The following is a 144179-nucleotide window of genomic DNA, read 5'->3' on the forward strand; positions in this document are numbered from 1 at the left end:
AATGAACCACCATTCAATCAGGGAGAAAAGCTATCCATTCTGAATGCTGTGTTGGCTGAAAATAATGCTGACGACAAGCAAACTGACCCAAACTATTCAATACCATCCCCAAATATACAGAAACTCACGTGTAGGCAAAAAAAACTAACTGAAATGTTTCTTCATTCTAAAAGAGAAACCCTCAGCTGGTTTACACAATGGTCAGTTATGCCTGAAAAAAACAAAAACAATAGAACATTACAAATTGCTGGATTTCATTCCTCTGCTTAATCAACACATTATTAATCAAAACCTTATCACTTTTTAATAAACATAATTTCCTTCTGATCTGCATATTGTGCTTTTTGTTGTTGTTATCTCTTTGTTTTTTGTGAAACTCTCCCATTGAGCACTGCTGCAGGGCTTCTTGTGTTTCTCTGTAATTAGCTGCTGGTGTTTGGCCTTCATCCCCCCTGCAATCATAATCACTAATTAAGCACCCGGGTTCATTGTGCAATTTGCTGCTTATTGTGACATGATTAGGTTCTTTTTTAAAATTGAATTCTCAAATTTATTAGGGTTGCAATGCACCAAGGTCATTTTAAGGTAGTTTCATTCCCAAACTTCCTGAAGAAGTTGAAAAAGGCCTCAGATGATGTTGCTTGACGTGAATCAGTATATCATGAGGGTTTTTAGCACTAGAAAGGAGATTCATCCACTAAATAATAATATAACATTAACCATAGTGGGTATCTAACAATGGCTTTGTAACCCACCATAATCCATCTTTACTATAGTTGTTAAAAACCTTTTTATTATTAAATAACTTTTTTCTTCTTATATATAATATATGTAAGTTTTATGCCTTGTTTTATAATATTTGCCTTTTTTTATATTTTACACTTGCACATGTTCTCTGGCTACTTGAGAGACTAGAATGAAGTTTCTAAGAACAAACTGAATAGCTGATGCTCACTGTTATTTTTTTTTACTCCATTCTGGAGATTTCTAGGGAGTGAACATTTTAGTGCAACAGAATCATTTTGACAATAGGATAACATTAGAAAAGGCTTCCTAGCCAGGGCCCTGGCTATTGAACTAGGAAACCCTCAGCTTCTGTAGTAGCCACCCAATTTCAGAGCAGGATTCAAATCCCCAAAGACCTTGTAGCAGATGTTGTTGGAGAAAACACCTGATAGTGAGCTCACTAAGTATTTGCCTTTGGTCTAGTGTACAACTTGGGATTGGATTAGGAGCATTTCCCACCAGTATCTTTACTGGATTTTTGGATGTTTGTGAAGGCGTGGAGGAACGGCAGCCAAGCAAGGAAAGCAAAATGATGATAAGGGAATTTCGGGTGAGCAAAAGCACTGATGTGAACAAACTTAATATCTTACACTTGAGAAGTCTCCTCGAAAGCCATTTGAAATAATCCTCCTGATGCTTAGGAATCTGGACTTTTGCACATATTTGCTTTTTTCATTAGCAAACTGAAATCAGCAGCGCAGAATCTTAAGTATTTTTTGTTCATTTATAATTTCTTTATTTTAACATTAAAAACCTAAAGCTTTCTGTCTGGACTAGTGAAAAGGAATACATATTCATATTCATATTCATATTCATATTCATATGCACACTCACATATTCCTCTTTTATGTCTTAGCATGTTGCCTTTGCCCAAAGGCATAATTTATGAAGGTAATTGCGAGTTATTAAGTGTTTTAGCAACCTCTAATTAGCTTGAAGCTTGAAGCTATGTGTTGTCATCTTGGGTTAAGATCAGTTTTATTCATGAGAAAATTAATTGAATCTACAGTTGCATTGATATGGATGGTCTGGCTGTGCCCATATTTGCGTAACATTTCATGGCAAATGTCAATATAGATCAGTTTTCGTCGCAGGCACAAAATGTCAAATTATCATATGTTTGGTGTTTCAGAGGTTTTCAGTAGACAAAAGATTCCTCCTCTAGACACAGTTTGCAGTAACATGAGAAAATGGTAAATCAGATATCATAATAGTGGGGGCACCAAATGATTGAGAACTATTACACATCCATCTCTGACTGTGTACCCTTGCGTATGTGTACGTACAGGTGTATATGATTCTGCACACCAGCCTTCGGGCACCCAAGAGTCTCCATCAGTCATCAGGGCGTTGAGATGATGCTGTTTGTGTGTTTCTGTGACAGAAAATCAATGGCTTTCTCCCCACGGTGACTGTTTAACAGTCAGAGCAGCATGCTGTGAAAACTGGGTGTCTGTTTTAGTCAATGACCCAGCACCGAAGCCCAGCAACTGAGTATGGAAACGCAGATAGGTAGAAGAGGTCAAACACATTAGATCAAGAGTATGTGAATCTATCCTCTCTCCTTGCTGTCTTTTCTCAGAGATTTTATTCCATTATTGGCTAAAGCAAAAACACTTCAAGTACTTCTTCTCCCAAAACACCTTATTTAAAGCCACTTAATCAGTGGAACCCAGTCCAAAACCTTTTTAGCGATGTATTATCCATCAAAACATCGATAATAATTGAGACACAAGTGAAGTCCACTGTGTTTAACAGGGCTTTAGTAGCTTGCTAACGGCTACGTGTCTAAAAGTTTCACTTTTTTTTTTAAACCGACAGCTTGATATGACATGTAGCACAAAGTACAGAACTGACCATGAACGAGTTTAGCTTATTCTGGTCAATATAACACAACAGCTTAATGACATCTTCCATGCTTTTCTCTATCATGTGCTCTCTTCCTTCTTTCAATATGTCCCCGACTCCTTCTTTTCGATCTTAATAATAGGTCAAGACTAGAGCTGCGTTTTTCTGAAAAATGATTTTAGGGTACAGCAGAGACATGTTTGAGAAGCCGTTTAACAGTGACAGATATATTGTTGTTTTGAGCGTTTCAAAACACAGCACTCTGTGTGCTTGATTTAACATGTGTTTGATTGTCTTGCTTCTGTAACCATTGTAGAACTAGTGGACCAGCACTATAACTATTTATTGTCTGTGCGTTTCACAACTGCTGTGATTGGTTCGGCTTATAGGTGTTTGACGGAGATTAAGTGCTGGAGCTTGTGTTATATAATGTCCGCGTTGTGTCTCTGAACCCAGTGTCAAAGCCATTACCAGAGAGGACACTGGGAGTATCTGGGGGCTTGCAGTCAGAATCTCTCCCTTAGCGGTCACAGATCTGGAAACAGTCTTTCTGTGCATATGCTTCCCTCATCATGCCCACAGACTGACTTCCTGTTATTGAAATCAGAGCAGGCAGATGACTCACTTAATAGCTTACAATTTACAGCACAAGGTGGCTGCAGAAGTGTGCATGGACTGCTAGTGGGAAAGGATTGCCAGAAGATGTAAGAAGAAGTTGCACCTGGGTGCTTGTTAGTGTGCAGGTGTGTGTCATCATGTTCTCCGTTGCCCCCTATTGCATGAGTCCTGGTAGTGCTAAAAAAAGCTTTATTAGAGAAGCAGATTTACCAGGAAGCTATTTGATTTTAATGTCAGTGTTACACATACATGTAGACAAACTTATTCTCATTATTTGCTATTCAGTTAGGCATGTACTACTTTATGGTAAAAAAATTACCTGGGTAAGGTTGCACCAGCTGTTTATAAGATCTTACTTAAATTGGAGAGTGAAGTCCACATTAGAGGTATACCAGCTGCAGTAGTTTGTAGCCAACTTTATTTGGTTGGACCATTTGTTCTTAAGGCAGAATATAGCTAGTGAATCATAAGCTCTCCATAAAGTAATGTGTAGTCACATAATGTGTCGTTTTTCCTTAACGATTCAAGCAGCCTTCAAATACATGAGCTGAAGTTAAAATACTGTGAATTTTAGCCTGTTTATTCTTCCAGTTTATCCTTAAACTTTTTCTCACTCATGTAACTGACTAAAATATGTTTCTATTGAAATATGATGCTATTAAATTATGAATAAAATAATAGCTGTTTAAATATGTCACAGTCATTAAATAGATAAATAAATAAATACTGATCAAAAATCATTGTAAATTACACTAAGTTATTGAGATTAGTGATATTTTTGTTATATTTTACTTGCACTGAGGCAAACTGTTTAGGTCATAATGTTCTCTCTTGAAAAGAAAAAAAGAGTAAATATCAATTTTGTCATTTATGTCTAAATTACAAAAAATCTGTTTTTTTATTAAAACGAACATATTTCCTTCATTATATTACATTCTTTATTGTTGTTATATACATTTGTTTTATCTAATGTGATATTTTTTCTTTTTAGAAAGGTCACGTTAAAACTGCCTTATAAATATATGTCCACCATGCCTTCATTTAATTTTGTTTCTTTTTAAAGGCCTTATATATTTCATAGTTTACCCTGGATGTTTAATTTTAAAATATGAAATTCCATAAAAGAATAGGAATAACTGCAAAACTATGTTCTAAGCTAAAGAGTAGCATAAGCATGAACTATTTAAATATTTAATGCGTGAACATTATTTTTACACAAATTACCATTGTCCTTCAGGCCTCAATTATGCCTTTAGAAGTTTTTTTTTTTCAAGTTTTATCAAAAATCAGTGTACTTGGCTTTCAAGGACAAAAAAGTGTCAGCAAAGAGCATGCTTAAGATGCAATGTGCTGTCAGACATAATACATAACCTAAACTGGTGAAAATGTTGCATGACAGAATTCTCCTTTATATACTGTAGCTATGCTGTTTGACATTGTTAATGGACAAATTAATAGAATGTGAGTCTGTGAAAGTGTTTTGTTTTCTAAAGGTCTACAAAAGTGGCCATCGTTGAAACACCCAAATACATGCAAACTCAAAAAGATAAAACTGCAGAAATGTGTGCAGTTTAAGGAAATACCTGCTTGTGCCATTATATCTGCAAAATATTACAGCTTGCATTTTTCGCTATATTTTTTTATGTAAAATGTCCAGGAATTAGCACTAATTGTGTGTTCGATTGTATCTGAAAAAGAATGTGAATCTGACAGTGACTTTGTACATTGGTTGATGCATGCATCGTGGCAGTTTGGAAATAAATTGCCTGGTGAGTTGCCTACTACCTACAGGAAATTTAACCGACAGTGTTAACCAAGGCAAAAGTGAGGTGAAACACATTTTCTAAAGCAACCATGCCATTTTAGCTTGTTTCTACAAGTCTTTTAGGTCTTTTATCATGACTGCTGAGTGCTCAGTATGGCAAGTGCAGTGTTATACCAGGTGAGCTACTGAGCAAGTTTACTTCAGAAAAGCTAAACATATGGAGCTGGTTATGTGATGCAAATTCAAAAATTTATTAGTTTACAAAAAATGCACAATGGTAAAGGAACAATATGGAAATAGGCTTTATTAGTCTATAATCTGCCCTGTAATTAGTTTGTGTTAAAAGGAATAAAAGTTATTAGTGTTTTACTGCCTCTTGTGTTTATTTCAGCTGGAAACTGCAGTGAATTTTAGATAAAAAGGTGCATTTTTTAGGTATAGGTAAATTTCAGCAGTACTATTCTTAGTTATCTTGGAACTCAAACAACTTTATTTGAATTTCATTTTATTCACCTAAGGCTACCTTTTAAATTACCATAATTATTTAAAAATGGAGATTAATATCAGATATCTTCTTGTACTTTTAAGGTGGTATTAAAAAAAAGGAGCAAAAAATGTTGTGTACAGAGCATACACTCTAAAAACTGCTGGGTTAAAAAATAACCCAACCTTAACCACGCTGCTGGGTCACTATTGGACAGAACACGCGCTGGGTTGGTTTGACCCAAGTGCTGGGTTTTACCGTTTAACCCATATTACTGGGTCATTCATTTGACCCAACCAGTGGGTAAAATTAACCCTCTTGCTGGGTTAAGTCAAACAAATAGTTAAGTCAAATAAATAGTTATTATTTAATAATAAATAGATTATTTCCTGTCTCACTGCCTTTATACATTAGTTACAAATATATTTTATATTACAAATGTAAAATAATTATTGTCTCTGTAATACAATAAACCAGAGGCCATGTATATGTGATTTCAATCTCATTTAATTTAAAACATATTATTTCTTTAAAAACAATACATTTCTTTAATACTTTGTTTGTATACAATATTGAATACATTCTTTACCCACCCATCCCAACCCCCACCCACACACCCTCTGACATTCACCCTTCCCCACAGACTTTATAACAAATGTAAATCTGTCCAAATATTCAGGCATTAAAAGTCATTAAACAACTAATTTGAACTCTCATACGATGTGGGCCTGAAACCACTGTTGTCCTCAAAAGGACTCTTTTCCTTCAATTTGATATACAGCATGCTGGAGAAACTCCCAGGTGGGGAGACACTGCTTGGTGTACTGAACATCAAAAACAAAAAAAGCTTTAAAGCAAAGATTATCCGCCTCCAACAAAGACTCAGTCTCAATGGCGTGGCATGGAATAATGGCAGAGGTCTGTGATGTCCCCCTTGTCTCATCACTGAGGCACAGAATGTGCAGCAATGCTCCAGTCATCTCATGGTCCCAACCTGTTGATTACACACAATAACTTAGAGTGCTGCAATATAACTGACATGCTAGTTAAGCTTTTTTGGTGGAAATATAAAAAAAATTGTATTGCAAACATTACCAAATATGACAAAATGTTTATTTACATATTTATAGTAATGGTAATAAAAGAATAATTTGGACTAATATTATCAACATTTAGGCATTAAAAAAGTCTAATTACTGTAATGTTGATAGTGTCTTTAACATTAAAACTCACAAACCCACTTGTTAATCTCCTGACTGGCAGCACTGATGATCATTTAGATAAGCTTAGATAATTTTCATCTTAGATAATTTACATTTATGCATTTGGCAGACGACTTACATTGCATTTCAAGATACACATTTACATTCTTATCAGTTTTTGCTTTCCCTGGGAATCAAACCCATAATCTTGCCATTGCAAGTGCCAATGCTCTACTGTTTGAGCTACAGGGAAGATTATGTTACACAATAAAATTAAAGATGACATGCATGGTAGGGTATCATGTAAATTTAAATTTTAAACCATTGAAAATAATCCAGGCGGAAATTCCTTTACACTACTAATCAGAGCCAGATGTGACGACACGTACTTTGATAAAGGCCTATAGTTTTCTCATGTAAATGTTATTCTTCAGGTAAAATGTTCTGTTCTTTGTTTATGGTTGTTTACTTACAGTACTTTTTGTTTTCTCATTTACTGGTTTGGTTCATTTGAAGCCATTTTCTTGATGTGGTTTAAATTCTAAATAACTGCTATAAGAACAAGCTAAAAATGAAGCACCATCACCAGTACTCTGACTTGCGATATAATAGCTTTATATTCTTAGTATACAGACAGACATTTCCAGTGACCTTTCAACGTGATGACGTAGTTCCCTGTCCGTTTGTTGATCAGCTCAGTCCGAACTATTGAAGGTAAAAAGTCTATAAATTATTTTTAAAAAATTAAAATGACCTATCGTTTCACTAGATAACAACCTCTTCTTCAGCTGTGATCGTGTACAGCCCGTTTAAACACTTCAAAGACTTTTGAAACTGCATTTGGACTTAAAAAAGAATGGTCACCAATGAAGTCCATTGTTAGAAGAAAAATCCAGAAATGTTTTCCTCAAAAAACATAATTTCTCTCGCACTGAGGAAAGAAAGACATGGATATCTTGGATGGCATTGGGTGAGTAAATTATTAGGACATTTTCATTTTGGGGAGAACTAATCCTTTAAGGTGACTGGGACATTGGGAAAAGACACTGATCTTTCATGTACTTGCTCAATAACAGATTTTTGTAAAAATTTGTATCCAAAAAAAGTTACGAATTGCAGCTTTCCTTAACTTTTGTTGGGTAAAGCTGCAGTCCATAACTTTTGGTGCTCTAGCGGCTAATAAACAGAACTGCATGCGTTTTGCAGAAGAACATTGTAACCGGAGTTACTTCTCTCTTTTTATGTCTATGACGAGTCACACAGGTACTGTGCTCCTCCGCCAGTCTAAAATAGTCTGAATATAAAGCCTTATTATATAGGTGTACCGTTAGTGATTCAGGATAAGACAAAAACACGATTTGGAAAATGGATTCATGATGTACTCACTCATTATATACTATTTGTAAATTTTTGAGACACACAAAAAAAAGGTTATGGACTGCAGCTTTCAAAATTATAAATATTGTAAATTATCAAATATTGTAACCCTGAATTACTTTCATAGTTATCAAGCATATCAAACAGTGCAAACGTCCACCCTTATTGAAGTAGAAACACTAAAGCAAAACTTACAGGTTGCATGTCAATAAATGACTTCTGGGCCTCCTCTGTGGTGGGTCTGAAGACCTTTCCTCCTCTCCTGTAGATGGATGGGGGAAGCAGAGTTGGCAGGACCTTCAAAGCTGTCTCCTCTTTAGCAGCTAAACAATTTGACCAAAATACATAAAGTTGCATTAACATCTATATAGTATGCTGTATATAACAATTAATATTTCTAAAGTAGCATTTCTGACTTTTCTTAACACTGATTATCTCTTCATCACAGAACCTGTCTGCACATAATTATCTGATAATTATGTGTTCACATGGGGAGTTTCTTGACGAAGTGACATCGCCAACTACTGACCTGGCATGCATACAGCCTTTCATTTTCATTTTCATTTTCGCAGATCCGTGTAAAAGGGGATCGTTTTTAAAACGATGACATCTGCTTTTAATACATCGTTGCCCTCTAAACATTTCTGACATTTCGGCCAACGGTCATATCCGTTTAAATCGGTGTCATCTGTTAGTTTATAAGACTTTATTCAGAGCATTGCCATGACAAGTATAAAAGCAAGGCTGTAAAGGATAAACTCACCGTGTTTTAATGGCATCCGCAGTAAAAAAAAAAAAAAAAAAAAAGCTGTATATAACTCCTAGATCTATTTTTCCACAGCTCATATTGACTGGGGAGTTTTATAAAATTTTCTCAGACATTTATATTTGAGTGTTTCAGCAGAACACAGTAAATAGCAGTACAACTTTCTTTTAGAGATGCATGTCTATTCGTCACAGCCTCCCGTGTGATGGCAAAGATGGCGCTGCTGTGAATATAGCAAAAAACATTATTTGGCCTCAGAAATTCTTCGGGCACACTCGGCAGATGACCACTGTCTTAATAACGTTACTAAATTATAGTCTTAGCACCTAAAATCTTAACAACTTGTAATTTGTTTTCAGGGCGAGAAAACGCTTAACATGAAATCGATTTATTTCTCCTTTCCTCTGACGCTGTTTGTAAAGATTGCACGTCATTCATATAAAAACCTTTTTTTTTTTTTTGGCAAAAACGATTCTGGTTCAGAGTCCGACAGAGACTTTACAGAAGACACACGCAGACTGGAACTTACCTCAGTTGCTTTTTCTGACGAGTATTTCTAAAATACAGCAGACTTTCCACACACAACTCACTCACTATTTCCCGCCGATTTACGTGCGAGCCCTGTGAGGGACTAACTTACTGCGCTTGTAGGCCTATGGATTTCATACAAAACGCTTTCCTCACTTTTAAATACGCAACGTCCACAATGAATACGATAATAATTACGTGATTAATTTACCATTTAAACAGCATATTTCAAAAAGGCTGCATATATAGGCTAGCTGGTTTACAACTAAGGATTTAAGGATGCTGCATTTTGTCAAAAAATCTAACCAGCTAGCAGTGTCTATTTAATGTTTCACAGAATAAATACGTTACCCCTCACACTTCCATATCAAAGACTGTATGTTGAACAGTGAAATTAGCTTGCTGTTACCACAACTTATTAGAAATATAGGTAAACATTCATTTAACTTACCATAAAACAATGCGCGCTCCGAGTGCGTGCCCCCTCCAGTCAGAAGTGAAGAATCCAGAAAGTTCCGCAAAGAATGAAGTAATAAACCAGTTGCTGGGTCAAAATAACCAAACCAACTGTTTATTTGTGAATGACCCCGTTACAAATCATTTTACCCAGCATGAGCAACCCAATAATGTGTTTACAGTACCCCAAACAACCCAACTTTTTGACCCAGCACAATCAACCCAACAATTTGTTTACAGAAACAACCCAGCATTTTTTTGAGTGTACATTATGCAGTGAACTGTGTGTGGTTGTTGTTATCTGTCCCAAAGGTCATTGCTTAGGTTAATTAAATTTGAATCACTTGTTTTGCATCAACATGATACACACTCTGCCATTTTCTCCAAATAACTACATTCTCAACATTGTTAGTTATAGAAAACAAACAATTACATTTATTCAATAAGTCGAACAGATTTTCACATAGCCCAATGATTTCAAATGATTTCAAATTCCTGTTATCAGAGTGCTGGATGCTCCAAGGCCAGAAAATGTTTCAACAGGCCACTGCAAAAAACCCTTTCATCATCAACCTTGTCCAAAGTCAAGTATCCTCTCTATGCCTGTTGTGTCTACACAAATTAAGTTTGGAGTGACTATGTGCAGACTGAAAGAGAAGATAGATGGAAAGCTAGATGGAGAGGGGAATACATTTTAACCGACAGTACACCCCAGGGAAAAGCTTCAGGCCAGCCCTGCACAGGCTTGTATAAATCAAAATGGTTTTGTGTGGCCAATTCATCTTACTCATCTTCTTCTGTAACCTAAAAGATGATGTGATGGTCCCCCCAAGGTGCAGAAAGATGTAGGCTACAGATATGGTTGCAAAAATAGAGCTATTTTGATGACTGTGAGCAAACATTGCACAATATATACCCATGGCATGTTCAGTCAACTGTCCTCCTGGGTTCGCTCTACAAGAGTATTGCTATTATCAAATAAAAGCAGGCAGGAGCATAAATTCTGCTTTTAACAATTCTAATAATCTCAATCGCAGAGTGAGAAAAGATGAGCATAAGATCAAGAGCAATATGAACACTAATAAAAAACACTATTGTTACAGAATCTCAAACTAGTATTTTTTAACCTGTAAAAAATACATAATTTTAGAAAATAAAAGATCTCATCATTTTCCAGAGTGCTTTCTCACTCTGACAGAAAAAGGCTAGAAGTGTGTTTAGAGCTAAATTGTCCACAAAGATTTTCCTAGTTAATATATTCATGTGTTTTCGGCACCTCTTTATTTTTTCCTGCATTGCGAGCATCAATAATGGCATTCATCTTCTCATTTAGACATGGTGCCTGAGGCAGTCCGATAAACAGAAATCATTTGCATAAATATGAAACACCTCAGTTTTGGAGTGGCATGGTGTGATCTAATGAACCCTCTTTCTCCTGTGTGAGGAAAGAAGGAGATTGATTCCTAAATTAGACAGACAGGTTGTTTTCCATTGCTCTGACTGAGGCAGTCGTATAGAATGTTTCTTAAGTTTGTGTAATATAGTAAAGTTGCTTCTTTATCATTTATTTAATCTGGAATCGTTCCAAATTTGTGGTCAGACTATAAAATGGCATCTAAATCAAACCTACTTTAAGATGCAATGTTTGTGTGGTTAACACACTATTAAAACAAGGTATTAAAACACCCAAATTTTCACTCACCTCAAGATTAATTAACTCCTCTTGGTGATAAACATGTTTGTTAAGTGTTCATGCTGTACAACCTTTATGATCTAGTTAATCAGGGACACCAGCATGCACTATTCATCCTTCAGCTCACTGCATCTGATGTCTTCGATCTCACACCTAGACACTTGAAAATGAGCAACAAGCAGTTACAGATATCAGGTACATATAAATCCAGAGTTTCAGAAGTAGCTTTCCTCATAGCTGCTTTGTTGTACGTCTCAGGTGTGATTGATAGTAACTGATTTTCTCTCCCAAGAGACGCGAGAATCTTCTTACTCTGGAATTGCACATTCCCTGATCAAAGAATAGGCCAAAGCATGATGCATTTTTCTATGTCAGCTGTCTGGGTTGATCAAAGTGATTACAACTCACCCAAAATACCCAGATGATGCAAAAAGGAAATCAGGTTTTTTTCCTTACAGCAAAGACATCTGCGTAACTACACTAAAGCTTATTTATGTGTTTTGTAAATTGTGTTTAATATATAGAACCAAAATTCACTCAAACAGTCTGTAGGCTACACATCATTCTGCTTTTCCCCCACACTCATTCATTCCTTTCATAATCCACTACTTTAGTTCCTCTGCCACTCATTTCTTTCTTGTTGCTACTTCCCTCTGAGTCATCTTGCTGTTCTTCATATTCGGAAGAAGCAAGGAACCAAAAAGAAAGCATTGATTGAGATCATATGTCATTCAGATCATCGATAATGATAGGTTGTGGGCAAAATGGTTTCAAACATGCACCCCTTAAACGAAAAACGCTGGAAAGAGTGTTGTGAATTTCTATACTGGTTCAACACAAGTCCGTTACAACAGTATATGTTCTTTTTTGTTTTAGTTCAGTAATTCTGTTAAATTAACCATAATGGAATAAGTGACCTAAATAAATAACCTCATTTGATTTTATATGTATCCCCAACATGATTAATAAATGTGTCAAATCAATTATAAGTTTCTACTAGATAGCTAACTAATAACGACATCATTAGCATGCTATATATATGTAACTCTTTTACTAATTGAATGGTATATAATCAATGGGAAGTACAAGCAGGAGGTGACCAGTCACTGTACTAGCTTTTGTATAGTAATTGCTTATTTTTAGGGGAATGAAGAGGATTTTTGTCTCTACCTCAGTATCATTAGTGTATGGTGTTCGAGTTCTGAGCAGGAATGAAGGATCTTATGCGTTTGTGCAATATTGATTTGAGTGAATGACCGAAATTTCTGAAGCTAATGGAAATGCATCTCTGTTGGCGTGCATCTTCACAGCATGCTGGGGGTGTTACTTCAATATTTTTAATTTTGGAATTTTCATTTCAGTGCATCACTACTGAGTCTCTTTTAAGTCGAACAGTGAACTGTGTTCACACCAAATGCGAATTGAGCGTCAAATTCGCGTCTACCGTGTCTAGTTTGCCACTTGAACATTTTGAATGCATTCGCGCTTCTAGAGCGAAATAGACGTGCATGGAAAGCAAAAGTTTGAAGCAAAATGACACACGTCTGAGGAGAAATCCGCTTCTTGTGGCAGGGGCAAGTGCTAGCGGTTGTCTGTTTGCAAGATGGCTGATGTTGATCGAGCACTCGGTTCTTTTCCACTTTTTCCTGCACACGTAGGGGGAAAATAGTTGTAGTTGTTGTTGTTGACTTAACATTGAAATCATTCACGCCAGACGCTCTATTCGCGTTTGGTGTGAACACAGCATTAAAGCCATTTATTCAGCTGTGTTTATTTTCACTATTATTAGCATGTGGCCAGGTTGTAAATCTTGGCACTGTTTCTTTATTGTTTCAAAAATGTTTGTGGCTCCTCCAAGAGATTCGCTTTCTCTTCAATAGACACATTGGTTACAAAAAGGGTTATACAGACATTCATGGACACATATACTTTGAACTGAGAAACAAAGAGCATTTAACAAAGACTTTGTGGTGGTGAAAAGGACTATGAAAAGACGTAATTTTTCATCAACATGTCACGGCCGGAGGAAGAGGCTGCGGTAGTATAGGGTTCAGCTAGCGAATGGGGTATGGGTAATGTGCAAGAACAGATACAAGAGTTCAGTAGTCAGCATGCTGAAGCTACGCCAGCTATTGCCAACTTGAGTAGAGAACCAACTAGTTTCTATGTGTCTGTGACCAGAGAATACTGCTCGTAAGAAACCAGACACCTGAAGACAATGCTCATTTTGTTCTTTCCCTGCTAATAGGTGCTGTTGTAGAAGAGGTTTGGTTAAGGAAGGAGGGTCAGTCTCTGCAAACGGAAAACATCTTTTCCTACATTACGGAGGCCTTTAGGAAAAAAAGCATAGTCCTGCCCAGTTATTGAAGACATTCTATAACTGCAAACAGTTGGAAGTGCATACTCTCATGCCTGGTCGCAAATATTGAACTCTGTGCTGAAGCAGTCTACCGATGGCATTGCAAATATGAATACTTGATACACTTGATGCTGCACTCAGGAGAGAGCTCTGTAAGGGACAAGCCGCAGTCAAGTTTGATTGAAGTGAGAGATAAAGCTTTAATGTGGTCTCCTGAAGATCCCAAATTGCATGCTAGTAAAGTTGCCCTTAACCACAATGTAAACTCTGGAGCCATAGGAGCCCAATGTGCGGCCATGGTTAGAATGCCTGCAACGAGCTCTGTTACACTTAACAAAGATTTAAAAGTAGTGTCAGAGCAAGGCAAAGCCATCGGGAAGTTAACTCAAGCTGTTCAGGAATTGACTTTACTGTACATTGCACTCAGCCTAAATCAGAGAATCGGACTAGACCTAAGATGCAGCCACTTTTTACTGATGATTGCTAGCCTATCTGAGTGTAATGGGGTGGATTATATAGCCAAAAAACATAGTGAGAAAAAGCAAACCAGCCATCAAGGAGGATGTTTCACCCTCCATGTCAAAGGGAAATGCACACCCTCGACTGCTGTGAGCCAGGTGACCAGCTACTTAACCCCTTACTAGTAACCCCCCTTTTTTGGCATGGAGACCGAAATTACATACCCAAAATAAAAAGGTTTCTGCTCATGATTCTTTCTGACTAGATACATAAATCAACCTTTGTTCACAAAGCTGACACTTTAAAGTTTACTGTTCAGGAATCAGAATCACTCAGACTGTTATGATAATAGAGATATATAAGCTCAAACATAAAAACAAAAATAAAAATATTAAAAACATATGTTTTAAATGTATTTAAAAAAATGTTGATGTAGGAAATGAGTTTGAAAACACAGTGTAGCTAAGGCCACAAGTCTTCCAAGACTTCATAAAAATTTTTATAATCGAATCTGTAAAACTGTGAATTTTATGAAATATTTTCTAAGGCCATGTCATGTGTGTTTTTAGAGAAGGCTAATCAGATTGATTTATGGCCCTTGTCATCTCTGTAAGATCTCACATGTAAACTTTCCTGTGCTCTTTGTGTATGTTTCACTGTTGAAAGCTGCCCGAATCATGATTGTATTGTTCTCACCAAACGGTTCTTTCACACCTCCGCCAAGTATGACACATTATCCGCATTATTCTTTTATCATTATTCTTTTGTTTTTATTCCACCTTTATTAGCCTTGATTGTGGTTTTTCAGGCTTTACAAAGCAACAAAGCAGCGATCTCACTTCAGTCTCTCTTTGCATTTAGCCCTTATTTATCAAAAGTCTTACTATAAAAATACAACAAAACATTTTCTTACGACCTTACGTGAATTATTGAGACAAAAATGCATTATGAAGAAGAAAAGCACCTGCTATTAGTAGCATTGGTGCTAACGTTAGCATCAAGCTACATCTGACAATTTATGAAATTATTAGTACACTTTTACTCAAAACTCACTTTAAACCCCGATCGAGTGTTTATAATAACTTCCTTTAGCGATCAGGGGTGGAATTTGGTCGTTTACTGTTGTAAAAATATGTTATTTGTAGCCTTTTTCATCGCTGCACAAGTTAGCATTTCCGATGTACATTTTCGATTTTTTTTTATAAAAACGCCCCAGATCTCAAGAAATTCTCATACCAAGCTTTACCATCGTAATCGCGGGTTTATTATTCGGATATTTCGTGTGTACAGAGGTGTTTCAGTGTTGTTTTGGCCATATAACTACCAGGAAGTGTGCAGGAAGCATGTGACACGATGGGGCGGTGTCCAGATATGAAACTCTAAGATTGACGTTTGAAAGACCCAATCAGAGTCTGAGTCACACACAGCACGAGCTGTGACTACTGCACGCACACAGAGATCGCTGGGAGAGGCTGTTTATCATCTGATCGCGTAAATCCGTGGAAAATGAATAGAAATGACGATTCTGTCTGAAGAAATATGAAGTAAACATCAGTAAATATATCCAAATATCTCCGCAGATATGCATCTTTGGTCTGTAAATCCTTATTGACGCTGTTCAGTGAGTCTATGTGAACACAAATAAACCGCTCTTGACGTGACTGAATATGAGGGAGTTGTGAATTTCTATTCAAAATGTGGCATAATACGGATTTATTATTTTGCACTCCTGACATAAATCACTAAATATCTGTCACTGCAACAATGTTTTATCAAAATATTGGTCAAATATCGAAGCTTGAGTCTTTAAACTTTCCATTGATGCACAGTTTGTCCAGATGAAGTAAGACAGTGATGTTTAATGTGCTGTGAAAGTGAAACAATAATAAACTGGGGCCGTCAGCGATGTTTGCACGCAAAGGGGTTGTTCCTACATGCTGTAGGAAAGTGTCCTGTCATTGACTTGAAAATTGGGGGAGTGGATGTCTCATGTTTACTTGACAACGGGAACCAAGTCAGTACAATTACAGAACATTTCTTTAAAGAGCACTTGAAGACAAAGATATGCTCTCCACATCTGGTTGGCTCAAAATTTCAGCAGCCAATGGATTAGACTTCCCCTACTTTTCTTAAATTAACTGTTGAAACAACAGGTATCACTTTTTCTGGAGCATGGTTTTCTAGAGCTAAAAGCTTTGCTACTGAGGTATGTTGATGTGTTTGCATTGAATAATGAGGACCTAGCGTCTTCTGACAAAGTGCAGCACAAGATCCATCTGGTTGTTGATGTCCCTCTTCATGACAGCAGGATATTGTGAAAAAGCATGAGTTCTGTTTACTATCGGTGGTCAAAAGAGTGTCAGAGAGCCTTTGAGCTGTTGAAAGAGAAGCTTACATCGGCCCTGATATTAGGCTATACAGACTTCTCTCTTCTGTTTATGGTGGAGACCGATGCTAATAGTGAAGGTCTGGGGGCAGTTCTCAGCTAGCATCAGGGTGACTGTAAAGCCCCTTTCACACTGCCATTCCGACAAATACACGGATAAAGTGTTCCGGCAATTGTTCCCGGGTCGCTAGATTTTGCACTTTCACACTGCCAGTGATTACCCGGGATATATGCGTGCTTTCACACAAAACCCGTAAAGATCCCGTAACAACACGTGACATCAGGGCGTGAGACGTGTAATGTACGAGTCGAAAACATTAGGCACATTATACTTTCACTGAAGCAAGCGAACGATCTCGCCGTCAGCGCAGATAGTGAGGAACAAACTGATCTCTGCTTCATTACAGTTTGCACATATTTTTTTCGTCGCAAACGTTGATCTTCCTTCAAAACAGTAAAAGAGTCGCGCAATAACGCGCGTCATCACTTCGACTTGACATTAGACCTGGCTTTTGTTCACACAGCGCCCATCCCGGGTTGAACCCGGCAATGTTACTAGGTCCCCGTCCCGGGTTCAATGCCGGAATCAATCCCGGGACATGTTTGCTTTCACACAGAAGGCGAGCCAGCAATGTTCTGGCAATTTGCCGGGTCCAATGTGCAGTGTAAAGGGGCTGATCGTATAAGTGATCGTATAAGCTAGTCGAAGGCTTCGCAATGCTGAGAAGAATGAATATAGTAGCATTAAACCTGAACTATGAGCTCTTCGATGGGCTGTTTCAGAGAAGTACTTGGGGTATTTGGTTGTCTCCAGATTTGTAGTGTTCACAGATAACAGTCCATTATGTCATCTGAAAACCGCAAAACTGGTTGCTGTCGAGCAAAGATGGATGGATCATTTAGCGATTTTTGAATTTGAGGTTAAAGTACTGACCCAGAAAACACAATGTTGCAGCGGATGCCCTCTCTACACAGCTATTAGCAGGGGAGCCTGCTAATCTGGAAGACCTAGAATATGGTGATTGTATTGCCATTTGTAATGTGGTCTAAAAGGGTAAACCCTCAGACCCAGAATTGTTGACAGCTGGGGATCAATGCTGTAAAGTTAGACAGATTTGTGCTTTAGATTGTGGAGCCAGAGAGGAAGGGATTAATACCCAGAGAGGTACATTAACTTTTCCAGGCTTTACAAAAGCTCAGTTGAAGGAGTTCCAGCTAAAAGATTTGAATCTCAGGTAGTTCAGGAAGTTTTGGTACAAAAAGAAAAATCCCACAAGTAAGGAAAACTGCAGCAAATCTAAGACTGTAGTGGAAGTACATTAGAGAGATGGATGGGTAAATGTATATATTTGTGGATGATCCTCATCTTGGTGAGTGTCAGCAGTTGCTCTTGAGTTGCAGTTGTTGATCATTTCCTTGAGAGTGTCCTTGTTAAAATGGGACACCAAGGTATCGAATGCACACTCAACCTGTTGAGGCAGAGATGCTTCTAGGTTGGCATGTAGAGGTCAAGAGCTGGGTCAAAAAGTGTCAATTATATTTTTAAATTTAATCTGAATCTAGATTAAAAACACATCTCTTTGGCCAAGCATCCAAATAATACATCTCATAATTTTGGATAGCTGTTATATCTGATCAAATGTGCATTATTATTCTTTATTTTAACAGTAGCTATGCTAATTATGTCTATATTTGTTTCTATGCTTGCCACTGGATTTACACAAGCTCCAGTCTGGATCCAGAACACCTGAGAAGAGATGATGCCAACCCCTCAGAGGACTTCAGATGATACTAACCCTGAAGCAACATACAGAACTACCAAATTTTGTCATAAATTTGATTGCATTATACAATAATTGCTGTTAATAGTGTTCATCATCTGTTTGATTACATCTTTAATTAATTTTTCCGTACATTTCTGCCATATGCATATAAACTGACATTCACCACTGATAAGCTACTATTAAATATTGTAGAAACTTAATTTTCTGTAAAGTTCTTTGTAATTATTTGTATCATAAAAAGTGCTATACAAATAAACTTGAATTGAATTGAATGATGTATTTTAACCAAGATGCTGCAGCCGAAAATCCATTCCCCTATGAAGCCGTTCTTGAAAGTGGTGGCCTTTGAAAGTGGTGGCCTTGGATTATACAGTGCTCGAACCGGCCTCAGATGGTCGATGAATTGATTGTAACCAATGTGTTTACTCAATTTACACTGGCATTACCCACCAGAGACAGGTGGGCTGACACCACAGCCAAGATTTTACTTAAAGAGTTGTTCATGAAGTATAGGGTGCCAGAAATGTTATATTCATATTAGCTGAGTTGTGTTACCTGTATGGAGTGAGGAAAATACACATGGCTCCTTACCGCCCACAAGGTAATGCACAGTCTGAACAATTTAATAGATCACTTCATGAGTTGTTAAGAATACTTCGTCCTGAAAAGAAAAAGGCGTAGAACTACATCTGCCCATTGATGGTCTTCTAGGCCAGGAACAAGCTGCAGATAGAAGACAGGATTGGTTAGACATTCACCAAAGCCAACTCAGAGAAGCTCATGAGAGAGCAAGAGAATAAGCATAGCAGAAGGCTGCAGAACGGCTTGCTCCATTTAATGTCAAGGTTTACTGTCCTACCATTAGTGTTGGTCAAACAGTGTTTTTGTGTCACTGACCTGCAGGCAGAAACCAGATACAGGATGCGTGGGCTCCTACAGTATATTGGGTTGTAGAAGTACAGGGCACCACATATACGGTTGAGCCTCTGGAGGGAGGTCCACGTAAGAGAGTCCACAAAGTCGACTTGTGCCCTTGTGTGAATCCTGTTGTTGAGTCGATGGCAACCGACGGTTGGAAGCTCCAATAGCTCAGTTTCCACCTGAGAAGGGGGAAGTTGAAAATGTTGACACAGATTGTGTGGTATTGAAAGAGGTCACTTGGCATCGTCTGGAATAGAAAGGAAATGTAGATGTCTACAGGTCAGCAGAGGAACCGTTAGCTGTTGAATTTGATCTTGTTCAAGATATTGGGGAACAGCATACATTTAAATCAGAACAATCAATGGAACACGTCCCTGCCCCTGTAATAAACAAGCATTTGACTAAAAGGCCTGTTCCCAAGCCCGGAAGGACTAACCAAGAAAATGCTGGCATGGATTCTAACCTCTTTCATGAGCCAAGATCAGCATGTTATTCTTTTTTTTCTCAGTACTGTAGTTTTTCCCAGGTCTTGACAAACCTTGGTACGGTGTTCTTCATAGAAGCTGAAGTTAAGAATATCCACAGTCATTGAGGACAAATATGTCTTAGCAGGGGAGGATGTGGCCAGCTTGTAAAACTAGGAGCTGTTTTTGTATTATGTTTCAAAAATGTTAATGGCTCCTTTAAGAGATTCCCTTTCTCTTCTCGTGAGATTATATGTGTTCTTTGGATGTGTGCGCACAGTTAGAGAAGCCATTTTCATGGCGCAACAGAGCTCCACGCTGTAGTGGTTGCATTGATTTTATTTACTATATGGTAAAAACATTTTTTTCTTTTTAAATATCATTCAAATATATTTAATATGCACAAATGAGTCTAGACCAACATTTGGTGAATACATTTCATTAGATGCAAGTAGATGTCACCCGTGTGGAGTGGAATTCGTGGTTAATGGTAATGGATTTGGGTACATAAGGTCCATGATATCTCATACAAATGTTTACATTGTGTCAGTTAGATAAGCTACATATCCCTGTTAAAGTCGGCATAAAACGGAAGTAGCGATTGTATTTTTTCTCTATTGTGATGTCTATCAGAGTGAAACGGCATCTGAAATTAGAGGGCGGGACTATATTTTGTCCTTCGGGACATGATTGGGTCATTGGAAGTTGGGGCATTGCTAATAAAATGGAGGCAGCGTTTAGCCCTCACTAGCTCCGCCCTTGTGCCATAGCTCGTGACCAGAAGAGTAGAGTCGTCGTTTTGAAGGGGTGGGGAGGTTAACGTTTTTGATTAAAGATTACCAGGGCATATTCATAATTTTTTTTAAAATAATGAAGCACACTGATAAATTATTTATGATAAACACTACAGTATTACATTAAAAAATAAGAATTTTCCATTTTGATTTCATGGTGACTTGAAAATCTGTTACATGACTATACTAACTTGTGACTTGATTTGTATGTCTGATAATTCATTGTTAATCTGTGTAACAAAGCTCAAATGGCTTTGTTGATGTGCTTTCAATTATCTTGTGCCTTAGCCACTGCCATATTCCAATTTGTTTCTACCCTATTTTAGTTTTTTTTTTTTTGTTTCAGTGTATTTCACTGTGGTTTTAATGCACGCATTGTTACATATTTCATACTGTATCTCCTAGAGTTTATTGGATTTGACATCTATCTATTGTGTCTAATTGCAAATTTTGTTGTATATGATTCAGTATTAAATTTGAAGTTACTGTGCACTGTGTCAGATTCTTTTGTTGTGTAACACCAACGATTGTCTGTTGATTCTTTTGTAATACCTTTTGAGTTTTTTTTTTGTTATTTTTATTAGGCCCATTTGAATTACACATCTTTTTATTTATTTATATATATATATCTATCTTTGTTACATGAAACTTTGCTCCCATTGACTGCAGTCATTAAATCTACAAAGCAGTCAGAATAAACTCCAAGAAAAACCTGTTTTGTTTTCGGTATGTTCTTTGTAGCTCACCTGGTTACAAGCATAAACCCTATCATTTCAAATGCAACATGACATGTAATGTGGCTATAGATTATAGGGTAGCACTTTATTTTACAGTCCTGTTCCCGATGTACATACTATGTACTTATTATAGCAATTACAATAACTATGTAATAACTAGGTACTAACCCTGAACCTACCCCTAAACCTAACCTTACCCCATGTAGTTACCTTGTATTACCAGAACTTTCTTAGATAAATACAGTGTAAGAACACGATAAGTACATGTAAGTAAACATACTGTAAAATAAAGTGCAACCGATTATAGTATGTGCATGTATTGCAAGTACAGTCATTTTCTCCCCCCATTAGCTTTCATGGATAGCATGCTGTTAACTGTAAAGCCCCTGCCCAGTTTCAGTTCATGCCAGCAAAAATGAAGTAGTCCCAAAACAACTGGATTAAATAAACATTTTATTATTATAGTTTTAGACATTACTAAATATGCAATTAAATTAAGTTGTGACAAAATGATAAAAAAATTGCTTTAATGTAATTTGAACAAGCAGATATACACACGCGCACACACACACCCACACATGCACACATGCACACACACCCACACACACACACACACACTGTATATTTGTATAGACTTAATTTATGCACATCCACATGGTACAGCTGGCTGTATTACTCAGAATGTTTCATGTAAACACCTTATTCAGAATCCTTTCCTGAAAATCTATTCATTACTGTGCATGTCCAAACAAAGGTAACTCTAGGTGATACTAGTTAAAGACGTCAGAAGTCAAGCTGTTCAATAGACAAGAGTCTCATGACCTACATTCTGCAATTCACTGCACTCTTGTCTGTTATTGTTAAAGACATTAATGAGAATTAATGAGCTGGTTAAATTACTGCCCACAATGACTAAACTGTAGCATAATAAATAACACGAGCATTATTTCCAGAAGAAATTAGCAGGAAATATAGACAAGAGCAGGAAAAGATTTTTGGCATTTAGAGGGGTCATAAATTGAGAAATCTAATTTTCCCTGATCATTTGACATATATGAGGTCACTATATTATAAAAAACATATTGTAAGTTTCATAATTCCAAACTTTCTCATTAGTCCAAAAGCAATAAAAAAAAAATAATAATAAAAACCTTTCTTTATAATCACCTGAGTTGTCAATCACAAAGAGCAAGCTCAGTGACTCTTCCATTATATAATCAATGATACAGACTACACTGCTCAATTAATCTCTTATTTACATTGTTGGGACATGAAGTACAGACACAACACAGTCCAAATCTGATGTTCTCACTCTGTATTTACTAAATATATTTGAGGACAGCCATTCAGGGAGAGTCATCGTAGAGTAAATCATGTGTGAGAGGCATTTAAAACTTCTTCTCTGTCAGTCGGAGTAGCTTAGAGTGCTTGATGCGTGGAAAGAAGTCAGAAGTGGGGCGCTATCAGAGCAGCGCCAAGGAGAAGTGAAGCAGCACTTACTTTCACCTTAAATCTTTCTCAAGCTGAGAATGTGTATGATTACGTGTTTGTTGAGGGAGGAGGCGTGGATCACTGTCAGCATTGCTTCCTGGGGGGAGATTAATAATTCATGAGACGGTTGGTGAGACTCAAAGATTCGCCTAGTGAGTCAAGACTTTGTTACTCCTTACACATCTTTGCGTGTTTGTATGCTGCAGCTCAACACGTAGCATTCCCCTCAGTGAGGATAATTGATGGGACCACTTCTCTTTTGCTCTCAGATCTCTTCATGAATATAAGATGGACTTTCAGACTTCAGGTCCGTCACCACTGACGCTTTGAAACGTCTTGAGTGTGTTAGACAGGCTGCTACTCAGCCTTTTTTTTTTTTTTTTTTAAGAAAACTCGCCAAGAGTTATTCAAATGTTCAGACTAAACAAAATTGGGACGTGATCAAAATGTCCTCAAAAATTCACTCCCAAGGTCCACCTCAGTGTTTTTCTTTGAATGAAAGTCTGTCAGACTTAATTACTTTGATTCACAGGACCAATTCTGTTCAAAACTCAGAGCTGCCTTTGAATAGTTGGTCATCAGAAAGTAGACCCCGGCGGCCTCCGATTATCTAATGCTTTCTCTGTTGAGATGGATGCATTTGTTCAGTAGAAAAGTCAGGTAGGCAGTTTTGTTGTAGTACAGAATTGTATATAATACATATCGCACAAAGCATTTTCCTTTAGATGATGGATGACGTGTCTCCAATGTTTAAAAGCACTTTTCTAAGCGCAGTGTTATATTTCATATACATAGAAAGCATCCTCATGGTTCTTTACTGTTTATCTCTCCTTTTCTCTCTTATAATTTCTTTTTTTTTTTTGTTGGACATCTTTGAGTGTAAAAAACTATTGATAATTATTGCATTTCTTTTTGTGGTATGCATATCTAATGTGTGCAGCTGTGCTTTGGTATGGTTGAGTGCATTTGTTTGTGTGTGATCACACAACTCCTTAATCACTTGTTCTCGCATCTATCTAATCAATGGTCTGTCAGTCTTTTTTTTTTTTCCGACAGGGAGGGAGATTGATCTTCAGGAGTCGCCTCACACTCGTTACAGTGTTCTCAGTCTTCATTAACACCACCATTAGTCTCACATTGTTACTCTCTAACACAACAGCACAAACAACACCTCGGCTACAGCATGCATGGGGAGAGTGGAATAGACAACTTGGGAATAAATGCAACTTTGGAAGACTGACTCATGTGCATGCACGAACGTAAATGCAGACATACAAAAACAGATAAAACACAGTCAGCGTATAATTTCATTTGATACATACATCCACATTTGTTTATATAGCAGATGCAAAAGCAACTTCTAAATGAGGAACATTGCAAGCAATTTGTCATGAGAAGCAAAAATATTTATAGTACACAACAGAGAGCTGCAACCGTTACATCAAAACCCAGAAGACTTATTCACCATGGGTTCCCTAGTGATTTTCCTATGGGTTTTTATAATGGGTTTTTTAATTTCTAAATAAAACAAGGTTTGTGGTAACTTGACAAAAAAAAATGCTCTAAATTACACACAATCATACTGAAAACACAAATTCTGATGCAGTTATGCTTATTTATTTATTTATTTTAAATGTATTTTTTTAATAAGTAACTACATATGAAAACAGATTTTTACAGTCCTGTTCCCCATGTACATACTATGCACTTATTATAGTAATTACAATAACTATGTAATAACTAGTTACTAACCCTGAACCTACCCCTAAACCTAACCTTACCCCATGTAGTTACCTTGTATTACCAGAACTTTCTTATATAAATACACTGTAAGTACACTATAAGTACATGTACTGTAAAATAAAGTGCAACCACAATTTGGGTTCTGGGTTTTGACGTTATTGCTGCAGCACTCTATGCCAAGTACATACAAACTAGTAGAAATGAATGTGTACACAAACTGATTTTTTATAAACCCATAATGATAAACTGGGATTTAAAAAATGGTAAAACATGGAAAAGTTATCTCCTAAAGTAAAGAAATATTTTACATACTGCGCTGTTTCTGTGTTATCATTAGGCATTCATATGCGTGTTCTAGCTGCCATACATTTTCAGACATTTAAATGAATATATTAACAGCAGTTATAATGTAACTTTTACATATGAAGAAATTTAGAGACATACAAATGTTTGCAAATCATTGTAGGTTGATATATCGGATTCATGGAATTAACAGTTCACAAGCATGAATATAATATTATATAGTGACTAAAATAATTGTACACAGATCTTCCAATTCCTTGCTGGAAAGCATGGATTAAGTCAACTTTTATTTATATTGCGTTTTCACAAACCATGTTGTGAGCCTTATTTGTGCAAAAAATTTGCAGAGTGAGCTGTCTTTAAACCATGAAGGATGTACAGTACCAAATTTGATGTTTTTTCTGTTTTTAGCAGATTCTTGCACGCCATTTTACCTACAATGCAGTCCCATTCACACCTGCTGATTAAAAGAAAGATAAAGAAAGAGCACACACAGTGGAAGAAATAGAGTGTCATGGTGGAGACAGTGAGTGACCACTGTAAGTGGATGTAACAACCTACTGCTGTGAGAGAAATAAAAGCTCTAGTGTGGGTTGGGACAGCTCTTTTTCACTGAAGGGGAAATAACCCCTGCCTTCTCTGCTCATGTAATATTAAATATCACTTCTTCCACTTCTCTCTCTTCCCCTCCTCTTTCTTGTATGGCATGTAGAGAGGACAGAATATGTGGCAGGAATCAGAGGTCTCTCCGGTTCCCTTACTCTCTCCATCGCTCTCTCGCTCTCTTTCCCTGAGTGTGCGAGAGGAGTTTGGGCAGCAGCTACGTCAGCCGTCAGCGAGCAGCTGAGGAGAGCTGTGGAACTCACATGTGTGTGTATGCGTGTGTGTGTATGTGTCTCTCTCAGCTTTCTCTCATAGTCTCCAGCTCATACCTCTACTCTCTCTGGAGTCTACGGCTGTGGCACATCCTGGGGCACTGACACGGCGAACGAAGCACCTCCTCTCACCATCTGCACACTGCTCCTCAAACAGCAGCAGACCACAGCACAAACCAAGGAGAAAAGAAGGAGAGAGTGGAAGCAAAGGATGGAAGAGAAGAAGAGAGAGATGGGAATCTGAAGGAAAAGTGCGGAGGTAGGAGAGTCTGATGGACAGAGTAGAAAAAGTAAGTGAAGAAATAGTATTGGAAGAATGACACAGAGATGAAGTGAGGAACGCAGAGCTGATAAAGGTGAAACTGAAAAGAGAAATACTTGTTATAAATAGGAACGTAGCTGGGTCCGGGAGAGAATATCAACCTCAGAGAAAGAAGATTTAGGAAAAAAAATGTTCTAACAGCCACAGCGTGGTAGAATATAGCTGGTGAAACGAAAAAGAGCAAAGGCTCAGGGAGAGATCAGCAGGAGGGATCAGAGTCATTTGTAAAGGACAGCCCCGGCCAACCACATGCCCATTGAATTTGTTTGTAAAATCAAGTTTGCTGAAGGTGATGAAGCCAAGGGGGCCTCGACAGAAAGAGGCGGAACTGTTATGCTAGCTGGCCTTCCGCAAAAAGGAGGCATGGCTGACCTGGCGTCCTTCGCAAGCTCCTCTTCGCTGCATGGTCTGGCTCGGGTGTTGGGGACCTCAGGGCGCTTGGGCTTCAGACAGACCCTCTGGGGACTGGCACTGTTGGCTTCGCTTGGTCTCTTCCTGTACCAGGCGACACGGAGCACGGCGACTTATCTAGAGCGACCCCACCTCGCAGCTATGAGGGAAGAAACCCGCCGGGAGCTCACCTTCCCGGCGGTCACGGTCTGCAACGTCAACCGATTCCGCTTCTCAGCCCTCACCGACGCGGACATCTACCACTTGGCGAACCTCACCGGCCTGCCGCCCAAGAGCCGGAAAGGACACCGGCCAAGTGAGCTCCAGTACCCACCGCCAGACATGCTAGACATTTTCCAGAGGACTGGCCACCAGCTGGAAGACATGCTGAAGAGTTGCAACTTCAGTGGGCAGAACTGCTCGAGCGAAGATTTCAGTGTGGTGAGTAGCACAGGCTATGATTGGCAACCAGGATCATTTGTTTGGCTTGAAAATCTTATCTTTGCATGCACCTCTTTGTTTGGTGACTCTGAGCAAAATGTTATAATTCCTCTTTCAGTCTTAGAGACAACTAACAGCTAAACCTTTTTCTTTGGAAAGAGGAAATTAAGCCCCATCCATCTGTGTCTAACACCCATGCTGGGGCAACAGACAGTAGAACGATGCCGTTATATGCCATCTCAGTTCGAGATCTGCCGCATTTCTCTCTCCCCGCTTTCTACATCCTTTTCTTTTCCTGTTACATCATAGTCTGTCCCATCTGATGCTGAGTCTTATTTTGGCCAGAGAATGGATGAAAAATTCAGGAGAGGGACAAGCGACATGATTCCTGCATTAGCCCAGTCATCCTTGAGGAGACATGCGCTCAACTCTCTGAAGAAAGTTCCTTCCCTTACGTTGAAATTTTTTTGCTTTCACTTTGGCGTAATTATCTTTCGTTTTGCTGTTGTTGTTGTATTTCTCAAGTAATTTCCTCTTAGGGCTCTTGCTATCAGTCTAAACAGGAGTAGATGCGAGAGATATCTGTGATATAGATCATGAGACTTCTGTCAAGGATATCAGCTCTCTCTAGAGAGCCCTCCTCATATAACTAATTTACTCCTTTTCTCTTCTCTTCTCTGTTTAGTCTTGGTTTCTTATGTAGAGTTTTAAAATATAATCATTTACTGTGTGATTTCATGGGATTCAGCAGTGAAGGCTTAGGCAGGTGATTTACTTTATTATCCTGTTCACAAATTAGTTTCCCAGTATGTATAAATTTTCATTGTGCCCTATGACCCGGGAATTATCAGAATTCCTGGTTTCTCTTTTTATATGGACATGCGCATTCCAAATTGCTGCAGTTTTGTGCATATTGCTGACAGACTGTTTTTCAGTGATTGACATTGTAACCTGCGCTTATCAAAGTATTTCCTATTTGCACTTAGAGAGCTATACTCAAGAGACTAACATCCTATTCCTCAGATCTATAGTATTTTAAATAAGCTTGCATTTAGAAAAAATCTTTGGGAGTATTAACCTTTAAGTGGATTTTAATCATTATATTAATGTTATATAAGATTTTTTAATTTTTTTTATATTGCATTATTATTATTTTTTATATTGCCCCTTTATAATGAAAAAAAAATGTTTGTATTTCTTTGGCTTGATTTACTCATTTAGATAAATCTGAACAAATTTAATGGTCACCAGACTTGCTTGCACATTGGGATTTAAACCCTTTATTATGTTGCAATAGCTGCTGCCAGTTGCTGTGTTTTCCAATGACCAAAGCCAATTTTTACTCACATCTGGTGATTGTTAGTTAGTTTTCAGTGTTATGGAATGGTTGTTCTGTTTACATTCTGTTTAGTTTAACGTTTCATGCTTTTTCATCTAAGAAGTCACGAGCAGCTGTGATCTCTCTGATGTCTTCAGATCTTGAACCATCCTTATTAAGCTCCTTTGTTGCTCAGTTATGATTTCCTGTTTTGTCAACAGGTCATGTAGTAGTGCCGAAACACATTTAATACAGTACCTGGGAGGTTAACACATCATAGTTTTGACATAAAACCCTTGTTATTTTCTGACATTGCAGCAGGATGTTAGAGTATCAAAGTCTGCGGATTTTGAGGGTGCTTGATGCAGTAATTCATCTGTAGATATCTCATTGCAAAGAGATGAAATAGTGCTGCTATAGTATTTTTTTATTTAAAAATTAGGTCATAACTGCATTCTGTCAAAATGAATTTTAGTGTCTGTAAATTTGTGCTTTAAAATGGAAAGAAGTTCTGTGTGAGAAAAACTGAACATAAAAATCTTCTTTGTCGTCAATACAATCATTTGCTCAGATTGTTGTGCCATTACTGGAATTAGCTATGACAGCCTATCTATTTTAAAATGTACATGACTGTCATGTAAAAAAGAAAGAACAATAATTGATGGTTTCTACACAGTATTGGATCATCCTTTTCCTCTGAAGTCAAACAGTTCTTGAGAATAATGTTGTTGTCAAAAGTCTTACCAGATGTGCCAGATGTAAGCCAGTTTTGACATAAATTATTGTTATCTGGGTAGTTTTTGTATCTGTTTATTTACTGAATGATCTAGTGCTGAATAAATGTGCCTTCATTTTTTTCAGCCATCTAAAGCTGAGATGTGAGATAGACTTCTCTACAAGCTAAATGCTCTGTAAGTTACAAGTTGATCTATCTGTTCTCCTTTCTTCGGAGATTCGTAATGACCCTTTTTATGGCTTTTGCACAAAAATTACACTTGTCTGGTTGTCCATCTCTTAGAATGAACCGATTAAAAAGCCTATAAAAAATTTTTTTTCAGTGACAAAAATAGACTGCTGTTAAGGCTTAAGCGTGACAAACTGTGCATGCACTCTTTGTTGACACCCTCACTAAAAAAAATAGAAAAATGAATGTGTGTTATCCAACCTTATGCAGTCCACCTGGCACTTTTAAAGAATGACCATCATGCTATTTAAAATCAATGAACACCTTATAACTAAACAGGATTTATTTTTGCCACTTAAAGCTAAACAAGTAATTTTCAGGTGCATTAAATAATAATAACAATAGACATTAATATAATGATTTTTATATTTTTGATTCAAATTGCATCTTAAATACATATTTATGTCAAAAACTATTTTTCATTTTCCAAACAATCAACCATAAATCTATAGTAAACCTCTTGTGACACTAATGCTCCTGCCCTTACAAAACATATGTACTATGTACTTATGTACTGCAATATTTGCATGGACCATGTATGTAAATATATCACAATGAAGACAAACTTGCACTTCATTTTTCCTCGCTTTCTCTTTCATGAGTTAACACGCGTTTAGATAGAGTACATATAAATTTACTCATGTCAGTTTATTGTTTACATAATTAAACATTTCATACATAAATATATATGTGATGTAGCCAATTAAAATGTGTCTATACTGAAAAAAAAATAGTAAGGTATATGTCAGTTTTTTTTGGACAATTGGATGGAAAAGTGTTGTATACGCACACACACCACATTAATTTCCCTCATAGTTATATATGTTGCACATACATGTATGTAAATACATATAGTACATATATCATAAATATGTATATACGAATGGTATAGATTTTATTACATGCATTACTGAATACAAAATTATATACATTACAGTATAGACGAAAACATTGTTTTTATTTTAAGTATTTAAAAAGTGGCAGGTCCTGATGTATTTCTCAATATATTGTAATATCGTCTCTTAATATCATATATTTTTTATATACATTAAATAATTGAATGCATGGAAGCCAATATATAAGGACATTTCTTTGCATAAGTGTGAATATTCTTGTATAATAAAATGCCACCAGTTTTTTTTTCATGTCTGTCAGTAGCTCTGTACATCTGTAGTTTCCCCTTTAACTAGGAGAGAAATGAAAACTTGTAACATAATTTCCCCATTCAAATACAGATCTAATTTTCATGCACTCAACAATAATTAGATGTTTTATAATGATATGACATTATTCATCCAATATTCAAAATGCATTAAATGTAAACCAGTTTGCTTATACAGTGCCAGTCAGAAAACACTTCCAATTTGCATTTCCATTCTATTTCCATTCAAATCAGACCGGTCGAGATTTTTTTAAGGAGCCAGTGGTTCAGGTGCGAAGGTTGCAACATCCCAGTTGTCAGAGATAAATGTAATTACTATTTTTGGCATACAAGAAAGTCAGCAGTAATCATTTCTGTAAATAATGACCACACAACGACCTTGGGGGAACAAGAATAAACAAGCCCAGCGGAGGTCAGTGGATCAGTTCTTCCTTTTCCCTCCATCCTTTAGCTCGGTAATGATTTTGCATGCTTGATTTTCCACAATAGAGTTGCATAGATTAGTGAAGCTCACATGAAACATTCATCAGAGCTCCCTGCCACTGAGATAGCAATGGATGGCTCCTTCCTGCCACTCACTGGATTTAGTTAATCACTCACTCACTCGCCACTGAAACACTTATGCTGACCATAAATTTAAAGCAAGATTCTCTTGCATTCAACAAAAATCTCATTACATGCATGAACATAAAAGTTTTTTTTTTTTTCACACAGAAACGAATAACTTACAGATCTGATGTGATATACCATAAACAGTTACTTCACTGCACACATTCTTTCCTCTCTTCTCTGACTTTCTCCATTCATCTATGTTTCATCTTAAATATATGACTTTATCTCTAATGTAGTTTTAAGGAAAAAAGAGAAAAGAAAACAACCAAATCTCCCAGCAGCAGATATGTCAGCAGTAGTCTCAGACTGCGGATGACTAATGTGTACGCAGTGGGTGATGTTAACAAACTCTTTGGCTTTCACAGAGCTTTTACAGTTCAGTTAGTTCAAACATGAGACATCAAACTGAGATAATGTTTCATTTCCTTCATTTTCCCACCCAAGAAACAGATTTGACTTAAATTCATTTGTTTTATTTCTCATCTCAGAAACAGGTTTTCACATGGAGGAGTAATTGAGGGCTTCTGGTCTAAGTCCAGGGAATGTGAATCATTTCTTCCGATTAACGTCACGAAAGTGAACTGTGTATGACTGCTATTTTTTTCTGACTTTAATGCTTTGCTGTTTTTTTTTTTACATGTTTTTATTTGGCAGAGGTTTATCAAAATGTTCTGTGATGTTTTGATTTTTGAATAGTTATGAGTTTCACATAGCAAGGTTGCCAAATCAGCTTTGTTTTAGAAAAATAATAGATAATCATGATTTCTTTTTAAACTCGACACAAATGCCATTTGAGATTTTTGTATAGTTTTGAATGACTGACATAGGACATTATTGCAGTAATTTATTTTCATAAATTAGTTTCATTCTCCTCTCAAAGTGGATCTGCTATGTGAATTAAAACAATAAAGAATTACGGTACAAGCATATTTTAAGATGAACAGATTTACTGTTCAACTACAAAGTGCTTTGTATTTTGGAGATTCTAATTATAATAGCAACTTAGAAATGTGAAAATGTGACACTAAATTGCACAACAAAAAAGGACTAATTGTATTTACATTTCACTGTAGGTACAAATATACGTTCAATACTCTAACCTATGGAAGCCCTTTTGCCTTAAAAAGTAAAAAATATGACTAAATATGATAATGACTAAATCGAAATTATGAGATAAAACTTCGAAATTATGTCTTGAAAAGGCGAAATTATAAGATAAAAAGTCAAAATAATGTTTTAAGTCTTAATTATGACTTCAAAAGTCGAAATTATAAGATGAAAAGTCAAAATTATGACTTCAAAAAGACTAAATTAGTCATAAGTCAAAATTTACTTACATACAAAATTATATCACAATACCTTTGCATGTATTCTCACAAAAATGGTAAATTATGTGTTAAGTGAAAGTAAACAGTTGAGAAAGAAATCTAATTTGTATCATTATATTGGACGCATTGTCTCTTAAAGTGACCACGCCCAATTCAGCCTAGCTACTGTCGGGGTTTTTTTGGCAGGAGAAAACAACCCATAGCCCTTTACTGAAATACTTTGCAGTTTTACCAAGAATAAATCTATATTAATTTATGAGGGGTGTAACAATTCACTCATTTTATCAATGCATAGATTACAAACCCTGACAACATACGCATCAATCCTGGACATGGTCTTTTGAATCATGAATTGTCGATTCCAGACGATTCCAGTAATCTATTTAAAACGCTAAGAATTGAATGAATCTTGATATCTATAGCAATTCAATGCTTTTAAAACACATATTAAATTACTACAAGCTGGAATTAATTGAGACCTTGAACAATGTTCGTGCCTCGCATATATCCTTCACACGCTGCACCATTTACCGCCTGTGAATGTCACAGGATTGTGCTCGTGCTCCGTTCATCTCAATGAAAATTTTTTGAGCAGGTGATGTGTTATCTCCCCTTAGTACTCGTGGCCTGTAATGCTAGATTGTAGTAGGTTTACTTTTCTGTAGTTTGTCAATGGCTCTCGGTCATGCTGATGCATTACCTGAGCAGTCGAACTGTCAAAGGTTGCGCATTTATTGCATGGACGGATAAAACATGTAAGTGTCTAAACCATATGCACCGTTCCATTGAATGATAAATTCGATTTAACAATGTCGTTGAACCGAATGTACAAAGGAAACTGTTAAAATAACCACAGCATTAACAACAACCTTGACATTAGAGTGTGATATTTATTTGATAATCAGATGCATGAAAATAGCATCGTTGCTATAACAAACAGACATCGGGTTTGTTTTCTGTCACTGCATGAATGATGCAGTGCTAACTGGCATGATTTGACATAACATCATAAAATTGCCATTAGAAAAAAAAGATTTCAAATAATTGATTATTTTCCAGAAGTGTATTTGATTTCTTACAGCAAATGCAAAGTAAGAGATAATAAAATAATAATAATAATAATAAATAAACAAATAATAATAATAATAATAATAATAATAATAATAATAATAATAATAATACAAAGCCTACATAAATAAAATTATCGTATTTGACATTTCTGTCACTTCTGAAATGATGGCTACCCCCGTGGTGTGACACATAATTCTTTTAAAGCTCTCTTTTTTATATTGGCTTACAGAAATGTATATGTCATATCATGCCATAGCATAGTTAAACTAGCATCTAACAATGGACAAAAGTGTTTATTTATTATTATTTTTCTTTGACCTATGGTTCTCCAACCATAAAGGCTACTGTGCAATTTGCTTCCTGACTAAGCATTTAAGGAATTTAAGGGAAGCATTGAAATAATCATGTGAATGCAGTAATGAAAATTTATTAATAAGGTGTGTGTTGAACTTGTTCTGCAAAACTGTTTTAAGCCAAATTAACTTTTTTCAAAATGTCACGTTTATCATTATAGAACACTTTTCTGAGACCAATCTGTTTATAGTCATTAAGTCAATTCCGACTTGCAAAGTCATAATTTTAATTAGTGAGTCATAAATTTGAATTAATTGTTTTCTTATGTAGCAGAAATGGGCTTCCATACTAACCTGATTTGTCCTACAGACTTGACTTTCACTGCTTGTGTCACAAGTAATCAGGTTATGTCATTACACCAGTAGGTGGTGACAAAGGACTGTCTTTGAGTGAGGCACTGAATAATATGTTCAACTGATTTATTCAAAACACTGATTCATCAAGGAACAAAAAAGGGACTGCCTTGAATTGAAATCTCAAGAGCAATTTTTTTTTAAAAGATTCATTTTCACCTTTATTATGATGGCACAGATGGTAAGGAAAATTAGAGAGAGAAAATTAGAGGGATCGGGGAAAGGTCCATGAGCCAAAGCACAAAGCTGCTAATTGACAGTGAGGTGCCCATAAGGCTATTGGCACCAACAAAAAATAAAGAAAAATAATGATAATAAGAAAAAAATGTTTGTTGTACAATTAATCACACGATAGTGCCTATGTTAACCTCTGGGAAATCAGACAGTTTTCAGTGACTGTACAGAATTAATAGAAAGTCACAAATATTTTTGAATTTTTAATCATATTTTTATTCTATGACCACAAATTGGAAACATTTCTGATATATATGATATAATATTATATACTGTATGAACCTTCTGCTGAAGTCAACTAAAAGTCCCAAAAGTAAGCAGATAAAAGTTAGTAGCAGCTACATCTCCCTGGATCCTCCTCAGACAGAACTCAAACAATTAGCATTTGTGTGTCACATCCATTTGACACAATTCCCATTGCACACAACAAGCGTTAAATGCTTGAGGGTCACGCCATTCATTTAAAAACTTTCATTTATAGACTTCCTTTCATATCACTAGTTTGTGCAGCTTTCTTTCACTTTTTTTCATAACTTGAAATCGTTGTTTGATTTTGCAGCTACTGATGGGTGAAAGTGTTTGCACGCATGTGAACGTCTTGTTGATTTCTGACTGAATAGGAGTTTTGTTCACTCCTGTTTGTTCGGCATGAAGTACTGTGACTGAATATGTTCTAGTATGTCTTAGTATGATGGACATTTTAGAAATGTTAGAAATTTTAGATTATAAATCATAAATATATCAATATATTAATAAATCAATGTGTTTATTGTACTTCTGTGTTTCAATTTGCAACAGATTTTGTTTTTAAAAACAGCAGAGAATAACTCATGAAATATTCATACATTGTATTTTATATATAAAAAAAACATACACACAAAAAACAATGTGTTCAGAGTACAGTGCATGTGTGCATAATTTAAGACAGAAAGTGAAGTGAAACAGCAAGCTTTCAGGTGCTTATTTCCCAGTTATTCACTCAGATGATGCCTGGTGTGGTGTGTAATCTACACATTGTTTATGCACACTGAGCGCTCTATACTTATATTGATTCTTATAGGGAATATCAAGCTATGTAGAATCAAATCACTGATGTGGTAGATGATTGGTGTTTTGACTCATTGTGGCTCTGATTGGCCCAGCAGGATCTGTGATATCATTAAGTCCCTGAGACAAGCTTATTGCATTACTGAGTTATTTTTGCATTACGCCTGTGAGGGAGACACTGATCTCAGCTGGTTTTCAGACCCAGTTCTTACTCTCTAGAGCAGGGGTCTCCAACCTTTTTGAGGGCTTCCTCAAGCGATAAAACAATCTCAAGGGCTACTTGTTTGAAATACTATAAATAATATCTTGGTATCTTGCCACTAATAAACATTAATGATTTCTAACAAGCATTTTTGCCAGCCAAAGGTTCGGAATAATTACGATTTGTAAAAGTTAATTTGATGAAAAATACTTCAATATTGTGAAACTTTATTACAATGAAAATATTTAATGTGAATTTAATGTAAATATTTGAATATATTTTTTATTGCAGATTATTCCTGTAATGGCAAAGCTGCTTTTGTTTTATTATTGTTATTATTATTATTTTTTTGAGCCATTACTTTAGTCTTCAGTGTCATATAATCCTTTAGAATATGTTGATTTGGTGCTCATTTAATATTGGTGCTTAACTAATTATTACTATTTTTGTGGATTCATATTTTTGTGGAAACTGTGATACATTTTTTTTTAGGATTCTTTGATGAATAAAATGTTCAATACATTTTTGTATAATATATATATATATATATATATATATATATATATATATATATATATATAGAGAGAGAGAGAGAGAGAGAGAGAGAGAGAGAGAGAGTATCATTATAAATGTCTTTACTGTTACTTTTGATCAAAATAATGCATCCGTGCTAAATAATCGTGTTATTTATTTTTATTTATTTTTTTTATCACACTTACCCACAATTCCAATTTTAGAATATATTCAAATATAAAACCGTTTATTGTACATTGTTATATTTCACAGTAGTACTGTTATAACTATTTTTTTATCATATAAATGCAGCCTTGGTAAGAAAATAAAAAAGCAATTTAAAAATCTTAATTTCAAAAACAAACCAAAATTCTCTTAAAATGATTTAATTTATCTCTTCTCTAACGGAGAATGAGAATAATGAAGTTCTGGATGCTAAAAGTTATTTGAGATAGAAATGATAAATATGAAACAATGAGATAGAGATGATGAAAATGGGCAGATTATAAGGAGATGTATCTTCAGAAGGTTAAATGCAGGTCAGTATAGCAAAATGCACACCTTATGACTTTAAATAACATAATTGAAATCACATTATGGTCATTGCTTTTAATCTCCTTGCGAGCACAGTCGTGGAAACATATCATAGCAAAAACACACAGTTCTATGATTATAGCTCTAGGGATGAAATTAGAAAATGTATTCATTTGGATTTTTTACTGCTGTATGATTGTCCCAGTTGCAGTAGGGCAGCAGTGAATCCCGGATCCTGTCCTTTCCCTCTGTTTTGGTCTTTGGAATTATGATGATTCCTCCTAGATGGTTCTCTTCGTTCGTGACAACTTCAAAGGCAAACTCAGTATAGCAACAGGATTTAGAGATTACATTCTGGGCTTGCTCTAAAATCAATTGCGTGTTTGAAGTTGCTTTAGTATGAATGCAACGTTTCCCATTACTCAGCAACATGCAAATTGAGGGGCATCAAGAGGATGAGAGAAAGAGATGGATTGATAGATACTAAGCAAGTGTGTGAGAGAGATCTGATGAACTCTACTACTGCTTTAAGATGATTTAAAACACTAATCACATCTCCATCAAAGAGTGCTTGAGATAAAAGTAAATCACTTCACTTTTATTAATACAGTCACTTTCACTTGGCATCTCATTAACGTCTAATCATCTTTCATTATCTGAGGGGTCCAGAGATTTTATTCTGTAGTACAATGTTCAAGCCTTTTTTGGCAAATTGACATTTTTATGGAATATTGACGAAAATGAACACGTGACTTTTTATGTTTTTCAAGACTCATCGATGGATTGACATTTGTTTGTGTGTGGCATCTAAAGTGGTTTATTGACATTCTCTGTGTAAATAGTGTGAATGCGCAAACTAACTGACTGAACGAATTTTCTGCTCCTCAATCCTGATTGCTTGTTTGATGAAGCATGTGCAAGCATTTAACCACACACACACGAAAAAAAAAAAAAAAAAACTGTAATGACAGCACAATATGTCATACTCGTTAAATAAATATCACACAATCACACTCATCTGTTTATTCGCCAAAACTGTCAATGTCAAATATATCAGAGAAGACATGTAACTACGGAGATATGAAAAAGCAGTACATAGAATTGGATTAAATATTAATCTTCTTATTGTAGAACATGTTGTTATTATTGCTTGTTAATAAACCAACATGCTGTCATTTCATGAAAAATCAGGATGGGTGATTTATGGGAAACATTTCTTTCAATTGCAAGGAATCTGCTAGGGTCAGAAACATTTTAATTAAATTATCTTTGCTCGGTCCATATTTGTTTATTGTGATAAGAATAATTCATCAAATAGTCCTGTGGCTGGTTTGCCTCAGTTTCATTGTTCTCTATGAAAATGCCTCTTTTTTTACAGTGATTCTTAGAACTATAAATAATGTTGATAAAATAACCAAAGACTTAACTGAATATTTAAATTTTTATTGATTAATTATATATTCATGTAGTTTTTCTTCTTCTTGATTAAACCAACAAACATAGTAGATTACTTAGAGTCTCTTATGTCCTTTAATTTACACCTCAGAAGTTTATTGTCAATAAGATTTACGTATAATGTTTAAAAAAAAGATTTATATTTTGTTTAAATGCTGTTATTTTAAACATTTTATTCTTCAACAAATCCAGAAGAAAAATGTATGTGTTTCCAAAAAAAAAAAAAAAAAACGAAAACAAAATGTTAAAATCAATTAATTCTTATGTATTAAAATGATTTCTGGTGGACCATGAGACACTGAAGAATGGAATAATGGCTGCAAAAAAAAAAAATCAGCTTTGCCATCACATGAATAAATTGCAAATGTATTCATAAATTCAATTTTATGAAAATACAAATTTACTTTTAGTTATGTATTTTTCATCAAATTACTTAATAAAATCTACTGGCCTCATACATTTGAAGGTAGTGCATAAAGGAAACATTAAAAAAATAAAAAAATAAGTCATTGATGAAGTCAATAAAGTATACTAAAAAGCCAGTTGTTGTCAGTTCACTTCCATGAACATCAAATTGTTCTTTTTTTATATAGTGTACTGTTGTTTTCTCTCTTTTTCCATTGACTTTGTTTTTATCTGTTTTCTTTTTGCTCTGTTTCTCATCCCCTTTTTTTTATATACCCCCCCCCCTCCCCAGATATCAGTGTAAATAACCCATTATATCACAGATATGGCAGTTCGGGTGCTGCGGTATGCTGACTCCCTCTGTCACCCAAATGGCCGTAACCAACCACCGCTGTCATAATTATACAGAAATGACCTGTCACCAAGCAGACGCATTATGCACGACAAAAACACAAAAGATTCCACACTGTCATCGGGTGCTTTGATCTGTTTCCTGATATGTGGTGGAAAACGCTCTTGTTCAGACAGGTTTTAAATTGCTGAAGGAAATCATTTTTAAATCAAAACAAATTCAGACAGTTTTAATGTTCAGACATGAGCATGTGATTCACTAGAAGGAATTGAAGCAATACAGAGCTCTCTTTTTTTGTTATCTTCCATGCATGCAGCAGTAAATGTGGAGATTTTATGGTCTTATATGTAAAAGTCTCAGATGTGATTCATGTGCTCTGTCCATATCTCATTCCCCCTCCTCTCAGCGACAGGACAGAAGTGCTGACATTTCTTTTGACTCTAGGCTGATTTCTCTGTGATGTCAGTGCAATGTCCCGATTGGTTGGTCCCAACAGACAGGACAATACATGTGCAGAATTTTTACTGTTTCTGGCCTGCACTATGGCATTCTGTGTGTGTAATAAACATTGAGATGTAACTGACACTTTGTTAGGTCTAACCTTTATGTCAATCGATGGGACATTATCTCTTTAATGAAAGGTTTGAGGGCTGAGACTGACAGATGAGATGATTGCTTATCTTTGTGCTCAGGAAAACAAGGCCAAAAAATACACAACAAACACAAGACAGATATGTGAGTAATGGCAAGCTGTCCCAGTGAGAGGTCATTATAAGGACAGGAAGAGAGAGAGAGAGCGACAGACAAGTCAGTAAAAGAGAGGGAATGTGATCCAGGTGCTTTCAAAGTGGGACACTGAGGTGTCTTTGTACATCTCGCCATCTTTCCATTTGCAGATTGACAAATCTCTTGATTCAGACCGCAAGTAAACATATCTAAACAGAGTCTACAGTAAATAAAAAGAAACAGGTCAAACAATGTCTCCAAATTTTATTCAATCTAAAAAGACTAAGCAGCATTTCTGTCAACACCTGCCTGTTTCTGAGTAGTAAAAAAAATGAGGTAAAGACAAGCCCTCCAGCTCTGATGCAACATCTGTCTCTGAGTTCCAGGATGTCTTAAACTGCCCAAGGCAAAAGGAGAGCACACTTTCAAAACATTCAGTTCTAGGACAGGAACATGCAGAGAGATTCTATCCTGCCATGAGAGGAGTAAACAACACACACACACACACACACACACACACACACACACACACACACACAAACACACACACACACACACTCATTAACAATCAGACAGATATAATCACATTTTGATTATGGGTTGTTTAGACTCAGTTTGAGACACTTATTGTTATTAAGTTATGAGAATCCATCAGGGTTTTGCATAGTCTCATTATAATTTGTCTATGGGAGATCATGATTGTTAATAAACAAAAGTGAGTGCTGTTTGTGTGCACTCTATTGTCCACATGACAAGTTGAAATGAAAATTATCTTTCGTCACACTTTAAGGTCCAATTCTCACTATTAACAAATCATTAACCGTGACTTTTACCTCAATAAACTCCTAATTTGCTGCTTATTAGTAGTTCAGTAGTTGTTAAGGTTAGGTATTTTGTAGGATTAGGGAAATAGAATACTGTCTTGCAGAATAAGTGATATATAAGTACTAATAAACAGCAAATGTGTTAATAATGCTAATAAACAACTAGTTAAAAATGAATTTTGGTCCCTAAATTATTGTGTTACCGATCTTTCCTTTACCTTAGTATTAAATCAGGGTTTTGAATTAGACATTCCACTTTGTCTATTTTGCCAATACATTTCTTAATTTTTTTTTACTTACACTGGACAAACCCAGGAATTGGGTTGTATTTAACCCAGCGTGTGTATAATTTAATAAAAAGAAGGTACACAGTTCAAAAGTCTGAGTTTTTATTCATATATTGTTTTATAAAAAACATTAATACTTTTATTCAGCAGTCATGCATTAAATTGATTATGTGACAATAAAGACATTTATAATACTACTAAATGTTCTATTTCAAGAAAAGACCATTCTTGTAAACTTTCTGTTTATCAAATAATTGTGAGAGAACTGAAGTTTTCACAAAATATTAAGCAGCACAGCCTTTTTTAAATATTGATTTGTATCTTGAGCACCAAATCAGTGTTAAAAACTATTCTGAAGGATAATGTTACACTGAATGCTTTTTAAAATGCAGATTTGACATGCTACATTTTCTAAATAGATTTCAGATTCACACACACACACACACAAACACATATATATATATATAATGCATTATAATTATTCATAATGTGCGTTTTAATACAAAATATTTTGTTGTAAATAATTATATCAGATTAAATGGATAGTGTTACAATGAATTGATAAGTGTTATAATGTCTTAACTGTACAATAATTAATGAGATTATACAATTTGTACAAAATGCATTAAAACTCCTTTTAAGTGTTTCCACATTTCACAATAGTACTGTTTCTACTGTATTTTTGGTTAAAAAATAAAAAAAATAAATGCAGCATTGGTAAGCAAAACATTAAAAAATCTTACCAAGGTCAAACTTTTAAACAGTAGTAAATAAATAAAAAAATACCAAATAAATACCAAAACAACCTTCAGCATCATGCACATTAATTATTAAAGAAACACATTAGAGGCATTGTCTGTGTTGTGCTATAATGTATGAAGCACACGCTGTGTATATAAGGTTAGCAGATGCGGTGCTAAACACAACGTGATGTGTGAGTCAGGATGACAGAGAGACAGAGAGGTTCTAACCTCAGCAGGGGATCAATCAAGCGATCATTAAGTGTGATGTTGTGCATTGATTAACCCCAGCATGAGGTCGAGAGAGCGATGGAACAGATTCCATATGACCTTCAGCTCTAAACATACACACACTGGTGGAAAATGAAACAGGTCAATGTTAGCCAACCTGAAGCGAAGCAAACACACACATATTCCTGCAGATATTCTCAGACACATACATGCTTTACAGATGGTGTGTATGATGGACAGATATGATTGACAGATAGCCCACTCAAGCAGAATTGGGCCAGAAGAATTGTGCTGCAGTTGTTTGCTGCAATTGATTACTGGTTTGCTTTAAAGAATTAGCTACAAATAAAAACTTTTTTTTTTTTTTTTGTGAATTGTACTAAGAAAGGCAGTGTGCACGTACAATTGCCTGCCTATTTGTGACAAAATCTCAAGTCTGTTCACCTCCAGTATACTGTGTGTTGCTCTCCTCGGACGTTCAAGCTTTAGTAGTTTTCATTAATTAATTCAATTCAAGTTTTCAATTGTAGTTTATTTGTATAGCGCTTGTTTACAATACAAATCGTTACAAAGAAACTTTACAGAAAATTACATTTCTACAATATTTAGTAGTAGCTTATAAGTGGTGACTAACAGTTTGTGCGCTTATGACAGGATTTTTCAGAAAAAAATGAATACAAGTCGTAGTCAGCCAGACGATGAACACTATTAACAGCAATTTTTATATGATGCAGTCACACTTGTAGCAATATTTGTTTGTTCTGTTTGTTGATTCAGTGTTAGAATCATCTGGGGTCCATGGATTGTAACGTGGTCTAAGGCTAGTTAGGGCCTAATAGGTAAGTAATGATAATTTGTAACTGATATGGAACTTAATATGTAGCCAGTGCAGAGACTGTAAAATTGGGGTAGTATGATTATATTTTCTTGAACTGGTAAGGACTCTAGCTGCTGCATTTTGGATTACATGTAGCTTGTTTATTGAAGATGCAGGAAAACCACCTTAAAGTGCATTACAATAGTCCAGTCTAGAGGTCATGAATGCATGAACTAGCTTTTCTGCATCAGAAACAGGTAACATGTTTCGAAGCTTGACAATGTTTCTAAGGTGGAAGAATGCAGTTTTTGTAACATGGGAAATATGATTTTCAAAAGACAAATTGCTGTCTAATATAACACCCAGATTTTTGACTGTAGAGGAAGTAACAGTATACCCGTCTAGTTGCAAATTGTAATCTACAAGATTCTGTGTACTGGTTTTTGGTCCAATAATTAATATCTCTGTTTTATCCGAATTTAATAAGAGAAAATTATTGTTCATCCAATCGTTTACATTTTTAAGACACTCTGTTAGCTTAGATAATTTAGAAGTTTCATCTGGTCTCGTTGAGATATATAGCTGAGTATCATCAGCATAACAGTGGAAACTAATCCCGTATTTTCTAATAATATTACCAAGGGGCAACATGTATATTGAAAATAGAAGGGGACCTAGGACGGATCCTTGTGGCACTCCATATTTTACTGATGATAAATGAGATGACTCTCCACTTTAATAAACAAAATGGTAGTGATCGGACAGGTAGGATCCAAAACATTTTAGAGCCTGCCCCTGAATACCTGTATAGGTTTGTAATCGATCTATGAGTATGTCATGATCTATGGTGTTGAACGCAGCACTAAGATCAATAATTAATATAATTGTCTTTAATTAATTAGATACGCCTTAGACATTTATGCAAATCATGTGATTGAAAACCCAACTCCACTTACACTGCAGAACTGCATTGCCATGAACATTTACAAATCTAAACTATAACTGCACATCCACATTCATTTTCATCATGGTAAATTGGGTCTGTACCTCAGAGTGCATCCAATTGAGGCTGTGAATGGTGATGAATGCTTTCGTTTGGGTTGCATCCTCGTGACTTGTATATGTTATAGGCAGGGGAAAGAGAGAAAGATAGATACTTTTTAGAATCGCAGGGCTCAATAATGTGTCTGTCTCCACAAATCTGTGGCCAGTCAAGCAGCTGGTGAACATATCTGTGTCTGTGGAGGGTTTTAGAGAACACGGAAAGGAACTACCATTTTTCATTACAGTTGTTCAGATCACTGGAGCAGAAAACCTGAGGCTGTGGATATGTGTACATTCATGTGTGTGTTTGTTTATCTGTTTTAGGAGGATCTGTGAACAAGTGCTGTACAATTTCAAAATGTTGTGATGTTTGTATGGCATAATGGTTGAAGTAAATGTTTTAATTAATTAACAATATCCTTCTAATATTCATTCAGATAAAATAAAAAATGCATTTAGGACTTTGTACTGTAAACTGTATTTTTATTTTTTCATTTTATTCACTCATGACAAAATGTAATTTTATGTTGAAATTAATTTAAGATAACTTAAGTATCAACATAAATTTCTATAATTAATTACTCACCCTCATGTTATTCCTAACCATTAGACTTTTGTATATCTTCAAAACACAAATAAAAAAGTTTTTAATGAAACCTGAGAGATTTCTGTCCCTCCAAGTCAATTCCACCAACATTCTGACATCATAAAAGTAATCCATATGAATCAAGTGATAAATCCAAGTCTTTTGAAGGGATATGATCACTTATTATGATGAAAATGTTTAGTTAAGGCTTTTATTTACCTATAAACAATCATTAATGCACATACATCAAATATGATAAACAGAAGCTCAACTGTACTTGCTTGATGCACGAGAACAAATCTCATCTCATTCTCATATAGTTTTATTTTATGATCTTTTACATGCTATGTTTTGGTTTAATGGACTTTCAATGGAGGGACATAAATCACTTAGGTTTCATTAATAATATCTTAATTTGTGTTGCAAAGATAAGAAACAGTTTTATGTCTTTTTTTTTCTTCTTCTTTTTCTTTCTGATGTGCATTGTGTCCCAAGCCCATAATTTAAATGTAATTAAAAAAGATTTTATGGATAAAATGAATTAATGCTTTAAAAATAGCAGTGTCTGATTGGTTTGGGTTTGAATTTTTCAGTCATGTAATAATATAACCCTGACTCGCTTGTAACCTTTTAAAAGTATTATAATTTATTTGCATAATTTGTTAAGGAGTGAAAAAATTCTCTAAACAATTTAGTTGGACTACAGTGAAAAAAATGAAAATGAATGAAAAAAAAACAACAGCTTGTAATAAAGAGCTAGGAATGTGATGCTGTGTTAATAAATGTGAGGAGTTCATTAGAAACAGGAAATCACAGATGAAAGAGAACGCCTGAGGCAGATCTGCTGGTAACATTGGTGTCCTGTTAGTAACACACACACACAGAGTCCATATGTCTCCTGTGTTCACTTCTGCATGCTTTAAAAAACTACATTTAGCCAATTAACTTGTCTCAACCATGAAGACAGTATTTCAAAAACTTGTAAAAATCTATGGTGTATTACGAAAACATGTTCAAAAACAGCATACAATAAATAGTACAAAAGATAAGGCAGTGTTTACATTGAATATAGTGCTTTGGTTATATAAGAATCTTAAGATATGTTTCTGAGGAAACAGCACAGAATACACTGGTTCCATGAAGAACCTTTAACATCCATCAAAAAAAAAACTATTCACTGAAAGTCTCTTTGAGGAACCAAATGGCTTCTCAATGGCATTGCTGTGCCTCCTTTTGGGACCTTAATAGCTTAAATCTTTAATAGTGTAAGTAAAGAATTATTCTTAGGACTCAAAAAATAAGACAGTTTGGGTCTCAGATGCTGAAGCAATGTTATGCAGTTTGAGGTTTGCAGTGAGACATTTGTGTTGTGATAGGTATTTATCGTCAGCAGCACCTTCACAAACACCCGAAAGAAAAATCACTCAGTAACAATAACAAGCTTTGCCGCGGGCACAATTAAAGACTACACGTAAGTATGCTGTCAGAAAGAATTAATGTAAGCGCACACACACGCTCTGTCACACGCTCTTTCTTAATCTCACTCTTGGACTTTCTTTCTCTCTTCTTTTGACTGGAATACATTCACACGTTTCCTCTATCCAGTTAGCAGATTACTCATGAAATATGCATCTCACATCCATCTCTTTGTATCTTACATGAGAGTCAGTCATGTTGTTTTTCATACCCACTCTTTTGCAGCAAAGCTTAACCTGATTCAATGTTTATACCTCATGCATGAGTTTTTATCATAATGCCAAATTTGTTTGTTTAGTATTTTATTTAATAGGCTACTGGAGCAACATAGCTTTTACGTTCAATACAAAAGCGAGGATAGCATTGTATGAAGGTTTTTTGTAGTACAGAAGCACTTTTCCTGACCTTTAGATTAAACCTTAGGTTAAGCTTCTCTTTCCTGTCCTTTCAATAAAAATGAAGAACAACTGTGTAATGAAAATGAGCTGCAGTTTGACAAGGAAATGGGAGATGACAGATACATATCAAAACTGATGCATTAACAAAAAAATGATAAAAGTATAAATGTTTCAGATGCATATCACATCATCATGCTCTTGATCCTGTACTGATGAAAAACTATATAACACTTTGTCTGTCAAAGAAAATGGTTATCTAAGGGTAAAAGATTAATGTAGCTAGGTTGATTTCTGTCTTCCTGTAAGATTACCACAGATGTACATAATTATCTGTTCAGACACATGCAGGTCACAAGCAAACATATGTTAAACACAGACACACGTCACTCAAATACACAAACACAGGCTAGCTATACAGTAGATGATATAAGTTTGAATAATTACACAACACTTTTGTACATATTTCATATGTACTGACCAAGGCTATAACGCCTGAAGAAAGCTTTCCATTAACACTCCCATTCATTTTAATGGCAGTTGCCCAGCAATTGCAGTGCCTCTCAGAGGTATGTGATCTGGATGCTCCCATCTTGGCTCCTGGGAACATAGTTCCTGGTAACATGTGTGATGTGGCTGATTACTCATCAGAGGCAGTGGGTAGAGAAAAATAAATTAATAAATAAATTCAAAACATCCAAAGGTTCATATGGGTCCTTAAAAAAGTCTAAAAATTTAATTTGTAAAAATATCCTATCTATCTATCTATCTATCTATCTATCTATCTATCTATCTATCTATCTATCTATCTATCTATCTATCTATCTATCTATCTATCTATCTATCTATCTATCTATCTATCTATCTATCTGTCTATCTATCTGTCTGTCTGTCTGTCTGTCTGTCTGTCTATCTATCTATCTATCTATCCACATTTTACATGACAAAAAGTTGTATGTTATGTGTGTCTAGTTTTATATAGCTGGTCTATTAGTCATTTTCTCTAAACAAAAATGAGTACATCTCATTTTTGTGTTCATCTGCATAATAGTGTCTCCTCTATCAGCCACTTCTATTGTTGTGAACAATCTTTGGTCATATTGGACTTTTACACCCCCATGTCTCTTATCTGAATGATTTGTGGGAAGTCGTCTGCTCTGCATGAATATTTGATTTTCTCTGGGGGGAAAGTTATGTTTATTGAAATAAATTAATAAAACCCTAACCAGCATGACATTGGCATGCACTGTAATTCGCTTTGGATAAAAGCGTCTGCTAAATGCATAAATTTATATAAAATAATTGATGTTTGTGTTTATCTGAAAACTGTTTTTGAGTGTACAGTATTTTGTATAACGTGAAAGCTGTTTCAACAGACTAAATCGGCCTTTTGAAGAAGGAAAAGTGTTCTCTTATATTTATCTTCAAGGTTTTTCGCAGATGCTATTTTGCAGGGCAACTTACAAAATTGCTTTAGCATCGCATACAAGACCAGTTTGAAAAGCTATCTACTAGAAAACAAGTGCTTCCTATACCTTGAATGAAAAAAACAAGATAAAGCTTGACCTTTGACAACCTTTATTCTAGGTGTGTAGTAACAACTAAGTGATTTTAACCTTGTGTGTAGCATTGGTGTGATGAAGAATAATATTTTTGTCATCAGGAGAGAGAGAGAGGAAGGTGTAGGTGGAGGATGTAGAAGGTGCAAAAGAGTTTCCTTGGTGCAGCAGTGTCAAGCTTTGCTCCATATCTCCGTAGTCATCATGGTTCCCTTATGTTCTGTCTGAGAACCTCTGTAAGCTAAAGAAACTTGCTTCTGCCATGGGGTAATAATAAATAAATAAATAATAAACATGCAATTGTGACTTTTTATCCCATAGTTCTGATTATTTTTCTTGCATTTCTGAGTTTATATAAAATTTTTGACTTTGATAGAAAAAAAACAGCAACATCAGAATTGTGAGATATTACTGTAACTCTAATTGCAAGTTTATAAATTGCAATATACAAACTTAAAATGTGAGAGAAAAAAAGTCAGAAGGATGGTTGAAACATTATCATTTATTATTACATGGCAGAAGCTATATATATATATATATATATTTATATATATACGTATATAATTGTGATATGTAAACCAGTGCTGCCAAGTCACGAAATTCCACTGTTTCCGTGGGGATTAAGTCAATCAATCAATTAATCACCTTTATTTATATAGTGCTTTAAACAAAATACATTGCTTCAAAGCACTGAACAACATTCATTTGGAAAACAGTGTCTCAATAATGCAAAATGACAGTTAAAGGCAGTTCATCATTGAATTCAGTTATGTCATCTCTGTTCGGTTTACAACGTGTCTGTGCATTTATTTGCAATCAAGTCAATGATATCGCTGTAGATGAAGTGACCCCAACTAAGCAAGCCAGAGGCGACAGCGGCAAGGAACCAAAACTCCATCGGTGACTGAATGGAGAGAAAAACCTTAGGAGAAACCAGGCTCAGTTGGGGGGTCAGTTCTCCTCTGACCAGACAAAACCAGTAGTTCAATTCCAGGCTGCAGCAAAGTCAGATTGTGCAGAAGAATCATCTGTTTCCTGTGGTCTTGTCCTGGTGGTCGTCTGAGACAAGGTCTTTACAGGGGATCTGTATCTAGGGCTCTAGTTGTCCTGGTCTCCGCTGTCTTTCAGGGCAGTAGAGGTCCTTTCTAGGTGCTGATCCACCATCTGGTCTGGATACGTACTGGATCCGGGTGACTGCAGTGACCCTCTGATCTGGACACAGACTGGATCTGGTGGCCACGGTGACCTCGGAACAAGAGAGAAACAGACAAATATTAGCGTAGATGCCATTCTTCTAATGATGTGGCAAGTACATAGGGTGTTATGTGAAGTGTTTCCGGTTCCGGTTTACCTAATTAATGCAGCCTAAAAATCCTTTAACGGATTTGGATATTAAAAGCATATTAGTATGTTATGTGTATGCCAGGTTAAAGAGATGGGTCTTTAATCTAGATTTAAACTGCAAGAGTGTGTCTGCCTCCCGAACAATGTTAGGTAGGTTATTCCAGAGTTTAGGCGCCAAATAGGAAAAGGATCTGCCACCCGCAGTTGATTTTGATATTCTAGGTATTATCAAATTGACTGAGTTCTGAGAACGTAGCGGACGTAGAGGAGTATAATGTAAAAGGAGCTCATTCAAATACTGAGGTGCTAAACCATTCAGGGCTTTATAAGTAATAAGCAATATTTTAAAATCTATACGATGTTTGATAGGGAGCCAGTGCAGTGTGGACAGGACCGGGCTAATATGGTCATACTTCCTGGTTCTAGTAAGAACTCTTGCTGCTGCATTTTGGACTAGCTGTAGTTTGTTTACTAAGCGTGCAGAACAACCACCCAATAAAGCATTACAATAGTCTAACCTTGAAGTCATAAATGCATGGATTAACATTTCTGCATTTGACATTGAGAGCATAGGCCGTAATTTAGATATATTTTTGAGATGGAAAAATGCAGTTTTACAAATGCTAGAAACGTGGCTTTCTAAGGAAAGATTGCGATCAAGTAGCACACAAGTCATAATTTTGAGAAAAGAAATATGACAAAAAGTCAATTTCAAATAACAAAATGCAATTGCAATAAAAAACAGGTTTAAATAAAGGTAAAAGATTTACAAGATAAAAAGCCACAGTTATCTTTTTAATTTTGCTGCAAAAACAAATTTCCAACCAGGCCTACTTGGTGAAGGCATAACAGAGAGTTAAAATAAGGGAAGTATGCAACAGTTGATGCTGCTGCTGGTATGGTCAGGAAATCTGAGAGAAGGTAAGTGCCATTTGCTAACACCTTTGTATGAAGATTTTGTTTTGGGTGAAAAAGACTAGGCAGAGGAGCACAGGTGTTGAGGTGTTTTCAGTAGTGCAAATATGTGTAATACATTTTTGTGTCTGTGGTCTGCAGGTGTATACACGGTATGGGAAATGTTACACATTTAATGGAAACAAGACATCGCCCAAGCGGGTAAGGCAAGGTGGCACAGGAAACGGACTGGAGCTGATGCTGGATATTCAACAGGACGAGTATCTGCCAATCTGGAGAGAAACCAGTGAGTGACAAACACAACTCCTGCCATTCTGCATCTCACTTAATTATTGTAGTTAAAATTACTTTAAAGAGTTTCAGTATTCATTGTACTTTTTTACTACAATGCTGATTGTTTTGTACAATGTAATTTTCAATTTAAACATGTACACAATGTAAACATTTAAAACTTTGGAATTGGTAAGATTTTAAAATGACTTTTAATCTTACCAAGGCTGCAGTCACATATCTGACCAAAAGTACACAGTACAAACAGTAATACTGTGAAATATTATTACAATTTATAATAACTGTTTTCTATTTTAATGTATGTTAAAATGTCATTTATTTCTGTGATGGCAAAGCTAAATTGTCTGTAGCTATTACTCCAGTCTTCAGTGTCACATGATACTTCAAGAAACATTTCTTATCAATATTCTAAACATTATTTTGTTGAAAATGTGATCCTGTAAACTGTATGATTATTTAACAAATAGAAAGTAAAAAAACAAACAAACAACAACAAAAAAACAATAGCAATCTTTTGTAACATTACTGTATAAATGCATTATGTCACCTTCCATTATTTTAATGTTAATAAAATCATATGTATATATAGACATACATTCATACAGTTTCAAGAAAGTAAGCAAACCATTTTTTTTCCTGGTTTTAAATTGGTCATAAAATGTGATCTGATCTTCACCAAAGTCACAAATATAATCAAACACAATATTTCTAAATTGATAAAACACAAACAGTCATGATCTTTTACATTTTTATTGAACACACCCATTGAACATATAAAGTAATGGTGGAAAAAGTAAGTGAAACAGTGCTTTAATAACTGGTTGAAACACCTTTGGCAGCAATAACCTGTGTAAGCTGTGTATTAGACCTGCACAATGTCCAGGAGTAATTTTGGACCATTCTTCCTTAAAGAACTGCTTCAGCTCACCCTTAGGACGTCTGGTGTAAATGGCTCTCTTGAGGTCATTCCACAGTATCTCTATTGGGTTGAGGTCTAGCCTTGATTGGGCCACTCCAAAGGTGGATTTTATGTCTCAAAAGTCATTCTGAAGTAGATTTACTTCAATGTTTAGGGTTATTATCCTGCTGCATCACCCAGCTTCGTCTGAGAGCTTGTAGACAGCCACATTGAGATTATCCTGTAGGATATCCTGATAAACTGATATCCTGGAATTAATTTCCCCCTCTACAATGGCAAGCAGTCCAGGTCCAGAGGCAGCAAAGCATCCCCAAATCATGATGCTCCTTCCTCCATACTTCACTTTTGGGAAGATGTTTTCATGTTGGTTACACTGTTTTCTTTTTCCACCATAAATAGTGCTGCATGGTGAAGTGAAGCAATTATATCTGTCCACAAGACATGCTCTCAGTAGTGTTGTGGAGTGTCAAGGTGGTCTTCGGCAAACTTTAGGCATGCTGCAGTGGGTTCCTTCGTGGTGTCCTTCCATGCCTGTTCAATATTTTACATATGGTTGACTCATGAACGTAGCCGTTAACCAGCTTCAATGAATCCTTCAAGTTTTTAGCTATTACTCTAGGGTTATTTTTCACCTTGTTGATCATTCTGCATCATGCCTATACGACTTCTATGGAAAGTAGCCACAGTACTACAGTATACCATCTCCATAGTTTGGCAGTTTGTCTAACTGATGAATATCTAAAGTCTTTGAGATTACTCTGTAACCCTTTCCAGCAACATGCATATCAACAACTCTTGATCGTAGGTCTTCTGATGCATAGCTCACATCAGATAATGCTACTTGTGAATAGTAAACTGACACTGTTTGGGTCAGTTCAACTTTAAACCACAACCTGATTCTCATTTCATTGATTGGACTTCTTGTTTGCTAACATCTGACTCTAGTTGGAATTTAGCGACACCAGAAGCCTAGTGTTTCACTTATTCTTTCCACCATTACTTTGTAAGTTTTATGAGTGTGCTTAATAATGTCATGAAATATGATGATTGTTTATGTATTTTGTTATAGTGTTGATATTTGTGTCTTTGATGAAAATCAAATACAATGTCATGACCATTTTATGCAGAAAACTAGGAAACGTACTTGGTTACTAACATAACCTCAGTTCCCTGAGATACGGGAACAGGTACTGCGTCTACTTTAAATGCTGCAAAAGCAGAGCTGTTATAATCATCAAGGACACTATCCACCCCAGTAACCATCTTTTCACTTTGCTGCCATCTGGTAAGCGCTTCCATAGCCTGATGGCAAAAACCGAGAAACTTACAGTAGGAGGAGTTTCTTCCCCCAGGCCATCAGGTTCCTAAACTCAAAACCAGCCTCTTAACATCTACATGTCTCCACAACATATTTATCATTCTCTACATCACAGTAACATACTGACAGTGTCAACCTGTTTGCACATTTGCCTCTTGTACATTCGTGTGTATCTTAATATTTAAGACTACAGTGTACTTTCATGCACATTATTTTCATTATATTTAATTCTACAGGATGCAACTTTTTTATATTTTATTCTCATATTTTTATTGTTTACTTTTATTTCATTCTTTTATAGCTATATTTATGTATATTTTTATGTATATTTTCACATTTCACTGCTGGTTATATATTCTCTATATAATTGTGTGAATGTGATGAATAAAAATATTGAATCTTGAATCAGCTAAGACGCTCCTTACCTGAAGCCTTATTTCAATAGTATCCTCAGGTTACTTCAACTGAAGTGACGTCTGACTCGTGCAGCTACATAGCACATGTAGCTACACAGTACTTGTTCCTGTATCTCAGGGAACGAGGTTACGTTAGTAACCAAGTACGTTAAATATTGATAATTCACTATTACTACATCTGCTAAGATGCTATGGAGCCAGTACAATTATACTGTGCTATGGCAGAGGAATCACTACATACATAACTTGACTTAAGCACCTGGGGCCCAGAAAACAATGAATCTATAATAAGGTCATGCCCTGCCTCACTAATCATTCCAGAGGAACCGTACAGCCTCGGTACTCCAAGAACCGAGAGCGTACAAGTAAGCAGACCTGGCAAGTTTGAGTGTGTTACAGTCCAAACTTTTGCTCAGAGCTGGTTCTGCATAAAGCAAGTGTGTGCCCACAAAAGCAGAAAGGATCCAATCATGCAAGGAAGAGAAAGCTAGCATAATACCATAAACTATCCACCTAGAAAATCTTTGCTTCATTGGGGCTCACAGAGAGCACCTGCAGATACCGTTTTCGCTTGACCAATGCTAATGCTAGAAGCAGAGCAGTTTTCGGTGACAAGGACCAAAGGTTAGCACATTGTAGTGGCTCAAAGAGAGGGCCCTTCAGGGCAGTCAAAACAGTGGGCAGATCCCATTTAGGAACAGTGAGGGGCGGGCCAGATTCAGTCTCCTGGCCCCCCTCAGGAAACAGACAATTAAGTTGTTCCTGCCCAGTGATTGGCCTACTATAGGAACATGGAAAGCTGCTATAGCTGCTCCATAGATCTTGAACGCATACCTGTCCTACAAATAATACATTGAGAAGTGAGAGTTTTCCAAAGATCTCCCAGATTTTCTGAACCATCTTCAGATGGAGCATTCCTTCCTATGAGGGGACCTTGCTCTGTGATAGCATGTCTCCTCATTGGTTCAGTCTGGTTCAGTCTGCTCTCAGCAAATGTAAGTTGAGCTTAGCCCATTCCAGGAGGTGATCTACCAGGATGAAGAGGCGCTCCGAGGAGAGTCCTCCCTGGCAAGTTATGTAGGACATCACAGACATGGTGTCCCTTCAGGTCTGGCAGGAAGAACTGACTGGCCTGACAGACTGCTAGCATTTCCAGGCAGTTGATGTGAAGCCCTTTCTCTGCTTTTGACCAATGGCCAAAATTCGGTTTGCTGTTACACAGAGTTCCCCTACCTCTGTTGGAAGCATCTGTAGAGACAACCACCCAAACCATTCCAAGGGCCACACCCCATTTGATCCACTGATGAATCAGATGGAACCCACGGTTTCGGATAGTACTGAAGGGTCCACATACAACACTCTAAGTGGCTAAGGAGGATCCTGTTAGAGCCTCCTGATGTCTCTGACTTGGCCAAAATGAGCCAGTCATCGAGGTAGTGGAAAATGCGGATTCCCATCTGCCTCAGAAGAGATCTGTGTCCATGCACTTTGTAAAAGTGGGGGGAGCCAGAGGCAGTCTGAAGGGAAGGACTGTATATTGATAAGCCACTCCCTTGAAGGTGAATCTCAAGAATCATCTGTGATGGGGGACTATCTGGATGTGAAAGTAAGCCTCTTTCAGATCCAGAGAAAAGAATCAGTCACCTGTGTAGTCATCCTGAACAGCCTTTCCAAGAAGGTGCGGTTCAGGTGTTTGTGATCAAAGATGGGCAGGAGGCCGCCATCCTTTTTGGGCACAAGGAAGTAATGGCTGTAGAGGCCTGACTCGCTCTGAACTGGAAGAGCCATTTCTATGACTTCTTTTGCCAGCAGATTCATCATCTCAGAGTGCACAGCATGTGCGTCATTGCTCTGAACCAAGGTGGGAACCACGTCACTGAAACGCGAGGGTCTCTAAGCAAATTGAAGTGACTAACCTTGTTTTATTATCCTCAAAATCCATTCTGACTCTCCAGGGATGGCCTCCCAGGACTCGGTCCACATGGCAAGGGGCTGGGGACAGGGCACTCATGAGAAATGGAAGGGGAAAGTTGCTCTCTTTTTTGAAAATGTTTGTGCTTTATTTTGTCCACTGTAACAGATGATGTTTGCTTGGGCACTTAAATGTTCTCAGAATCGCAACAGACACATTGTCTTCTGCTCCCGGAAATGAACAGGGTGAATTTTCAAAAATTTGAAATTTGAATTAAAAAAATTAGTTTGTTTTACTCACCCCCAAGGCATCCTAGGTGTATATGACTTTCTTCTTTCAGATGAGTCCAGTCGTAGTTATACAATAATTTTCCCTGTTATTCCAAGCTCTATCATAGCAGTCAGTGGGTGTTGCAGTGCTTCAGTCCAAAAATACATTTAAAACTATTGGCGCAACCTAGATTAAAGTAACTATTATGTTTTGAATATGGATATTTTTCTTACACAAATACATCGATTCACAACAGGAGGCCCCTTGCTCACCCCCCGGGTCCATGTGAGACACTTTTTTTTTTATTTTTATGGATGGGCGCTTCTTATTTCACTTGTTTTGGACTGAAGCATTGCAACACCTGGTGACTGCAATGATAGAGCTTGGAATAGCCAGGGCAATTTTTTATATAACTACGACTGGATTCGCCTGAAAGAAAAACGTTACGGTTGTTTTTGGTTCTGTTTTGCTGTTGTTGTTTTTATTGTTGTTTCTATAGGTTGATCCAACTGTTCTTAATTGAAGGAGTAGGTATTTAAGAGTCACATCCTTGTTTGGGAGGAGACTGCTTCTTTTGTTAACATCCTGCCTTCGAGCTCTGCTGGACAGCTGGACACTTTTGCTGTTATCTTTCTTTAGATCTTTTTTTCTGTTTATTATTAATTTATTTACTATAATTAATTTGGTAGCACTTTATTTTACAGTCCTGTTCCTCTACTGCACACTATGTACTTATTATAGTAATTACAATAACTATGTAATAACTATGTACTAACCCTGAACCTACTCCTAAACCTAACCCTACCCCATGTAGTTACCTTGTATTACAATATCTTTCTTAGATAAATACATTACAAGTACACTATAAGTACATGTAAGTACACGTACTGCAAAATAAAGTGCAACCATTAATTCTTTATTCCTATTTGTAACCCCTTGACCGAATAAATACTTTTGGCTTAGAATGATACTTTTGGACATTATTTATTGTGGTTTCCTGAGTCGGGATGTAAAAGCAGGAAGTGTTGCATGGCCTGGAACAACTTCTGCACCTGCGTGAAGTGCTCTATGAAACCCTCAACCGCAGGTCCAAAGAAGCCAGTGGGGTAGATTGGGGGTTCAAGGAAAGGGGCTTTGTGTCATCCTTTTTTTCTGTCAAGGTGATCCATAAGTGGCACTCAAGCACCACCAGGCTGGCCATGGATCTCCCAATTGCCTGTACTGTGGTCTTAGTGGTGCGCAAGACCTGGTCTTTCTTGCTTCTCAGCTTTCTGAACACCGTGTGGTCTGGGTCAGACTTGTCCATGCAGGAAAGTAGTTTGGCCTGAAAGACCTGAAGGACCACCCTGAAATGTAGCGGCTGTCCAGCCGAAGAGTAGGCGCATCCAGAAAGAGCTAAAGTAGTCATGCATGTCTTGGATGGATGGGTGGCCTTCCAGCCAATGGCAATGGACAGGCAGAGATGCGCAGACACTGACTCATCCAGGGGAGGAAGCTTCTTATACCCCTTTTCTTCAGCACCATCTATTGAAGTGAGGGCAGAAGTATGCAGGCGTGCCGAGTAGGGGGAACGCCACGACCTGTTGAGTTTGGCGGAATCTGAACTAATGTGAGCTTGCTTTTTTTTCTGAAAAAAAAGTACTCTGCGAGTTCAAAGAGGAGACACTCATGTTCTTGCAATGAGAACAATCAATCTACATGAACACAGTTTCCGCATGGGATTTCCCCAAGCAGGATATGCACTCACTATAGCCATCATCGGCATGATGATGCAACAACAGTGCAGCATTTGAAACAATGCCGATTTGCTCTTTTAGAATGCTCTTTTAGAATCATCGCTGGATGGCAGCAGGTGAAGCTGGACCACTGCTGCTACGATGCTTAAGGCAGCAGATCAGCTGAGCAAAGAGAGGTTGCTGGTTCCACTGTGAATCAATGGTGAGGAGAGAAATCTGAGGATCCTGTAGTGAAAAACCAGCTTATATATCCAGATATCATAGACCGACCCATTGGTTCGTTTTTAAGTTACTGGATGAACCAATGGCCATGTTGTTACACTGCATTATTGAAAAAAAGGCTTCAGGTAAGGAGAAAAAATAACCCCATTGCGTTTAAGCAGATGGAGTACAAGTCAATTATTGAAAGAGAACATATATATATATAAGCCCTAAACACATAAAAACAAAAAAGTATTGTGAAACGACAGCATTTTTATTAACCAATGTTATGCGATTAAAACGTAACCCTTTTCCTCTTGAGATAAGTCATGGCAATGGATTTTGGTGGAATTTTTATGGATTTTGGCTATATTTATTCAAAGTAGGTGTATCTTTACAGAAGCAGAGTGGCAGCAATCAGCTTCAGTGGCCGTCTCAGAGCCAACACTGCACCTCAGACGTGTGCAATGTAAATTGTCTAAGCATTAATGGTAGGGAAAGCTCCTTATACTAGACAGTGGCCATGTATGAAGTGTTTTTTTGGAGGATATAGTACATTGAAAAATGATCATATGACTTTTTATATACGCCATGTGACCTGTAAATGTGAGACTGAAAAATGGTTTCCATTGCAGTTTTGCAAAAGTTTCCTTTTTTTAAAACTTTTTTTTTACAATATATGTGAGTTTTTGCGAAATTGACGCATTTCCATTAGGCGTTTTTTAAATTCAAGATGTTAATTTTCACAATTTGAAGTGCAATGGAAATGCAGCTAATGTGTGCTTCCACCCAATGTTATTTCAGTATTTTACTTTAGATATTCATCATTTAGGCTGTTTGTAACATACTGACAGACTTTCACGTGTGCTTTGTGTTTGTTCTCCTGAAGCTCGATTGCGGATGCAGTTAAATGAACTTGCATCTCTGAAAACTTTTATATGAAATAGATGTAAACACAGTCAGTTATGACAATCGAAATAGTAATATATATATACTCAGACAGATTTACATCGATTCATCTTCAAAAGTGCAGACAAAAAGAATGTTTATCAGATTTTTTTCACCATACAATCTGTCCATTTTCAGATGAGACGACACTGGAGGCAGGTATTCGGGTTCAGATTCATAGTCAGAATGAACCCCCATACATCCACCAGCTGGGCTTTGGGGTCTCTCCAGGATTCCAGACATTTGTTTCCTGTCAGGAACAGAGGGTAGGTTTAACTGGGGTAAAAAACATCAAAAACTTTTAAGGTCTGACTGTAACAGCAAGCTGTTCTAAACTCTTCAATTCCAGACATTTTAAATTAGGAACTAATTTACAAAAAGTCAAAAAGATTTTCAGGGCTGACTGGGATATATTTTAATTGAGACTGCATGTGCTAAATATTTCACAGCCATAGGGTGCACTCAGGCAGACATAGAAGCAGAGACACAGACTTTATCTCTAAATGTCTAATGTTTCTCTAGCTAACATACCTGCCACAGCCATGGGGGAACTGTCGAGCTTCATCTGAGCCTGTGATCCCAGGATACGACACCTACAGCGTCAGTGCTTGCAGACTGCACTGTGAGAGCACACAGGTGCAGAGAGAGTGCAACTGCAGGATGGTGCATATGCCAGGTGTGTGCTGTAGTATGAGTGGGATAATTGTTATAAAAACTGTCTATATGAATAAGAACAAATATGCCATTTTGGTCACGTCACCACACAGCTCATCTGTAAAATTGTTCATTAAGCTGCTGACAGATTGGCAGCTGCATCACAGCATTCCTTATTCCACCGCCAAGTCAGTGGCTTTCTTAGAAACCTTTATTAAGAAGACTTCTGTAAACAATCTACAAGCTCTCTTACTGATGTGTTGTTTAAATATTTTACACATCAAATATCTCTCTACAGGCAATGCTGATATCTGCACACCCAGTAAAATCAAGTGTGTTGACAAGGCTTTAGGTAAGATCATCACAGACCTTAAACACACAATGCTGATTGATCATCTCAAATAACTGTAAACTTCAACGGGATAATTCACCCCAAAATTTTAATTCTGTCATTATGTACCCAACTTCATGTTGTTATAAACCTGTAATTTGTATGATTTTCCTTCTTCTGTGGAAGATAGTTTGAAGAACAGTTTATTTATTTATTTTTTTTACAAACTTTGAATGTCAGTGGGGTCCAAATGAACACTGTAACATTTTTACTTTATACAATATATGCAACAATAAAAAAAAACAATTCATGATTAATAACATTATTGTATGCAATTAATCGTTATGCACAAAACTAATAATGCATCAAAAGTAGTGTATTGTGCAATTTCTTTTCATTTAAAAGTAGGCCTACTGCTATAGTACACGAACAAAAGTGTAATAACATTTGGTTTGCAAACACTTTAAACAAAATAAGGTGCTTTTACAGCAGAGTTCCTTTAACATAGTAGCAGTTAAATATTTATTGTAGCCTAAATCTCAACTTATAACATTAATGTAATTAAATTAAATATAAAACAAACTATTTGTCAGGACAATAACGTTTTTACAGAAAATATTTAATAGTTTGTTATTAAAAAACAACAAGTTATGCTAGGAGTCCAGAGCCTCAATCATAACATTATAACAGGCACCTTCCTATTAGAGACCTGCACGATCGCAGGACCCATTGCAGTAGAGTGCGTGTGGGACAACACTTGATGGGCGGATAGAGACTTAGAGTGTATGCGGGATGAGGGAGAATATTAGGGTGTGCTCACTCCTGGCAATCTTAACCGTGCCGGAGCACATTTAACCCCCAAAGCCTGGTTCGTTTAACTACTGTGATCGTTCTGTTTAGCAGTCCCTGGCTCAGTTGGAAGAGGTGGGCAACAGCATGGTTCAGTTATATATAAATCAGTGAGTGTGATCTTCTAAAACATGCTGCATGATTGTGTGAATATTTCTGAGCAGCCAAAGCGATAGATTCCTCTCACAATATATATATATATTACATGTGCATCTCAATAAACTAGAATGTCGTGGAAATGTTATTTATTTCAGTAATTCAACTCAAATTATGAAACTCGTGTATAAAATAAATTCAATGCACACAGACTGAAGTCTTTTTAAGTCTCTGGTTCTTTTCATTACGATGATGTTGGCTCACATAAAAAAAAAAAAAACAAAAAAAAAAAAAAAAAACACCAATTCACTATTATATAATTTCAATGATATATTTATATAAACCACAACAAGACATGTTTCAATATATTTTTCTATGTATTTCACAAATATTTGTACTCCGTTTGAAAATATTCAGATGTTTACTCAGTTACATTTACAAGGTAGAAATAATACTTTTCTTTATTACAAATTCCTGTAGACTTAAAGGTACATAAGTCATGTCCTTAAATATTTCCCCATTTATTTTTAAATAAAAGGTTTGTATTTCTTTATCCAAATGTGGTTTTGAAAGACAAGGATGATAACTGATAACTAATATAAAAAAAAAAAATCAGTGAACTAATCCTTTAGGAGTCAGGATATTGGTTTTAATTTAACACCTACTATGAGTTTTACATACAGTTGCCAGAACAATAAGTAAATAAAAAAAATTTTTTAAATTCTTAATGGGTTTTTATGGAGCTTTTTTTCATAAAAATAAAAAAAAAATTAAAAGAAAAATCTGTGCGTATTTTCTCAATTTAAACTCAATTTAAAAATAAACAAAGTTATTTTTTTTATTATTAAATGTGGATTCTTGAGTAAAATTTTTGACATAGTATCTGTACTTTTCACACTCCTGGTAAATAATGAATAATCAGTCAATAATAATGATATTTAAAGAGTGATTATTCACAACACAGCTGATTTGAAGTAACTGAGGTTTTAAAAACTCCCTATTGTATTTAAAGCTACTTAACAACACTGAGAGCTTGATTATTGATGATAACAACACCGTTTATTTCACTTCCTGTCCTCAGCAAATATAATTTATCAATATTTCCTGTACACTTCTTTTGCAGCTTTACTCCAGAAGAGCACAGGTGACTCATGCCCCTGCGAGACACCCTGTAATTTGACTCGGTATGGAAAAGAGCTCTCTATGGTTAAAATCCCCAGCAGGGGCTCTGCTCGCTACCTTTCTCGCAAATACCAGAAATCGGAGGAATACATTAGGTAAGTCCAATACATAAACAGCCACACATACACATAGTCTCATGGGGTAGTTTTCGTTCTGCTGCTGAACATATTTGAACATTATAGTTTATACCCTCAAACAGACCTGAGAGGAAACAAACCCAGCAGTTTTTCAATTGGAAGCTAAATGTGTTTCTGTTTCTAAATGTGTTTCTTCACAGTATTTTTTTATTATTATTTATTTGTTTATTTTTGCAAAACATGCTTCTTTTGCAAAAACTGTCAGCCTTTTCTAATAACTAGCAGGATTTATATTGTCCAAACAGAGGCTAATTTCTGTCAGTTATATAATTGGATGAAAAATTTAATTGTGGTCTTCCATTCATTGGCTCATTAATAGAAAAAAAAACTATTTTAATAGACTGCTCTATAATGACATTCTGTGGTTTCTTCTAATTATTATTTTTTTTTAAACCATTTTGGTGCTAATCCTTTTCTTTCCGTAATACAAAAAATAATAGGCTCATTTCCATACTGTTTCCCTGCAGGGAATTAAACAGTTTTATTAAACTTTTCATTGTGCAGAGACAACTTTCTCATCTTGGATATTTTCTTTGAGGCCCTTAACTATGAGACAATAGAACAGAAGAAAGCCTATGACATCGCTGGTCTGTTAGGTAGGTTTACAATCCCCACACGCTATAAATCTCTGTACTCCAACTGTTATGGTCATCAGAAGTGTGACGTGTCCACCTTCTCAAAGAGTATTAAAGGGACAGTTGACGTAGAAATTAAAACTGTGTCCTTTTAAACCTGTGTGATTCACCTTGATTGACAAAAGAGAAGAGGCGTTCACACTAATGTCTCATGTTTTTGTCCAGTCTTGTTAAAGGGATAGTTCACCTCCAGTTGCTGCTCCCCATTGACATGGATAATGTTTTGTTTTGTTTTTTTTTTGGGGGGGGGGGGCAGCAACTGAAGTTTAAAATTCAGAAAGAAATTAATACTGGTTAAAAATGTATAGGTTGCACTTGGAGACAAGAGGTCCAGTAAATTCCACATCCCAAATTTTATGCAACATTGTTTAATTTTATCTTCATAAAACTATACATCGGGTTATAGTTTTGTCATTTTGGGCCATAATTTTCCTTATCACATGCATTAGAAGTGAAAACATTTGGCATTTTTTAATGGATGTCAAAGGAAGGCAGGCTTCAATATGCTGAGTTCAGTACGCTGTTCAGATTATTGAACCGACGAATACTTTTAAATCTGAGCTGTGATTTTGACAATTTTGTTTATTTTCTGATATTGCTGTTTTAGCTAGCGGAAGTTCTTAATAGCCACCTAAAGGGTTAGTTCACCCAAAAATTAAAATGATGTCATTAATTACTCCCCCTAATGCCGTAAGACCTTCATCTTTCAAGATGTTCATCTTCAGAACACAAATTAAGATATTTTTGATAAACCCAAGAGTTTTCTGGCCCTCCATAGACAGCAACACAACTGAAATGTTCAAGGTAGTAAAATAGTCCATCAGTGGTTCAACTGTAATTTTATGAAGCTACGAGATCAGAGAAAAGAACATGCATGCGTCGTGATACTTGTGAACATGCCTCGAAGACTAAGATGGACGAAAAAAATTTGTTGAATAAAATCATGAGGGCCTGAGCACCGAGTGGGAGGACCCTATTGGAATTGCTGTTTCTTCTTCTTCTCCAAAATGAATTGCATTTTTGAGGGTCTAAACATACTTGAAAACTCATGAAACTTTGCAAATATGTCAGAAGTTGCGAAAATGTACATATGATATGGGTTTCAAAAGTGGTTGTGGCAAAATGGCCCACCCATAAAAATTCAATGAAGTGCCTCTCAAGCTGTGTTTCACATACATGTATGAAATTTGGTAGACACATGTAACAAACCAATACTTACAAAATGTCCCCTGGTATGAAGTCCAAAAACCAATATGTGGTTAGAATTTGTATGTTTTGTGCCACTTTTGCTATTTTCAGGCATTGTATATATTTAGACAAACTCCTCCTAGAAGTTTAAACAAATCAACACCAGATTTGGTCAGTGTAATCTAAAGCCCTTTGTGGTGTTACATTGCAAAGATTCAGAGTTTTTGTTGAAGGGCGTATCTGTGGCAGCCTGGCAAATTTCAATGTTTTGAAATAGAATTAAGGCAGACAATGTCCGATCTGCCCCAAACTTCTCAGTCCTGTTCTGAATACATGTCCATGTCCATATTCAGTTATAGTCATATCACTTTATAGTCAAAAGAAAGTGACATGTTTTATGCTGTAATGAACTGCTCCTTGAGAATTAATGACATCAACATCATATTTGGTCAGTCTACTTTAAAAACCTTTGCAATGTTAACTTGCAAAGATTTAGAGTTTTCATTAAAGTGTGTTGTTCTTGGCGGCCTGACAAAGTTTGATGTTTTGCCATGGGAATAGAAGTTGTTGTAACTTGTTGTAACGATCTGCCCCAGACTTCACGTTTGTAAAAACTGTAGCCTGAACACATCTAAAAGCCAATATTATGTGATAATAATAGCGCCACCTGCTGGAAACAGGAAATGACTTGTTTTACACTAATGTAAAAATACATGTCCAATCTGCACTAGACTTCTCGTTTGGTAAGAGTCCTGGTTTGAAGACATCTAAAGGCCAATATACAGTTATTGTCATAGCGCCACCTTATGGCAACAAGATATTTCATGTTTTATTCAAACATGCCATGTTCATTCTGCACCAAATTCAATGTTTGGTCAAAATCCTAGCTTGAAGACATCTACATGCCAATATCCAGTTATAGTCATAGCGCCACCAGCTGGCAGCATGAAGTTTGGCACAAATAAATGACTTTGACATATTCCTCCTATATTTACCACTTTAAATGCATATTGCCCACTATTCGCTGTTTCCATAAAGCCACTAGTTGCCGGTGTTCCTGTGTGCAAGGGCCCTTTAAATGCTGCTAGCAGCTTTAATTATTTTTGTTTCAGTAACATTACGGTTACATTACGGTTGAAGCACTGATGTCACATGGACTATTTTTGTCCTTACTACCTTTCTGGGCCTTTAATGTTTCAGTTATGTTGCTGTCTATGCAGGGTCAGAAAGCTCTCGGATTTCATAAAAAAAATATCTTAATTTGTGTTTCAAAGGTCTTGTGGGTTTGGAATGATATGAAGTTAATTAATGAGAAAAAATTTCATTTTTGGGTGCACTATCCCTAAACATTTAGTAGCCAGATTGGCTGATGAGTAAAAAAAGAATTTAATATTAAACCCTGATTACAAATGTATATTACTCAAATAGTAACTGATAAATACATAAGAAAACACTTATCTTTATATAACTTATCTTTAACTTATATTTATCTCATCATTGCTTGGTTTCCATTTTCAGGAGATATTGGTGGACAGATGGGGCTATTCATTGGGGCCAGTATTCTTACTATACTGGAAATACTTGACTATATCTATGAGGTATCATTGCGAAAGACATTCACATAAACACACAATCATAATACACACGATCTCTCATCCTTTCACTCTGCTTTTAATCTTTATCTCTTTAGGTGGCCAAATACAAAATCAAGCAATTCCTGAAACCAAAAAAGAGTCAGAAACAACAGAACCAACGGAACTTGATCCAAGAGCAGATCCAGAGAACAAAGAACCTGCGAGAGCAGAACCTGAAAGCTCAGCTGGCAGCCGGAACTATTGCTACAGTCAGATTTGAAGAAGTCAAAGTCAAGGTGAGTCAGAGAAACAGTGATTTTTTTGATGGCTTTTATGCATTGAACCTAATAACTGATGATCCACATCATGCGATTCGTTTGTCAACAGGCAGCTAATGAAGTGGCTCAACCACACAGTGCACATCCAACTTCAATATTACCAAATCATCACAATGCACAAGCAGTCGTACAGCAGGACTTTGCTTGTTAAGGGACGCCTCTTCTTCTCTGTATTTATTTTTCATATCACTGTACTTGAAATTGAGATCCTGAATGGACCCTCTAAACTGAAATACAAATTTCATTTTTTTTTCACTTATAAAAGCTACAGCCAAAGCAAAGCCTAATCCAGGACCTCATGTGAAACCGGCTCAAACCAGTCACACCGTCACTGTTCCCATTGTTCAAGTCAATACCAGATGAAGAAACCACACAATGTGTTTCACATGTGCTCTTGTAGATTTTTTTCCCATCTGGATGGACCTATCATAGATTTCAAAGAAGAAAGGACCTGAGAGGATCAGATTCGGACAGAATGTTGCATTTCACATAAATTACTTATTTGACAGGACAAATATGAACTAAATGGAAGTTATAAGAGACGAAGCAACCATGTTAGTGCAGAAAAAAAGTTGGTTTCTGCGTGGTTCTTCCTATGGTAATGTACAGTGCTTGCGCCATTTCACCTTTTCGCATTTCTTAATAACATAATGAAACTTCTCGGTAGAAGAACAGCTTAAATATACCACTCGTTTCTCTGTGAGTAGGTGTTATGTTCTTTTTCAGCCTTATGTAACTTCTCCATTGTGCTGTGGTCCTTATAATGAAACAGTCTGTCTCTAGGATTGAAACATAAAAAACACCACACTAGAGCACACTGTCTGCTTAAAAATCATCTTTAGTAAAAAATAAATAAAATACAATAAAAACACAACTAATATTCTTTAAATGTATGTAAAAATGTAGAGGTGATATTTATTTTGTATTCAAATACAAACACATGTCAATTTTTAGTAACATTTTGCTGAATATCCATCATTTCCGTCTCCTCATAAATCTAAAATAATAATAAAATCAGTTTGAAAAGACTATAGAACACAGTAATACTGACTACAGATGAAACAAAACTGTCTAAACCTTAAAACCACGATGAGTTTTCAGCTTTTTTATAATTTCATGTCTTGAGTTATGTATTAGAGACGAGCCAGATACTTCTTAATTTCCACAATTAACCTTGTACATGAGGACAGTATTTCAAGTAGGGAAAAAACTGCTTTTACTGCCATCTAGTGGGCATAAAACTAAATCACAAACACCTATTATGTTTTATCAACACCGTTTTGTATAAACTTGTCAAGGTCAAGTCATGGTATCTCAATAACAGTGGAAATTTAAGGCTATAAAGGTTATATGGAATCATGCAATTCAGAAATTACTGTGGAAGTATTTGGTGAATAAAAAGGTTTTTTTTTTTAACAAATTATCACATGGGTGTGATGATGACTTATCCAAGTTGTGAGCAAATAGGTTGTGTAATCACATAATAATAATAATTATGAAAACGTACTGTCACCTACATTTACAAATAGAATTAGAGCCTCTTAAGCTCTTCGTCTGTAACCATTTCTGTTAGCAGCTGAATGGTGCACACTTTAAACATCTGTAGTGTGGTGCACTAAATCTATAATCTCATTACAGCATGTCAGTTCCACTGAGCCCAACACCTGGTACTCTGCTCGAAAACATCTTTTTGTAAAAAAAAAAAAAAAAAAAAAATCAAAAATAAGGAAGGAAAAAAACACAGAAACCACGTAAACATCATTTGGACATTATAAATATTCTTAAATGTGTGGTTTATGTGCAAAACAACAAGAAAAAAGTTTTTGTTCATTTGTTTGTTGATTGCATAGCTGAGAAGCATTTCACTGTGAAGGAGCAGATTTAAAGGAACAGAACTTTACATGGACAATATAGTTATGTTGTCCCAGACAGCCACAGCTCACGGGAAAGGGAAGTGTGGGTGGAATACTGGAATGTATTTCTAACATGGGTGGATTCAGAAAACTGCAATAATGCAAAATACATTGTGGAAATAGCTTTATACATTCACCCTTTCTGAACTGTCCAGTATTGTTGTAAACATACTTTATCCTCTCTTCCCTCAGCTGCAGACACAATAAAAATGCAAAGCAAATCCTTCCACTACAATTACTGAAAAAAACAACAACAATCTATTCACGTTCTCTTTCCCAGCTCCATCACTAGCCCCAAGTATACTTTGTTTTTACTCAAATACTTGTATTTTTGTAGGCAATAATTTTTTCCCCTAAAACAATTTAGCACAAAACCTTCGAAAAGACTTCATAGATTGAGTTCAGAATTTATAAATATAATGGATGGATTACAATGAATACATTTGTAGAATTGGCTGTGGGTGGGGTTTGTGCTGTTCTTGTTTGGGAAGGGAAACATGCTATATATACATATACATATATATATATATATATATATATATATATATATATATATATATATATATATATATATACACAGTGTGCCTGAAAATAAATTTCATCATATATAGACAGGTCTAGATTTTTCCCAATTGGATAAAAAAAAAAAAAAAAATTGGTAAGGCTCTAGACCATGAACAAACCAAAACAACTTCAGGTTGAATTCCAACATTACAAACATTTGAAAGAAAAGTAAAAATAATTTGATACTAAATGTATTTGAAAATAGGACAAAAATATAAACACATGGACAATGTGGTTTTCAGCACAAATTCAGGCAATTCCACATGATTCAAATTTGAAAAGACGCTTTATAAAGGTTGAAAAGTTATCGTCAAACTCTATTTCCCCATGGAGACTTTTTACTTACAGAACTTGACTGTTACACACTAGAATCTGCACTGTATGTATGCTGGCAGATATTTCTAACCACGTTTACTCTGTACGCTTACTTTGCAGATTCGTTTTTTAAATATTAGTTTGCCCACAAGGTAACAACACTGACCTGGGCAATTTGTTTCACAGTTTAACAAAAAAGTTAAAGATACAGTGTTACTTTACTTTAACACTGTTGCAGTGGGTTGTTTTTCATGTCCGTGGGTTGAAGTGACCACAATAACGTGATATTTAGCCCCTGGAATGTGAATTTTACCAGAGGAACCCCGCCAAAAAATGTGTACTTTATCCCCTCTGGAACACGATTGGGCTAGTTTTGGGCTGATTTTGAGTTGGATTTGGGAGGACTTGTTATGAAAACCTGGCAACACTGAGCCAGATCAACAGCAATAACAAACAACTTGAGAAGGCAACAACAGCAGATGCCTGCACTGACCAAAGCTTGTGTGAGGAAGTTAAGAGATACCCGCAACTCTAGTTTAAGTAGTGTAAGTACAAAGACATTTTTTACATCAGTCATAATTTCTGTGGGGGGGGAGATAGCGCGGATACAGGACAAAGTTAAGATGTTCACGCATGCTATCAAATTAAGTAGGCCTATACTTTGAAAGCCTATGAAGTTTGGCTGTACCATATGCTAGCATCTGTCAGAACTGAAGTATTCTTTGGGCTTAACTCCACCAGTCTGTCAGGTAAATTACATTTACCAATAAGTAATAAAAAAACAACGGTAATTCATCCTAATGGGGCAGCGAGATGAAACATGCCACAATACAATTTTTTAAAATTACTCAGAAAAGCACAGTGAAAGAATTGTTTTGTAGTGCATTAACAATTGTAAGTCAAGTGCTCACAAAAATAGATTTCTGGTCAAATCTCTCAGAATGTTCCTTTCAGAACATTTCTCTTTGGTTTCAGTAAGATAATCAAATAGCTTTTACTAAAGAACTGGTTGACAGATGTTAAAATGCACAAGGAGTGCTGTTAGCGGTCAGCCAGTCTAAAGTTACCCGACTGTTGCTGCTTCGGAAGCTCCTCAGGTGCTGTTACTTGGCTCTTGTTCAAATATCAGCATGGCGAGCTGGGAACGTGACCCCTGGCTCTTCAGATTGCTCTGAAGGCAGCGTTGGAACACGTCCTCACTTAACCGAGGATCGCAGGTCCGGTTGCGGTACGCCTGCCGCAAAGCAGGCTCGACAGCACGGAACACGTGCAGCCCCGAATACTGCACAAACACGTCATAAAGATCCAGGCTCTCCAGCAGCTCTTCATTCTCCTGCAAATCCCCAGACATCCGTGTGCGAGAGGACATGTAGTCAGAGTTGTAGAAACACGCCTCTTCAAAGGTGTAGCGGTCAAAGTGACCCACTTCCTTGACCAGGTCTGGTGAGGCAGGAGGAACCTGGTTTGGATAAGCCACTCTGGGGTCAAATTCTTGGAAATGGATGGGAAAGAAAGCCTGCCAGCCGCTGATGGCATTCATACGACAGCGATTCAAGAACTCGGAGTTGAGCACAGTGTCAACGGTGACCAGGAGGAAGAGTGTTTCCACCGGGTGCTTCCTAGATACAATATCAAGGATCCGCAGGAGACCCGGACTTTCTGTCTTTATGCTGATCCAAGACACCTTCACGCTGGGATATCTGTGCTCGACGGAAGTGATCTTAGCCTTGACTTCTGCAAAGACGTCATTTGTACTCACTTTTTGGGCCTCGGCGGGTTCGTAGGTGAACAGGAAGTTAAGAACTGCATTCTCACTAGTCTCAAACAAGTTGGAGGAACAGTGATCCAAGAAGCGCAGCGCTGCATGGGAGTCATAACTGGTTAGGGGCAAGAGGACATGGACTCGTGTTGCCTCTGTGACATAAGGCATGGGGATAATCTCTACTTGGCCGAGAGGTCGCACAAGGTGTACACGGAGTGTCATAGATTTCTGGTGACCAGACTCAGTAGTGGCTTGTAACTGCAGGTCCAAGGTGTACTCCATCCCTCGTGTATGGTCCAAGCGCCTGTAACCGTTCACCAGCCGTGGAGCGCTCAGCTGTACAAAAGGGTTGTATTTTTTGTTGAGCTCTTCAACAGCAACCTTGATGACGTCAGTCACATCATCACGATCGGCTCCATTGAGCTGGCATTTAGGAGCACCGTCCACACAGGAGAAAAAGTTATCTTCTGTAAAGTAGTCCCAACGCAGTACCTCAAAGCGACTCTTGGGTTCAAAGGGAGGTGTGATGCCGATGGGCCACAAGGCACTCTTGTTTCCATCCACCGCTAATTCACTGACATTCTTTATCTCAGACTAAGGGTGAAAAGCAAGATTCATGAAAAGCTGACAAAAACCATAAAAACAAATATCTTTAGGAACTATAAACACTATATCTTTAGGAAAAAAGGCTTGTCACTGGGACAGTACAACTTCATGCCTTTCAATAATCTTAAAATGTGCATTTTATAGTTTGTTAAGTATATTAAAGAAACACTCAACTTTTTTTAAAAAATAGGCCCATCTTCCAACTCCCCTGGAGTTAAACATTTGAGTTTTATCGTTTTTTAATCCATTCAGCCGATCTCTGGGTCTGGCGGTGGCACTTTTAGCTTAGCTTAGCATAGATCATTTAATCTGATTAGACCATTAGCATCTTGCTCAAAAAATGACCAAAGTTTATATATTTTCCTATTTAAAACTTGACTAGTCTGTAGTTACATTGTGTAATAAAGACAAGGGGGTTCAAGATAACAAAACAACTAAAATATTTAGTAATATATTTCTTCTCCTTTATATAATGTTTTAATGTCTCTTTCCTTTAATACAGTTCCCACACTTTTCATTACACACCGCCACATTTTGCTCTCTGTTCTGCTGTCATTTTATTTTGGTAAAATCTGTTGAAAAGTCTGCTTGTGAGTGAAACAGCATCTTAGTGGGTGGCAACTATGCACCAGAATGAAAGACCTGTTTCTATTGATCCCTTTCGCTTTGTGCACTAATTTGGTCACACCCACTGCACCGTCCCAGACAGAGAGCGAGGTTGTAGTGAGAAGAACAACACGTCATTGTCTAATGTCATGATCTTCTTTAGAACACACTAAAATGCCAGTTTCAAAACTTTTCAACTCACAAATAAAGATTTTAGACCGATACAAAACAGGAAGAAGAACAGGAAGCAAAATATATGGGTGCATAATGAAAAGTGTGGGAACTACTTAAAGGAAAGAGAGCCTTTGTTTGCAATGCAAAGAGTTTTGTTATCAATTACTTTATTTTTCTAATTAAACTGTGCTCTGAAACACAATATGTTTGATTAAATGGAAAACAAAAGACACAAAAATAACTCCATACATTTTAATATTGTTGTGGAAAGTGTGGGGCATTTGAGTTAAAAAAAGAATAGAACCACTGCTTTATGGTGGGTTTTAGTGATAAGGTAGACAGATGTACCTGTTGGGGTACTGCAGTGACAAGCTCAAAGTAATGTACAGTAGCATGCATTCAAAAAGTATGAATTTAGAAAAGTACAGAGGCTGGTTTTGATAGCTTTTGTAAGCTACGTTAAAGAAATGTCATGCATTGTGTACAAAATACAGAGCTAAAAGAGCAGTGCTAAAGTAAGTTATATTGTTGTTGTAGAGAACTTTAAAATCTAACCTGTAGTTTTTCAATCTCTTCATAGGTCTTCTGCAGTTCTATTTCTGTGAAATGTTTGTGCAGACGATACATAAGTTCTGCACTGGTCACAGGATGAACAGTGAGAGCATTCTGGAATCCATCATTCTCCGGTCTGGAAAGGTCCATATTGTTTTCCATTGTAAAATAATTATAATTCAGGGCCTGCGGTAAAGCAAGATTAATATTAGATCAGAATATATTATTTTACATACATTTATTTATATGTATTGTGTTTTTCACATGCCTCAACATCTGGCACTTTAACAAGAATGTGGTCATAGTTTCATAGACTGCACCTCCAGGTTAATTCTGGTCAGCTCTAGTCAGCAGACCTTTGCAATTTGCAGTAATGCTGTTTAATGTCTTGCTGTAATCATGCTAATTAACTGCACAAATCGCAGCAGGTCTGCAGCTGCCCTGCCGAGAACAGGAAGTCATTTACTTTGTGGCTCAGCAGCAGAAGAAGTACATCATTCCATTAAAGTAATCCAGGTTTCTGGACGCTCACTTGTTTTATGCTGGATCCAAACAGCATGTTCAGGTGTGTGTGAATTACTGATGCTTTATGTTCAGGTCACTGATTTTTACATTCAAAATGTCCAAATCTGAACAAGCAGACTGTCCTAAACACAGTCTAATGATATGTTTCCTCAGCATGAGACTGATAGCTCACCTAATGAGAGACAGTGTTTTTGGTTTCTCTGTGGATCGTAGAAGAAATTTAGGATATTTGTGGATTTTTTTACCACTTGCAGGAATAATTATTTATTTTTTATTACGGTTTTAGCTTTTTAATGTTCTTTTTTAATAAGTGATAAACATTTAGCTTTATCTGCTTCCAATGCATAATGTGATTGTCTACACAACACTAAAACAAACACTAACCCCTAACCTTGGAAGCACATCCTGATAGAAACCATTAGTGTTTGAAACAAATGGATCGATCCATTTGAGTCTAAACTTAAGTCTGAACTTTTCTTGACAGGTGACTGCGTAACTGAGTTGACCAATGAAAGCTACAATGTGGGGTGGGGGAACTGTTTTGATTCCAAAAGATTAAAACCACTAATTGATTTCCATTCCACAGCAATTAATCTACAAATATTACATATTATAATAAATAATAATAATAAATAATATAATAAAAATAATATAATAAATATATTTATTTATTTATTTATTTATTTATTATTTTATGAAATCATATAATGTCATTTTTTAAATTAGTCTGAATCTACAATAATTTTTTCGCATTAACTTACAATTAATTTAGATTTTCTTGACATAAAAACAGCTATTGAAAATTTGTTTAAAAAGTAAAAAAACCAACAGCAACTTTGCAGCATTTCTGACTGCATTTACAGTACACTAATGCAAGGTTATATTTTTGTGTCCCTGTAACATGAATCCTTTGTCAATGAGTTACAGATGTATTTTGTATGAGACATGTGGTTCAGAGTACCTTCACTAGCGTTTGAAAATACAGAATACATAATACAAAAATACAGTAAAACATTAATACAGTTAGATATTATTCCAATCTAAAATAACTTTAAATAAATAAATAAAACTATTTTTAACATATTATTTATTTCTGTGATAGCAAAGCACAATTTTCAGCAGCCATTAATCTATTTTTTCTGTCATTTTAATATGCTGATTTAGTGCATTTATAATCAATGTTGAACACAGCTATGCTGCAAAGTGATACATTTTTTAAGATTTTTGATAATGGAAAATTAAAACAACATTACTTTATATCAGCAACTATATCAGCATTTATTTACAAATATAGTCATTTACAAAATTCTTAATGTCAGTTTTGATATATTTCATGCATCCTTGCTGTATAGATGTATTAATTTCTTTAAAAAATAATAATAATAAATTACTGACCCCAAACGGGTCATGCATATCTGCAGTGTAAGTCATGCAGAAAACCGGAATCAAATCAGATCAGCCTATTACGGTGTTCCATCCCCTCTATGCCAAAGCACTTAAATAGGCCAGAAGCCATCACTCACATTTAATCCCATTTAACACATCAACTCACATACTGTCTCTTATCACACTTACACCATTTGACCAAGGACATGTATATTCTATACGGTCTCTGGTATGTGTTACGTGCAGGACATGTTTTGAACATATGCAGAACATTTTCACATGACTGTGAGCTTGTTTGAGTATATCAATGTACCTGCCTCAGAGTTTTCAAAATACTGTGAACTATTGATTATTTGGCCTCCCTGTTGCATTGAGCCCCTCAATATATAACAGCAAACCCTCTCAATAAAGCATGGACCCTTGGGTAAAGTGGTTTCCTGTCGAAACTAGAGACCCTAGGTGAAAAATGTAGTCATTTGTGACCAGCATAAACATTGCCAACTAAGGGAAACCAGCTACATGAAAAGTCCACTTTATCAACACAGGCCTGTTTTTAGAGTTTGCCAAAGATGATCTGTACATAGTTCAGGCTCTGAGCCCCCCAACCCTCCCTCCTTTCAGTTAATTTCGGCACACAGCTCTCTCAGCCACATTTGCCCTGGGATAGATACTATTTTAGCTTGTGCCTAATTTGAATCTCATGATACGAGAAATGTAACTGTTTTTGTGAATACAGGGAATAACCAGATGCAGAAATGATCCTGGAGTTGTGATTTAGTGCATTTCTTTAAGGATGACAAACAAGAATGAACTAAACAGAACAAAAGTTATAGGAATAGTTCACCCCAAATGTTTAGAATAATTTCCATCCATGCATTTTCCAAAACTGTTTGTCCTATGCTAAAGTCTATCCCAGTGTCTCGGGCTGAAAATGTAATATGCTGGGGATTTAGTTTCAATGTAGTTAAAGGAATAATACAATTAAATAAAAATAAAAAATGTAAATGCTGCAAATTCACTTACCCTCAGGCTATCTAAGATGTAGATGAGTTTTTTCTTCATAAGAAAAAATTTGAGAGTTCAAACAGCTGATAAAAACATAATAATTCACAAAACAACAGGCGATAGAAGCATTATTGTGGATTATGGATGCTATTATAGTATTTTGGCCAGATGCAACAGTTTAAAGTTAAAATCGCTTGATGGATATTTCTTACAAACACTCAGCTTTTCACTTCACAAGGCATTCATTGATAGACTGGAATCTGAAGTTGTGGGAATAATTGTTGATTATTGTGATGTTTTTAGCAGCTGACGGCACCCATTCACTGTAGAGGATCCATTACTGTGATGTAATGCTAAGTTTCAACAAGTTCCAATGAAGAAACAAACTCATCTATGTCTTGGATGCCTGGCGGGTCAGTAATTTTTCAGCAATTTTTTTTATTTTATTTTATTTTTGCTTTCAATTGTTTGCTCTGGATTGTTTTCAAGACTGGGCTTAAAGATTTAAATTCTGTTATCATTTAATCACCCTTATGTATGTCTAATATACAGTATCTGCATTTGTGTTCCACAAAAGCATGAGGATGAGTACATGATGACAGAATTTTTGATTCTAAATGCTCATGAAAATACTGCATAGATGTCATAACCCAAATTTGAGTTCAAGTAAATTATTACCACTTACCTCATATTCCTCCACGCAACTTATGCCAGCATGATCAATGATACAGCGACCGAGCCACTCATCAGGTCTGGTGCTTACAATATCAGTCCTGCACTGCTCCAAGAAAGGCTGGAGCTTCAGAAGTAGAGCACGGGATAGTAGAAATCCTGGTCCACTGTGACAGTACCTCCCCTGGGTTTCACCTCCACTGAACTCTCCAGGGTGGCCCATGTAAAGCTGAAGGTCCATGCTCAGGTGGCTTACTAAGGTCTTCAGCCTTTCTGGCTGTGTGTAGGTGTCATCCTGGACGAAGAAGAACCAATCGTAATCCGCAATGTGATGCTCTAGAAGATATCGGATGGATTGAAACATGTTTGGAACTGGACGCTCATCACCATGGGCCACCACAAACATTCCATTAGGTAGTTTACGATTGCGAGAGCCTGTAAAGAAGATGAGCCGGCCATCCAGGTGGTGGTTAAGGGTCCGGTTGATGGCCACAGCTAAAGTGCTTAAGGTGGTTTTGGAGGTAAATACAGAGACAAAGAGACGTTCACGAATTCCAAGCTCTGTGCTGGCATACTTGGCTCTGGAGAGAGAAAGATTTAGGATAAAATAATGACATGAAGAGTAAAAAAGAAAAAAAAAAAATCACAGCAGAGTTGATTTATGAAGTCACAAGTACAGCTGGGTTTGATGTGTCAGTGGGTTAAATAAACCAACCCAACCTTTCATTTAATACCACACACAGAAGTCTAAAATAGGCAGCAGTTGTGTCATTATTTACCCATATCATTTAAAACTGATTTTTTTTCCCCATGAAACCCAAAATACTTTTCATGCAGTTCTTTCCATATGACAGCTCGAAGTGATAGGACAAACCAAAATCTGAAATCATATGACACAGCCCTAGTAAAAAATAAATATATACTAAAATATAATTTAAAAAAACATACATTTCATGCTATGTATCCTACAAATACATTTACATATTTATGCACTTAATAAAAAAATGTGCTTAGATTATGTGTTACAAAATTGATTATGTGTAAGCCTACCATTTATTTTTTTCTTATTCTCTTAGGTTAAATCTTTGACATATTGCCAAAAAATGTTGAGAGGCAACTATTTATTTATTCCACACAAAAAGTATTTTGTTTTTCTGGCTTCTGAATCTGCAGACATCATTTTATGTTTTGTTTTAGCGGAAAGGTTAGTTTCTATATTAAACTTTTTTTTATTATTATTGTTTTGTTTCTGCAAATCTTTAAGGATGATGCTGATTTGTTGACCCTCTCAGAGTAGTTCAGATAACTAAACCTCAGATCTGTGACTGACAGCATGCTTTAGGTGACCTTATGACATCATTAGGCCGCATCAGCTTCTAGAGGTCAAGGGGCAAGATTAGAGTATTTGCTCTTTAAATAGCATTCGCCCTAGTAAAATGTTCCCTCTTTTGTGCGTAAAAGACAAACCAGGTAACTTTAGTTCAGCTGCAGTCCTCTTGCAGAGACAAAATAAATCATTTTTATTACTACTACTACTATTAATGTTATTTTATTATTTATTTCTTTTTTGCAAACCACTCACAACCATTCATACACGCTTTAAATAGACGTCAGTCTGGAAGCGCTCTATAAAATCACTGGTGGAGCTCGATGCTACACCTACCTGAAAACTTTCTTTGGAGGACCTTCCTGGGCAGGCTTGTTATAAGGTACTATTCTGGGCTCAAAGTCCTCTTCGACATTTCCATTGTCACTTGTGCCAGTGGATATCGAACTAGGCTTACGGGCTCCTTTCGAGCTCCTAGGCTGCCCTATGAGCATCTCATCGGCGGCTCCCATCCAGTCAGAGTCGCAGGACTCATCCACCCAGGTGACGCTGAGGAGACTCAGAGTGAATCCCAGAGAGATGCCCACAATAATAGGCCCGGTCGGCCTTATGAGAGACACTAACATTGCTAGTCTCATGCTTTCAGTCGCTCCTCAGCACAATGAAGAGATGCTTTTAGCAGAACGCCGCTGACGAATTGCGTCGCTCTCTTTCTTCACACCTATAAAGACAGACGCGAATGTCTCTGTTGCCTTCTGACGTGTCATCGCTCCGGGCTCCGCCCTTTACTAACCAGACGTCAGTCAATGCAAATTCGAAGCGCTGATTACTGCCATTCGACAGAGGCATGGATGGGGGAGGCGCCATGTGCGAAACCGCAACAAACCTATCATTAACTCCAGCTATAATTTAGGGGTAAAAGCGAATTTGGTCGTTTTCCCTAGGATATTGCGAGGAAACCGCGTTTGACCTGGAAAGTTTATGATTTTTCTTTGTCTCACTAGAGGGCGACCATTCAGTTTGAGATCTAATCCTACATGTGGACGCGTTAGGCAAGGGCACACCCACCCACCCACACAGTAAAAAAATAAATTTTAAATAAATAAACTCTCGTCCTTAGGTTTTATTTTAAACATTTGATTAAAAAGAAGAAGACACAAATTATTTAAAAAAATAGTTGAAAAAATTATAAACTTTTCATATTAACATAAAAAGCACTAATAATACTAATACATTGCCTATACTATTATGTAGAAAGTCATATGTACAAACATAATAATGTAAACATATATTAACATGACAATATGTGTGCATGTTAGTCACCTTAAATATTCTGTCATATGTTGGTTTATTCACTTTTATTGGTTGACAGATAGATAGATAGATAAATAGATAGATAGACAGACAGACAGACAGACAGACTGAATGAAAACCAATCAGTGAAATGTTTATTGTTATGTCTTAATACTGCTATATAAATAAACAAATAGATTTTGGTCCCTATAAAACAGGAGCAATCACATTATCTCCAAATACGCAATCATGCATTGCACACGCAAACACGCCAATTTTTCTCATAAATCAGCTATTAACAGACAAATTACTATACGACGCACAAACTTTAATTGTGCACAAACATGGTGCAATATACAGAAAACACAACTGACCTTTGCTTTTTCGTTCATTCTGTCTTCCCCTGGAGCATCACATCTGTTCCTTCTACTGCATGCCTGCAGCTACAACTGAAGAACACAGTGGACTCCCCAGAGCTGTGCTGCGCTGTCTTTCTGTCCCACGGTTGTTACAGAGAAAACATTTTCTCCTTGTATGTGGTTGTTAAAACAGTAAATAGTCTGACAGGGGGTTGGGTTTGTTAGGCTTTTACTTTCTGGAGATGAAGTGGAGCATGAAGTGTTCTCCCATGGGTAATAATTTCTATGGGAGTATAATGGTAATTATTTTTAAATTAACCCTTTTGGAAATATTACATTTGATGAGATTGTGTGTGTGTGTGTGTGTGTGTGTGTTTACCAGCGTTGTCATTTTCCACAGTGCCTTAAATTTAATAATGTATAAAGCTCTCAAAAATCTATGATAACTGAAGATAACTTCATCAGGCAATGTTAAAAATGGACAACTACAAGAGAACCATTCACTGAAATGTGTAGTAATGTTTTTAATTCTTCCACTAGGTGGCAGTGGTTCGTTAAATTGAGTGCCCTCAAATGGCCCCACTACATTAAGAAGATGTGCTTTTTGAGGGCCAATTGTAAAGCTGCATCTATGCTTTGCAATATTGTTTTAAAGCATAATGTGAACGCAGATATATGTTGAGGAAAAAACTTGAAATGATTTAAAAGAACTTTCATTCATTTTCCTTATTATACTACAAGGTAAATGAAATTAGGTGTGAGATTCCACTGCTAGTTGCAGTGGACCAACTGAAAAACTATACTACACCAAGGATTCATGACACTGTTTTATTATGTCCCCCCCAAATTTCCACTTGTTCAACCAAAAAAGTATGATGAATAAAACCATAGGGATAGATTTGAAGGTCAAAGACCTTTCCGAGTGGATGGAGATGATTGTCCAGGCCCACAGTTGTGGTATTCACAGTAAGCCATCATAGTGTATGGGGCCCTGAGCCAGGCATTGTTCATTCACAGCTCACAGTTTTCATCTAAACACTGAGGCTGTTTGCTGTCTCTGGGATAAACGCAAGGAATGTATGGCAGAGTTTACTAAATAATGTCACTATGCCTCCACCTCCCTCGGAAAACCCGGATCACATGATAGCAGAGGCTTCTGCCTCTTCAGTGCACCCAGTGTTATTTGCAGGACTCTGAAAAGCCATCTTGACATTGAACCTTTTATTATGGATTTCCGTCCTGATCCTTACCAATAGCAAATTGTGTCCATTTACATTTTTATCTGGTATGGAAGATTATAGACTGTGCTTAATCTGAAGTGAAAGTAATTTAGTGTAAATGCATATGAATATCATAAACAATAAATGTACAAACAAATGCCACTGATGCATCACCTCTAGCATGTTTCAATGAAAGTGTATTTTATGTTTAAATGAGAAAATAGACAATTGTAAACCTATTCTTATTTGTTTTGTCATATAATAACTTTTAAAGGAACAGTTCATCTAAAAATGAAAAGTTGTTGAAAAATTGCTCACCCTCAGACCATCCAAGATTTGAACTGGAACTGATCAGGAGAAATCTAGCATTACATCACTTGCTCCCCAATGGATCCCCTGCAGTGAATGGGTGCCGTTAGAATGAGAGTTCAAATAACTGATAAAAACATAACAATAATTCAAGAGTAATCCACACGACACCACTCCATCCATTATAATCCACTCCATACATTAATATCTTGTAAATAAAAAAATCCTCATGTTTGTAACTAACTTTTTAAAGATGTTTTTAACTTCAAACCATAACTTTCAGCTAACATATTCATAATATTACTTTTGATGTTTTTATCAGCTGTTTGAAATCTTATTTTGACGGCACCTATTCACTACAGAGGATCCATTGCTGACCAAGTCATGTCCTTTCCAGTCAATTTCTCAAAATCTGATCAGATCCTTCTGTTTTTGTTTCTAAAACTTGCTAATTCAAATCTAGAAATTCTGTACCAATATTTAATAATTAAGCTATATATTAAGATATAAAAGTCATGATTATGGACCTGTCAGTGTGTTTTTGCCCGTGACCCAGTTTCTGTCTCCCGTAGTTTGTTAATTTGATTCCAGTTTCTTCCCCATGTGTTTCATGTCCCCGTTAATTTAGTCATTCCATACACTCGTTTTTCCCCATTATCCTGCCTTATAAAACCCTAGTATTTTCAGTTTCGTTTTGTCGGTTCTACCAGTTCCATATGTTTGTCTTCCTCTGGTTCTCCCTGTTGGATTTACTCCTGTATTGGATTAATAAAGACTATTTTGATTATCCTTGGCTCTGTGTTTCTTCCGGCAGTATAGCGTGACATACAGTAAATATGGTTTAGAAATATATAAGCAATTCTAGGATTTCCTTTTTTAGTATAACTACGAGTTTCTAAAATGAAGTGTCCCTTTCCATATTGTGTGTGTTTTATCATCAAACTAACCATCTGCCAATTGATGAACTCAAGCACTACAATTAATAGCTATGTTGTCATCTTGCAAAAAAAAAAAAGAGAGGCAGATGATTGCCCTAAGAGAAAGAATAGAGATCTTACAAGTTTTATCAAAGTTTGATATTCTAAACAAGATGATGATAAATCAACAAGTCAATTTAAGTTTTTCTCTGCTCCTGAAATTTGATGAGAGGGTTTGGCATGGACATTTAAACTTAATTCTGTTTGGCTTGAAAATGCTCTAACAGATCAATTCTGGCTGATAACACAAGATACGGATATAGCTGTAGGGCCAAGAGGACTGCCAAGGTCAACACAGGCAAGAGAACACTTCATGAAAAACATATCAAAAACGACAGCTGGACATCATAACACTAATTTAAATCTAAGACCTGATGAAAACGAGAAATAAAACGAAAACAAAACAAGACGAGTTTTCTGGTTGACATTAATCCATGGGAATCATTTCTGTTTCCAAAACAAATAAGGGCTGTGAGAGTTTACATCAACTAAACGAGTGTCATGTAGGGTTTCTGCACCGCTTGTTTACAAACTCCTCAACTTTTTGACTTGACAGGTTTTTTTTTTTTCTAACGCTACGTCAACAGAGGTGGAATGCGCTCGTGCCAAAAGATGTTAATAAGATAAGATCGACGGGCTGTTCAGAAGTGAGTCGCACGGGTTTTACTCAGTGAATCCTCTCGGAAAACATGCTAATTTGATGCCAGTTTTTTTGGTCTGACTATAGAAGTGGAATATTTTTTGGATTGAATTAAAAAAAAGCGACGATTCATTTGTCTTCGCGCCCCTCTTTTTTGCGCATCAGAGGGTCTCCACGCACTTTTAATCGCGTCTCGGCAGGGCATTCAAAAAGTTTCCATGCTGTTCTTAATTACTGTTGGGTATAATGCCAGTACAAAGACTCGCCGACCAAACACGGACTCATCGGTGGGACAGTTTCAGGTAGATTTGACCCGTTTGTGGATGTAAATCCCCGGATGATGCTCTCAATGCAAAATAACGTCTTCTTGTTCCTTATTATACTCGTAACGACCCTCACACCTCTGCAACGAAGGTAAGCAGCGGATTTATTCCAGCCTGTTAGTATTCTTGTTATTGAGCTGCTCAAATATAGTTCTCTGAAAACTAATGCAGCATTGTTTCTAATTATTTATTTATTTATTTATTTAGGCAATTAGTATTACATCAACAAACGCAGGAATTTATGACTTTGCATTCAGGTTCAACAGACCTTTTTAAATAAAAAGAGGCAATAAAAGATGTAAAAAAAAAAACAGGTTTGTTAATGGCAAATAACTTTAAGAGGGAGGGTCAAGGCTTAAAGGATGGAGGGAGGACGGAAGAGAGAAAAGGGATATAGCAAGCAAGAGTTTAGAAACACATCTCTGTAGATTTCCTGAAAATTCCCCACTATGAAAATAAAAGAAAAAAGAAAGAAAGAACTATATACCTATTTCTTTTTGCACCAGGGTGGATGGCAACCCTTTAGTGATGGATCCCAATAGTATCTGCCGTAGAACTAGAACGTTGGTAGGCAGACATGCCGATATGTGCCAGTCTCAGCCTGAGATAATTCAAGAAGTGGCAAAAGGTGCCCGGTTGGGAATGCGAGAATGCCAGCATCAGTTCCACAGCCGTCGATGGAACTGCACCAGTCAGAGCAGAAACCTGGCCAAGATCCTGCAACAAGGTGAGGAACAAGACAAAAGCTCATGATTTTTACTTATAAACTTATCCTAATTTTCAATGAGAATGAAATGGATGCAGTCAGCCTTCTAACAAGTATATTAACAATGACCTTGTTCAGCAAAACTGGAGTGAGTGAATGATGACTATCCCTGTATGAGAATTGCACTGTATGACCATTAGAGGGCATGATTGTATCAATTTGACCATAAAAATAGCTACTTGACAACATAAGTGAAGGAAAAAAGCAGTAGAGCTTTTTATTTCGTTAGTAGGTCAGCTTACCTTGTAGTGCATGTGTCTAAATGAGCCTGAGATGAGGCGCCTTGCCAATAAAATATATTTTGTTGGTTACATTTGAACCTTTTTTTTAATCCAAACATGACATTCCAATTGCCAAAGTACAGCAGTTTATAAATTAGAGTTGTTTACATGTTAATCTGATACCAAAAATGAGTGTGTCTTGGAGGAATCCTTTACACTAAGGGGAAAAATGCTCTTTTGGCAGGTCAACATGTATTGAGGCAGGTCTAGACAACGGAGATGTGTGAGGAATGTGAATCTGTTAAATGAGTTATTGTTAATGTGGCAATTCCTTAAGTGATCTTAGAAGTGAAATGGGGTGTATTCCTGAAACAAGAGTTTAGTTAAAGATCATTATCAAACACATACCATGAGATGATCCACATGAAACGATGCACTTTTTCAGATGATCATGAGACAAAATATATGGTTTTGTATTTAGACAAACTGTAGATTTTTCCCTGTTTTTAACTGTTCTCTAGATATCCGGGAAACTGCATTTGTGTATGCTATCACAGCTGCAGGGGTGCTGCATGCAGTAACACAAGCCTGCAGCCAGGGAGCGCTGCCACAGTGTGGCTGTGTGACCCTTCAGAGTTCATCTGAAACTTCCCACGACTCTCCGACAGAGGAGGTACTCATCCAGGCTTCACCTCTCAAAGATGGGCGCTGGGAATGGGGGGGATGTGGAGATGATGTGGACTTTGGCTACGAGAAGTCTCGTCAGTTCATGGACACCAGACAGCGAAAAGGCAAGAGTGACATCAGGACCCTCATCGACCTGCACAACAATGAGGCAGGAAGACAGGTACATTTACATTTCTGGGCTTGGCTTGGAACATAGAAGGATACCATTTTACATGGGACATTGTAGTAAATAAAGTAAATAAAGTAAATAAAGAAAAAAAAGATAGAAAAAAATACTCCTCCAAAAGAGAAAAACAAACTATATAGAGAGATATGAACAACAGTCAGAATAGAGAAATAATGTAAAATCTACATCACTCCTTCAACATCTGCAGTGATTATTCTTAAATCACTTTTGTAGTTTTATCTCTTAACTTAAATGAAAATATGAATATTTTATTTCAAAATGTACTATGTTATTGTGGATATGCATCATCACAGTCTGTAAAGACATCAGTGCTCCATTCATCTACTGGCTTTACTGTTGCTAACTGCTGTAATTCACCAACTACAAACATTTCCACCATTTCACTTTTCATTCTTACACTTAGATAAAATAGCAAATTTATCTAAGCAATATTACACAAGCAAGAATGCTGTTGTTCTGGAGATCAACTGAGTATTAGTCAGCCATTGGCAGGATACTGCATGGAATTCAAACCAAGCGAGTTTAATATTGCTTTTGCTGTTTATAATAAACAATAGGTTAAAGGGATACTCCACCCCAAAATGAAAATGTTCTCATTGATCACTTACCCCATGTTGTTCCAAACCCATAAAAGTTTTGTACGTCTTTGGAACACAGTTATCTATGGGGCAGTCTCAAGCCTTCCAGTTTTCATCCAAAATATCTTAAATTGTGTTCCAAAGATGAACAAAGTTTTAAGGGTTTGGAACGAGATGGAGGTAAGTAATTAATGTCAAAATTTCATTTTGGGGTGGTGTATCCCTTTAATATATTGAGTCACTTACATTTTAGACACAGTGTTCCCAGATTCCCTGATATATTGTCTATTTTTGATAATGCCAACAAAAATAGTCAAAATAATCAAATGTGGCACCTCGCACCACACATCAACACAGTTTTGTTCCTGAATGAATAAGTGTTTTGAACAGATCGAATGAGTCACTAAATTACTCACTTAAAGACAGCCATTTGTCACCACATAATGGTGTATCATGCAACCTGATGTAAAGTTTGCCTCGTGTTTCTTTCAGTACTGTCTGTGGTTGCTAATGTTTGTATATTTTAGCAGTTTTTATGAAGTCTGAGATTCTTATAGAAATGTAGATTTGGGAATATTGGGAATTTCAGTGATCTTCACAGAGCTTTTTATTATGATTCTTTCTTATTATATATACAGTTTTCTGTATATATAATTCATAGCAGAATATTCATAGCAGTCAATATACTCTACCTGTATGTGGAGATTGTGTGTGTCATGTAACAGTACACGTACAGGCAGTTATTATGCAGACAATACTTAATATATTTTCTTTAGATGTAAGAAAAAATGTTAATTAATGTAGGTTAATATAATATTTTTTACTTTGTATCTATTATATTCACCAAAAGTTAGCTATAATATGAAAGTGAATGTGAACATTTCACTTTTTCTTTCACTTTTATTCCCTTTTCAATTTTTTTGTAATTTGTTTAGTTTACTTAATATAAATAAATAAGTCTGAAAGACCTTAACATTGATTGTGATGTCAACAAAATAAATAATAATAATAATAATCAAAAATAAGCCAGTAAAGGGAGCTAGTTTGTGTTCTGCACATCAACAATCTGTTGTTAAGCCATAACTTTGTCACTTTAAATAAATGACATGGTTGTTTCATTTTTTATTTTTTTGCTAAATTTAGCTGAATAATGACTATTTTCTTTTTGAAAAGCTGCTTTACATGTGAAATTTGCTCTTAATTTAAGAGAATGGATAAAATGCAGGACAGATGAACAGTTGAAGAAAAAGAGCAGATGTCATCTTTTTTCTTAATTATCTTTTGTTTTATGTGCATACAGGCCATACGGATACAAATGCGGACCGAGTGTAAATGTCATGGCCTTTCTGGGTCCTGCACCCTTCGTAGCTGCTGGAGGAAGATGCCTCTCTTCCGTCAGGTCGGTGACTACCTCATGGAGAGCTTTCATAAGGCTGTCCGCGTGATGGGTGGGAATGATGGTAAATCGCTTGTCCCCATCGATCCGGATACCCCTACCCTGGTTGCTAACGTTCTTATCTATTCAGCTGAGTCACCTGATTTCTGCCAGGCCAATCAAAGGACGGGTACAGAAGGCACACAGGGTCGTGTGTGTAACAGCACAGAGACAGGACATGGGGGCTGTGATAGCCTGTGCTGCGGTAAAGGATTTGCAGATTACACACTGGAATTTGAGGAAAACTGTCAGTGTCGGTTTCACTGGTGCTGTGAGGTTCAGTGCCAGAGATGTTCTGTGAGAAAGGACGTCAGTCTTTGCTTGTGAAGTCCACTCATGGAGTTAAAAAAACAGAATTGCTTCTGTAGTAGTTGTGTTTGAGCTGGAAGGGCACAATTGTTTTCTCTCCTATGCATACTCTTGTGAAAACAAGTGCTTATAATCCTACATTTTTTGATGGTCCACAAGACTGAGCAATATTAAGTCAGCAAGTCAGGTGGGAGCAGTGTTGCCAGGTTTTGCTAGAGAAATAAGCAACCTGGTCTAATCAAAAACAAGCCTAAAATTAGAGACCTGGGTCCCGTTCTTCGTTCGTCCTAACTCAGTTAGCTGAATTTGATTGTTGATGATTTGTCATGATCTTGGATTGGTTGGTTCTTCTAAGCTCATCCCTGAGCTGCTGTCATAGCAACAGGTCGGTAAGCTTAAACCTGCTCGGAGTAGGCTTATTTCATGTAAACAGGATTAGATTGCATCTTTTTAAGCAGAACTGATACTTAAAATCTGTCCACTACCACTGCTACTTTATTAGTAAAGCATCTTACTGATACAGGGACAATAATTAAAAATAATAATCATTAAAAAATTTATTTAAAGATTAAATAATAATGTTGTGTAGACTTTAATACTATAGACACAGTCAGTTTTACACACTGAAAGATTTATTCGTAATAAAATAATTAGTTCATAATTGTATTAGAGTCTTACACACAGATAATAAGTTACGCATTAATTTGAGTGACAGATATTATGGGAGTGGCTTGAGCGCAGGAGATGTAGATAACATGATCTTGTCCCCTTAAGATCCTTAAGACCCTTATGCTGTCACATGACAAATCTGTTCAAATATAAATTTTCATTTGAAATATGAATTGATAATTACTACATTGAAATAAACATTTAAAGTCTGTACAAATATTAAAAGTTGTGAATAAAAATAGGCTAACTGTGAATCATGTAAACAAATATATATATATATATATATAAATAAACCACATTTTCATATATTTATTATAACATTTATGTAGTTTTGTTGTCTTGGCTGTTTCCTTATAAAATCCAGAAATTTGACAAGTTTTTCATCAGGTGTCTTTTTTAATTATATGATGTCATTACATTGCTGTCTTGCTGGCAGCCATTCGCTGCACTGCTGATCATGGTTACGAGTATCGATGCATAGCCCCTTTTAAACCAAACTATGAACGCGCAATTATCTCAGATAACTCAATCCAGCCATACTAATAATCAACAACAGGTGTGTTTCATCTGGGATGTATTAAGCGAAGTATGAAGAATGTACCCCTGGACTGGAAAAAGAAGCCCAAAATAAGCTACTCTTGTTTTTTGGTACAAAAAAAAAAAAAAGAAAAAAAAAAAGAAAAGAAAATAAACATCCCTTGACTGCCTAAAACTATAAGCAACTGCTTGAAAAGGCAAGCCCAAAGTCATTTCTAATAAGGAGACTTGGCAACATTGGGTAGGAGTCAAAGCTTTTATGGCTTCTTTTGACAAAGAACAGACATCTTACTGCCACCCGCTGGTCTTTAATAAGAGAAAAGTTGTGTGTTGAAATTAGTGTGTTTCTGCACATTTTCAGAGCACTGAAAATCTGGGAATAGACTGTTGAGCTTGAGAAACTTTATAAAAGCATCCTCTAACACACCCTAATTAAAGCAATGTGGTTTATGTTTCCTTGGTATCTGAAAATGATCCAATGTTAGTACTGTCCAAGGTGCTGAACCCCTGACTGACAGTTAACTCGCAGACCTAAAGATGCAGGCAGTACCTGGCTGATTTAGAACATTTTTTGGTCTAATTATGAAACAGTTGTCCATTGTTTTACATCTTCCAGCTTTTTTCTTCTGTACCTGCACATGAATTTTATTAACTGTATATATCTGTAGGCTATACACTGAAAAAAAACGGTAACCTAAAAATGTGCTTAATGTAGTAATATTTGATGTTTTTAAACATTTTCACAAATTCACATAGAAATAGATTGAACAAGGGCTTAAATGTTTAAAAATGTATATTTACCAAGCAAAAACAATGTTCAAAAACATCAGAGATGTATGAGTCACTCAAAAAGAGGATACATTGTAGAGCAAAAGTAAATATTGTCTCCATGTTTACACACAACCAGCTATGTATATCAAAACAAAATTAAGATGTTACATCACAATAAAAGGAAAGGAACGTGTTTCAGGAAAACAATGAAATATCTCTTTAAGGTAACAATTGCATATTTACCTGTTTTTACAGTGTATAACAACAACATGATAGTGGGCTTTTCCACAATGCCAATGTTTTTCATCTTTTGCTTGTCTACAAATGAATGTCCAGAAATGAATGTCCACAAGGTGTAGCATAAACATGGCTCTTCAATGCTGCAAAACTGTCTGAGGCTACTGTAAGCAATGCACCTGTACTACTAAGGTTTTAAAGACCATATTTGTGTTATGGTGTGTATACCGATTTACAAAAAAAAAAAAAGAATGATCTAAATCAATTTCTTTAAAGCAACAGTGTGAAATGATATTACAAATACATTATTGAAATATTTTTTTTTATCTATTTGTCCATTTATTGCCCTTATTTCTCTTTACTTCAGTTTTCTACAATAAAAAATCATTTGGTGTTGTCAATCAGAAATTGCTAGAAATTTTCACAATTAATTACAAACAGCAGGTAACACCACAGTTAGAAAGTCTGATTTTTTTTTCCTGTAAAAATGTTTGTTTTAATTACAACTTCGAAGCAGCTGTGATGCATTTTGGGAATTGATTGTGTATCTGCATGTGTTTGTCAGAGAAATCTAGTAAGTTCCCCTGCTGACATGTTCAACAGCTGTAATTATGAGATACACTTCCAAAGAAAAATCCACAAATACTCTGAACCCCTTGTATAAAAATAGAAATCTGAAAGAGACAGTCTAACCCATATACACGTTCATAAAATGTGGGAAAATGTGTTTCAAGCTTCTCTGGTTGGTGAAAGCAGAGATCAGTCGTTTCATGTCGCATCAGGATTGGCAGACGGAGGAGGCTTATCCTGGTTTACAGGTCTGTACCTTTAGTTTTTTTGCCCGGCTACACATTACAAGTCCTGCCCATTGCTCCCACTGTCTGAGGCTGCGCGCGCAGTGGGATGCAGAAGGAGTGGAGCGCGCGCGAGTGACGGAGGCGAGCATCGATTATTACATAGGTACGCTATACTAATCAACTCAACAACTGTTTCCCCCACTGTATAGCCGGTGGTCACGCGAAACATAAATGGACGTAAACCTGTGACTCTGAAGTCGCACCTCACCGAGGCACTGAACGGGACGAAAGGCGAGACAGCGCATTCCGAAGGGCCGGTGGGTGTTGGTCGTCAGTGGAAAAGATGGGCACGGTGCTCTCGATTTCCCCCACGTCCAGAAAAGGTGGGATTCTGAATGAGAAGACGGATGGAGCTAGCGGCAAGACGGAGAAGAGTCTCAAGCGCCATTCGGTGCTGATATCGGCTCTGACGTGGAAGCGGTTAGTCGCTGCCTCTGCCAAGAAGAAGAGTGCCAAGAAAGTGAACCCGAACCCACCCGTTTCTCAGATCACTAACCCAGTTGACCAGCTGAACAGCGAAAATCTTAAGAAGTCTCAGTCAGCCTCCGAGCGCAAGACGAAGCCTGGGCCACTCGCAGTGCCAGTCCCTACAGTACCGGATAAAAGCCTTCGATCCAGTCAAACCCAGAATGCATCCCAGAACGGAAAGCAGGTCCTGCCGGTCCAGCGGCAACCGAGCAGCCGCTCCATCATCTCGCCTAGACGAGTCATCGTGCAAGCCTCCACAGGAGAGCTCCTTCGCTGCCTGAGCGAGTTCATGTGCAGGAGGTGCTACAAACTCAAAGAGCTTAGCCCAAATGAGATCATCCTGTGGTTCCGAAACGTCGACCGGTCGCTGCTCATCCAAGGCTGGCAAGACCAGGGTTTCATCACTCCCGCCAACTTGGTGTTCGTCTACCTGCTCTGCCGGGAGGCGGTGACCGAGGATATTTCCAGCGAGTACGAGCTGCAGGCCACCTTTCTCACCTGCCTCTACCTGGCTTACTCTTACATGGGCAACGAGATCTCGTACCCGCTCAAGCCCTTCCTGGTGGAGACCAACAAGGAGGTGTTCTGGGAGCGCTCCCTGCGGATCATTGACAAAATGAGTGCCAAAATGTTGCAGATCAACTCCGACCCGCATTTCTTCACCGAGGTCTTTCAAGACCTCAAGAACGAGGGTGGCTCGAGCGATACGAACGGAAGATGGAATAATAACCTGGACCGTTAAGTTTGGCTCGTGTCAAAGGGAGAGAGAAGCTCTCTGATACCTCTCCACACCCTTCCTTCAAGGGTGAAATGAATGTAAGGCCCGACTGCTGAAGGTGTGAAGAGTGTTTCACTCTATTGCTGGTTCATTGGAAACGGACAGGAGGATTTCGCCTCACCTCCATGAGAGGGGGTTTACGTTAATACATGTGTAAAATACAACCTTCATGACCCAGTGAATGTTACGAGCGCGGTCTGGTGTTTCTTCATAGTTTACTTAATGCATGCTTAAAAAATTCTACTCGTATCATCATTGTGGTTTTTGAAGAAGAAGAAAATAACGCTATCTGGTGCCGAGCTACAATGCGAGATGTAAATTATTAGCTTGTGCATCAGTGTTGGGGACTTATTTTTCTATTAGTTTCAGAAACGTTGTTGTCACCGACGCTAAGCTGTCCAGGGTGCTGGCCTGCAACAGACACTCTCCGCTTGTCTCCTGTGGCGCCTGATGCTATCTATCTGAACGTTGAATGTACTGTTTTACAACAAAACGAATTCTCTACAGTCATATGTGACAATTGTCATAGTATAAAACGTAATGTTTTATATTGTATATTTGAAAATATATGAATACAAATACCCCCAGACTCTCTGCCGCTTCTTTATTGTTTTGATGATGAAAAGGGGACAGTCGATGCATCGGTTCGTGACTGAAGTGTCCTTTTTGCTGCGTTTTTCATTTAGGCATAAATGATCAAGGTTTTAATGACATTGGCTGGCGCTGGCGTAATACTGCACGCATACAGAAAATCTGGCTAGTTTGATTTAATTTACAATTATTTTCAATATTTTAACAAAACTCGCCCATATGTCAAATTTGAATTCAAGTCATGCATAAGAACAAGCAACAGTGTAGCCTAGGGATAGAGTTTACGTCATTCCTGTGCAGGCAAATGACCGCATATGCTTGAAGATAATCAATTGGATAAGCGCTGCAGAAACAAAATAAATCCAGTGCATGGATTCATCTGAGGCTTTTCACTTTATACGCCTATGTGTGAAAAATAATTTTATGTTAATTTCGGACAACAGATATCTACATGTTCAATCGTTCGTGACTAAGTTTTTTGTATAAAATGTATCGGCTCCTTTTTTACTCATAGCTGGTTGCTAGCCGTGGTGCTGAAACTCGCCTTCAGTTCCTGCATTACTTTCGTTAATAGGTCCACATAGATGTAGGTTAAATATCTATGGAAACTAAGCCCTTGACTAAATATGTGTGTGTGTGTGGGGGGGGGGGGGGGGGGTGAAGATGGTCGATTATCTTAGAACCTCGACACGACTCTAACAGATCACGTTTCAGAGGTCACAGTAAATAAATAAATAAAAAATCTATATTCCACTTGGTCTGTCGGTTCTAGCTATTGGCTGTCATAACGAAAACATTAGATTTCCAGACGTCAGGTACGACTTGATTTCCTCAGTAATCAAATGATCAGTTTTGTAAAAGAATCAGATAAAATCAGGATTTAAATATACATTTAAGACTATCTATTTATCTGCATTTATTTAGTGCGTTTTAGAACATTTTAATATTTAATACATACTCATTATCTATATACTATTATATGCTATAATTAATTTTTTTAATATTAATAATTTGTATTTTTGTATCATATATTATTTAATATACTTAATATATATTAAAATATTATCTTTATAATAGTAGGTAAGCTTATATTAAAAAAAAAAAATGCTGACATCGCTGGACACATGGCAACGACAGGCTACTTTTCATTTTTTCCTATCCGTACAGGTAGCCTAGTCCTCAAGAGAAACTTCTTGAGAGTGAAAATTGCCTCAGGGGTGCATGAGTCATTGAGCGAGTAAGTAGCAGCTGGTTTGAAAGGAGAGAACCCCCAGAATTTGTGAATAAAACACGTGGTTCGTGAGCGCGAACACCGATAGGCTGGATTTTGGTGCAGTCTGATAGAAGTGTCATTGTGACGGAAGGCTGCAGAACCGGGCCATAGGAATTCTGCGGGCGCATTCCGCTCCGTCTCTATGACAACGGCTATATTAGTAAAAGGGTCTGATCTAGATGGAGCGTGGGCTAAGAAACGCGAATATGGGTATTTCGTACAACAGCTGTCTCTAAATATGAAAACCGGGGACCTAGAGATAAATTATTACCAATATAGTGCCTGTAAACGTATAACATCTCACCTATTATTATTGATGTGCATATAAGTCCTTTCTATTCAATCGATGCTCTTGACAGTGAAGCAGTGAGGCTGCAGATGTGAGTGTTAATGGGCTGGTATAGCCCTTAAGCCATAAACAAACGAGGAAATGAAGAAATGCACCAGCAAGCATGAATCAGGCAGTATTATTCCTGAATGAACCATCAATGTGAAGATCATCCTTATTTAGTAAGCGGTTTATGTAAGTGTACACCGCTGTCTGCTGGAGCCGTAGCAACCACGGACGGATGCAGCTGTAGGAATGCGGTTGCCGCGGAAACGCCAGCAGCGGGAAGCGAGATCCAGGGACCACAGAAAGGACGAAGCCCACCATTAGAATTTTACACTGTTTCCTTCGGCTTTCTATTTTTGCCAGAGATGACTGTCAAATCTTGGGTGGAAATGTGGGATTAGTCCCTAAAGAATGCCATTATAAAGAAGCGTGATTACTACTGAATTCAGAAGGTATAGGCGAGAAACATGCAAGAGATTCATGCAGAAAGATACATGCAGATTCACTGGACAGAGATTCACTTTCCACTTAAAAACAAATATATGACGCTCAGGCTACTTACCTGTAAACTATGTCATACTTTTGCTACAGTTTTTGACAGATAACTACTGTATAATAAGATAAAGGTATAAATTGTTCCTTATCTCAGTTGGACACATGTGGGTTCAAGACAGCTCAAGATAACCTTTTTTTTTTTTTTGCTTTAAACAATATCTAATAAATATGATTAAATTAGAGTAATTGTTTAAAATATGCCTAAATTTACCTGAATTTCTCCTTTCAAAAATGAAATAACATATGTATTTTTAAATAAAGTACATTTTTAAGCAAATAAAAATGTATACAGTAAGTTATTACTTTTGCTACAGTTTTTTTTTTTTTTTTTTGCTATAAAGTTAGGGGACATTTTATTAAGCTAAACATTTATTTATTTGTTTGTTTGTTTGAACAAACATTCTGCATACATTATCAAACTAAATGCACATTAATTGGTAAACCCAGCAGTTTTTCCAACAGCAGGCAGGATAAATGTGGGCTCATGTCCAAAGTCAAAGGATGCAATGATAACTTTTCAAGCATAACAGATGATTTCAGGTAAAAAAAAAAAAAAAAAAAAAAAAAAAAACACTGTAAGCAGAATGTCCCTGTTGATGTCATGTTGTTAAGAGGTTGGGATTATTTTCACTGTTTCTCTCTTTTCAGTCAAAACACAGACAAACATGAAACATTTACATGCAAACCCCCTGAAATCCTAATGAATTCATATAACACAGTTGATCCTATGAAGCTGCCCTCTCGAGGCTGACGTATCATGGATCTTCCCAGTTAAATATCAGATAATATCTTTTTCTAGATCATCAGCACAGCATTAGCAACTTTGTACCTCACACCTTTTTCAAGAGGGGGCTTATGTCTTTCTGTACTGCAGGCTATATTGGTATGGGCTAATCTTGGCTATGAGATTACTCTATTCTCCCTGTACATGCATTTAGCCCCTTTGAGGCACTCAGCTAAAAGTGGAAGACATAATCCACATCTAGTATGAAAATAACATGTGGGTCAAGACATAAACAGCTTTGAAAATGAAGATAACAGACCTAAAAAAATATATGCCATTACATGCTATATATATATATATATATATATATATATATATATATATATATATATATATATATATATATATATAAATGAACTGAGTTCTATTGCCATTTTTCCTCTCAAAAAACTTATGACACAAGCACTCATGCAAAATAAACAATGAGGCAACATTATTTATATTATTCAAACTCCTTTCTTTGAAACAAAAACAACTCGCCCACACAATGGTTAGATAATGTGAAAGAGGGGGAGTCATCAATGCAGCTTTGATGATTTCATACAAACATAACTGAAGATAAGGACTTAAAATTCCAATTGCTTTGGAATTTTTAGTATATGTAGTAACATTGATAATATCAGTTGGGGGGGGGGGTGAAATGCTATTTCATGCATACTGAGTTTTTTACACTATTAAAGAGATGGATTCCCATGCTAAACATGGACAAAGTTGTACGTTTGAAGGAGTATTTCTGTTCCAAAAATACTCCTTCCGGTTTGTCACAAGTTTCGGAAAGTTTTTTTCGAGTATGGCTCTGTGTGACGTTAGATGGAGCGGAATTTCCATATATGGGTCCTAAGGGCACTTCTGCCGGAAGAGCGCGCGCTCCCATAGAGCAGAGCAGAGAGAGGCTGAGCACAGACTCACTGATCAGAGCGAGAGCGAAATGTCACAAAAGGAGTGTGTTTTTGGTTGCCAGGTCAAGACAACCCTGCACAGATTACCAAAAAAAAAAAAAAAAACAGCATTAAGGGACCAGTGGATGGAGTTTATTTTTACAGAGCATCAACGGAGTTGTGCAAGTGTTTTTGTTTGTTCCCTGCATTTCGAAGATGCTTATTTTACAAACAAGGCCCAGTTTGACGACGGATTTGCGTATCTTTTATTTCTTAAGGATAATGCAATCCCAACGAAAAAGGGTCACGATCGTGTGTTGGAACCGCAGGCGGTGAGTAAAACTGCTTCAAATATCTCTGCCTCCTTGTTAGTGCGTCCCCTCCCATGCCGGAGACCCGGGTTTGAGCCCCGCTCGGAGCGAGTCGTTGCTGCTGCTGCTCTCGTTCAGTTTCAGCCTCGGGATCTGATTCTGGATCATAAATAAACAGCTGAATCTGACTATTAGCCATGTTTTTTTTTTGCATGTTTTTTCCCTCACGGTAATGTCACAGCTTCCAAACGCTCTCAACTCAAAAGCCTACTGGCGCTCGTGATTCTTTAGCTCCGCCCACACGTCACTCCTCCAGCCGGTCGTGTTTTTCCGGGAAAAATCGGCACAGACTATCTTTCTCTTATGAATATAATAAAACTAAAGACTTTTTGGAGTTATGAAGGATGCAGTACTACTCTATAGGTACTCAAGATTAAAAGATTGAGTGAAAAAGAGCATTTCACCCCCCCCCCCCCCCTTTAAGGACCATTTTTGCCTCAGCTCTGATCCAACACTGCACTTTTTTTACATTAAAAAAGACCTCTGCACCAGCTGTACCCCAAAATGTCCCTTTCCCTTCATGGCAATTGACAATATTCATGTGTTTTGCTCCTCCTCGTGGCCTTTCAAAGTCCCCCAGAACATTCCCGATGCTCCTCAGTGAGACTCAATGGGGATTAGGCTTCTTCCACCCACCTGGCGCAATTATGAATAAAGTCTCAGAGCTGAGAGATATGATTACATAAGCCCTGAACATAAGCTCACTCAGCATCTTCAGGATTCAGCTTGTATGTACAGGGCAAGTTAGGGCAGAATAGAGCAGCAGGTTACGTGTGTATGTTTTCAGTGGAGTTGAGCTTATCAGAAGGTTTTATAAGGTCTTTAACCCTCTAAAGACTCTCTAATGCCTATAAATTATCAACACGATCCAAACTACACTGAATAATCTTAGCACAATCTATTACATGCCTGACTGATCATTTGAGAAAGTAAAAGGTCTATTAGTATCATTTTAAAAATGTCTTTCTTTAGGTTGTGGTATATGTCATAGGTCAGTTATATGTCAGATTTTACAGGGTTAAGTAAGAGTGTAGCTGTACAATAATGCTTATAATATGAAAAACTGGTCTTTCAACCCTTCATATATATTTTGCACCATATTATATATATATATATATATATATATATATATATATATATATATATATATATATATATATATATATATATATATATATATATATATATATAGATAGATAGATAGATAGATAGATAGATAGATAGATAGATAGATAGATAGATAGATAGATAGATAGATAGATAGATAAAATCTATAATGCTAAATTTAATCTGTAAATAAAAACACCAGTATAAATGGCCCCATTGCTATCTGTTCATTGGTATTTGAGAGAAAAGTGAATGACAGACTGACACAATCATAACAAGGAATGATTCATGTGGGGTCATCAGCGCCCATGCCTTCTAGAACAGTGTTGCCATGGTAGCCAGCAGTGGCAGTAACAGCAGAGTGAGAAAAAAGAGTGAAAGATACAGGCAGCTGCGAAGGAGCAGGAAGAAGGAGGAACATCTAGTACTGTTCACAGCACAGAATAGAAAAGAACGGAACATGAGAACATGAATGGGGACATTATAATGATAGCTGTACAGCAGAGAGGAAAATAGGCTCTATAGTATGTTTTGGGGGCTGGTGGGCGGTAGTCATGATAGGTTGGTGGTAAGGGGGTGATTTGAGTTGTTTACAGCTGATTAAACTCTCCTGATGAAGAGACTTGTGTAATGACTGGTATAATTAGCGTAGCAACAGGTGCAGTGTTAGTTCTTTACAGTGCTGAGGCCTCATTCTGTCTTAACCAGGTTGGTGAGTCTGCATCACAATCCTTGGAAGCATTTCACCCATTTAAGTCACAATAGAATGTCTAGTATAATTTATTACAATCAATCATGTGCCTTTTCTATTTCAGAATGAGAATTACAAGTAATCTCAGAAGTAATCCACACAATGCTCATCCATCAGTTAATGTTTATGAAATGAAAATATGCGTGTAAACAAACAAAAAACAAATAAATCATTACAGTCCATAATCCTATAACAGTACTTCCTCCCCAAATCAAAATAATTAACATATTTGTTTAGAATTTATTTCACCGGTACTTGATCTCTACAGATTTCTCTCCTGATGAGACAAAATTCTTTTTTCACTGGTGAATGCAATTTTATGCATACAGCAACATGTATACAATTTGAATGTCATGATGGATTTGTTCATTACAAACACACAGCTTTCTACTTCACAAGAAGCTAATTGATACACTGGAGTTGTTTAGATTACTTGTGGATTATTGTAATGTTTTTCCTCATATTTTAAAACTCCCATTCTGATGGCACCCATTTACTGCAGAGGATCTATTGATGGGGAGGTTTTGTTATGATACATTTCTCTAAATCTGTTCCAATTAAGAAACAAACTCATCTACTTCTTGGATGATCTGAGGGTAGAACATTTTCAGCAATTTTTTCATTTTTGAGTCAAATATCCAATTGCACTGGCACTGATGAAGAACAACATTTAGAACGAAATTTTAACTAAATTTAGTTGGGTTGGATAATGACACTATTGAGCTAAATAATGATTCTATTGTCTTCTCCTGAGCTGGTTGTAGCTGAAATGAACTTGTTTCATGACTGATGAACTATGCAACATTGAGCTTAATAATGACACTATTATCACCTGCAGAGAAATTTTAGAGATAAAACCAAGTATATATCAAGTGGAAATTGCAATAATAATAATAATAATAATAAAATATATTTTAATCTTTCTAACAACCTAAAATGTGTGACAATAGAACGTTTCAATGCAAAGAGCAATGCTGCTCTCATGTGGCAACATGGGAAATTTGCGATTTAATTATGATATAAGTTCGTCCTAATTTACAAATTAATATAATATAGTTAATAATATAATACAAACAGACATGTAAGCTAAGTTATGAAGTCCCAATCATAGCCTTTTGCTTAGCTAAACATTTTTATTTTAACATTATACGATTTTATATGTTGGTAATTACGAGACATGCTTAACTATATATATCTTTGTCTGCCTAGATACTGTATCTGTTGTATGAATTTTATTTTCTGAATCGTTCCAAGGACTTTTAAACAAAATACATAATAATTGTTAAACAAATAAAAATGTTAGAAACGTTTTAAAATTATTGCTGAACTGTGGTCTGCACCTATTGTATATATTCAAACAACCAGCAGATGGCGCTTAATGATCATTTAGTGTACTGTCAACCTGTTATCTCATAATATTTGAATGCGCCTCGCTAATCAAAATACTACATTTGCTAGCCCTTTGTAACCAATTGTGTTGTGCTGTTTTAAAGCCGCGGTAGCTGTGCTTCAGTCATGCGTGATGACTACATTTTCATATTCGCCTTAATTCTACTTAATTTTCTTATTTAACATAATTCAGTAAAAATCTATAGGAAACTTTTGTGAAGTTTAGAAATTAATGGGAAATATATTTCAAATACATAGATTTCAAATATTATGAATGGTTTGTTAGTTTTGCTCTCTATTATACAATTAGAATATGTCAGCACCGCGGACAGCTCTCGATGATTTACTTTGATTTATATATAGGATTTGATCAAATAAGGAGATTTAAACCAACTTCTATGTAGTATTCAAATAACCAGTGCCGAGTCATCATAAATAAACTGCTGGCAACATTGCACACAGTATAAACACTAACAGCCATCATCTCGTGCTTTTGTTTATTGAAAATAAAATACAATCCGACATGAACAATATACATTCTATGTCTGACATTAAGAAAGAGAAATAAAATAAAATAAAAATAAAATAAAATAAAATAAAATAAATCTCAAATCTAATCTAAAGATGTCTAATCTGAATTGAAAATCTATGTTAACAATATGCTAAATCTTTATACTGTAAATACAAAGGCTTGGATAGCCTTATAAGCTGTTGTAATGTTTTTTATAAAATAATAATAAATCAAAGGAATGGCGACAAGCACACTCTTTTTTTTCTGGAGTTTGAAAAAGCGTTTATTGTCTATTTAGTCTCATAATCACGCTGTCACTTGATACACAGTAGCCAATAGGAGAAGAGTGGGGGCGGACTTAGTGCTGAATTCTGCGGATTGATTGGATCTGATTGCTGTGGGCCTGGGTGCCATACTCATAGTATTTCCTGTATTCTCCCTGACGTCTGTCTCTCTCAAAGATATACTGGTATCCACGGTACCCTGGAAACTGGTAGCCCACCCAGCTGCAATAAATGCAAGAACAACATATTATTATTATTATTATTATTGAAATAAATCTCTCTGCAGAGAGAAGTAATACATATATAACTTATAGGCCTACAGAAGAAATGAAAGATAACTTACGCTCCAGAGTTAACTTTCATTGAAGGAACCTCCTTACTGCACCAGCCCATGCCTTGAAGAGAGGGGTAGTCATCGCACATCTCAAACTTGCGTCCCATCATGTCCTCACATTCATACAGGGTAATTTTACTGTCACTGTGGTTCTGGTAATGAAAGAGGACAAAAATTAGGACCATAAAGTATGTTTCGAAAGGTTTACATAAAGGTTTTAATAAAGGTTCAAATTATCTGTACATTTCATTGGAGCAGGTAGACTGTAGACCCATTATTTCTTTATCACACGTTGCCATTTTCAGTATATCGCAATACTGATTTTGTGATATTTCACAAACAAATCTGAATTATTCTTAAAACAAAAGGTACAGAAATGAGACACTTAAATGCATTAAATGCAAAACTCACAGCACACTTGATGGGTCTGAAGGAAAGCAGGTGCTCAGTGCGGTAGCTGCTGTTTCCGCTCCAGGCCTGATAGCAGGGATAATCTCCCTTCTCCAGGATGAACTGCTGACCCTGATACTCTGGGTACTCATAACCCACCCAGCTGCAAAAGTTATTCATATTATTTCCCAGAAACTATATTTACAAATATATACATAAAAATCAAGCTTTATATATATGTACATATTTATTAGAGAGAGACAGAGCAAACCTCTATTTGTAAAAAAAAAAAAAAAGTGCAGAAAATGTAAGTTTGAAAATGAGCTTTCACACACATACACACACACACACACTTACGGGCCGTTGTCCACCTTGATAGAGCGAATCTTTTGGAAATCCCTGTCCAGAATGTTTGGGCACTCCAGCATGAACTCACAGCGCTTGCCCTGGAAGTTTTCCTCTTCCCACACTGTGATCCTCCACTTCCCCTGCTGCTCCATCTGCTCTCGCTGATTCATGATGGCCGCCTGTCTGCACTCTCCAGCTACTGGCAACATTAAGGGATAAGGTTAACAATACAACAACACCTGCCCTGACAGATCACAATCATTACTATTCAACATTCAGGCCTAACCTATGACCTCAGTGTTTTACTTTAGCGTCAAGTTATCAAAAGAAAGATTACTGACAATGCAAGAAGGACCTTGTTTTAGGTCAGGTAAGAGTAAATGCATTTTGTACAATTAAGCCCTTTCAATTTAGCTGCGACAAGAGAAAGGGTCCCTTTCAGACACAGTCCTTTCTTTGCACTAAAACAACCAGAGAAAATCAATAGTTTAAGTTTGTCGTCATAGGTAATAGGGCCCCATGAATCCAGCAATGGCTGAAATGACTCAATTCCAACATTGTTTTGAAAATTAATTTAGTAACCACCAGAAATGGATGACTTTTCAGTCCATGGAAAGATTCACAAAAGGCCTCTATTTCCCGTCATTCATGACGATCCATGATGATTGTGTCCATTCAACACCAATGAGAATCAGTTTATCCATTTTAACAGTTAAATCCACTTTCTTGAAGTTTATGATGTTGATTTTGGCAGCATGACGGCGACCCATACTCACATGCAGTTTGTGGGAGAGATTTGGCGTAATTAGCGTTGGGGGTCGGTCCAATATGGGGTGTTTATATAGCTGCTGTCACTGCAGTTACTGCAGAATGTGCAGAGGGACTGCTAGCTCAGCAACATGTGTCAAAAGAGAGCTTAAGTCCTGTTATTGTCCAAAAGGGGCTTCAGTTTTCTGACTCATCAGAAAAAGCAAGGCCCAGCCATACAGTTTAACACAGACACATTTACACACTCTAAATACCCTTCCAATGTCCACTGACTGCAGATTCATGGGGTCCGCTCAAGAAATAGTAAAACAATGGCAGAAAGTTATTTGAATCACTGATTTTGCAGTTCGTAGGGAAGCTTGCTGATTATTTTGCTTCTTGTCAGTTGATGTTGCTCACGTTTAGAAGAAGAAATAATACTCTGCTGTTAAAGATATCAGACAACCATTCATCAATCTCAGCTAAAAGGTTTTTTCAGCAACTCTCAGTGTCATGAAAATCTTGTATTAATCCTGATGTTGTTGTTGTTTTTACAGTGGACCAGCCATCCATGATGTGCTATGCTCTCAGAGGTTCAGGAACATGATGCACTATTGTAAAAGTCCAAACAAAAGCTATTGTTGTTCAATAGCCCTCACCTTTTGTACAGATGGACTACAGATATTCATGTTTCATTTTTCTTCAAGCATGTTGTAATAAACCGAATTTGTTGAAGTGCTTTAAAAAAAAGAGCTTTTAGGATCTGTTCTAAAAGAACACAAAAATTCACACTAAGCTGAGAAAACATCAATTGCTTGCACAATTTGTATGCTGCTATTGTTTATACATCTGCTATATGGGTGTTTCTATACCTTTCATGTCCTAAAGGCTAATATATATTACTTATTAATCACATTAAAATTGTCTTGGAAGCCTTAATGCCTATATAGTTTGCTTTTGCCACTTTTCAAATGCCTTCTACGAATAGATTTAGTTTTACCTTTGTCCCAAACCTAGACTTTAAATCTAATGAAAATCTGTTATTATTACATATTGAAAATATGAATATATATAAAGAGAAAAAAACTTTAATAATTTATTTTGTGTCATGTTGCTTACAGGGTTGGAATCAAGGTGCACGGAGACGAAGAAGATATACGCAGGACAGTATTTTGATGATCCAAAACACAGTTAACAGGGCAGGCAGGAAACACATAGCACGGACGAAATGATGTTAACATCGGGAATCAACGGAATCAAGGGACACTGACACAAATGAGGGTAATTAACCAGACACACCTAAACCAAATATCACAATCAGACATGAGGGAAAAACAAGGTCAAGGACAGCATATGGGGAAAAAACACAACAAAACAGGTCTGACATATATGAATTGCGGCCGTCCCACAGTGCCATAAGAAATAATGGTTCTAAAAGTTCAAAACTACAGGTGTAATTGGTTCCCAAAAAGACCATACTTGAGATTAAATATGAGACATGTTATGTGTTAAGAGTAAAAATCTTGCGCACAGCACTTTCTAGTTTCGTTGCTGCTATGTAACAACCTGCACTGTTGAACTTCACTTCAAATTCTTCTCTGTACATACCTCAGCGTATTTCTCATTTGTAAATTCCTGTTTCTTAAAATATTTATTATATATTCTCCTTTCTAAGACTATTGTGTGATGCCCTGTACTCTCAGGGTCTTTATTTTATTTTGTTCAGTCCTATTATCTTATCTTATATCTTATGTTTATTGCTTTATCTGACTTACACTTGTCTAAATTTGCAATCTATGGAGTGGACCTAACTTCCATTTCATTAGTGGTTATGTATCATATATATATATATATATAACTGAGAATGTGACAAAAAAAAATCTTGAATCTTGAATTTTCTCTTGTTAGTATATGTTTAATTGTGTATCATTTAAAATAAGTTGTAATTCTGCCAAATTATTTAACTGTTTTTAGGCTACATAAAAATGCAGCTATGAGACAAAGGAATAATTATATATTATAATTTTTATAGCTAGCTTTTAGTGAATAGTTTTCATTTTTAAATCATGTAAATGGATGTTACACGACAGAACAGGCATAAATGAGGTTCTCTTCTACACAAGCTTTCTACAACCACCAAAAATGCAAGCAAAAAACAAACATTGTGCAGATTGGGACATTACATAGGCCTACATTTACTTTTAGAATTGTATGTGTGAATTTATACTGGTTTTGAATACATTGTGATGATCATGTATCATGGATTATATGGTTATAGAAATAAGTGAGAAGTGTTTCTATGCTTCTGTGAGTGTGAGACAGAGCAAGCTTAGTCAAGGCCGCAGGCTAATCACATCTTTCCTTGCATCACTACAGCATTCATTTCACAGTAAAATTAGTCCATTTACATTACAGGCCAGCCTACTCTCTCAGATAACCATTCAAAGTAGCACAGTGAGTCAGCCAGGTCTTTATGAACCAGATTAAAACAAGATAGTTAGTGCTTAAAATGTGGGGTAAAATTTTGCAAAATTAGTAGTAGTATAGCACGTACACTACTGGTCAAAAGGTAGAATAATTAAGATTTTTTTAATTCTGTAATTGAAAGAATTATCTTACGCTCATAAAAATGTATTTAATAAATTACAATACAGTGACTACAGTTTAAAATTACTGTTTTATTTTTCAGTATATATAAAAATCCAATTTATTCCTCTGATGGCAAAGCTGAATTTTTAGCAGACATTATCCTTCAGAAATCCTTCTAATATGATAAGTTGGTGCTCAAGAAATACTCCTTTTTATTATCAATGATAAAAACAATTTTGCTGCTTAATGTTTTTGTGAAAACATCACAGGATTAAATCACATTTTAAATATGTTCAAATTATGAATTGTTTCTTTAAAATGGAATAGTATTTCACAGTTTTTACAGGATTTGTATGAAATAAATTGTGAGCATATAAGTGACTTCCTTCAAAAACATTAAAAAAGTTGTAGAATAATTAATAGTATACATAAACACTCTCTTATTACCCTGAGAATCATTCACTCCACCCACTCTTGGAGAGAATCCCGGGCTGACACATGTAGTCTGAATGAACTATATGGAGCTCAGTGTTCCAGGACCATCACCTGCTTCTCACTTCCCCAGTCATTCAGCCATTACACAGAACAAACAGGTAGTGTTTACACATCTGCCCCCACTCCTGCTGTCTGCGTGCTACACCCTACGCCTGTGTGTGTGATGAATGTTTATTAGTGTGTATCTCATTCTGTGTGTGAACGACAGGGTCAGTTAGTATGCAAGCACTGTGTGCGTGTGTGTGTGTGTGTGTGTGTGTGCGTGTGCGTGTGTGTCTCTTTCATAAATCCATCTGTTCCATAGTAACACTCTTCGTCCCCTGTTCTTTCTGCATCTCTATGAGATGGCATTAGCATCCTCATGTTGTCAGGTAGACTTTGGAAAACAAGAGCTGTCTGGATGACGCACATCTCCAGGGCTGTTAACCAGTCACCTGTCCATGGAACTATATTAGGTGAAGTTTACACACACCTTGAATATAATATCCACCATACAGACACGCAGCACAACAGTTACACCAATTTCACTGCCAAATTTCTCATTTGCATTCATTTCAAAGATTCTATCTTTTATGTAAATGCAACAGACAAAGAAGTTGCAGTATGGATATGTTTACTGGAATGGATAATGGATAAGAAACAACATATACAGAGTATATATATATATATGTTTTTGGATTTTCTTATAGACAGTGACAAAACCGGTGCCTTTTTCTGCATGTAGTACAAAGCTGAGGGCTAAAACCACCTGCCACATGTTCACTAGCACCATGGAAACTAATCCTGCTCTGTGTGTGACAAACAGGCCTTGACAGCTAAAACTCAGACATCTGCATCACCAACAAATATGCTGTGACTCTCACCTAGGGTCTTTGTTTGAGTGTGTGTAGTTAGTGTGTTTTCGTGTTTGTTTGCAGTTGTGTGTGTTTCTGTCACATGTACGTTTTATTAGTAACAGTATATTCATATATAAAATGCACATTTTGAAAAAAGAAAAAAAACTAATTTGGGGCTGACATTTAAAGACATTTATAATGTTACAAAGGATTGCTGTTTTGAAATTTGAAATGCTGTTTTGCACTTTATATTCATCACAGAATCCAAAGGGGAAAATGTTTCACAGTTTGCATACAAATATTAGTCAGCGCAATCACATTCACCAAAAATTTTTGAACACAGCATATTAAAATTATTTCTGTAGGATCATGTGACACAGAAGACCTTAATAATGGCTGTTTATTCACCATCACAAAAATAAGTTATTATGATATAATTCATTATTTCACAATATATCCATTGTATTTCTGATCAAATAAATGCCTGGGATAAAATAATTTTAACACACAAATATGCTCAATATTAAGTCATGCAATATAAATCATGTTTTTTTTAAATGTAGTTTAAATGTCCAAATGTGTTTTTGAGACTTGTATGTAAAGGGCTTGGCTTGTCCATGTGTTCTATGTGGGTGTGTTTATGTTTGTTTGACAGATCAGTCAGTAAACTGGCCAAACAAAAGATCCTTCTAATTGCTTTGGGCATATTGAATGTTGACCTCAATATTTCTCAGTCTAATTGGTGATATTGAAGATACTATTTTGTCCAATCACATGCTGTGAGGCAGCCTAAAGGCACTTGCATATTTCATTAGTGGTATTGTAATGGTCTTTGGCAGAAACACATGGCCCCTGGAGCCTCTTTAGTTGCAGTAAACTTCAGCATCATCAGAGTAGAGCATGAAATTTTGATCTAATAACTGCCTTCTGAATTCACATCTGCCATAAACGACACTGTTTTGCTTTCAGCTAAACTGCTTTTGTCTTATTACTATGCTTGTATAGTCTATGAGCTTTGTGCTAGGGCTTAATAGAAGCAACAGATGAGAATGAAAACATTGTGCCTCACACTAAAGATTTATGAAATGCATTTGTATGGTAAACACAGCAGAGAAGTGCTATAAAGGTGCACTACCAACCTAAATACAGCCACAGATGTTGAATGGCTTTATGTGTGTGGTATCCAGAAGAGTCAGGGTGGTAATGGTAATTAATTTGGCTTGAGAAATATGGATTCCAGGGTGACATAATGTGAGCCTGTGTGAAACAGCCAGAAGCAGATGGTCAGACTGATGGAGAGGGAAGAGAAGTCCATGCTCCTCTAGTTAATATTTTACCTGTTACCTATTAGAGCCGATTACCCATTACTCTTTCACATCAAACTCTCCACTGACTTTCCATAGTAACCATATGCCTCCACAGTTACCAGGCTAGCGTATGTGTGATAACTCAACATACAAACACTGAGGAGTTAACAAGAACTTTATTTTGCCATTACATCACTGCAGCATGAGAACTTCACCCACAATAATAAATGGCACAGTATATATCACAACAAACATGATGTTGGATAACAGCCGACATTGTAAATCATGACCATTGGAGAAGGCAAATTATCAGTTATGGCTCATTCGGTTGTTAAAGAATCTCACATCACATTTTGAGATACATTTTTTTTTCCATTAAAAAAAAAAACAATTCCAAACAAAAGAGCACAGCAGTTACTCTTGCTTCTAATCCCAAAATGTCCCAGATGTTTGGCACTGGAGAAATTCTGCACTTGCTTAACGCGAGCCGAACGAACAAAACTGAATCCACATGTATTGTGCGTGTGGCTCAACGTAAAGCAAATGCAGTTTATCCATCGTAATTCTGGGGGTGCAATGTGATAAACTCCAAAGTTAATGTAGAAAATGCTGTCAAAAATGTGAATCGGTAGCTTTTCGTTCATCTCATTTTTCAGGTGTTTTCCCTGCCCATTACCTGCAAATAAGGAAAACAGTTAAGGTATACCAAGTAGGATATTCTGGTATTATTGTATATGCATTTTAAGATTTAATACACTCATATTTACTTACAATAACATTTGTCCATCTATTTAGCTTTGCTGACATTTTCTACTTAAGTTTAATAGTTTTTAGAGATTTGGTAATTTAACTTTTACATTCAAACTGGTTTAAAAGAAAAGGCTGAAATTTTTGGTAATACTTTCATTTAACTTCACTAAATAGAACTAGGTTTAATTTACTTTACTAAAATGTTTAATTTCGACTTTTTTTTCAGTGCCCTTTATTAAAAAATAAAATGAACAGTAACAATATAACAATAGTTGATATTGTATGTATAGGCTATATCAAATTCTGATTTCAAATGAATTAGAAAAATATATTATGCAAAATACAAGCAGCATTCGTTTAAGTAACAGTAAAAAAAATAAGCATTTTACCCCAATATGTCTATGTATGGACCCAGGGAGAAAGATAATAATAATAAAATAAAAATAACAATAAAATAAAAAAAATCTTTGGATAGCATTAAAGCTTATTTTTGTTTTACCTGTCTTGCTCACCTCTGTCGTTTCACATCCAGGTTGCACTGTGGAAGGCCTCAGTCGACACGCTCGTTTCCGTACCTGCAGGTCCTATGAATCAGCCTGGCCAGTGACGGGTTTTTATAGTCGACAAAAATCATGCCCCCTGTCCTCTTCCCGCTGCTGTAAAGGTGCTGATCTCTCCACGCACCTGCCGCACTTTAGAGCAGTGCTAATGTTGACCGGGGGGCGGAGTGAGATGGCCCTGCTGCTGAAGTGTGGTTTAGGCCTCCAAGGCTTTAGATGCAAATTTCTTTTTAGCTACTTCTGCGATCTAACAAGATATGATATATATCGATATTTTATGCGGATCATCCGTGGTCGTAAGCGGTAGGCTACACGTTTTCGAATCATTCAGTCGCTGAATCATAACTAATAAGATGACAAGGAAGGACTTGCTGTTTCACGCAGGGCGGGTTTAATTTGCACAAAATTTACATGACACTTGCAAATGTCTCTTTTTTTCCTGATTCAGATCAGGCTCTGAAAAAGTAGTTACCGGATAGACGTCAACTATAATACTTCATAAAGCGATGTGCAAAGAAAATTATATAGCACCAGTCTCATATCCATTTAACGGGTAGAATAATGTTACATCAAATATGAGCTATATGCAATTACCCTACATGTAGCCTATCACATAAACAAGTGCAGTTAAGCTAAGATTAAATATGTAACTTCATTTCTTTTCTAAAATGAAATGTGATGAGATGAGATGTAGGCTATGTGTATCATCCAGAACCTACATTTATCTTCTCGCTTCAGTGATTGTTCCTGCTCAGTGCTTGTAGTAGGAATATGGCGCCATCATGTGTTGAACGATGGAAAAGACGTATTTCTGTGCGTCTACATGGCACACAAAATGAAAACTTTCAATTTATGTGTTTAAGAAACACGACTGTGTCGAGGCAATTTTCCATTTCAATTTTATATATTCAATTATGTATATATATATATATATATATATATATATATATATATATATATATATATATATATATATATATATATATATATATATATATATACACACCCCCACACACACACAGTTGCAATCAAAATTACTTAACCCCTCAGAGACTGCAGTACTTTACAAATACAAGCTTTTCTGAAGATCCAAGATAAAATTAAAATTGCATCCATAACAGTTCATTGGCATATTAAAATGATATTGTCAATATATAATGTAATATTTTTGAGTTATAAGATTTTTTAATAAAAATGCTATGTCATAATTATTCAACCCCTATTCAACATTGCTGTTTTTTTACCATGCAAATAATCACTTATTTGCATGGTAGGGAATAAAACAGTCTCAAAACACAATTAAGACTTTAGAAACTCTATATATTTAAAAAAAAAAAAGAATTAGCTTGAGCTGTTACACATACATACAGTTAGCCCATGCATGTGCTGAAGTTGAGCAGCAAAAATGTCAACAGAGATCTCACACAAGCTAAAGAGAATAAATATTGTATTACTTTAGAAAGGCTAAGGCTATATGAAGATTTCTAAGACATTGAAAGTTCCTAGAGACACAGTTTTCCCTTATGAAACAAAAATATTTTGCTGTATATTGGAAAATATCATGTAATATATTAGGCATATATTCTTATACATATTTATTTTTTCCAATATATTGCAATATATTGGAAACTGGAACTTTTGAAACTTTTTGGACCCATGGATCAGCGGTATATCTGCTGCAAAACAGGCAAAGCCCATAAGCAGAAGAACACCATCTCCATCGTCAAACTTGGAAGTGGATCAGTCCTGATATGGGGTTTCTTAACTGTAGCAGGAAGTATCATGACTGTATGAAGGACATCATGGATTCTTTGAAGTATCAGGCCATTTTGACAAGAATTGTGAGTCCTTTGGTGCAAAGACCGAAGCTGATGATCAATGGACTTTCCTGCAGGACAGTCATCCCAAAGTACACATCAGAATCTACTTCTGCTTGGCTCAGTGATCAGATATAGAATGTTCTTGAGTGGCCTGTTCAGTTTCCAGAATTTAATTCTCATTGAAAATATCTAGTTGAATTTAAAGAAAGCAGTGGTCAATGTGAAAACCAAAGATTATCAGTGATCTGGAAGCATTTTCAGGCGATGAATGGGTCAAGACTGTAGTAGAGAGGTGACAGAAGCAGCTTCTAAGCACTTATAGACAGCGCTCATTGGTGATTTTAAAGAATAAAAGATTCTGCACAAAATTTGAGTTTTTGGGGGTTGAATAATTTTGAACATAAATGTTTAGAGCCAATTTGAATTTCATCATGAAAAAGGTCTACATTCATACATTCATTCTGGGTTGGCTGTAGACTGCAACAACGAAGATAAAATAATATCTTACATGCTATCTGAATTGTTTTTCTCCATCTTTTACACAAGAGGTCATAAATAGACTTCAGATCAAATTTTCTAGACAAACTCTTATACATTTTAAGAAATATCCAATGAGGATCCAATTAATCCTGCAATTTGTAAGTTAACTATCTACAGGTGCATCTAAAAAAATTGAATATCACGGAAAATGTCTTTATTTTTTGTCATTTGATTTAAATAGCAAACTTTCTTATATTCTAAATTCCAAAAAAAAAAAAAAAAATTTTTTATTATTCTGATGGTTACAACTTACAGCTTAGGAAAATGTACAATTCAGTCTCTCAAAAAAAAGAATATTCCATTTTGAGCTTGATTAGTTTGATTAATTTTGAGTATAAAAACTGGGTACCTCTTGGGCTAGTTTAGAACATGCAAGACTACTGACTTGGCAATAGTGCAGAAGACAATCATCAATACCCTCCACAAGGAGGGTAAGCCACAGAAGGTCATTGCTGAAAGAGCTGGCTGTTCAGAGAGTGCTGTATTAAATTATATTCATAGACTGGAAAGAAAAAGTGTGGTAGGAAAGGTGCACAAGCAACAGGGATGACCACAGCCTTGGGAAGATTGTCAGGAAAAGCTCATTCGAGAACTTGGAAGAGCTTCACAAGGAGTGGACTGAAGCTGGAGTCAGTGCATCAAGAGTCACCAGGCTCAGACATCTTCAGAAAAAGGGCTACAGCTGTCACTTTCCTAGAACAAAGCTACTCCTGAACTAGAAAAAAAGTCAGAAGCATTTCCCCTGGGCTAGGGAGAAAAAGTACTGGACTGTTGCTCAGTGGTCCAAAGTACTATTTTCAGATGAAAGTAAATTTAACATTTCATTTGGAAATCAAGGTCTGGAGTCTGGAGGAAGAGTGGAGAGGCACAGAATCCAAAGTCCAGTGTGAAGTTTCTGAAGTCAGTCATGATTTGGGGTGCCGTGACGTCTGCTGGTGTTGGTCCATTTGTGTTTTATCAAAGTCCAAAGTCAATGCAGCTATCTACCAGGAGATTTTGAAGCACTTTATGCTTTTATCTGCTGACAAGCTTTATGGAGATGCTGATTTCATTTTCATTAGCAGGACTTTAGCACTTGCCCACAGTCCCTTCCACGTGGTTTGATGACCATGATATTACTGTGCTTGATTGGACAGCCAACTCACCTGACCTGAACCTCACAGAGAATCTATGGGATATTGTGAAGAGGAAGATAAGTAACATCTGTCAAACAATACAGAGGAGCTGAAGGCCGCTGTCAAAGCAACCTGGGCTTCAGCAATGCCTCAGCGGTGCCACAGGCTGATCGCCTCCATGCCACGCCAATATGTAATTCGTACAAAATGAACCAAACCAAAAATAAACCAAAACCCAACCAAATATTGAGTGCATAATTAAAGTGCTTTGGAGATCTTGAACATTACTGTTTTGTAAGTCTTTTTTGATTGATCTTTGAGAACATATTAAATTAGTTTGATCCTGAATTTTTAATTTTCCTAAGTAAGTCATAACCATCAGAATTAAAACAAAAAAACTCTTGAAATATTTCAGTTTGTGTGTAATGAATCTAGAATATAAGAAAGTTAGCTTTTTTAATTCAATTGCAAAAAAAAAACAAAAAAAAAACTTTTCTATAATATTTTAATTTCTTTAGATGTACCTGTATAACCAAAGCAAATGTTGATAAACTGCACATTAATCCTTCCTGATACCTGATATTCCTTCCCTCAGTATCCTAAGCTGGAATGAAAATTATTTACACATTTTCCCAGTTTTACCACATCTTATTTTTTTTGAGCAATGGAAAATTAGAAACACAGTAAACTGCTATAAAGATTTATTTTCAGTAAGCTGACAATGCTGGTAAGGCAGCTGTTAATTTGTATACAGAGGGTCAAATCTTTCTCTCAGACCTGCTCTGAATTCCTACATATTCAAGTACCAACAACAAATTGCATGAAATTCTTCAAATGTATTTATTTATTTATTTATACCCCTTTCACTGAGGAGGTTTGATCGAGTGGTATAAGCCAAATATTCTTTAGGTTATTTAAGACCAAAATGTGCATTTTCCTTCAACATGCAGAATGTTCAGCACAGTTTCCCTTCCAAAACAATGTGTTCTCCTTTTCTCAGACATGTTCGTTGGCTTTTAATGTAAAATGGTCACAATTTTACTTAGTAAGCTATAAAATATGTGCAATTAAAACATCTTGTTTAATTCTACTGTACTATTTTGAACAGCATGCTTGTTTTAAAATTAACCCTACGTATATAACAGTTGTCACCATGAGAATGGTTTTACATTACATTTAAATCTTTGGTTACTTACTACTCAAACAATGGACATTTAAAACCAGTTCAAGTTCATTTATATGATGATTTGGAGAAGGAGAGTATTCATAGTCGGTGTGTTGATCCAGATTAACTACATTGCAAACTTAAGAATTATTTTTCATACTTTTGCTCGCAATTACTCTGTGTTCTGCTGGGATGTCGGATCTGCCCAGATTCATATTTGTAGTCCAAACTATATGGGACACATATTTCTTTGTCTAAGTTTTAGCTTTATGTTCCCTACATAACTTGTTTTAATTTCTCAGTTTGAACTTGAGCATTTGAGCTTCATTAACAACAAATCAATATTCCATAAATGAAATGTGTCCCCTCTTATAAACAATCTCCTATGCCGATTTGCAGTTTGTATTAAAGTGACTTACCACACATTCTTGTTCTAAAATAATTAAATTAAATATATTAATTCATTTTAATTAATCATCACCAACTTTTCCTATGACTATGTCTAGTAATCACCTAACCTACATTACTGATATCATTATAAGATTAAGGACAAAAATTACCAGTCATAAATTACAAACAATAGCATTTATAATTATATCAACACTTAGTCCTAATTTGAGTAAATCTAATGAAAACTCTCACAAACCCATCACACAGATGGATACTTCTGCTAAGCTTAAACCATTAGTTAATTTTTGTTATGGTGCCTTGATCTTCTCACTAGCCTCATGAACGTTCCATCTTCACCAGGGTGACACTTTTCTGAGCTGTGTCTCACTTTCTTCAAGTGCGGGGCTGCTAAAACTGAATGGTGTAGTTAAAGTTGAGAAACTTGAATGCAGGTGTTTCAATCTCCGACCATTTTGCTGAGCATTTTAAATCTTTTCCTAAGATCAACTCAGCACATTTATTGGTCCTCATTGATGGAGTGAATTAAACCCTGGCATTGATAGAGCTGCTGAAACCTGTAAATGAAGACCTTAAGTGTTTTTGTTAGTCAACAACATATAATATATCTGCTTATCTGGCCCGTTGTCCTCATGGTGTAACCTGTGAAAAGTACATGTGGAACAAAAAGTGTCCTATCTTGTTTTTGGGCTACCATATTTCCATTGCCATTAATAGGCATATTGCATTTAAAATTTAACCAATTCAACTTTGTTTTCTCCTTTCTCTACAAACGGAGACCTATTATCACCAGATCATTTCTCCAGCACACTAAACACTTCACTCTGTTACACAGCCCTTTTTATCCGGGAAAACTCTCAACCCACTTTGTTCATGTTAGCAATAACAAGACCATATCTGGAAATACAAATACAAAATTAGTCCAATGAAGTCCATCATGCTGAAGTGTTAAAAACAGAAAGTTAGGACACAGGTGCTCAGTATTAATTAGCCTAGCTGCCATACCAAGTTCTTGCATTCTGTTTCCTGGTAAGTAAGTAAGCTCCCACTTATGTCAATGAACGTCTTTTCCCTTTATTAAGATGAACAATAGGAAGTCCAAGCCATTTTCTAAGGTACCCGCCGAATGTCCTTTCCAGCTTTTCAATCTTTGTACTATAATGTCAAACTCATAGACTGTCTGAGGCCACATCATCCAGTGGAGAAGGCTGAACAAGAATGAGGCACCGCAACTTTAGTTTTCCAGGAAGAAAGGTTTTTATAGATGAAGATTAAAGTTGTGTTGGTTTCTTCTCCTATCTCTTTATACTGCTCTGTATTAATACAATAAAAAACACAAATATACAGAAAACATTCAGGTTCAACTTTAATCCTAAATAAATTAAGAACAAGTTATTGTTATAGATGTATTTACTACATAATCATTTGTTGGTTGAGAATTTTTCTGTTAAAGTGATCATTCTCCCTCAAAATACTGCCAAAATACTGCCATACTGCAATTCACGTTGAGACTTGTTTCAAACCATATCTTCAGTCACCTCACTTTCATGGCATAGTTTTCCCATAGGCTAAACTGAAAGTGATTTGAGGCTTTTATTGAGCCTAACATGTTTGTGTTCCATTTTGGGGTGGTTTCGGGTTAATGCAGTAGTCATAATTTCCGCACTTCCCTTGAGTCTCACGTGCTGTCCAGCAGATGGCAGCAGTGGTATTGCACTTTCTTTGTCAAGATGATCACGTCATTATTTTCCTTCGTCTGTTGGATTGTTGGGATGGAATATTTGAGTAGATAATAATGGGGGAATAACAAAGACATAAAAATTATATCATATCCAGTGACACACTATAAGTCTGGGTTATTTGACAGTGTTTGATAAATGTAAGCTACCAAGCAACGTACAGTAGACTACTTGTATTATTGAACTCAGTTTTTGCCAGTAGATAGGATACTAAATTCACAACAAATTAAATTAAATGTTCCATAATCTGAAAATGTTCAGCTCTGTATAAAACTGATTTGTATGCTATTAAGTTGTTGTTTTGCACATGCATTTATTCTAAGGAGTCAGTGCAGTTCATTACAGAAGAGAAGCAAACAGTTGTTTGTTAAATGAGGACAACTGTCTGAACGTTTCATTACAGACAAGGATTACTCAGATATGAAATGGATTGGGTTTTATCAGATATGCACCCAATGCTTCCAGGAGTAGATACTCCCATTAAACGGAATGAATCTCATGGATTTGCGTCTGTGTTGTTCATTCAAATTCACGATCCTCCACTAGTAGCACTCGCGTGTCCTACATCTCTCCCTGACCCCGCCTGCTCTGGCCAATACGGTCCGCCCCAGACTCCGTGTGAGTGGGTAACAGCAGTATTTATGTGTGTTTCGGCATCTTTTGATCAGTGACTGTCGGTCATCCCACAGAATTCACTGCATAGGATGGAATAATGTAGATCCTAGATGCAAAGCAATAGTCGGTGCATGGACTAATTGGCAGCAGCCACGACCAACGAAAAGCTGACCGGGAGTCAAAAGAACCTCGGGAACATCTCCGGAGCTTTTTTGTCAAGACAAACAAGTTCTTTGTATTCCCTATAGAGCTCAAGTGTGCAAAGCTGGATCGATAGGACTGGAATGTGGCTGTTTCGCCGGAGATTAGACAGTCGGACGAGCGAAGCCGAAGCACGGGACCGGGATCTGGGAGAAGCAGGATGCTGAACCGCGGTCAGGGTGAGCGCATATGGCCACGTCTGGACAGTTTTTTCAGAATATGATCATCAGTCGCGGCGTTGGTTTATACACGTTGACACTGTCGTTTATGCAAAAGACGCGTCATTGCAAATGGCTGTAGTATGGGGGATTTGTTTAGCGTGTTATGAACGCGATCATATCAAGAAAATGATGTCGTGGCCTACTTCGCTCGCGATGTAGGCTATCATCTGCACTTTCCAGATGAGTTTAAGCATGAGATTTTGTAGTCCACTTACAAGATCTTATGTTATGACATGGTTTACCGCAGTCCGTCTCTGTGTATAGACTCTATTCATTGACGCGCAATAACGCACGGAAATCTCCATGCATGTGTGTTCATACCTGCAGGTAAAGTGAACATGACTTCTGTTTACATGCAGTATTGGACATCGACGTGCCAGACGAGACACGACTTGCCACATACACACACTCATACAAACAAACTTGAGTGCGACAGCCTCATGAACTTGGAAAGCCTTTTCGTTATTTGTTGGATGTGGTGTTATGAAATTGATGATATTTTAGGACATCACGATATTAAAAAAATCTATTGCCCCAGAGAATATAAGGGAGAGTTGAGAGATATCATCACACACTTTTCTTTCGCTTTTGAAACCGAAAACTACTTAATTTAGTTAAGTTAATAGAAGAACATTAATAAAATCTATTTATGGCACTATTTTTGTTGGCCTCCTCACTTTACAGCTTTTTTACACAAGTGCCAAGAAGGTTTGCACAGTACCGTAGCTTAACAGGTTTCTTGAAGCATTTTGGCGACATTGCCTAAGTTCTTCTGGATTTAGTCTGTCTCAGTTTGTTCTGTTTCTTCAAGTTATTCCAGACAGACTGATGATGGTGACATCAGATCTCTTTGTGAAGCACTGGCTGCTTTCAGGCTCCTTGTGCAAAAAAATATCACTGGATTATTAAATTTAAATACCTAAACTAATGTTTGGAAATGTAAACTTAAATTTACAACTGACACACTACAACAAAACAGAAAGAACTGACTTAAAACCATATTTTGTTGGTGAAAATACTAGTGGCCTAAGACTTTTGCACAGTACTGTATATGTATACATTGCAAACAGTAGGACCAGTGTAGCCTGAAATTATTATTATAATAATTTTTTACAGTAAATGGATCTTTAGAATACTTGATTCTGTTTTTGTTTTTTTTGCCACATTTCCCAGTAACATTTTTCTGAATAATGACCGCTATTCAAAAAGTGAAATGAGAGCTTGTATCATTAAATTCCTTACAGTTCTCTTTATCAAATTTCATCATATCAGGGATTTTTCCCAAAGAAGTCTCAGTGATCTTGCTCAGTGTCCTGTGCTGTAAACGTGTACACCTTCATCTCCAGAAGAACATGGTTGTGTCGCTAGTGCCTTATAATGATGTCATGTTCACTATTTTTTGCATCATCTTATCACCATGTCCTCAGGTTCTTTGTTTGGTCTGATCCCATCAGTGTTCCCACGCATTGCAGACTTTGTTGGTGCACACTAGGAAACGCATACCAAAACATACCATATCAAGTCTGTTCATCAACAACAACACACATGCAAACTGGCATTTGTCTTTCTAAACCGTCTGTTACATTCTCACATTCATTGTGGTGATCCAAGAAATAAAATAGTAGACTTTTGCTTTAAGTAGTTGATGACTGCCAGCATGTGTGCTGCTGACAGTTTTATTCACGTGTAATTTGGCCTATATGCTTTCCGGATGTTTCCCAGAATTGGCACGTCACCCATCGATTGCAGTGGTACAGTGTAGCAGCAGTGGCACAGTACAAATGATGCCCTCAGGGCAGGCCCCATCGTTTGTCCTGCATGTCAGCACGCACGTAGAATCTGTTAATTCATCATGTTTGGAGAGACTGTTCCTGTTGAGACCACATCACATTTAACAGAGCTATCATGGGACACCAACAGATTTAAGTGTGTATGATTGGAACTTGTGATTGCTATGCTTAGGTTACTATGATTAGCACCTGGTATATTATCGATTATGCTTTGGTCTGCTCTGCTGTTAAATGTTAGTATAATTAATGTTGATAAATGATTCAGTTATATTGATTTGGCCTGCCAATACGGACATCAGATGCTGCTCCATCTGAACGCACGTGATGGAGATTTACTAATAATCATGGAACTGGCTTTACTGACAAGATGCGCATGACAATTGCATGCGATTTATTGTGCAGCCCTACTTATAAAAAAGTTTTGCCAAAGCAAACTTTCCAGAAAAGTTCACTTTATCTGGTAAACACTTTAGAACTAGTCTGCTAAAAAAAAGTGTTTCAAGTCAAAATTGCACAGATTTCGCAACAGGTTTTCCAGTAGATTTGCCTATTTGCAATACTTTTACTTTTACCTTTTCAAAGATTGGAAGCATTTAACCAAAACATATGTTGCTCATGTAACAGTTGTTTGTACCATCATAATTTGATGCATATTGCTGCAGATGTTGATGTGGTTTAGCTCTGTTTACGCTCGCTCAACTTCCATGAACACAGAAACAGAGAAAAGTATTTTCCCCAAATGCACTGTATGATGAACAGACAGATCCATTGTCCGGCAGCCCTCTAGCTGGTTGGTCACATCTGAGTCTTTCCTCCTCACTTGTGTGTGCCACATGGGGATCCCTTTGTTCCTTGTGCAAATCACCCAAAGACTTGCATTCTTTTGATGTCCACCAACAAATATGTGACTCACAGCACATCTTATATTGGGAAAACACAGTTTTCAAGTTACATTTAAGCATAAAATGCGATCTGAGCACAAAGGAAAAATGAACTCATTGCTTTGTTTAAGGTAGTCCCAATCAGTTTGAATGTTTATCCCCATGTTATGTAACAGTACTGGTTGCAGAACAGATTATGTGGTTATTTCTGCGAGTTAGTGAAATAGGTACTCAAGGATTTGTGTACTTAGCATTACAGGGTAATAATGAAAAAATGGTGGAGTGAAATGTATGAATGGTGTGTGCAGCGCAGTCACAGGTGGTTTGGTGGAGCCATTTCATAAACTCTGAAAGAACACAACAGAAGAGAGCTGGAAAGACTGAGAGGTGCTATGGAGCTGGCGCTGAAGAAAAGACAAAAGCCTACAGAGAGGGTGGAGGGCGGTGAGGTCATAATACTAATAATCTACTCAACACAAGCCACATGTGCTGCAGAATCTTATTAAATACCAGTGTGCACAAACACACTTGTTGAACTAGGATCTCACTTGCATCTCTGGAGCTAGTTTGTTCATTCCAAATAGTCGTTCATGAAATAATTGTATGGACATGGGTAGGCAGCATGTAATTTGATGCAAATCAAAAAACAAGGCTTTGTGGGATGAAAGTACAGTCAGTTTCAAAAGTTGTTCTGTTGAGAATCTTACAGTAGATTATTCTGGCCAATAGAACATTGAAAATTGGTGAACTTAAAGGAATCGTTTACCCAAAATTTTAAATTCAGTCATTGTTTATTTACCCAAACCATCATTTAGCTATTCCAAAAAATATATAGAATATATATAAAATATATAATAATAGAAATAAAATTTGGTGGTCACCAAAAATATTCAGAATATCTTCTTTTGTGTTCCACAGAAGAAGAAATGCATACATGTTTGAAAACTTGACATTATGTTAATGACATTATATTATGTCGCTTTAAGACATCAAAACTCTACTGATATAGAGTCCATAATGTCTATTCTTTATAGCCTTGTTTTGATTTGTGTAACAATTTGTATAACAGAAATATTGTGTCTCCTATTGTGATGCTTTTCTTGGCAAGTATCAAATTATTATTCACATCCTTTTTCCTGCTATATGTTATTATTTGGCGTGCAATAAAATAACCTGTAATGGAACAGAATAATTCAGATTGGATGGAAAACCTTAAATAAACTGGATGCGTCAGGGATCTGATGTCCTTGTGTTTATTAGAGCAATAGCATTCCCATCTAAGGCCTGTCATCACTGATCAACTCTGTTTACTGCAAAACTCTTCCCTAGCTGGCTGTGATATCCAGTGGTCTGAGCAATGCCATAACGTATTTGTGTTGAGTTGTTGTAGAACAGCACCAAAAGCTGTTGTTTAGCTCTCTGTCAGAGGCAGAGCCAAGCATTGTAGTGAAACCTGTTGTGGTAATCTGAGGAAAGCCTGTTTTTTTTTCCGTGTCAGGTAGATTTCATGTGTGTTGAATCTGTAACCTCACCCTGTTGGCCTGGAATAATCCAGTTTAATCCTTTTAGTATTGCCTCTGGACATTCATTTGACGACCAGATATTAAATTTAATTCAATGTCCATCATTGTTACTTTTAAGGATAAAGTAGCCATCAAAATGGACACATTTTTGGGCCTTGATAACCACGAATCAGTACAAAGAAAATGCATAAAATGCAAACTTCTTATAATATTATCAACATATTTTCAAGTGATTCCAGCCCACATTAAGCATTTGTTTTGCATGTGACCTCTCTTTTTCAACTGTAGTTGGCCTCACGTGAACATCCCTGTTGGTACGTTTACAACTCTTGACGCCAGAGGAAACTGAATTCAAGCCAGAAGTGACAAGGTTTCTGTAATGACAGATTGTTTTCATTACCAGTGGTAGTTCAATGAGTGAAAGTTAAAAGAAAAGGTACGTGCTAGTCATCTGGGTTTGTTTTTTGTTTGTTAGTTTTTTTGGGGGGGTGGGGTGGGGGGGGGGGAGTTATTTCATTTTTTATCTTTTTTTTTCAGATAGTTTATTTTTTATTTTTATTGTTTTACTATTTACATCTGTGGCTTTTGCTTTGAAGCTGTCTTTGTTGTTTTGATGCAATGTGTTTCCTGTAGACTGAACCATATGGTGTCAAGAGTATGACCTCACTGGAGCCTTGCGTGCTGCGAGGCCCAGAGTTTGGTGATTCGAAGCTGCAGCAGGAGTTTCATTTCCGTGTCATACAGAGAGAAAAGTTGTTGTTGTAAAAATAAGTTCTTGTCCACGTTTATGCATTTTGGTCAGATTTGTAAAACAAAGTCTAAAAAGTTGTAAAATGTTTCATCTGACTCCATTTTCTAGTTCTCCGCACAACCAGACTGTGGGTTCCTTTCACCTTACGTCAGCAGATACTGCAGGCAGAATGAACAGAATGAGCAGTGCATGACTGATCCATTATGAAGGAGTTTTGTAAGAAAGGGTTCCATCTCTTACTCTTCCCCACACACATTCACTCTCCCTCTAATCAATTCTTCTATTCCTTTCTCAGTTTCTACACTATTTAAAAATCACCTCTCTCTTGTTTTGCTCATTGCTTTTCATCAATATCCTTTTTTATTCCATTCTCTCTATTCTCTACCAGGCTTTCTTCTGCTGGCTGTGTTCCAGGCTCACCCACTCATACACACACACACATACACATTCACTCACACCGATCTTTTCCGGAGTGGAATTCTGTTACTCCACACTGGGTGTTTGGCAGTGTCCAAACCGCAATGGGATGAGAGAAAAACAGCCCCTGCAGGGTTTGGACGAGACGGCAGACTATTTTAGTCGCAGGCTGTGCCAAAGAGCACCTTCCGATTCATGAAAATAGGAAAATCTGCTAGTGGTGGATTATCATAATGATGGTGGTGTTTTGTGTGTAAATGAGACCGTCCTTCCATGTCTGTGCAAATACCATACAGAATGTTTGTAGTGTTTTTAAATTGATTAAAACTGAGAAAATGTGTGAATGTTTGTGTAAGGAAAAGATAAAGACATGGGGTGTATTTTTTGGCATCTTCGTTTGGATATGATTGAAGCTTACAGCTGGACAGATGCTGTTCTGACATTTTGCAACACATCAGGACCAGCTCACAGTACTGGAACAAAACAGAGTGCGAGTTCAGGAAGTATGCATTTCATGAGGAAAAACTGGATAGAAAGTTGGAAGAGAAACCACTCTAGGGGCTAGATAAGATATACAATAAGAGAAAACTATGGTGACGCATCAGCCTAGAACCCTGTGCTCCAATGAACATACACACTGTTCAACCCATCAGCCAAATTATACAGGAACTGAATGCTTTCCAAACACGACACTGCCTAAAGCACGCGCACACACATACTCACAATATTATCTGTAGCCAATGCATGCTGACACTACTGTAGGTGGGTTACTTCATAGATGATTGGTGTTGGGTGTGGGTGACTAAGGGAGTCGTGAGAGGACGTAGCCCACAGACAAGGCCCTGCTGCTGAGTAAGACAGGACAGCTTGTAGGGGGTGTAGCAGGTGGAGCTGGATATGCTCCTACAGTCAAATACCACTCACATAGTGCCATTCATTCAGTACATCATCAAACACGTACAAAAAAAAAAAATGAATGCGAGAATCAGTCTGGAATCAGTTGACTTTTGGTTTTCAATGGGGACATATTCCAGTATTGACTGCTATTATTTTACAAATAAAATGATCATATTTTGATAATATTGTTAATAATACAGTGACAGTAACTTATCTGATTGACACTCTCTCGACTCTCTCTCTCTCTGCCCTGTTAAACTGATAGGATTTAAAAACTATGATGGTAAAGCTGTGCAATTAATCCGCGAATCACATTCGTCAAGGGCCGGGGAGCAGCTGGCCCGTACAGTTAATGAATAACGGATCAACTACGACAGTCTACTTCGCACATCCTGCGATGTGACTATTGTGGATTCCTATATCGCGATATCGATGCTTAAACGTCACATTGTGCAGCCCTAGTCTGGCGCTTCTGACTCACAGTCTGTAAGAACATTTACATATTTAAAGAATTAGCCACTGAGTTTTGAGCAGTGTAGAGTGGCACTTATTGTTTGACGTTTCGCAGATCACAAATGCAGACATGGTTTTTATGTTTACATGGCACAATACTCAATGGGGAAGTCTTTCACTTTCACACTTTCACTTTCAATGCGTAAAAAGACAGTATAAGTCATTATAATCAGTAATTATGTCCCAACTGGATGCAACAAATGCCTTCTTTTTAATATTTTTTATTGGTTTTGTCTCGTTGCGCAGGCACATCATCACAGTATGGTAAGGGGCGTAACCTTTTCGTCACACACTTGAGTAATTCAGTCAATCACAATGAAAGCTGGCCAATCAGCGTTGTGTTTCGGAAAGGCGGGACATAGAGGAGCAACAATAATGTACAGTACGTGGAAAATAATGTGATTGTTGAACCTTAAACTGCATTAACACATTGCATTACACTAAATACACAATGTTCTTTTTAGCAACGCCATATGACCCCTATAAAAGGATAGTCAATTAAAGCAGTGGTTCCCAACCATGTTCCTGGATGCCCCCCAACGCTTCACATTTTGCATCTCTCCTTTGTCTGACACTCCCAATTCAGGTCTTGGAGTATCTACTAATGAGCTGATGATCTGAATCAATTTCTGTCATCATTTACTCACCCTCAAGTTCAAACCTATATGAGTTTCTTTCTTCTGTGGAACATAAGACAGTGTTTTAAAAATGTGGGTAACAGACCATTGCTGGTCCCCATTGACAAAAATACAATGGAAATCATTGGAGTCCAACAACTGTTTGGTTATCAACATTCTTCAAAACATCTTATTTAGTGTTCAGCAAAAGAAAGAAATTTATGGAGGTTGGAACATCTTGAGGGTTAGTAAATGACAGAATTTGCATTTTATGTGACCTATCCCTTAAGTACAATTTTCCAACTGTATCTTTAAGAGTTAATAAACTCTGCATGGCAATGTAGTTCACACTGTCACTCATCAGAAAAGAGCTAGCTACTGAATAGGCACTGATTTGAGATGTGAGAAATATGTAAATGTATGCATGGTTTTAATGTCAGTAACGTGACAAATTCCAAATGACAAATTTTTGTTGCTTAGTTTTCATAAATGGCCTTTGCAGACTATAGAGGGAGTGAATTGTGAATATTGTCATTTGAGTGTATCGGCAGAGTATATGAAAGTCTTATATATCAAAAAAGCTATATAGAATTTTTTTTTTTTTTTTTTTTCACAAAATGTTCCCTTTTAACATTTTCTTTTCTGTGTTAAGTTTATAGGTTGGATCAGTTTACAAGAGTTCAACGGATCACAAAACTCACAGTTCAGATCATATTACTTTTTTGAATCACAGAGCAGAATGTTTTTCACATCAGCAAGGGAAAAAATATTTCAGTGGAACTTTGCTTTCCATTTATAACTTAAATCTAAGTACTAAGTACACTCTGAATGTGCAAATTGAAATCTTTTTTGCCTCTTTTTGTGCTGGAATGGTTTAAAATCGATTTGAGTGTGTAAATATGTACAAATGGTCAACTTTAACATTTTAATGTTAAATGTTGCATCTCCTCTCCCTGTTGCATGTTACACTTTTTTTTTTTACTGTAAAGACAACTATTTCAGTTCACCAGAAAAATGATGGGAATGGAAGGGACAACAAACAAAACAAAGAGATTTAATCTAATTTGAGTGCTCATTTTTAACAGACAGTGGTGTAAGATAAATTGAATGGCTGTTTGAACGTGTTATCTAAGATAGAATTGACTGGGTGGCCAATGATGAACCAGCGGATGATGAATCATATAGTGTTTGTCAGTAATCTGATTATGTTGTTGCTCATAGGACAGATAAATACAAGAGTGTGAATGTGAGCGGTAACTCGAAGTGAGTTAAGGTGAGAAACAAATGCACACAGGTGTCCAAATCCACTAAAACACCTCCAGGGAATGAAGATGGGGAACCGCTAAGCCTCCCAGTTTAAGTGGAAAGAAGTGCAAGTTGAGGAAAACGACCGCAGATGGAAGTAATTAATGATCTTTACAGCAAGGAAGGAAGAACCAAATACAGTGGGAGGCTAGGAGCTCAGAAAATAGAAGGCAAACAGAGACAATGGGATAAATTGAAGCCAGACAAACCTAACAGCTGTGTCAGATTAGGTTACCATAGTTACAAGTGTCCAACCCACTGGCTAACAACAGGCGGGGCAAGACTCTCCAGAGGTCATGATATCAGCATGACCAGTAAAGAGGTGTTGTCTATTTGAATATGGTCATCCCTGTGACCTCAGGTAACCTCTGTAAAGTGACAGATTCAGAATTCACAGCAGTTTAACTCATTTCACCGTCACCAGAGACCAGTGGAAGAATTGAGATAACTCTGCGGTTTGTTTTTAGCTTTGCACTAGAGAAATAAATCTGTCTGTTTGTCTAAATCCCTAAAGATATAAGTCTCTTATGCAGGGCTCTAGAGTCTAGACTAACATTTTGCACTGGTGCACCTAACTTTTTTTCACTTTTTTTTTTAATCACCGTCCATATAGGCAATATTGACTTGTAGCCTAAATGATTAATTAACAATCTGGTCAACTTAATGTTCTTTATTTAAAGAACAATTCTACAAGAAAGGTAACTTACTGAAAAAGTGTTGGTGCTTAAATTGTTTCACTGAGCTGGAATTTACATTTACATTTAGTCATTTAGGAGACGCTTTTATCCAAAGCGACTTACAAATGAGAACAATGGAAGCAGTCAAAAATAACAAAAGAGCAATGATATATAAGTGCTATAACAAATTTTGAAGAGAATAATCGACCATTATGATATTTGTCATAATTGAGCAGCCCTAAATGGTAATATTGTAAGTATTATTGCAGTTTAAAATTACTGTGTTCTGTTTAAAATTAAAAAGAAATCTGTTATGTCAAAGCTGAATTTAGCAGCCATTACTCCAGTCTACAGTGTCACATGATGCTGATTCAGTGCTCACGTAACATTTTTTTAATTAATATCAATAGGGATGGGTGATATGACAAAAAAAAAAAAAATTTTGCACCATAGAAATTGTGTAATTCTTGTCACCAGTGTCAATAACAATAAAAAGAAAATCCTAAAAAAAAAAAAAAAAAAAAAAAAAAAAAACCTCTAACTCACTGAGGACAGGTGAACAATCAGCGATTAAATTGGAATAAGAAATGAATTACTATAGGACAAAAAGTACAGTAGAACAAATAAATAAAAAAAAGCTCTCATAGTATAAAGTAAATGTATGAAAACACTGCATATTCTTCACTGTGTAAATTAAATGTAGATTTCTTATTAAAGTTACAAAAGTGATTTAGTCTAGAGAAGTGTGAGATTGTCTCTCTTTTGTTGTGATTAGCATGAATGACAGACAGCAGGAATATTAGACTGCTGTCACTTTAAGAGCTGCCCGAATCGGATATGCTGTTACACATGTGTTTTCTTTCTCTGCTTACATGTTCATGAAGATAATAGCAAAGATGGGCATTTTTACCCATGCATACAAGTGTGTATGTTTAACTGTTCAAGGCATATAAAGCTAAGTTCTCTTTTGTTAAATGCATTTCAGTGACTTAAAATCACTTGTTTTTAAACCGCAATACTTAAAAACACGTACAAACGATATGTTTTTCTGGATATTCTGATGCATAGAAAATTCAGAAGAACGTAAAATGGAAATGTTTTAAGATGATTGTGAAAAGGGTTTACTGTCACTTTTGATAAATTCAGTGCATCCTTGCTGAATAAAATTGCTTATTACTTTGCATAAAAAAAGCCAGTCTACTAAATAAAACATAAAATCTGTCTTCCCCAAACAATTTCCCATATGTTAGTCTCTATCTTCTCATATCAGACTTTGACTGTCACTTACCTAGACTAGTGGCTTGTTGTGTGCTAAGATGTGCATGTTTGGGAATAATTTAGGTTAGTGTGTAGGAGAGCAGTAGTGTATGTTTGTGTAAGCATGAATGAGGGTATGGAGGTCATTGGTCAGTTTATTTTAGTTCCTTAGGTTGAGATGATGACGCTACAGCAACACTTAGAAGAGCCCACAAGCTAGAATGCCTCCAATTGGCTCCTGGTCTGTTGCTATGGAGGGGGAGGCTGCCTTTCTATTGGTTAATACCACCTTCCCCCGAGCTGGTAAGCTTTGCATCTTTTCATTGTTATGGTCACAGACAGGAAGTGGAAGGTCATTTATTGTTAGACATCTGACTGCAAAGGTGCTCTATTGATGTTTAATGATGAAAACATGGCTCTCTTTTCTCTCTGTGCCGGATTGCAGTTTGGTTTGGCAGGGATTCTCTGCCACGTGGGGGTTGACTTAAACTGAGCTTTGATTATCCCTAAGTTAAATATAATTACTAAGGCATGTGTTTTGTATGACAAAGCTGGGGAGAAAATAGGGAGGGAGGGTAACCAAATGAACAATGTTCTCACGTTCAACTCAGACTGTCTTCAGGGGAATTATGGGCTAGGGATATACAGCACTACAGTTTCATAATCTACTCCTCAGTGGGTTTTCAGAATGACTAGTTGGCTTGTCTGTCTTAAGGAAACCCTGTATAATTAAGTTGGTTTAGGGCCATGCCCACCAGATCAGGCGAGTTTCATAGAATGTGTTTTTGCATTCAGAAACAGCACAGATGTAAATAACACTGCGAAGAACTGAAGTTGTCTGGCTGAGCTCGGTAGTAAACAGTGCCAGAACAATTGCACAGCTTTTGTAGGAGACGTGGCCATTGATTAGATTGCTATCATTTAGCGAAAGAAGACCTGACCGCAGAACAGTTATTAGGCATCCTTAAGCACACAATGATCCACAACTATGTGACAGAGGAGAAGGGCATGATTGAACAAGCAGTGCAGTTGAGGAAGTGAGTGGGGGGAGATAAAGAAAGAGAGAGAATGAAGAGTAAAGTAGTGAATAAATGGAATGCAAACTTCTATGAGTGAGTTATGGCTTTATATATCAGTAGTGTCATTTGTTTCATAAAGGTAGCCTTACATGACCCAAAATCGCTTCCAAAGATCAGATCAAATTGTTAAGTTCAAGGGAAAGGGTAAACAAAAAAAGCAAGGGAGAAAAGGAAAACAAGAACATGGGAGTCTCTCACCTCCTCTTTGTTTTGGGTTGCAGGTGGAGTAAATATAAATCTAAACCTGTCAAACCTGAATACTGTGCTAGAAATAGGCCTGGCTAATTGTTGTGCAAGGGAAATTTTTTTTTAAGTTTAATTTAATATATTTCTAAACCAAATCTGTTTTTGGATATAATATCCAAAAATGTAAAATATCATTCAGTAATTTATTAACATGTGGATATACAGTATAAATCTTTTCCTATTTACCTGCATACATCACATAAAGCAGTATGTGCAATTTTAGAAACGGTCACTGGGGCAGTATCTTTTAAAAAAGTACAATTTTGTGAAGGTGCTACAGTGTACACTATATATATATATATATATATATATATATATATATATATATATATATATATAGGTATAAAAGTGTACCTTTTGAAATGGTACTGCACCAGTGACAGCTTCTGTGCCTTTTTTCCAGTGTACTGTAATCTTAGCTGCATAATTCTTTATATCATAACATGTAAACTTTATGATCACACAGCTCTTTGTATCAAGTTGCATATATTTTATATCCAGCCTTATATATAGGTATTTCCAACTTTAGACTTATACATACAGTATATTTTTGTAGTGAAATATATACTATATAGATGATCTCAACTGTTTGAGTTCTTGTATTCTATATTCTCATCCAGCTTTAATCTGCTAACTTTTAAATGAATATAAGGTATTTTTAACATTTTTGATTTTCTGTAAAGCTGCTTTTGAATTTGCAACTTCTAGTCTTCCAATATTATGTTTTTGTGAGCTAAGGTGTTATATAACATTTATTTTCTTCTCTCTTTTACAGGTAGATTCATGTGGATGCGAGGTGTACCCTGATTTCCCAGCCTCTCCCCCTTCCCTCAGTCACCCCCTCCCTGCAACCTGTTCACTCCATCCAGCACACTACGCTCACCATGACGTCCACCTTGCAGACCCTAGCCTTTAAGCTGGCCCCTCCCTCAAGAGAAGCTGGACCGGAGCAGTTGGAACCTTGTAATGATGGCGCGGGGCGACGTTATGAGGTGGTCCCCTCAGTGGTCTGCTCTATGTGCTGTCTCTTCGGAATAATCTATTGCTTCTTTGGTGAGTTGAGATTTCATGTTTACTTATGCATCACCATAACGCAATATTTGTATTACCTGAAAAAAAAATTATGTTATTATTTTTATAGGCAAAAACTAATAACTCTCATTTTTGGAATTATTCAGTGTCAGGGTTATGATGATGGTTTTAAATTCAGTCTGTTTCTGTGTCTTTTTGCCCGCTTTTGAATATTTCATGAGGTTCTAAATAAGGTCATGGCTTGTATAACTGCACTTCTGCAGTCTATTTTAGACAAAATGTGTAATAGGGATACATAAGATATCAGTTCTTTATTGTTATCAGCTATACTGGATTTTAATTTTATTTTAGAAGTATTGGTCAGTATTGAATATTTGAATTTGCATGCTAATTTCCTCTATTTTAGATCACCTTTGCTGTAATCTAATGCTTGCTTAAAGTTAACATTTAAAGATGATTTAATTTAATAAAACTGTTATCCCTGTAAAGGGTTATCATATTTGATGTATGAAATTTAAAGGCCTCTTTTTTTAATAACATGATTTGTATCGAAACTTGTTTCTACTACATGCCTTCTGCTCACTTATTGATACTTTAGACTTTTTAGTGAGTAAAACATTCATTTTTATAATGTACATTGTAATATTGTGATGCCTAAATTCATCTGTAGCATTTAAAATGAATTTTATTTATTTACTTTTTTAGGTATTTTATATGTGTTTAATATTTATATAGACAACATTGTATAGAATTTGTATATCTTCCATAGCATAAAAATAATAATTGGCTTGTCTGTATGGATTGTCAGCCAGAAATAATATGGGTACATCTCTTCTGGCTTTCCCTCACATTTGTGCATCTCCCTGTAAAAAAGTTTTATGATGGTAGAGCTGGAAATATTATACATGAAATGTATAATCCTAAGTGAAATTGAAAAGTCAATTTTCCATATTGAAAGAGTTGGAATGTGTTGAACTGTTTAGAAACTAGGCAGAATCGTGGTCTCACAATATAGAGCTATTCTTGAGCTGTGAAATCAGCCACTCTGTGCATTTCTGGTGTTTATCTCTAGCTATTTTTATCTTTTTCTTTTCCCTCCTTCACTCTTTCTGGCATTTTTTCACTCAGTTCTCACCTTCTGTTCTTTCTCTGTTTTGCAGGTTACCGCTGTTTTAAGGCTGTCCTCTTCCTCACGGGGCTCATGTTTGGTTCTGTAATTATCTTCCTGCTCTGTTACAAGGAGCGAGTGTTGGACACACAGCTGAGCGTTGAGGCCAGCGTGGGCATTGGCCTGGGCATCGGCACCCTGTGTGGCCTAGTGACCATGTTGGTACGCAGCGTTGGGCTTTTCATGGTGGGGCTGCTCCTGGGCCTGCTGGTGGGCATCGGGACCCTGATAGGAATGGAGGAGCTGTCGTCCAACCCCCCGCGGTCAGTATGGGTGCCCCTGGGCGTCCTGCTGGGCCTGGGCATGCTGTTCGCCGTCCTCACTTTGCAGTGGCAGAGATGCTTCACCACCCTCTCCACGGCCGTGTTTGGGGCTGCAGTGATAGTTGTGGCTACGGATTATTTCGTAGAGCTCTTCGCGCTAGTGAGGTACATTTACGAGCGGGTGAAAACGGGCCCCCGGGAGCCGGTGTGCTGGACGACGTGGGTGGTCCTGGGAGCCTGGCCTGCCCTCGCCCTGCTGGGTGTTTTGGTGCAATGGAGAGTGACGGCAGAGGGCTACTCCCACACAAAGGGTGAGTCAGGGACAGACAAAGTGTTGTTTGGAATATATGACACACTGTTCTTGTGGATTTACTATACCGGAGAGGGAGAGAAGGTTGGATGAATGTGCGCAGCACAGCAGATGGTTCCTGTCTGTTGGTGTGCTCTCAGGCCTGTGTGAATGATGATCATCACAGAAACGTCATGCAGAGCAGAGTATCAGTTCATGGAGAGGCTCTCCCTGTCTCTCTGTCTGTTTTCAATACAGTAGAGTTGTGTTCACTGAATGGTTTATAATGTCTTAAAGAAAGAGTTCACCCAAACATGAAAGTTTGGCAATATTTCACCCTCACGGCATTCCAAAACTGTATGATTTCCTTTCTTCCAAGGAACACATGAGATGTTTAATAGAACATGCAAAGAATTATTTTGAAAGTGAATGAGAAGAGATATTTCAAACTCCAAACATGACAGTAAAAGTACCATAAAAGTGGTAAAATCCATGTAAGGGCAGAATGATTCATTGAAAAAATGTATTGTAATGTGTCTTAGTGTGATTATGAATTAGTAAAGGCTTCAATTTAATTAGATTAATATATGCACGGCAGACTTAATGCAAAGTGTGGCACTGTGTTTCTTTACACACATGCGGTTTATGATCCAGTGTTTTAGGAGCATTTATAAAGAGAAGAAGCTGGCATGAAATGGATTTGTTTTTTTTTAACACGTTATAGATCTTATTGTGGAAGGTTCATTCATTGCAAATATTTAATTTTCACCTTTTACACCTTAAATCAAAATGTCATAAATGTACCTTCTAGTGAAAATTTCCCTCCTTCAGTCTGATGATGTATGCAGGACTTAAATCATTTAGTCCACTTAAACTCGCCACTGCAAGCTCGTATTCAGCTGCATCCACTTTCAAATCCATGTCTCAAAATCCTATCAACAATCAATCAATGCATACAACCAAGTCTTGCCTACTGTTTTCTTTGTTGATGGTCCATTACTCACATGTGCATCATGATACAGGAGAAAAGTTCTGTCGCTATTTCAGTTTTATCTCATCTTTAAGTGATCCCAGTAGCTATCCAACAAAATAAAAGCTTGATGGTTTAACATTTGAACAGTTGTACTGGGGAAATTTTTTTTTGTAGTAGTAGTATGGTAATAGTGAAATAGTATTTATTATTTTGTTTCGAAGTATATTTAATTATTATTACATGATATATAAAGCTTATGTGGCTATGTAAATGCATATGTAGGATTTTAAAGAGTATGCATGAGAGAAGAACGGATCACTAAAGTAAAGGAAGTGTGGAGGAAGCCGCTAACTGGAAGGTCCATGTCACCATCCTTTTTTTTTTTTATGCAAGTCATAAATGTACATGGATAATTAGTTTAGATTTTGTACAGACAAAACATACAATGTCCAATATGTATGTTTCGGTTATGTAATGTGCTTTCTCTCTTTCTCAGTGATGATCAGTCGCCAGCAGCGGCGAGTTCAGCTTATGCGCATACGTCAGAAGGAGGAGAGGAGGGAGAGCGGCAGGAAGAAAAAGAGGAAGCAGCCGCAGAACGCACACCACACACATGCCGCCAAAGCCCTGCACCCAGAGCCTGCCTACCGCAGGAAACCCAACCCTATACGACGCTTTGATGGAGATGTGCTTTCTCCTGTGAGTCCACACACCATCCTACACATATATTGCAGAGCAGGGTGGAACTTAAAGGGATAGTTCACCAAAAAATGAAAATTTGATGTTTATCTGCTTACCCCCAGGGCATCCAAGATGTAGGTGACTTTGTTTCTTCAGTAGAATACAAACTGAGATTTTTAACTCAAACTTTAGCAGTCTATCAGTCTTGTAATGGATGTGAATGCGAATCACAGCTAAAATGTACAATAAAACAAAAAAAAGCATACACAAAACCAAATTAAACCCTGCAACTCATGACGATACATTGATATGTAAAGACACGAAATGATCCATATGTGCAAGAAACTGAACAGTATTTATATTGTTTTTTACCTCTGATGCACTGCAATGCCTGAACTGTCTAAACTGTACTGAGCACGCATCCTCGACACAGCCTGCGGTTAGGTATATTCTTCTTCTTCTTGCTTTACGGCTGATTGCAGACTTATAAGTGCATTACCGCCACCTATCTCTCAAATGACCATTGACTAGGGGTGTGCCGGTTTCAGAATTGGTGATGACAGTTATGACGTGAGTCAAATGTGACGGTTCTTAACATAACCGTAGGGGGGGGGGGGGTGTTGGTGGAGCGGATAGCGTGTTTCATTGTCTCGCCACCATGCTAGTGGATCTGCCGTAGAGTCAATTGGTTGTTCTTGGAGATAGCGGGTTAACTCCGTGTCAGCGCGCGCTCTGATCGGTGAAGGGGCAGAGATTTCACTAAACTCATCATCCGCGCCAAAGTTTTTTGTGCAAATTTCAAAGCCACAACCGCCCGCCATCCGCTGATTGTTTATGGACGATGCAATGCTTTGCTGATGCGAGCCGCAAAAAAAAAGCCATTGTCTGTTCTAGAAAGGATGCAGCAAAGATATTTTATGCTAATGTATGAGGCATAGGCCTACGCTGAGTTTCATTTATGATGAGATGCGCTCTAGTTCACAGTGGAGTGCAAGTGAACGCGGCGCGCTAGCGCTTCCATGTCACGGTTATCATTGTCTGCTATATTTGCTTTTTATTTATTAAAATACATGCAATTGGTTGATGAAACATTTATTAAAATTAAGATAAAATTTGTTCAAAACTAAATTCGTTTTTAAGAAAGGTTTTCTACAAAGCAAAATTTAATGAAGTGGTAAATATCATGTCTGACGATTTACAAAACTTCATTAAGTGGTAAAAACCATGTCTCCCGATATATTGCGCATCTTATGATCCTATCTAAAAAATGAACATAATTTTTGATAAAAAATGTATGTAAAAAATATTTTAATGACACGGTTTTGGCGGTTATAGAGTTCTGATGACGGTGTTCAACTATAGCCTCCGGTCTCACGGTTATATATTAACCGTCACACCCCTACAATTGACACTCTTATCTACAATCTCAATTGGGAGTGTCAAGGGTCCATTTGAGAGATAGGTGGCAGTAATTCACATGTAAGTCTACGATCTGTCGTAAAGCAAGAATAATTAAGTTTTTGGGTGAACTATCCCTTTAATGGGAAAGTGACAAAAACGCTGCCAAAACTTAAAATGTTACTACAAATAATGTCCCTGTAAAGAATTCCTTGATGTTTTTATTAAAACTTTTTTTAGCCTAATTACTTTTCTAATTATCTGGATGGACATTATATTTAACCCTTTGATGACAATAACACCATAATGATAGCTCTAAGCAGGTCCTTGGATTTTACAGTCACACCAGTGTGATTAGAACATTTAGTACGTCACATGATCAACTACTAAATTCAAATCTGCTTTTGTGCTTTGACTGGCACTGAGACAGAAAGACTTGCTTAGCACTTGTGATTTATAACAACTGTTCAGTGTTTTCAACCACATAATGTTCGTTTTAGGTTTAAGACATTTAAGTGCTGATAAAAAACATTTAAAGTTCTTAAAATACACACTGTTTTCTATGGAAGCAGAAAACTGAAATAAATAATAATAAACCCTCTAAAAACTAAACTGATAATGTTCTATTAACGTTAGAAACACGTGTATATACAGTAAAAAAGTACAGTAAAAACAAACTTCAAGAAATATTATTACATTTTATAAAAATAAAAAAAGTATGTGTATGTATGTATGTATATTTGTGTGTAATTTATTCCTGTTATGGAAAAGCTGAATATAGTCTTTAGCGACACTCCACTCTTCAGAGTCACATGATTGTTCCGAAATTATTCCTATATGCTAATTTGGTGCTCAAGAAACATTGCTTATTATTATCAATGTTGAAAACCATGATGCACTACCATTCAAAAACTAAAAAAGCCTAAAGAAAGTACTTTTATTCAGCAAGAACCTGTTAAATTGATCACAAGTGACAGTAAAGACACTTATAATGTTACAAAAAATATATATATTTTGGGAGAAGTTGATAAATTTAGCTGAAATCTGATTCCATGCATTTTAACATAAACTAATAGGATTTTGAACATGTTATTGAAAGTTAAAAATACCTTTTAAACATTGAAAATTTGTGACAGAAATGAACTTCCATTGAATTCTGATGTTCTGAAATGAAGCCAAATTAAATCATAATTACTGTAGTCTTATCATAACTTTAATTTTGTAAAACATTTTGTCCTACAAAGCTGGAAAAACTCTCTGAAAGACACTCATTTACTAACAAAAGTAACTTTGGTCTTGTTTAATAATGTAGTAATTTTATTAATTTTTTTTCATTTATGTGTTTTTCTTTCTGGCAGAGCTACATCCAGAGTTTTCGGGAACGACAGGTGGATGGACGTGCTTATCCAGCGGGTGGGCTGATGGCTGCCGGTCACACAAGTGTGGATATGGACTATGACTGTGGATCCAGGGTCCCTCTCACTTCTGGGGTCGGACCACATGTTCGGGTCTGACCACACTCACTTCTTCACAACCCCCCTCCCCCTCCCCCCTTTACACACACTTTCATTCGGTGCTGACCTGACCCTGGGTCCCGCACGCACAGAGACTTGGGTCTCCTCACCATTCAGAACTGAACAATGAAAGCACTTAATAATACTGGATGCATCATTGCGAGACCATGGTTGTATTAAAGAGCTGCTTTCACAAACATAATTACACTAACACACTTTACCTGAACATGTGCCTGAGACGTGGCATTCTGTTCACCTAATACAGAAACCATTATGAGATGGTCAAAAAAAAAATCAATCTGGGCTCCATTCTGTCAAATTATTTTTAAAAAACGTCTGTGGTGAATTAGTGTGTTGCCCGTTCATCAATGTTTCCCGATATTGCATTTCTGTTTGTGACAAATTCATCAGTTGGTGCTGAATCTAGTCTTTGTACTACAACGCTGACTGCCATTTTGAAGTCAGCCGTTCCTCCTCTCATAGTAAAGTCTGTGGATTCCACCAGCCAGTGTCTGTATTGTGAGATCCCGCATTCCGGCCCAGGACTGTACCAAATAATCATTGAGCAGGGTTGCCTTCGAGACACCACTATGAAACTCTCTCAGGAGAATCCAACTCCTTAGCCTCGTTTCAGAAAGGCTGTAGGGCAAAGAGCCATATTACTGCTGATCAGAGCCACCTGGTCCACTCTGGGATGCAGAGCTGAACGCCTGGTGATGTAAAGAACGAGGACAAGATGGAGGAAATGAGCGAAGATGATACTCAGGGACAGTGGAATGTTTTGAAGTACTGGAGGAAGAACTATACATGTACATGGACGCAGAATAATGATGCAAAAACAATAGATTGGTCCCCTCGGAGGCGAGAGCAACGGATGGCACCATGAGCGTTCAGTTACTGCTGTGTATAAAACTAGCTTTGCAAGTGAACATATAGAGGGTCCAGGAAGACATGATGGTTGAGGAGTAAACGTCCTTCTTAAAAGATCCCCACAATCCTTTGGGGCAAACTGCATGACATAAGCACCCCCATTTTCCTTTCCACAATACGTTTTCAGGCCCATCTCCACACAGACAATTGAAATGAGCAGTTTCTGGCATGGTGTCTCTCATTTTCTTTTCATTCATGTTTTGTACATAAAATGCACATGTAGTATATTCGTTTCAACATGGCCTCTCATATTTATTAGATAATTCATTGTTTTTCAAGGGATCCCGGGTCCCGACAGGTGAACGGATGGTGGTATTTATTAGTTTGTTTGTTTGTTCAGTTTTACATGCATAGTCATAGTTTCTTTATAACTTACCGTCTGATAACAGAGTGTAGTCTTAAAAGACAGAAAGTCTTAATGCAATGAAACCTTTGACAATCTGACATCATAATTTTTGTTTTTGGACACTGTACAACAGCATGTGTTTGTATGGGCCTGATTATTATGGTAAACTTCGTGAATTCACTGTGTCTCTTGTGATCTGTGATTCATCTCGCTTTTTCTATCTGGGCATATTTATACTCATGTATAGGTAAAAAGTCGCACTCAGAAACACAAACACAAAGAGAAAACATAAATTGAATGTGTTGCTTAGGTATCTTTAATTTATTTTTTCTCATGCTTGGCACCGTCCTCACAGTCCTCTTTATCATTTTATGTGCTCTAAGTGTGCTTTCTGCTTCTACGCTCTCCATTCACTGCACTCACCTTACTATTTCTGTCCTTCTTTTACCTTATCAGAAACTTGGAGTTTAATCTACCTTACATTATTCCAAACTGACATACAGTATAGGGTATAACTGGACTAAAATGCTTAGAAATACAGATTTAAAAAGAAAGTGATCACTCTCTTCTCCCGCTCATACAGATGTGCTCGTATCTTATTGGATGTGTGGAAAACAAAAGAAACTACATATTATGAAAAACTGTCCTAAAGGTTTTATTTTTATCTTGGTTTGATTCTTTGGTTGCAGCTCCTTGTCCAAAGGTTACATGAAGTCCTGTTGCTGTTGTGTAGATTCACTCACCACCTGTAGGGGGCAGTAGACAGACTTCATAAGCTCTTTGTCGACAAGCAGCCAATTTGTTAGGAAATCACTCCTGCAAAGCAACCCCCCCCCCCATCCCCATTTTATTTATTTGTTTATAGTATTTAAGTTCTGTATTCAAAAATGTTTACATTTTACTTTAGTATATGACACTAATATTGCAAAGGAAGTTGAGGTTATATACGGGAGGGAATGAAAAGACAGCACTGGAATGAGGTGTGTGTGTGTGTGTGTGTGTGTGTGTGTGTGTGTGTGTGTGTGTGTGTGTGTGTGTGTTTACACACATATCACACCTCCCCATCACGCGTCTCAATGGTCTTGATCAGGACAGTTTTCTTTGAGTGCATTTCAGATGCTCTTTGTTGGTGCTCTGGACTCGTCTCTGTTGAAAATGTATATTCAATATAAAAAAAATGCACACTCATTTTACATACATAGAATTTTAGTAACATTTTACAATAATATTTTAATAAACATTAATGCTTTAACTAACATTTATTAAGCATGCAAAATAGATTTGTTACAGTATTTCTTAATCTTTTATAATATTTTTATTGTGTGTGTGAAATTTATCTGTTCCATTAACAGATGCAACTTTTGATTTTAGTAATGTATAAACTGTTGAAATTAACATTAACTCAGATTAATAAACATTTTAGATGTGTGTTTCATTGTTAGTTAATGTTAACAGAAGGATCCTTAGCAAAGTGTTACCAACATTACTTATTACTTATGTTGAAAACAGTTCTGCTTAATATTTTTGTGCAAAACTTATTTTTTTATTTTTTTTTTTTTTTGAGGATGAATTTTTCAGGATCCTTTGAACAGAATGGTTAAAAGACTAGTTTTTATTAGAAAATTTCTTTTTAGAAACCAAACAAAAAATGTGCATCTGCTGAATACAATTACTTATTACTTTCAAAAAAGAAATTACCAACCCTAAATATTCATATTAAATGATACTGCTATAAATATTCATATTAATATATCTGTTTTTAACTTTGTAAAAAAATTAATTTAAAATGTAAATTTAAATCCCTGTTTACCTCATGTTTTGTAATTAAGAATAATAATTATTATTATTTTATTTTAAATTATTCACAAGACAACTACAACAAAAAAATGCAGAAATCTATGCAGGTAGGTACAGCGCCTCCTGGTGGCCTCATGAGGAAACATCTACATATTTAGTATATCACAAGGTTTCCATCTTACCTCTAAAGCTTAAAGTGGAATATGACTGCATGGGCATCACAATCCTTTAAGGTGAGAGAGGAGGAAAGGTAAAAAGTAACAAAAAGTTATTAGAATAAGCAGAAAGGGCGGAGTATGTTTAAAACAAGGACATCTTTTTTTAATTTCCTTTGTACCTGCTCTCCTCTCCTTCCAGCAGTTTCCTGTAGGTGGCGATCTCCACATCCAGGGCCATCTTAACATTGAGCAGGTCCTGATATTCTCGCAGGTGACGTGCCATCTCGTCCTTCATGTTGGCAATCTCTGCCTCCAGCCTGGCGATGTTGTCCTGGAAAGCACCAGCCTCACGACCATGACGATCCTCCATGTCTCTCATCTGCCTCATGAGAGACTCGTTCTACAGCGTGAGAGACAAAGAGATGAATGCCACATGGAGACAGACAAAGAACATGTTATGTCCACATCAGAACAGATGAAACATACGGTGCCCTTGAGGGAGTCGATCTCACAGGTGTAGGACTGAATCTGGTGTCTGTACTCCATGGTGTCCAGCTTGGCTTGTTTGAGAGCCTCGTTGTTCTTGCTCACTGCTTGGTTAAGATCTGACACCTAATGGTGAAAATACAACGATCAGTGTTCAGCAGGTTTTCCTTTCATTTTTCTCACCCAGTTCACCAGTTTTGAGGAAGATGCTTTGAAACTTACATACAACAAAGCTACATTTTATGCTTGTCAGGAAATAATTTGCTTAAAGGGATACTCCAACCCAAAATTAAAATTTTGTCATTAATAACTAAAACCCATGTCATTCCAAACCTGTAAAAGCTTGAACACAATTTATGATATTTTGGATGAAAACCGGGAGGCTTGTGACTTGTTTCATTGGCTGCCAAGTAAATTGCAGTGTCAAGGTCCAGAAAAGTATGAAATACATTGTCAGAATTGTCCATCTGCCATCAGTGATTCAATCTGAATTGTATGAAGCAACAAGAATAATTTTTGTATGTTAAGAAAACAAAAATAATGACTTTATTCAACAATTTGTTTCATCTGTGTTATTCCCCATCACCAAAGTGCCATTTCGCAGAATATCCACAGAACTCAAGCAGTGTTTTCTTTTCTGTGTATATGTTCTTCAAAAAGACACAACGGTGATGCGGAGAGACAGGGGAGACAAATTGTTGAATAAAGTCACTATTTTTCTTTTCTTAATGTACAAAAAGTATTCTTGTTGCTTCATAATGTTACGGTTAAACCACTGATGGCAGATGGACTATTCTGACAATATCTTTCATACTTTTCTGGAAAAATGACAGTGTAACTCACTTGGCAGTCAATGGAACCATTACAAGCCTCCCGTTTCCCAAAATATTTTATTGTGTCCCGAAGATGTTCATTTTAGGGTGGAGTAACCCTTTAATCTGGCATTCCCATTCAAAAATAAACTTGTAAATTTCTTGGTATGATATATTATTGCCAATTGTTGCATTCAATCTTTTCAAACTTGTTTTCTTTAAATTAAAACGGATTTTGTATTTCTGTTTTGACTCTTATTGATCCTACGCCTCACTGATCTGAACTTATGCAACTTATAAAGTTTATATGAGCTTATAAAGTTTTTGATTGAAAAAAGCAATGTGAATTATTCACTCTTAAAAATAAAGGTGCTTCACAATGCCATAGAAGTTCCATAAAGAACCTTTAACATCTGAAGAACTTTTCTGTTTCAGAGAAGTTTCTTTGTGGTGAAAGAAGGTTCTTCAGATTATAAAAAGGTACAACAGAGATTGTTCTTTAAATAACTTTTTACTTAAAGGGGTCATACGATGCAAATTTTCCTTTCTCTTTGGAGTGTTACACGCTCTTGGAGCATAAATAAGATCTGTAAAGTTTCAAAGACTACAGTCTCAAATCCAAATAAATATTCTTTATAAAAGTTAAGAGTCAACCACTCATACCTAAAACGGCTCGTTCTAACACACCTCCACATCTATGTCACGATGTTGGAAGATTTGCATAACACCACCCAGATGTCCACACAAAGTAAGAAAGCGTAACTTTGATTATCGCTGTAGTATTGTTGCCACTGCCATGTTGTAGACATGCTGTGTGTTTCACTGTGAAAGCAAAACTACTTTGGCCTTCCAAAAGAGGATGATATCTGCTTCGTCATGCCTAGAGCTGATACGTGCTGGTCGCTGAGAAAATACATCAACTTCGCGCTGTGGATCACCGGATCGGCTTTTCGAGTCCAGCCCAGAGTCATGTGGTTACCCACCGGCCGCTCCTTCGTCGAATCCACTACTTAAATCAGATGTATGGACTTACTTCAGATTTGAAAACGAGGGGATGTAAGTAGTGATGCCACAAATACCTTGTTTATAATGGGTTTTATTGTTTTTTGTCCTGTCGCACCCCGGACAAAGGGCATCAAAGTATATTAAGAGGTGTAATATGTCTGTCTCATGCTTGAAGTATTCAGCCAATCACAACACACTGGATAGCTGGCCAATCAGCATACACCTCGCTTTTCAGAACGATGAGCTTTGTAAAAAATTATGTGTTTCAGAAAGGTAGGGCATAGAGGAGCAACAATAATGTACAATATGTGGAAAAGAATGTATTTTTTTTTACCCTAAACAACATAAACACATTTTAAAATAATGATATTTTCAGCAGTGTCATATGACCCCTTTAATGGTTCTTTGTGGATCCAAAAATGGTTCTTCTATATGGTATTACTTTTAAGGACCTTTATTTTTAAGAGTGTTTTGGCAATGTACACTCAAAACTGAGCCAAATAAACTCATTGGATCATTGGGGCCTATGCTCAAATAAGTCAAAATAGAAATACAAAACCTGTTTTAACTGAAGGAAAACAAAGTTGTGAAAAAGATTTCACAATCATATAGAATAATTAGAAATTTGTAAGCGATTTTTTTTCTAGGCCATCTTTTTTGGGGGATTTCAAAACCATATCCCAAAACAGTGTGTGAGTAAAGTTTGTAAATTTAGTTAAATGAGATAACATTAGCTTTCATTTTCAGGAAAGAACATATTTTCTGGGTTACAATGACCAGAATACAACGTAAGGGTAAAAAAGTAGGATTTTAGTCCTAAGTAATAGTGTTCAGAAGGGACGAGACATCCAGGAGTATACATATATTAGTGTTGCTTGAGACACTTTGGGGATACGTTGTCAGAGACGAGACCCTGAGGTATCTTAAGTCAGATATTTTAAGTGATACCTAATGGTGATAATGCAAAAGGTAAAAATCCTTTTCTTCTGTCTCACCTTTGACTTGTACCAATCCTCAGCCTCTGCGATGTTCTTTGCAGCGATGCCTTCATACTGAGCACGGATGTCCCTCAGGGCAGCAGTCAGGTCCGGTTTGGACATGTCCATCTGGATTTGGACTTGACTCTCTTGCATCTGGGCCTGCAACTCACGAATTTCCTACACAGAGAGAAAGAAATAGCTTGTGTGTATAGTGCTTGTTTTAATAAAGCAGCATGGCATTGCTGATAGAACTAATGGCAGGACTAATCTCAAACATCTCAAACAGCTGGCCGTGAAACAAACGCTTGTCAGAAGCTGTTTTAAAGTAGCTGTCTAATCTCAAGGAACAGATGCAGCTGTATAATAGAGCTCTGAGATTAGATTCACTCAGCTCAGCAGTGTGGAGGAAGCTACTTTAAAACTCTAGCTTGAAACTCTAGTAGCATTAAGCTAATTGAAAACGGTGGTGAAGCTGGAATGTCAAACACATTCCTAATTAAAGTAAACAAATAATTTATTGAATCATTTAACATTTTTCTTAAGAGATTAACTTGCACAAGCTCTAACACACTGATTCACTAAAATGGACTGAATTTTCAAATCTAAATATTGAAATGAATAATTTTGAGTTTGTACAAGACAGATGACTATCTGACTCACTGATTGTCTCATGAATCAGCCTTAGCAATACTACCAATAATAACCAGTGAATCATTTTTTAACTAAAGAAAGTGATTAATACCAGAGTTTATATGAGATGTGTTACATTTTAAGTTGGCTTGCCTGTAGTCTGTGTTTTACATCATTTTACTGGCACAGACAATAAAAATTAAATGTCCTTAAATGTGCTAACCTCCTCATGGATCCTCTTGAGGAAGGCAATCTCCTCTTGGAGAGTCTCTACGCGTCTTTCCAGATCCAGACGGGCCAAAGTGGCAGCATCCACGTCCTGAAATTGAATGCAATGTCAAAATAAAACTAAGCCACATTTTATTATTCATTACTAATTTGAAAATAAAACAGAATGGAATTCAAGAGAGGGGGTTTTGTGTTTTAGGGAACTTACTGCTCTGAAAGCGGCCAGATTATTCTCTGCCTCTTCCCTCAGGGCAATCTCCTCCTGAAGCCTGGTGAGAAGAAGATGGAGAATGGGAGAAGGGAGTTAAATATATCATATTTATTACAGCCAGCCTATTTCCTTTCCTTTTATAGACTGAAGGTTTACAGCAACCTCACACAAAGCTTTCCCTGCTGGAAGATGGAGTGAGGGCAGCACATTTAGGCTGACTAACTCCTGAATAAAGCTAGAAGTAAAGCTAGACTATTGTAAACAAAATGCTTGATAGAACAAACGCTTCCTTTATAAAGGAAGTTTCCTTAAGCCTTTAATAACGTCTCTAGGCCTGATATAGCATTTTATTGCATTCATAATTGGTTGGTAGGCCAGATGAAGTCATGTTTAATCATTTCTTAGCTTGGTTACTAAAGAGACAGGCAATTTGAATATTTTTTAAGCATTAAATAAAGAACACATTGGAACACTCCAGTGACCCTGAAACACCTGTGCCCAGCGGTCTCTCAGTGGTCTTTCAAACTGATTATATACATTTTCTTCCTCTCCAACTGTTTTTGTTTGGCCATGTTGAGAAGAATGTCCCTACAGTGGCCCAGTAGTGCATAACACAAGAAATCTCCGCAATACAATGAAATCGCCACAATTCAACACATTAACTAACTAATTTTGTTGTGTCGTGCTAATTTCGTAGCCTGTTTCTGTTGTTTTGTGGCTCGTTTCCAATCTGTTGTGTTAATTTTGTTATGATGGGGCTTGTTTCTGTTGTGTTGTGGCTTATTTCCTTTGTGTTGTGCTAATTTTGTAATGTTGTGGCATGTTTCCGTTGTGTTGCTGCTTGTTTCCATTGTGTTGTGGCTTATTTCTGTTGCGTTATGGCTTGTTTCTGTTGTGTTGCTGCTGGTTTTTGTTGTGTTGTGCTAATTTGTTATGTTGTGATTTGTTTCCTTTGTACTGTGGCTTGTTTCTGTTGCATTGTGGCTTGTTTCCACTGTGTTGTGTTAATTTGTAATCAATACATGAAATACATTTTATTTTAACTGGAGACTTTTCTCTCCTCCATTTGTTACATATTTCAAAAGAGTAACAAGTGGTCCTGTTGCTGTGATATAGACTTCACATTGTGCTATGTATGAATGTGATGTTTGTATTTCTCTCAGATTGTGTTATCTTTGCTGCCTGGGGCAGCAGAATGTGTGTGGGGTATTTGCTATGGGGAGATATCATGTTTGTTCCCCTGTTGGCACTGAATGACTCTAGATTGTTATGTAATGTACTGTGTGTTTCTAAATATGAAACTCAAGAGTGGGTTGACAGCTTCAGTACCACAAGGAATACATGAATAAAATTTGCGTGCATTTTTGAATAATCAAATAACATCTGTTTACAAGTGTACTCCTTTAAGCCCCTCTTTCTTTTGTATCATGCTGAAAAAAAAGTTTCAATAAGCCTAAACTGGTTTGCTGACCTGGCTAAGGTGGTCTTCGGATGATCTTTTTGTACTCCTGGTCTGGCCAAAAGTCTTAAATATAAAGGTCCTTTATTGGCATTGATGGTTCCATAAGGTGGAAAAATAGCTCTTCTGTGCAGCAATTAATTGCAAAAATTCCTTTTTGAACCTTTATTTTTAAGAGAGAAGCAGCAATTTTTCGTAGCCTGACCACCTGGAAAGTGCCCAAGACCCAGACCAAAACAAGCCAGTCTTAAACAAACCAGACCAGCCTTACCAGACTGTAATACCAATTTAGGCTAATTTAAGGTGTTTCCTCCAGTAGAGATTCATGCTTAATGCATCTCACCTGAGTTTCAGTTTCTGCAGGTCATCTGCCAAGTTATCCCTCTCCACCTCCACACGTGATCTGTGACTGGTGACCACATCGATCTCTCTTCTCAGCTCCCTCATCTCATCCTCATACAGGTCGGCGATCCGCGTGGGCTCCCGCCCCCTCAAGCGCTCCACCTCAATCACCATTGCCTGGTTTTGCTGCTCCAGCATGCGGACCTTCTCAATGTAGTTGGCAAATCTGTCGTTTAGGTGCTGAAGTTCAGCTTTCTCATTGGTGCGTGTTTGGAGAAACTCCTGGTTGAGTGCGTCGGCCAAGTTGAAGTCCAGCGTTTCACCCATGCCACCATAGGAGCGGGTATAGCCCGCAGACAAGTTGGGCAAACTGTAGGAGGAGGCTCGATAACTGGAGAATCCAGGAGTGGGAGTAGAGGACTTGCTGAGCTCGTAGACTCTGGAGCTGACCCGAGAGCTGCTGGACCCCCCAGTCGAGGCTCGGCCGAACATTGCACGGGACATTGGTGGTGTCAGGTAGCCAGGACCACCAAACATTCGACGGTATGATGAAGAGGATGAGGAAGAGGCGTAATGGCTCATGTTGGAGCACAAGAAGGACAGACCAGATGAATACAAACACCCTCTGGAGAGGACAGAGACAGAATGAGCGC

At 36.8% G+C, this 144179-nt stretch overlaps 7 protein-coding genes and 1 long non-coding RNA gene across 12 annotated transcripts in view; 4 read left to right on the forward strand and 4 right to left on the reverse strand.

The window, feature by feature from the left end:
• Positions 1-6121: 6121 nt before the first annotated feature.
• Positions 6122-10092, reverse strand: LOC113088384 (uncharacterized). Of its 2 annotated transcripts, none has more exons than XR_003285974.1 (3): positions 9826-10092; positions 8276-8403; positions 6122-6495 (listed from the first exon to the last, which is right to left on the reverse strand). It is a non-coding gene; the product is annotated as an uncharacterized LOC113088384 (long non-coding RNA). The 2 variants fall into 2 exon arrangements; XR_003285979.1 differs by lacking the exon at positions 9826-10092 and adding an exon at positions 9376-9816.
• A 15270-nt stretch (positions 10093-25362) lies between these two features.
• On the forward strand, positions 25363-67291 carry asic4b (acid-sensing (proton-gated) ion channel family member 4b). The gene is made up of 10 exons (XM_026259314.1): positions 25363-26992; positions 49982-50126; positions 57990-58117; positions 58374-58527; positions 58804-58857; positions 60905-61058; positions 61605-61696; positions 64442-64521; positions 64614-64793; positions 64885-67291. Exons 1-10 carry the CDS (start codon positions 26411-26413, stop codon positions 64984-64986), a joined length of 1671 nt encoding a protein of 556 aa, XP_026115099.1. The 5' UTR covers positions 25363-26410; the 3' UTR covers positions 64987-67291.
• Positions 67292-67338: 47 nt separating this feature from the next.
• chpfb (chondroitin polymerizing factor b) lies at positions 67339-77257 on the reverse strand. Its single transcript, XM_026259321.1, has 4 exons — positions 76579-77257; positions 74929-75496; positions 71331-71513; positions 67339-69983 (listed from the first exon to the last, which is right to left on the reverse strand). The coding sequence occupies exons 1-4, from the start codon at positions 76878-76880 to the stop codon at positions 68721-68723; spliced, it is 2316 nt and encodes a 771-aa protein (XP_026115106.1). The 5' UTR covers positions 76881-77257; the 3' UTR covers positions 67339-68720.
• A 3456-nt stretch (positions 77258-80713) lies between these two features.
• wnt6a (wingless-type MMTV integration site family, member 6a) lies at positions 80714-86491 on the forward strand. The gene is made up of 4 exons (XM_026259332.1): positions 80714-81454; positions 81870-82090; positions 82872-83197; positions 85103-86491. Exons 1-4 carry the CDS (start codon positions 81378-81380, stop codon positions 85562-85564), a joined length of 1086 nt encoding a protein of 361 aa, XP_026115117.1. The 5' UTR covers positions 80714-81377; the 3' UTR covers positions 85565-86491.
• Positions 86492-88404: 1913 nt separating this feature from the next.
• Positions 88405-90455, forward strand: cdk5r2a (cyclin dependent kinase 5, regulatory subunit 2a (p39)). Its single transcript, XM_026259343.1, has one exon. The coding sequence runs from the start codon at positions 88901-88903 to the stop codon at positions 89825-89827; it is 927 nt and encodes a 308-aa protein (XP_026115128.1). The 5' UTR covers positions 88405-88900; the 3' UTR covers positions 89828-90455.
• An 8208-nt stretch (positions 90456-98663) lies between these two features.
• On the reverse strand, positions 98664-100581 carry cryba2a (crystallin, beta A2a). 3 transcript variants are annotated; one of them, XM_026255763.1, is made up of 5 exons: positions 100540-100571; positions 99773-99962; positions 99437-99578; positions 99035-99177; positions 98664-98913 (listed from the first exon to the last, which is right to left on the reverse strand). In XM_026255763.1, the coding sequence occupies exons 2-5, from the start codon at positions 99931-99933 to the stop codon at positions 98766-98768; spliced, it is 594 nt and encodes a 197-aa protein (XP_026111548.1). In that variant the 5' UTR covers positions 99934-99962; positions 100540-100571; the 3' UTR covers positions 98664-98765. The 3 variants fall into 3 exon arrangements, with proteins under 3 accessions (XP_026111548.1, XP_026111546.1, XP_026111547.1); XM_026255761.1 differs by having other exon boundaries at positions 98766-98913; positions 99773-99969; positions 100540-100581; XM_026255762.1 differs by having other exon boundaries at positions 98766-98913; positions 99773-99959; positions 100540-100563.
• A 13823-nt stretch (positions 100582-114404) lies between these two features.
• On the forward strand, positions 114405-135598 carry tmem198ab (transmembrane protein 198ab). The gene is made up of 5 exons (XM_026259367.1): positions 114405-114829; positions 127600-127877; positions 129017-129598; positions 131046-131248; positions 133987-135598. Exons 2-5 carry the CDS (start codon positions 127709-127711, stop codon positions 134140-134142), a joined length of 1110 nt encoding a protein of 369 aa, XP_026115152.1. The 5' UTR covers positions 114405-114829; positions 127600-127708; the 3' UTR covers positions 134143-135598.
• A 484-nt stretch (positions 135599-136082) lies between these two features.
• Positions 136083-144179, reverse strand: part of desmb (desmin b) — an 8104-nt gene continuing 7 nt past the window's right edge. The window contains exons 1-9 of one of the 2 annotated variants that reach the window (XM_026259350.1): positions 143528-144179; positions 141723-141783; positions 141510-141605; positions 140672-140833; positions 137860-137985; positions 137553-137773; positions 137398-137441; positions 136476-136564; positions 136083-136164 (exon numbers count right to left, since the gene is read on the reverse strand). The exon at positions 143528-144179 is cut by the window's right edge and continues 7 nt beyond it. In XM_026259350.1, the coding sequence (XP_026115135.1) occupies positions 136123-136164; positions 136476-136564; positions 137398-137441; positions 137553-137773; positions 137860-137985; positions 140672-140833; positions 141510-141605; positions 141723-141783; positions 143528-144108 (1422 nt within the window). In that variant the 5' untranslated portion in view covers positions 144109-144179 and the 3' untranslated portion in view covers positions 136083-136122. Of the gene's footprint in view, positions 136165-136466; positions 136565-137397; positions 137442-137552; positions 137774-137859; positions 137986-140671; positions 140834-141509; positions 141606-141722; positions 141784-143527 lie in introns of both variants that reach the window. The other variant, XM_026259357.1, reaches the window with a different exon arrangement.

The sequence above is a fragment of the Carassius auratus genome, chromosome 6 (assembly GCF_003368295.1).
Source record: "Carassius auratus strain Wakin chromosome 6, ASM336829v1, whole genome shotgun sequence".
Lineage (NCBI taxonomy): Eukaryota > Metazoa > Chordata > Actinopteri > Cypriniformes > Cyprinidae > Carassius > Carassius auratus.

Excerpts from the sequence above, each read along its gene's own strand:
- asic4b (XM_026259314.1), top strand. The coding sequence starts at position 26,411 with ATGCCCATTGAATTTGTTTGTAAAATCAAGTTTGCTGAAGGTGATGAA. Across the intron at positions 50,127-57,989 it reads GCCAATCTGGAGAGAAACCA|ATGAGACGACACTGGAGGCA; the intron begins GTGAGTGACAAA and ends GTCCATTTTCAG. Across the intron at positions 58,118-58,373 it reads TTTCCTGTCAGGAACAGAGG|CTAACATACCTGCCACAGCC; the intron begins GTAGGTTTAACT and ends ATGTTTCTCTAG.
- chpfb (XM_026259321.1), bottom strand. The coding sequence starts at position 76,880 with ATGAGACTAGCAATGTTAGTGTCTCTCATAAGGCCGACCGGGCCTATT. Across the intron at positions 75,497-76,578 it reads CCTCCAAAGAAAGTTTTCAG|AGCCAAGTATGCCAGCACAG; the intron begins GTAGGTGTAGCA and ends TTCTCTCTCCAG. Across the intron at positions 71,514-74,928 it reads GTTGCGTGGAGGAATATGAG|GCCCTGAATTATAATTATTT; the intron begins GTAAGTGGTAAT and ends GCTTTACCGCAG.
- wnt6a (XM_026259332.1), top strand. The coding sequence starts at position 81,378 with ATGATGCTCTCAATGCAAAATAACGTCTTCTTGTTCCTTATTATACTC. Across the intron at positions 82,091-82,871 it reads GGCCAAGATCCTGCAACAAG|ATATCCGGGAAACTGCATTT; the intron begins GTGAGGAACAAG and ends ACTGTTCTCTAG. Across the intron at positions 83,198-85,102 it reads ACAATGAGGCAGGAAGACAG|GCCATACGGATACAAATGCG; the intron begins GTACATTTACAT and ends ATGTGCATACAG.
- cdk5r2a (XM_026259343.1), top strand. The coding sequence starts at position 88,901 with ATGGGCACGGTGCTCTCGATTTCCCCCACGTCCAGAAAAGGTGGGATT.
- cryba2a (XM_026255763.1), bottom strand. The coding sequence starts at position 99,933 with ATGAATCAGCGAGAGCAGATGGAGCAGCAGGGGAAGTGGAGGATCACA. Across the intron at positions 99,579-99,772 it reads ATCAAGGTGGACAACGGCCC|CTGGGTGGGTTATGAGTACC; the intron begins GTAAGTGTGTGT and ends TAACTTTTGCAG. Across the intron at positions 98,914-99,034 it reads ATGAAAGTTAACTCTGGAGC|CTGGGTGGGCTACCAGTTTC; the intron begins GTAAGTTATCTT and ends CATTTATTGCAG.
- tmem198ab (XM_026259367.1), top strand. The coding sequence starts at position 127,709 with ATGACGTCCACCTTGCAGACCCTAGCCTTTAAGCTGGCCCCTCCCTCA. Across the intron at positions 129,599-131,045 it reads GGGCTACTCCCACACAAAGG|TGATGATCAGTCGCCAGCAG; the intron begins GTGAGTCAGGGA and ends TCTCTTTCTCAG. Across the intron at positions 131,249-133,986 it reads ATGGAGATGTGCTTTCTCCT|AGCTACATCCAGAGTTTTCG; the intron begins GTGAGTCCACAC and ends TCTTTCTGGCAG.